The sequence below is a fragment of the Oncorhynchus mykiss genome, chromosome 25 (assembly GCF_057628025.1).
Source record: "Oncorhynchus mykiss isolate SJ-2025 chromosome 25, ASM5762802v1, whole genome shotgun sequence".
In the NCBI taxonomy this organism is placed as follows: Eukaryota; Metazoa; Chordata; class Actinopteri; order Salmoniformes; family Salmonidae; genus Oncorhynchus; species Oncorhynchus mykiss.
Genome location: NC_143046.1, coordinates 51,181,268 through 51,303,513, shown reverse-complemented (window position 1 = coordinate 51,303,513; position 122,246 = coordinate 51,181,268). Strand labels below are relative to the sequence as shown.

The window sequence follows — 122,246 nt, the reverse complement described above, 5'->3', positions numbered from 1 at the left end:
TCCAGAGACACATTGATATCTTTCCGACAGATAAGATCTAAACCAGGCCAGAACTTGTCGGTGTAGAACAATTTGGGTTTCCAATCTCTTCAAAAGAATGTGCTGATCGATGGTATCAAAAGCAGCACAAGGTCTAGGAGCACGAGGACAGATGCAGAGCCTCGGTCTGATGCCATTAAAAGGTAATTGCTATGATGGGGTCTAAAACCAGACTGAAGCGTTTCGTAAACATTGTTTGTCTTCAGGAAGGCAGTGAGTTGCACAGCAACAGCTTTTTTATTTTTTTGGAGAGGAATGGGAGATTCAATATAGGCCGATTAGTTTTTTATATTTTCTGGGTCAAGGTTTGGTTTTTTCAAGCAATGCTTTAATACTGCCACTTTTAGTGACTTTGGTACACATCTGGTGGATAGAGAGCCGTTTATTATGTTCAACATAGGAGGGCCAAGCACAGGAAGCAGCTCTTTCATTAGTTTAGTTGGAATGGTATCCAGTATGCAGCTTGAAGTTTTAGAGGCCATGATTATTTTCATCATTGTGTCAAGAGATATAGTAATAAAAAACTTGAGTATCTCCCTTGATCCTATGTCCTGGCAGAGTTGAGCAGACTCAGGACAACTGAGTTTAGGAGGAATACGCAGATTTAAAGAGGAGTCCGTAATTTGCTTTCTAATAATCATGATCTATTCCTCAAAGAAGTTCATGAATTTATCACTGCTGAAGTGAAAGCCATCCTCTCTTGGGGAATGCTGCTTTTTAGTTAGCTTTGCGACAGTATCAAAAATACATTTAAGTTAATACATCTCAATTAAGTTGGAAAAATAGGATGATCGAGCAGTAGTGAGGGCTCTTCGATATTGCACGGTACCATCTTAGTCTTAGTCGGAAGGCTTCCAGTTTGGTGTAGCGCCCCTTCCGTTCCAATTTTCTGGAAGCTTGCTTCAGAGCTCGGGTATTTTCTGTATACCAGGGAGCTAGTTTCTTATGACAAATGTTTTTTGTTTTTGGGGGTGCGACTGCATCTAGGGCATTCCGCAAGGTTAAATTGAGTTCCTCAGTTAGGTGGTTAACTGATTTTAGTACTCTGACGTCCTTGGGTAGGCGGAGTGAGTCTGGAAGGGCATCTAGGAATCTTTGGGTTGTCCGTGAATTTATAGCACGACCTTTGATGATCCTTGGTTGGGGTCTGAGCAGATTATTTTTTGCGATTGCAAACATAATAAAATGATGGTCCGATAGTCCAGGATTATGAGGAAAAACATTAAGATCCACAACATTTATTCCATGGGACAAAATTAGGTCCAGAGTATGACTGTGGCAGTGAGTAGGTCCGGAGACATGTTGGACAAAACCCACTGAGTCGATGATGGCTCCCAAAAGCCTTTTGGAGTGGGTCTGTGGACCTTTCCATGTGAATATTAAAGTCACCAAAAATTAGAATATTATCTGCCATAACTACAAGGTCCGATAGGAATTCAAGGAACTCAGTGAGGAACACTGTATATGGCCCAGGAGGTCTGTAAACAGTAGCTATAAAAAGTGATTGAGTAGGCTGCATAGATTTCATGACAATAACGTTTTTTTGTAAATTGAAATTTGCTATCATAAATGTTAGCACCACCTTCGCCTTTGCAGGATGTGCACTTGTGATATGGTCACTAGTGTAACCAGGAGGTGAGGCCTCATTTAACACAGTAAATTCACCAGGCCATGTTTCAGTCAGGCCAATCACATCAATATTATGATCAGTGATTAGTTCATTGACTATAACTGCCTTGGAAGTAAGGGATATAACATCAAGTAGGGATATAACATTAAGTAGCCCTATTTTGAGATGTGAGGTATCGCAATCTCTTTCAAAAATGGCAGGAATGGAGGAGGTATTTATTCCAGTGAGATTGCTAAGGCGAACACAGCCGTGTTTAGTTTTGCTCAACCTAGGTCGAGGCACAGACACGGTCTCAATGGGGGATAGCTGAGCTGACTACAGTGACTGCGCTAGTGGCAGACTCCACTGCTGCCTGGCCTGCACCCTCTCTCATTGTGGAGCTGTTCGATTCAAGCTAATACAACGTGGTAATTACGGGACCAAAACAGCAGAGAAGTTAAGCCTCAACAAAATAATTGTTGTTGCCTCTTCACTGTTGACATTGAGTGTCACGGCTGATTTCTTCCTCTTCCTCTGAAGAGGTGTAGCAAGGATCGGACCAAGATGCGGCGTGGTAAATGTCCATGTTTTAACAAGAAAACTCAACATGAACACAAATACAAAAATAATAAATGTGAACAAACCAAAACAGTCCCGTGTGGCAAAAACACTGACACAGGAAACAACCAGCCACAAAACCCAACACAAAACAGGCTACCTAAATATGGTTCCCAATCAGAGACAATGACTAACACCTGCCTCTGATTGAGAACCATATCAGGCCAAACATAGAAAAGGGAAAACTAGACACACAACATAGAATGACCACTCAGCTCACGTGTGTGAAAACTAGACACACCAGGTGTGCGGAAAACCAAGACACAACAAATGGAAAACGGAAAGTGGAGAGGCGATGGCTAGAAGACCGGTGACGTCGACCGCCGAACGCCGCCCGAACAAGGAGAGGGACAGATTTCGGCGGAAGTAGTGACAGGCGTCTGTTTCTCAAACTAGACACACTAATATACTTGTCTTCTTGCTCAGTTGTGCACCAGGGCCTCTCACTCCTCTTTCTATTCTGGTTAGAGCCAGTTGCGCTGTTCTGTGAAGGGAGTGGTACACAGCGTTGTACGAGATCTTCAGTTTCTTGGTAATTTCCCGCATGGAATAGCCATCATTTCACAAAACAAGAATAGACTGACGAGTTTCAGAAGAAAGGTCTTTGTTTCTGGCCATTTTCAGCCTGTAATTCAACCCACAAATGCTGATGCTCCAGATACTCAACTAGTCTAAAGAAGGCCAGTTTTATTGCCTCTTTAATCAGGACAACAGTTTCAGCTGTGCTAACATAATTGCAAAAGGGTTTTCTAATGATCAATTAGCCTTTTAAAATGATAAACATGGATTAGATAACACAACATGTCATTAGAACACAGGAGTGATGGTTGCTGGTAATGAGCCTCTGTACGCTTATGTAGATATTCCATAAAAAACATAATCTGTTTCCAGCTACAATAGTCATTTAAAATGTCTACACTGTATTTCTGATCAATTTGATGTTATTTTAATGGACAAAATGTTTTTATTTTCTTTCAAGAACAAGGACATTTCTAAGTGTCCCCAAACTTTTGAACAGTAGTATATATATGCCAATTATGTAATGGTCAGACCACATTCTTTCCCCTATCAACACTTTTTAAACTTTTGGTAATGGAGAGAATGACATAAGAAAGTAATCAAGATGACTAGCTTGATTAAGCCTCCAATATATATCTCACTAAGTCAGGGTATTTCAGCCTCCATGTATCCACTAATTCCAATATATCCATGATATTCCTGATTTCCTTAACCTCTCTGCGCACCGAACCCGTTAGCGGGATTAAATTCAACAACATATGGTGATCGCTACATAAATAGTTATCTTAAACATTCATGAAAATACAAGTGTATCACATGGTTCGAAAGCCTAGAATCTTGCTAATCCAACTGCGTTGTCAGATTTAAAAAAGGATTTATTGCGAAAGAATACGCTCCGATTATCTGAGCACAGACCCCCCATTTCAAACTACTTATTCAACCAGCACTTGCGTAACAAAATCACAGATTGCATTGAAATACATCGTTTACCTTTGAAGATCTTGCTCTGGTTGCAACCCCAAGGCTCATTGTTACACAATGAATGGTCTTTTGTTCGGTTAAATCCATCTTTTATAGCCTAACATGAAACATTTTGTGAACGCTTATCTCGTTGAATTTCGTCTCATTCAATTTTCGACGTAACATCCAATGTAAAATAGACAGACTTTCCCTGACTTTATCCAGTCATGTTTGGTTAGTTGTCGTTAGTTGTCTATGATTGAGAATCATACTTAGGTAGCCTGGGTTTCACTGTTTGTTTGTGGGTGATTGTTTCCGTGTCTGTGTTTGTTTCACCACACAGGACTGTTTCGGTTTTCACAGTTATTGTTTTGTATTTTTGTAGTGTTCTCGGTTATCGTCTATATTAAAGATGTTTAACACTAACCACGCTGCATTTTGGTCCCCGTCTCCTTCAACGGAAGAAAACCGTTACACAAATGGTACCAAGAATATGCAAATCCTTGGTTCTGTGCCTAAGCTACATGCTGTTAGATTTGGATATGTCTTCAGGTGGAAATTGCACAAAGTAGGGGGGGAGCTCTAAGAGTTAAGAGCCCGAGGGTGATAGTTTGTTGTGTGATTTCCTTTACGGTCCATAGAGGTATTTAAAACCGTATTATAATCTCCCACCATAATATAGAGTCTAGTGTTGCTTGTATAGTTGATCAATTCTTATATGTTTTCAAAGAAGCTTGGGTCATCATTTGGACCGTATAGATTAATAAGCCATTCTGTTTATGGTCCAATAACATTTTAAAATCATCCATCTACCTTGGTCTTTTTGGACAATTTGGATCAAAATTGCTGTTAATTCATATCACCCCTTTTGAATTTCTTTGCCCATAGGAGAAATATATTTCACCCCCCCAGTCCCTTTTCCACAAAACTTAATCTAAATCTGTTGAATAAGTTTCCTGTAAACAATATATATTATATTCCTTCTCTTTTAGCCAGGTAACTACCGATCGTCTTTTCTTATTATCTGCTAAGCCATTACAATAACTGGCTATACTTATTATTACTATAATGAGACAAGTTTAAATTATATTTATTTGAATATATGTTTGCAAACGTACCATTAAAAAGTAACATGATGATTGAGTGTCTATATAGCTGTACCGTGACATTTGCATTGCTACTAAGTAAACCTCCAATTGGTCCCCACTACGGCAGACCACCCCCGACCCCCCAGATCCCATGGCCCTGGAGAGACCTGGACCCATCCCTCGAAAAGAGCACACAGTGCCACCCACAGAACAGAAGCAGATCAACTGCCAAAAACATTTCCATCACCCTCACCTCGATTTGAATTGTAGGGGGGGCGGCAATGTGAATAGTCTGGGTAGCCATTTGATTAGATATTCAGGAGTCTTATGGCTTGGGGGTAGAAGCTGTTTAGAAGCCTCTTTGACCTAGACTTACCGCTTGCTGTGTGGTAGCAGTCTTTGACAATTTTCATTACTCTGCAGTTTACCTATAAAATGGGCTGCTTTTATGATTTTAGTTGTCCTTGATGTCTTTTTAATTTGTAATGATCGATTATTATTTTTTGCATTGTTCTTTGCTGTTTCCTTCTGTCTTTTTTTAAATCTTTAGTTCTTTCTCTTGGTTGTTGGTATGTCGGGGTGTTCTTGGGGGTGGGGATTGTAATTATTTGTATTTTTCTTCTTGGGGGGGGGGGGACTGTGGGAGGGGTCTCACATGGTTGAGGGACAACTATTGGGGAATTGTGGGAGGATCTTTTAGGTTTCGGGTTCACGTTTTTTGAACTGGTGGGAGATCTGTCAATGAGCCCTTGAGCAGGGCATTGACCCTGGATGCTTCTATGTGTTGGATGACTGGTGCGGTGTAGTTGTTGAGCGGCTTCGCTGCAAGTATAATGTTTTGGATATAATTATTATAATTTTAAGTTCCTTAACTATAGGGACAAATCATTTCTACGACTGGCCATCCAAGCCAAAGAGTCGGGAGTCTGACATTTTGATGTATGAGTACCATCGGATCTACGTCAACGCTGACTTGAGCAGGGACCTCTACATGAAACGCAGAGAATTCGACCCCATAAAGTTGGCGGAAAAACTTATCCCATTCTCTTAGGTGTACCCCGTACCACTACGGGTCAAATGGAAGGAGATATCACATTGAAATCAGCAATAGAAGCTACCCGATTCCTGGAGAACGTTGGAAATGGCAATGAACGAATAGACTACAGGACAGCCTCTCAACAGACAATGTCCAACAGAAGGGGCACTGGACTATTGAAATGTTTAGGCTACTGAAATTAATAAACTATGGACTATTACACCCCACCACATCAAAGACACAAAAGACAAAGGTAGGTGTTGTTAATATATTCTCTCACATGCCTATTCAAAAGATAATCACAGCACCACTCAGGCAATCTGTCTAAATGAATAACACTTGAATGACTATTGGCTATGTAGCCTAAATGACAACCACTTATTTGGAAGGTTATAGCCATGATCTATTTGTTTAAGTAACATTGACAAGTGAACAAAACAACATGATGATTGCTATGATCTGGACAATTATTTTTGAATGCTCCCCAGTTGATAGGCTATAAAGGTCTAAGTGGGCCGGAATAATTTAAATGGAACCATATGTGAAAAAAGACTGGGAGAGATCAGATGTCATACAGCCTAAGATGCTGAAATTGTAAGCACACAGTACTTTTATTTTTGTTGCTATCTCTACCTTCCTTTAAAAACATGTTTACAAAAGAGAGAGACAAACAAGCAGGCTATGTGCGCGAAGCCCACAATTATGCACCTTTAAATAATTATTTCCAGTTTTTCGTTGGGCAATTATATCAAAATAAATAAATCAATTGGATGTCAAGGTGGAATGTAAAATAAATGTAGCTGGGCCAACTGAACATGAAAAGTCAATTGAATAGATAGATGGATGCACTTGCTTTGGCTCCACCAGTGCCTAGAGCAGACGGATGTTGCATTGATGTTACAAGTCACTATACTACCCCTGCTCTTTATTTATTTAACCTTTATTTAACTAGGCAAGTCAGTTAAGAAAGATTATCATTTACATTGACGGTCTACCTCGGCAAAACTCAGACAACGCTGGGCCAATTGTGCGCCACCGTATGGTACTCACAGCCGGTTGTGATTCAGCCTGGATTTGAACCAGGGACTGTTGTGAAGCCTCTTAAACTGAGATGCAGTGCCTTCGACCGCTGCGCCACTCGGGAGCCCACTCAGGCTCTCTTCATGATCCAGCTGCTTTTTATTTAAAAAATAATTATGCCAACATCAGTTTTTTACAAGAAACTCACCTATCAGCAACAGAAAGTGAAAGGTTTTGGTAAGCCTACTCCTTAATTAAGATCCAGAGGAGTATCAATTCTCATTGATAAAGTCCCAATTTAAAGGGACATTCACCCTGGGAGAATCTGGGTTTGTTTTCATCATGTCCGAGCCATTTCTATGTCAGTCAGATATGTTTCACACATAATTTCCCAGGGGGAAGTCAGGTCTGGGCGATGCAGGCTGACAGCTTCCGGTGTATTGTGAGAACTGAACATACATTTTCTCCTATTTGTGGCATTTCGTGAAGGCTCTATGTGATATTGTTCGCATTATACATTTTTGTGCGTGAAGATATGGTAGTCCTTGTTCGATAGAGACATTGGACTTCTTTCAGCAATGCTCCTACCAGTGGATTCATTGCTAAATATATAAGCTGAAACATTTTTCCAGTCTCTGGAGGACTACAACTTGTGTGGGGCAGTGCTTCGTGCTCTGGCCCTGTCCCTCCCCCAAGGCAGGCTTTTCTGAAATGGAGGCAGACACTAATGTAAGAATATTTTGAAGATAACTACACAACGCAGAGTATGAGAGTTTGAGAGGACTAAACTAAAAGTGAGAGTACTAATGGTCAATATGGAATGGTAATAGGAGTTGGGTTTCAGTTCAACATCTGTTAGAATCTGTGGAATGTCACTCCTGATCTCAAAGCAACATGTTCTACATTTTCATTGGTCTGTACAAGGAGTGAGATACTTGTTATTTGGCGATGTGGCAAGGACTTCTGATTGGTCAACCCCTGGCTAGTGTGGAGGGGTTATAAATTGCATCCTGCTCCTTTATTCTGGGGGAAAAGCTTAGGACAGGGAGACTGAACATCTGACTCCCAACATAACATCTTGATTTGTCCTCTCTGAATAAACCTATTTTCTCCCCCGATTCTCTTTGGAGTTTGTGTTATTGAAGAATAACAATTTGCTAACGCTAACAACACAATCATTTGAGCAAAACTGAAAGAACTGACATGAACACGAATTTGACAATGGAGCATTTATTTTGCTACATGGTGACATTCAACCATATGCTGGGTTTCTTCCCTGGGATGCTCTGCCAGGCCTTTACTGCAGCTGTCTTCAGTTCCTGCTTGTTCTTGTGGTATTTTTCCTTCAGGTTCACCTTCAGCAAGTGAAATGCATTCTCAAGTGGATTCAGGTCAGGTGATTGACTTGGCCATTGCAGAACATTCCACTTCTTTGACTTAAAAAAGTATTGGGTTGCTTTTACAGTTTGCTCAGGTCATTGTCCATCTGCACTGTGAAGCACCATCCAATGATTTATGAAGCATTTGGCTGAATCTGAGCAGATAATATAGCCCTAAACACTTCTGAATTCATATCATCAATAAATACAAGGGAACCAGGTCCAATGGCAGTCATACATGCCCAAGCCATGCTTCACAGATGAGGTGGTATGCTTCGGATCACGATCAGTTCCTTCCCTTCTCCATACTCTTCTCTTCAATTCATTTTGGTACAAGTTGATCTTTTAGCGTATTACAGCTGTGAATGTGTTTTGAAGTATTTTGGAATGCCAATGTTGAGTATACCAACTGAGATTTAAACCATTTACACAAACAGATTCAAAAAAGATTCAAATAATCAAAGATGGCTGCCATAAAACAATACACTAACGCTGAAATATTAATATACACTGTTAGTCAAATGAACCCCAGAATTGGAAAATACACTCAATACATTGTAATGACTTGAAGAATTATTACCTGCTGTTTTACGTTCTGATCTTTATTTCTGTTGTTTTTGTCATTATTTAGTATGGTCAGGGCGTGAGTTGGGGTGGGCAGTCTGTCTGTTTTTCTATGATTTGGGGATTTCTATGTTTCCTGCCTAGTATGGTTCTCAATCAGAGGCAGGTGTCATTAGTTGTCTCTGATTGAGAATCATACCTAGGTAGCCTGGGTTTCACTGTTTGTTTGTGGGTGATTGTCTATGTTAGTTGCTTGTGTCAGCACAGTCCTTATGATAGCGTCACAGTCGTTATTTGTTTGTTTTTGTATTCAGTACTTTCTTTAATTAAATATTCATCATGAACACATACCACACCGCATTTAGGTCCTCCGATCCTTCTCGCCTCTCCTCTTCAGATGAAGAGGAGGAAGACCGTGACATGCTGAATTCCAAGATAACCAACCTACAGCACTAGACCAAACTTCACTTGCATCAATCATCCTAGTGGTATTGAGAGATAAACAGGGTAATGCATTAACTGATTGCACATAAAGGAAGACACTTACTACATGATAGAGTGCTTGCTTTGTTATCCAATTGACCTTTCTTTCATCCTGTGAAACAATGTCATCCTGGTCCCAGATTCTGTCTCGCAATGTTCCGTGTAAAGTCAGCACAATTCTGCCCTTGTCCCACATTAGTTCAGTCAGCACTAGATTTGAACAATAATGTATTATGCAGTACCGTACAAAAAAAGGTAAATAAAGCCGGTGACCATTTTACAAACATAACTTTATTTTTACACTTTGTGGTGGTTAAACTAGAACCATCTCTCCCTTGTACGGTTATAGAGCAGAAACATTAACTCATGATCTCTGGAATGATCTTTAGGTTTGATCACCCAAAGACATCGTAAATCGCCTCTGTCCGTGTTTTCTCAGAGGCCCATCCTCAGCAGAACACACACAGAATAATTAACAGAATACTCTATTCTGTCGAATAAATCAACCATTATAATGCAATACAAGGATTATAACATAATCTTGCAATTCCCCTGACAATTTACATAATTTGAAAACAGACACACTCCCTGGGAAATGACAAGATATACAGTACTAGATAAAAGTTTGGACACAACTACTTATTCAAGGGTTTTTCTTTATTTTTTACTATTTTCTACATTGTAGAATAATATTGAAGACATCATAACTATGAAATAACACATATGGAATCATGTAGTAACCCAAAAAGTTTTTATCATAGCAAAATATATTTTAATTTGAGATTCTTCAAAATAGCCACCCATTGCCTTCATGACAGCTTGGCACATTCTTGGCATTCTCTCAACCAGCTTCATGAGGTAGTCATCTGGAATTTATTTCAATTAACAGGCCTGCCTTGTTAAAGGTTAATTTGTGGTATTTCTTTCCTTCTAAATGCGTTTGAGCCAATCAGTTGTGTTGTGACAAGGTAGGGGTGGTATACAGAAGATACGTCTATTTGGTAAAAGACCAAGTCCATATTATGGCAAGAACAGCTCAAATAAGCAAAGAGAAAAGACAGTCCCTCATTACTTTAAGACATGAAGGTCATTCAATATGGAACATTTCTTCAAATGCAGTCGCAAAACCCATCAAGCGCTATGGCGAACCTGTCTCAGCCTCAGAAATTGCAGTCCAAATAAATGTTTCACAGAGTTCAAGTAACAGACACATCTCAACATCAATTGTTCAGAGGAGACTTTGTGAATCAGGCCTTCATAGTCTAATTTCGGTAAAGAAACCACTACTAAAGGACACCAATAACAAGAAGAGACTTGCTTGGGCCAAGTAACACAAGCAATGGACATTAGACCGGTGGAAATCTGTCGTTTGGTCTGATGAGTCCATATTAGAGATTTTTGGTTCCAACTGCAGTGTTTATGTGAGATGCAGAGAAGGTGATGGGTTGATGTCTGTATGTGTGGTTCCCACCCAAAAGCATGGAGGAGGTGTGATGGTGAGGGGGTGCTTTGCTGGTGACACCGTCTGTGATTTATTTAGAATTCAAGGCACACAACATGCAAGGCTACCACAGCATTCTGCAGCAATACGCCATCCCATATAGTTTGCACTTAGTCCCACTATCATTTGTTTTTCATCAGGACAAGGACCCAACACACCTCCAGGCTGTGTAAGGGCTATTTGACCAAGAAGGAGACTGCTGGAGTGCTGCATCAGATGACCTGGCCTCCACAATCACCCAACCTCAACCCAATTGAGATGGTTTGGGATGAGTTGGACTGCAGAGTGAAGGAAAAGCAGCCAACAAGTGCTCAGCATATGTGGGAACTCCTTCAAGACTGTTGGAAAAGCATTCCAGGTGAAGCTGGTTGAGAGAATGCTAAGAGTGTACAAAGCTGTCATCAAGGCAAAGGGTGGCTCATTTGAAGAATCTTCAATATATTAATACTTTTTTGGTTAATACATGACTCCATATGTGTTATGTTTTGGCGTGACAGGTAGCCTAGTGGTTAGAGCATTGGGCCAGTAACTGAAAGGTTGAATCGCTGAGCTGACAAGGTAAAAATATGTAGTTTTGCCCCTGAACAGGCCATCACTGTAAAAAAAGAATTTGTTCTTAACGGACTTGCCTTGTTAAATAAAGGTAAAATAAAAATGTCATAGTTGTGAAGTCTTCACTATTATTCTACAATGTAGAAAATAGTAAACATTAAGAAAAACCCTGGAATGAGTAGATGTGTCCAAACTTTTGACTGGTACTGTAAGTAAAGTATAAGTGAATAAAAAAAATACACTGAAAAAAATATGCATTGCAATTCTAATTCTTTATACTTTGATTAATCACAATCAAGACTCTCTATCACAAGAAAAAGATTCTGAGCAGTAATTACCTCTTACCGAACCTCATCCTCCTGATATATTTGTTTTCCTTTATTCAGAAAAGTGAGAATGTAGATTATGGGGTACAGTTGAAGAGGGTAGAAAGTTGAAAAGTGTTGCTCATGGAAATATGCGCATGTTCGACTCTAGCACTACCGCTACGCTGCGCTCCCGGCACTGATTTATTCTACTTCCTCGGGGTCATAGAGGAACGAAGGGGGATCTCACCCTCCACCCAAGCATCTGGACTTGATAGCATATTTTCCCAAAGTTGAATTTCCTCATTGACAGATTCCATCCAGTCCACGTTTTTGCCATAGCTTTGTCCTGGAATCAAACAGAAAAGTAAGGCATTTCAGAAAAGTAAGCCATTGCAAAAATATTGAGTGAACAACTTCTATTCCGAAATCAAAGACGAACTATGGTAGCATCTCATACTTTCTTTTTCAGTTAACTATGTTTTTAGTGCTTCAGCCATGGAAATTGATTACCTTTCGTAACAAATTTACAAACGTACTATCACAGACATTTGTCACAAGTAGCATCATGACAAAATGGTGCTTAATAATCACCTGTGCCCAGACTGAGGCGTACCCCTCCCAGGAACTGATTGGAGAGTTTGTTGTGGTCCCACACAGTCAGCTCGCAGCAAGCCTCTCTGACCTCTCCGGCACGGAAACCGTCGTACACCATGGCGTGGTTATACACAGGCTTTTGGCTCTTCTTCACCACCCGCGTCTTCTGACGACTCTTCTTGCTTGTGTCAGGCAACATGTAACTGACGTAGAAAATGCAATCATTTTGTTTTCTATCGCACATTAAAATTACGCTAATGACTTTAGCATATGGTGTCTGTGCTTGCAAATATCTGTGCATCTGGATAGATGATAAGCTATCATAAAAAAATAACACATGAGTTCATTAAGAAGCTGAGAAAAAAATGCCTCTCGCTTTCTAACTCTGTAGAGACCGAAGGACTTTCACCGAGTTAGCCATCCCTGAGACCGGGTATGGTAACTCATACGTCTAAAGGTTAACAATGATGTTGGGTACAGTGGTTGTTTTTGAAAAAGAGCTTTATATATAAAATGTTAGCAATGAATGGAGCTACGTGACAAAGGGGGTCAGCTCTTTTGGTAGAGAATGCAGTGATGTGTACTAAACCTGTCACCCGTAATAAAACGTAGTACACTATGGTAAACCGCATCTAATGGCTTTAGTGAAGTGGCAGCTGCATTCATATGGATGATATCTCCATAGTCTAGGACCGGTAGGAACGTCGATTGAATGATCTGCTTTCTACTATTAGGTAAATGAGCTTTGTTTTTTTACACCTTACACTTAGAATAATCTCAAACCTTTATTTAACTTCTCTAGGGTAGGAGGCAGCATTCGTAATTATGGATGAAAAGCGTGCCAAATTAAACTGCCTGCTACTCAGGCCCAGAAGATAGGATATGCATATGGTAGATTTGGATAGAAAACACTCTAAAGTTTCCAAAACTGTTAAAATAGTGTCTGTGAGTATAACAGAACTGATTTGGCAGCGAAAACCTGAGAAAAATCCACTCAGGATTTATTTTTGTTTTGTAGTTTTCTATTCAATGCCATTACAGTATCCATTGACTTAGGACTCAATTTGCAGTTCCTATGCCTTCCACTAGATGTCAACAGTCTTTAGAAATAGTTTCAGGCTTGTATTCTGAAAAATGAGGGAGTAAGAGCAGTCTGAATGAGTGGACCCTGCAGTGTCAGAGAGGTTTTTCATGCACGCAACCGAGAGAGTGCTTTTCTTGTTTACCTTTTAAATTGACGACATTATTGTCCGGTTGAAATATTATTGATTATTTAGGCTAAAAACAACCTGAGGCTTGAATATAAACATCGTTTGACATGTTTCTATGAACTTTACGGAAACAATTTGGATTTTTTGTCTGCCTGTTGTGACTGCGTTTGAGCCTGTGGATTACTGAAGAAAACGCACAAACAAAACTGAGGTTTTTGGATATAAAGAGAGACTATCGAACAAAACAAACATTTATTGAGTAAATTAATGTATTCTGAGTGCAACCATATAAAGATCATCAAAAGTAAGTGATTCATTTGCTCTCTATTTCTGACTTGTGTAACTCTTCTACTTGGCTGGTTACTGTTTGTAATGATTTGTCTGCTGGGTGATGTTCTCAAATAATCGTAAGGTATGCTTTCGCCGTAAAACATTTTTGAAATCTGACACCGTGGTTGGATTCACAAGAAGTTAATCTTAAACCTATGTCAAAATACTTGTATGTTTTCTGAATTTTTATATAGAGTACTTCTGTATTTGAATTTGGCGCTCTGCAATTTCACTGGATGTTGGCCACGTGGGACAAAAGCGTCCCACATACCCTAGTGAGGTTTTAACAAGGAAAAGCTCATTGAGACCCAGAGTGTCTTTTTCAAGGGAGATCTGGCCAAGAAGGCAGCAACAATCAATACATTACAGAATTAAAATACAACAATACAACATAAAAAAAAAATCATTTACTCTCCTCTGTAACCCCCATCAATATTTTACATTTATTTATTGGCACTAACATTCTAGATGAAGCATGGATTGTAGACTATTCCAATCCTGTGCATTTGTTTCTTAGGGTTTGCCAACTACTACCAGAGGTTTATCTGGGGATTTGGTCAGGTAGCGGCTTCCATTACCTCACTGCTGAAGGGGGGTACATTTGCAGTGGTCGGCTGAGGCGGACAGGGCTTTTGGTCACCTGAGGGCTCTGTTTACCTCGGCTCCCGTGCTGGCCCATCCGGATCTCTCTTTGACGTTCATAGTTGAGGTGAATGCGTCCGAGGCTGGGATAGGAGCTGCGCTCTCTCAGCGCTCAGGTACGCCACCGAAGCTCCGCCCCTGTGCCTTCTTCTCAAAGAAGGTCAGCCCGGCGGAGCGAAACTATGACGTGGGGGACTGGGAGCTGTTGGCTGTCGTCAAGGCCTTGAAGGCGTGGAGACATTGGCTTGAGGCGGCTAAACACCCTTTTCTCATCTGGACTGACCACCACAATCTGGAGTACAACCGGGCAGCGAGGAGACTGAACACTCGTCAGGCAAGGTGGGCCATGTTTTTCACCCGTTTTGTTATCACCCTGTCCTACAAACCAGGCTCCCAGAATGTGAAAGCAGATGCACTGTCCCGGCTGTATGACACAGAGGAGCAGCCCATGCATAATACTCCCATTCTTCCGGCTTCCTGCCTGGTAGCGCCGGTGGTGTGCGAGCTGGACGCGGACATTGAGCAGGCGGTGTAAGCACCGGGGGACCGGGTCTGGCTCTCGACCTGAAAACTGCCCCTACGCCCGCCCTGCCGGAAGCTTGGCCTGCAGTTTGTGGGGCCATTTAAAGTCCTGAGGAGAGTGAACGAGGTGTTACAGGTTACAGCTTCCCCACGATTACAGTATTAACCACTCGTTCAATGTGTCTCTCTTCAGGCCGGTGGTGGCTGGTCTCCTCTCCTGGAGTCTGAGGTGCGGGAGGTTCCTCTGCCCCCTCTGGACATCGAGGGGGCCCTGGCATACTCCGTTCAATCCATACTGGATTCGAGGCATCGGGCGAGGGGCCTTCAGTACCTCGTGGAGTGGGAGGGGTGTGGTCCGGACGAGAGGTTCTGGTTTCCAGTCGAGGACGTGTTGGACCCTTCAATGCTGCAGGACTTCCACCGTCTCCGTCCGGATCACCCTGCTCCTCGCCCCCAGGGTCGTCCCCGAGGCCGGTGCCGCACGTCAAGGGGGGGTACTGTCACAACTTCTGCCGAAGTCGGTTCCTCTCTTTGTTCGGACCGTGCTCGGCGTCGCCAGGTCTTTTAGCCATCATCGATCCACTTTTCATGTTCCATTTGTTTTGTCTTGTCACACACCTGGTCTCAATTTCCCTCGTGATATGTTGTGTATTTAACCCTCTTTTCCCCCCATGCCTTTGTGCGGAATTGTTTATTGTAAGTGCACGTTTTCTCTGGTGCGCAACGGGTTTTGTAACCATTTGTTTGTGGTTCTGGTTGCTGGTGGCTTTATGAATAACACTGCTCTGTTGATTACCCAGTTTTGCATTTGTCATATTGACCCATATTCTAATCATGTCTATTTTTGGAAATAGACTTCTGAGATTAACAGAGGCCAAAACCTGCTCTGTTTTCAAAAATCATAGGGAGTCGGTAAAGATTGCAGGGTATCTACAGGCCCAGGGTTTGGTCGCACATTACCAGAGACCAACAATAAAAGCATAACAATGTACCTGTTGCCCAATGTGTTGTACCTGTTGCCCATTGTCAATAAATGAGCGGAGTCATTCAAAAGTTTGATATTTTGGAAGCATGACATGAAGTGTAGGCCCACTTGCGTTTGTGAGTGGTACAAATGCAGTTGCAGAGAGAGACCAAGCTCCGGGTGGTATTGACATGATCTCATCAGAGTGTTTGCAAATTGTAGGGCATAAAGTGAAGATAATTCACTCACACATTGATAATTTAGCCTATTTAATCCAGGATGGCATTGAGTAAATTCAGATGGCTGATTGAGAATCTTTTTCCTGAATAATGTGTTTGTTTTCTATCTCTGGTTTACATTTCACATTGGTATTGACTCCCTGTCAAAATAAAGGTAAAATAAATACATTTAAAGTATTAATTGAAACAAAATATGGAGAGTCGTGAAAATGGCGTTGACATCCTGCCTCGCTTCTTGCTCTGAGGAAACTGCAGTCTTTAGTTTTTTATTAATGTATTATTTCAAAATTGTTAGCCCAGAATGTTTTTACATTATAAAATACAGTTAGGCCTCCCGGGCGGCGCAGTGGTCTAGGGCACTGCATCGCAGTGCTAGCTGTGACACCAGAGACTCTGGGTTAACGCCCAGGCTCTGTCGCAGCCGGCCACGACCGGGAGGTCGTCCGGGTTAGAGAGGGTTTGGCCGGTAGGGATATCCTTGTTTCATCGCGCACTAGCGACTCCTGTGGCGGGCCGGGCGCAGTGCACGCTAACCAGGTCGCAAGGTGCACGGTGTTTCTTCCAACACATTGGTGCGGCTGGCTTCCGGGTTGGATGTGCACTGTGTTAAGAAGCAGTGCAGCATGGTTGGGTTGTGTTTCGGGGGACGCATGGCTTTCGACCTTCGTCTCTCTTGAGCCCGTATGGGAGTTGTAGCGATGAGACAAGATAGTAACTACTAACAATTGGATACCACGAAAAATAGGGAGAAAAAAGGGTAAAATAAAAAATAAAAAATTCAAAAATACAGTTGAAGTAGGAAGTTTACATACACCTTATCCAAATACATTTCAACTCCGTTTCACAATTCCTGACATTTAATCCTAGTACAAATTCCCTGTCTTAGGTCAGTTAAGATCACCAATTTATTTTAAGAATGTGAAATGTCAGAATAATAGTAGAGAGAAGGATTTATTTCAGTTTTATTTCTTTCATCACATTCCCAGTGGGTCAGAAGTTTACATACACTCCTGTCCTGAAGCCATTTTGACACAACTTTGGAAGTATGCATGGGGTTATTGTCCACTTGGAAGACCCATTTGCGACCAAGCTTTAACTTTAACTGATGTCTTGAGATGTTGCTTCAATATATCCACGTATTTTTGCTTCTCATAATGTCATCTATTTTGTGAAGTGCACCAGTCCCTTCTTCAGCAAAGCACCCCCACAATATGATGCTGCCACCCCCGTGCTTCACGGATAGGATGGTGTTCTTCGGGTTGCAAGTCGCCCCCTTTTTCCTCCAAACATAACGATGGTCATTATGGCCAAACAGTTATATTTTTGTTTCAGCAGACCAGAGGACATTTCCCCAAAATGTATGATCTTTGTCGCCATGTGCAGTTGCAAACCGTAGTCTGGCTTTTTTTACGGCGTTTTTTGAGCAGTGGCTTCTTCCTTGCTGAGCGGCCTTTCAGGTTATGTCGATATAGGACTCGTTTTACTGTGGATATAGATACTTTAGTACCGTTTCCTCCAGCATCTTCACAAGGTCCTTTGCTGTTGTTCTGGGATTGATTTGCAGTTTTTGCACCAAAGTACATTCATCTCTAGGAGACAGACTGCATATCCTTCCTGAGCGGTATGACGGCTGCGTGGTCCCATGGTGTTTACACTTGTGTACTATTGTTCAGATGAGCATGGTACCTTCAGGAGTTTGGAAATTGCTCCCAAGGATGAACCAGCCTTGTGGAGAACTACAATTTTTTTCTGAGTTTTTGGCTGATTTCTTTTGATTTTCCCATGATGTTAACCAGAAGCACTGAGTTTGAAGGTAGGCCTTGAAATACATCCATAGGTACACTTCCAATTGACTCAAATGATGTCAATTAGCCTATCAGAAGCTTCTAAAGCCATGACATAATTTTCTGCAATTTTCCAAGCTGTTTAAAGGCACAGTCATCTCAGTGTATGTAAACTTCTGACCCACTGGAATTGTGATACAGTGAATTATAAGTGAAATAATCTGTCTGTAAACAATTGTTGGAAAAATGACTTGTGTCATGCACAAAGTAGATGTCCTAACCGACTTGCCAAAACTATAGTTTATTAACAAGAAATTTGCAGAGTGGTTGAAAAACGAGTTTTAATGACTCCAACCTAAGTGTATGTAAACTTCTGTTTTCAACTGTATATACATAGACTTTAAATCACTGGCCACTTTAATAAATGGAACACCAGTCACTTTAATAATGTCCACATATCTTTCATTACCCATCTCATTTGAAATTACGTTATCCTATACTATTCTACTGTATCTCATTCAAAGCCGCTCTGACATCGCTTGTCCGTGTATTTTTATGTTCTTAATTCTATTCCTTTACTAGATTTGTGTGTATTGGGTATATGTTGTGTTATTGTTAGATATTACTGCACTGTCAGAGCTAGAAACACAAGCATTTTGCTACACCCGCTAAACTCGTGTATGTTACCATACATGCCTCATACGCCATTCTATTAAACCTGTCTTCTACTCACCACTTCACAAAGGAGTCGACACCCTGAGGCTTTAGCTTACGCAGCTCTCTGGCCTCCTTCAGCCACACATGGACCTCCCCTGAGTTCATCTTGTCAACACCTGCAAGAAGAGGAGGCACAATGTCCAATATTGATGATCAGAGAGCTAAATTCAGTGTCCCACGTCTTTCAATATGTACTACATGACTATTGACTAATCTAGTCTTCTTCAGGGGTTGTAACCCCAAAAAAATTCAAATCGGTTTGGTTTCGTTCCACTGTTCCGACAGGGTTGAACCCCAAAAAAGTACCGGTTTATATTGTTCGTTTCTGTTCCTTTTTTAACCTGTGAAATCAACCTTTGATGATGTGTAGCCTATGGTGCAAGATGTAACTAAAATGTTGCGGGTGGGGAGACAGCAAGAGCGGGTTGAGAAGGAGGCTTGAAGTACTGGGCATCACATTATGCCATGTGAATTAGGTCCACATAATTATACCTAGGAGGAGCAGCTTCTATGAAGGAACTTTGAATGTCCTTTGCGCTAGCTAGCTAACAAGCTTGTGTGTGCAGAGTGGCACCATAATTGTAGATTGTGAGATATTGTATTTTTGTAGATTGTGAAATCGCTAGGGGAGGAAGAGTTTAATAAGAAAAATGTATAATTGTTTTATGACACTAATTGATTGAGGTCTGCAGAATGTGCACTACATGTGTTGTTGACGTGCCTAAAATAAAGGTTAAACATTCAGTCCCAGTCAAAAGTTTGGACACACCAACTCATTAAAGAGGTTTTTCTTTATTTGTACTATTTTCTATATTGTAGAATAATAATGAAGACATCAAAACTATGAAATGACACACATGGAATCATTGAAGTAAACAAAGTGTTAAACAAATCAAAATATATTTGAGATTCATCAAATAGCTACACTTTGCTTGATGACAGCTTTCCACACTCTTCACATTCTCTCAACCAGCTTCATGAGGAAGTCACCTGGAATGCATATCAATTAACAGGTCTGCCTAGTTAAAAGTTAATTTGGGGAATTTCTTTCCTTAATACGTTTGAGCCAATAATTTGTGTTGTGACAAGGTAGGGGTGGTATACAGAAGATAGCCCTATTTTGTAAAAGACCAAGTCCATATTATGGCAAGAACAGCTCAAATAAGCAAATAGAAACAACAGTCCATCATTACTTTTAGACATGCAGGTCATTCAATCCATAACATTTCCAGAACTTTTAAAGTTTCCTCAAGTGCAGTCGCAAAAACCATCAAGCGCTATGATGAAACAGGCTCTTACGAGGACCGCCACAGGAAGGAAGACCCAGAGTTACCTCTGTTGTTGAGGATAAGTTTGTTAGAGTTACCAGCCTCAGAAATTGCAGCCCAAATAAATGCTTCACAGAGTTTAAGTAACAGACACATCTCAACATCAACTGTCATCAACATCAGAGGAGACTGCGTGAATCAGGCCTTCATGGCCGAACTGCTGCAAAGAAACCACTACTAAAGGACACCAATAAGAAGAAGAGATTGCTTGGGCCAAGAAAGTGATGGACATTAGACCGGTTTGACCAAGAAGGCGATTGATGGAGTGCTGCATCAGATGACCTCACCTCCACAATCACCCGCCCTCAACCCAATTGAGATGGTTTGGGATGAGTTGGACCGCAAAGTGAAGGAAAAGTAGACAACAAATGCTCAGCATATGTGGGAACTCCTTCAAGACTGTTGGAAATGCATTCCAGATGAAGTCGGTTGAGAGAAGGCCAAGAGTGTGCAAAGCTGTCATCAAGGCAAAGGCTGGCTACTTTGAAGATTCTAAAATATCAAATATATTTTGATATGTTTAACATTTTCAGTTAATAATTTATCATATGTGTTATGTAATAGTTTGGATGTCTTCACTATTATTCTACAATGTAGAAAATACTAAAAAAATAAAGAAAAACCCTTGAATGAGTAGGTGTGTCCAAACTTTTGACTGGTACTGTATACATATCTTTTTTAAATGTTTTGGATCAGTAAAGAGATTTAAACATGAATTAGTTGTCACTTTTTCTATCATACCATAATTATATCCCATTCACGAAAGAGACAGGCATATCATATCAGTCAGTACCTGTTGAGCCAGGGGGAATATATTTCAGTGCTACTGTCAACAGTCCATGATATTCAGGAGAGTCCTGAACGCCAGGATTCTGCAAATAAAAACAAGTGTATGATAACTTAACACACAGGCATTTATAATTGAGTGTTGCTCTTACTGATTTTTGTTTCCAAAACATTTACAAACGTACGTTATATCCAATAGTTGTTCTTAATGTCTTGTGATATTTTTTTGTTCTTATTGTGGGTTTGTCAGGTCGACAAACTAATCTATCCTTGGGGATCAATAAAGTATGAACTCGTCTCTTACTGCACATAGCATTTAATCTCCATATCAGGGCCAATGTTGGTCAGGGAGGGAGAGGTGGTGTCCAGCTGGGTTTTATCACATGTTCTACAATAATACTTGTGTTGTGGTTTATTTCCAGGAAACTCTTCCTTACCAAAGATCTGCTCAGGTCAGTGGTGGGACAAATAAGCAGGCTTTTCAGGAAATTCAGAAAGTGAATTGAGATTTAACTGAAAATAATCCTCTTTGAAAGTAATGGTGCATTTTGTCATTAATTACATTTCAAATCCACCTGAAAAGACTACATTAAAATGGGATTGACCTGAATGCCTGGGAGGCAATGTACCAAGCTGCCTTGTGGTGTTTCTTTCTGCATAAATTGCACAACTTTTATACAGTATATGCTATTTACCTTGGGCTGTAGGTTGTACCAGGTAAGGGTCTCATGCCCCCAGTCCCAGGTCTTAAGGTCAATGGCTACCTGCCCCAGAAAGACATTTCTCCCTCTGGAGTCATTGTGCCACACAGAAAGGTTCAGTGTCCTGCCTTTTAGATCATCCATCGTCATCTTGTACTGTACAAAAAAAATAATGAAATAAAAGATTAAGTGTTAAGAGGATAAGCTGCGTTCATAACATCTTGTAAATTCGTAAATACGAGGATATAATCCACTTGAAAGCCCGTCCAACTCGTAATTACTAGTGGGAAACTCGTCATCCCTGAGATCTGACTTCTAGCACATGATGAACTCAACTACTAAGGAAATAACCTCGGTAACAGAATTTGACAGTTAAATAGCAACAACAAAACATTATTTATCAAAATAAATCTATTGCATGGTTTTTTAACACTGTAATAGTTTATGGTTGATGCAGCTTGTTTGCCATTAGCAGAGCATGTAAACGCACAAAACCTGTTGCTTCCAGGTTACACGTAGTATTTTCAAAGTGTCCCACTTGTTATGAATGCAGCATTAGAATAAAATACAAATGATCTGTTACTAGCTAGGTTTCCATGCAATTGGTTTCAGATTTTCATGCTAATATTCTAAAATCCGCATAAAATATGTATTTCCCCACCAGAGACGTTTCAATCAAAATGCGACGCGAGCGGTGCAGTCAGCCTGTAACAGCTTACAGACGGTAGGCAATTAAGGTCACAGTTATGAAAACTTAGGACACTAAAGAGGCCTTTCTACTGACTCTGAAAAACACCAAAAAGAAAGATGCCCAGGGTCCCTGCCCATCTGCGTGAAAGTGCCTTAGGCATGAGGACTGCAGATGGGGCCAGGGCAACAAATTGCAATGTCCGTACTGTGAGACACCTAAGACACCTAAGACAGCACTACAGGGAGACAGAACAGACAGCTGATCGTCCTCGCAGTGGCAGACCATGTGTAACACCTGCACAGGATTGGTACACCCGAACATCACACCTGCGGGACTGGTACAGGATGGTACAACTGCCCGCGAGTTACACCAGGAATGAACAATCCCTTCATCAGTGCTCAGACTGTCCGCAGTAGGCTGAGAGAGGCTGGAATGTCTGTTGTAAGGTCCTCACCAGACAGCACTGGCAACAACGTTGCCTATGGGCACAAACCCACCGTAGCAGGACCAGACAGGACTTGCAAAAAGTCGGGGTTTTGTCTCACCAGGGGTGATGGTCGGATTTGCATTTATCGTCGAAGGAATGAGCGTTACACCGAGGCCTGTACTCTGGAGCGGGATCGATTTGGAGGTGGAGGGTTCGTCATGGTCTGGGGCGGTGTGTCACAGCATCATCGGACTGAGCTTGATGTCATTGCAGGCAATCTCAACTCTGTGCGTTACAGGGAAGACATTCTCCTCCCTCATGTGGTACCCTTCCTGCAGGCTCGTCCTGACATGAGCCTCCAGCATGACAATGCCACCAGCCATACTTCTCGTTCTGTGCGTGATTTCCTGCAATACAGGAATGTCCGTGTTCTGCCATGGCCAGCGAAGAGCCCAGATCTCAATACCATTAAGCATGTCTGGGATCGGAGGGTGAGGGCTAGGGCCATTCCCCCCAGAAATGTCTGGGGACTTGCAGGTGCCTTGGTGGAAGAGTGGGTTAACATCTCACAGCAGGAACTGGCAAATTTGGTGCAGTCCATGAGGAGGAGATGCACTGCAGTACATAATGCAGCCACACCAGATACTGACTGATACTTTTGACCCCCCCTTTGTTCAAGGATACATTATTCCATTTATGTTAGTCACATGTCGGTGGAACTTGTTCATTTTATGTCTCAGTTGTTGAATCTTGTTATGGTCATACAAATATTTACACAAGTTAAGTTTGTTGAAAATAAATGCAGTTGAGAGTGAAAGGACATTTCTTTTTTTGCTGAGTTTGGATGGCAACAGCAATGATAGGAATATGCTGGTCACACTATATTAATCTACTGCTATCTAGTGGTTTTGATTAGCTAGTTACGTTCTGGTTATCTCACAGACCTGGCTGAATCATTTGATTATGGATAAGGACTTGCGGACAACAACATTTTCAGATGTGATAGACAAAAAAAGACGCAAAGGATTTACTGCTGATACCGGACCAGGCCCAAACCCCACGTCATTCACATGAAGAAGAGACCCGAAACAGGGGACACAGATCCAGGTGTCTTGTGAGAATCTGTCGGCGAGTGGATAACCCGCCTCTACCATCCGTCCTATTGGCCAGTATGCAATCATTTTAGAATAATCTGGATGTGCTCAATTTGAACCTCACCCAAATGATCGACCTGAAAAGGTATGTTCAGCAATTTAACATCCTTGAATGAGACAACATACATTTTCAGGTCATTTGGGTGAGGTTCAAATTGATGTGTTTCAACCAATGAGGCATTTTAAACTTTTCCACATTAACCTAGATACAGCAACGATTTATATATTGGTGATTATTTACCACCGGGGATCACTTACCCCTGAAAGCTGAACTCAGCAGAGGAGGGACTTCCGTCAATACTGGATTAGTACTGTCGGAGTTGGACTCAATGAGCTTGCAAAAGTAAATGTAATTGATGTTAATGATTAATCATCCCTTTATAGGCTATCTGGGAATTAAACTTGAATTAACCTGAAAGTGGATATCATAAGTGTAACCCGTTGTAACAGATGTGAGAATATGGTTGCTGTCACAATCATTTTTTGTCACAAAAATATACTGGTGATTCATCACCACCAGGGAGGCGGAACTTCCATTTCCCACGGCACAGGGTGTCGCCCTGTGAACAAAGGAAAAATGGCTGCTCTCCCTTTGTTAGCTTAGCATCTAGTGAAAAGTTAGCCTTACTTGTACAGGAATGTCAGTTCCAAGCACCACGGAGTCCTCTTTAAGGGAACGGGGGTTTAATAATGATGTCTCATGCTCACCCTTAATCAGTTAATTTCTGTGATGTTTACCGGAACACGCAGTAACAAAGAAATACACTGTTGGTCTCCATCTCTCAGAAAACGTGAGAGATGGAGAGAAGTCAGTTTCGCTCAAACAACAATATCTACAATTTTTTAAAATAATTGTCTGGCCCATATGTCCTCTCTCAAGAAAATAATAATGGCCGAGTCTACTCACTCCTGGAATGCGAGAGACATAAATAGTAATACGTTAGTCTATTTCTCAGAATACCTACATCGGCCCGGCCCATTGTAGGTGTTCAGTAAATCCCCCTACACACTGACTTTTCATCAGATATACAACACCGGAGTCAATCTCTCCCTACTAGTATATGGATGAAAACGAACCACACGTGCCACTCTCAAAAACAATACTTCCTACAGCGCTATTGGTGTATAATGTATTTGGCTACATAATTCCTATAGACTTAATTCAACAGTAAGGCTTAATTTTATCTTAGATTACTCACATGGGGCTCTAATATGTTGTGACGTGACTATCAATAATCTGATGACTGTTATTCATCGAATAATTACCTACTATATTTAATTGTTATTATCTTAAATTAATCATGTAACAATTAACTCATTAGGAATTTGGGGCACCAAGGGAAAAATTGTTTAATGAGTTAACGTCTCCCGAATTAACTCAAGAATATATAGATATCATAACAGTCACTAATTCATTGTTTCCTAATATCAGTTTCATTCTGAACGTCGCAGACACAAATTTAATTTGATTATTTATTAACTAACCAACTAAATGATAACATAGGACACACACACTGTATAGGTTATTGATTATAAACTTAATACGATGACAACAAGTCCATAGCAGACTAACACAATATGACACTTGTTACACAAGATGGAGAGTTAATGTGTGAAAGTTTCATATCTCAAAAAAATATTTTTGAATTTCGTGCGCTGCCTTTTCAGCAGAATGTTGTCGAGGGGTTTCTATCGCAGGGGCTAGCGGAACCCCAGCGCTAGAAAGGTTAAAAATAAAATTACTTCCGCTCTCGCTCAAGACCCTGTCCAGGGCCTGCTCGATCAAGGAACAAGCCCACAGGCTTTGTCTATAGACTCTGATACCAAGGTTGTGAAGAAAAAGGTCAAAAACTTCACGAGCCAATTCCACTCAAAACCTGATCAGGAAATCTGTTTTTTCACCTTGAACAGAAATGACATCACGTCGTTGCGAACGACCACTCCAGCTTGTGGGGAATATGACCACTAAACGCAACTCAAACAGGCCGTACCTGGAAACAGTCCTGGAGGACTGCTTAACCTCCTGCGCTAATTGATTCAGGCTCGACAGTGTCGCTCATCTCTCAAACATTGTTCAATGAAAAAGGTCTTTGAAGCCAACTAAACATTGGTTAAAAAGGGAACGATGCGAAACTACACTGAGGTTTCACTCAGACTACCTCACCTCTCACATTGAGACTCATGCTGAAACTACACTTCCAGGACGTATCGCTTGTTCAACCTGTGTATGTTACCAGCCTCGAATCTGAACCCCTGCTACTCGGAGCAGACTTGGATTGTTTACTCCCACTAATGGAAAGGAAACCAACCAAGTATGGTCACCGGCCACAGTGCCGTCTCCACTGACCACACTGTCTTCTCCTAATGCTAGGTGCATGAAGTCATCAACGACGGGTGTCTGTCGACAGCACCCCTTGGGAAAAAGACATTTCGAAACCTCTTGGTGCAGAATCTGACCTTAGGACATATTACAATATCTCGTCACATTTAATCAGCAAACCTGATTGACCATTCTTTTCATGATTTCGAGCCAGCAGTCTCTGTGAATGAGCAACTTCCCATCTCCTTGAAGTCGTCCGATACCGTAGCTGAGATTAACTTCTCTTGTACGTTGGAAACTTCCGCAAGACTTCGGCCGTCTCAGGAATAAAAGCATCGACGTGCAGAGTGTACTCTGCTTCCGATGATACATTTTTCTCTTTAAAGCAGACTGAAACCCTTCAAAATGAAACTAACAGCATCAGTCCCGCAACTGACCCAATGAACCTCACTGGTGAAACACTATATGATATTACAGACAGATATCCTAGTCTCAGTTCGCAGGTACTGGAACGGTTGGCACATGCGTACGCTGTGGTGACTGACAGGCCTCGACAACCACTGAGCATTTTAAAGCACAAACACCAGGAGATTTGGTTGAAAGGTTACAGCCAATCTACTACCAATGCGGCTGCTGACAACTCGTGCAAAGGGTTCGACATTGTCACGATCGCCATCAAAATCGTGGAAATGACCGGACCAAGGTGCAGCGTGGTAGGCGTACATTTCTCTTTATTATAAATGTCGACAACAAAACAAGAAACAACAAAAACGAACGTGAAGCTTACTAGGGCTATACAGGCCACTAACAAAGACAACTACCCACAAAATCCAAAAGGAAAAAAGGCTGCCTAAGTATGATTCCCAATCCGAGACAACGATAGACAGCTATCCCTGATTGAGAACCATACCAAGCCAAAACATAGAAACACAGAACACCCAAGTCTCCCACCCGAGTCACACCCTGACCAACCAAACACAGAGAATAAAAAGATCTATGGCCAGGGTGTGACAGACATTTTTGTTTGTGCCTCGGACACCAACACCAACCACTGATGGGGGGGTCCCAAGACACAAAGGGGGGGGGGTACTAGCCCATACCCATGATGAGAGTCAAAACTCTACAGCTACCGTACTCACCAGTTTCTCCCAAGAGGTCAATAAGCCATCCCTGTAGACTGTCCGAAGCTAGTGCCTTACAGCTTGTAGACTTATCATGTAGTTATCAACTTAGGATAGTGCCCTGAACAAAACACACTAAGTAGGAATGCTCTAGATATGAAATTAAACACAGATAATAATACACCTTATGGAACAGCGAGGACTGTTAAGAGAAACACACACACAGGTACAGACACATGCATACGCACACTAACACTGGGTCACACACTCTACACATATAGTACTAGTCAAAATTTTGAACACAAACTTTTGGACAATTCCTGAGCAGTATGACAGCTGCGTGGTCCCATGGTGTTTATACTTGCATACTATTGTTTGTACAGATGAACGTGGTACCTTCAGGCCTTTGGAAATTGCTCTCAAGGATGAACCAGACTTGTGGAGGTCTACAATAATTTTTCTGAGGTCTTGGCTGATTTCTTTTGATTTTCCCATTATGTCAAGCAAAGAGGCACTGAGTTTGAAGGTAGGCCTTGAAATACATCCACAGGTAAACCTCCAATTGACTCAAATCATGCCAATTAGCCTATCAGAAGCTTCTAAAGCCATTACATAATTTTCCAAGCTGTTTAAAGGCACAGTCAACTTAGTGTATGTAAACTTCTGACCCACTGGAATTGTGATACAGTGAGATACAAGTGAAATAATCTGTTTGTAAACAATTGTTGGAAAAATTACTTGTGTCATGCACAAAGTAGATGTCCTAACCGACTTGCCAAAACTGTAGTTTGTTAAACCTCTCTAGGGGACTTGGGACGGTAGCGTCCCACCTGGCCAACATCCAGAGAAATTGCAGAGCGCCAATTTCAAAACCTGAAAAACTCATTATAAAAATTCAAAAAACATACAACTGTTATACATCGGTTTAAAGATTCACTTCTTGTTAATCCAACCACGGTGTCAGATTTCAAAAAGGCTTGACGGTAAAAGCAAACCATGCGATTATCTGAGAACAGCGCCCAGCAGACAAATCATTACAAAACAGTAACCAGCCAAAGAGTTACACAATTCAGAAATAGTGATAAAATTAATCACTTACCTTCGATGATCTTCATATCGGTGCACTCACAAGACTCCCATTTACTTAATAAATGTTTGTTTTGTTCGATAAAGTCCCTGTTAATATCCAAATAGTATCCGTTTTGTTTAGTAACCCACAGGCTCAAACGCAGTCAGAACAGGCAGACGAAAAATCCAAACAGTATCCGTAAAGTTTGTAGAAAAATGTCAAACGATGTTTATAATCAATCCTCAGGTTGTTTTTAGCCTAAAAAAAATCTATAGTATTTCAACCGGACAATAACGTCGTCAATATAAAAGGTAAACAAGAAAGGCCTCGCGCATGAAAAATCTCTGGGCCACTGCGGTGTCCACTCATTCAGAGTGCTCTTACTTCCTCATTTTTCAGAATACAAGCCTGAAACGATTTCTAAAGGCTGTTGACATCTAGTGGAATCCCTAAGAAGTGCAATTTGAGTCCTAAGTCAATGGATACTGTAAAAGCATTCATCAGAAAAATCTCAGGTTTTCGAGTGCCAAATCAGTTCTGTTATACCAACAGACATTATTTTAACAGTTTGAAACTTTTAGTGTTTTCTATCCTAATCTACAAAATTATATGCATATCCCAGCTTCTGGGCCTGAGTAGCAGGCAGTTTTACTTTGGGCACGCTTTTCATTCGAAGGTAAAAAATAGTGCCCCCTACCCTAGAGATGTTTTACCAAGACATTTGTGGAGTGGTTGAACAGCCCACAGAGCACCATTAACTCCATTTACAAAAAATTTAAGAATATGGCAACACAACAAACCTGCTAAGAGAGGGCCACCCACCGAAACTCACGGACCAGGAGGGCATTAATCGGAGAGGCAACAAAGAGACCAAAGATAACCCTGAATGAGCTGCAAAGCTCCACAGCAAAGATTGGAGTATCTGTCCATAAGACCACTTTAAGCCGTACATTCCACAGAGCTGGACTTTATGGAAGAGTGGCCAGAAAAAAGCCATTGCTTAAAGAAAAAAACAAGCAAAGACATTTTGTGTTCGTCAAAAGGCATGTGGGGTGGGTGGGGGGGGGGCTCCCGGGTGGCGTAATGGTCTAGGGCACTGTATGGCAGCCCTAGCTGTGCCAACAGAGACTCTGGGTTCGCTCCCAAGCTCTGTCGCAGATATTGTCCATGAGGCAACGCACAATCAACATAGCGTCGTCCAGTTTAGGGAGGGCTTGGCCGGTAGAGATATCCTTGTCTCATCGCGCACTTGCGACTCCTGTGGCAGGCCGTGCGCAGTGCACACTAACCAGGTCGCCAAGTGCAAACCTCTCATCACCCCAAAACATAATCCCCACAGTGAAGCATGGTCAGAATTGAAGGAATAATGGATGGCACCAAATACAGGGAACTTCTTGAGGGAAACCTGTTTCAGTCTTCCAGAGATTTGAGACTGAGACAGAGGTTCACCTTCAAGCAGGACAACGACCCTAAGCATACACTTGAGTGGTTTAAGGGGAAACATTTAAATGTCTTGGAATTGCCTAGTCAATGCCCAGACCTCAATCCATCTGTGGTGTGACTTGAAGATTGCTGTACACCAGCGGAACCCATCCAACTTGAAGGAGCTGGAGCAGTTTTGCCTTGTAGAATGGGCAAAAATCCCAGTGGCTAGATGTACCAAGCTTATAGAGACTTGCAGCTGTAATTGCTGCCAAAGGCTCTACAAAGTATTGACTTTGGCAGGGTGATTAGTTATGCACGCTCAAGTTCAGTTTTTTTGTCTTATTTATTGTTTGTTTCACAAGAAAATATATTTTGCATCTTCAAAATGACAATGTATCTTTAATTATATGTAAAACATGTATCTTTCGTCAAAGTTTAGGATGAGTATTTCTGTAGCTGTTGTGTAAATCAAATGATACAAGCGCTCCAAAAAAATATATTTTAATTCCAGGTTGTAAGGCAACAAAATAGGAAAAATGCCAAGGCGGGTGAATACTTTTGCAAGCCACTGTACCTAGAGTTTTCATCTGTATTTTTCAGAGCTACCTACATACCACCACAGACAGATGCTGGCACTAAGACCGCACTCAATGAGCTGCATACCACCATAAGCAAACCAGAAAACGCTCATCCAGAGGTGGCGCTTCTAGTGGCCGGAGACATTAAAACATCTTTCACCTATTACTACCTGTCAGGGCAAGGAGATTGAGGTTGTAACCTCATAAATATCTTGGAATTTTAATTGATGATGGCCTCTCTCTTAAATTTGCATATTCAACAACTTACAGAAACAATTCAGCTGAAATTGGGATATTATTTTAGGAATAAGGCCTGTTTTTCTTTTGAAGCCAGAAGGAGGCTAGTATCAGCTACATTTATGCCTTTACTAGACTCTGGGGATATTTTATATATGAATGCTTCTGCTCAGTGTTTGAGATCAATTGACACCCTTTACCATGGCACTTGGAGATTTATTTTAAGCAAAACCATTACGCACCACTGCACTTTGTATACCAAGGTTGGCTGGCCTTCTCTAGTCACTTGGAGGCTCAGGCACTGGTATACTTTTATTTACAAAGCCAATTTGGGTTTACTACCTTTTTATTTGGGCGTTTTTATTGTTCAGAAATGTGGTGGGTACTCTTCATTCGCTGGACTTTATCCTGCCATGTTCCAAATGTCTGAACTGAATTTGGTAAAAGGGCTTTTATGTACTCTGCGCCATCGTCTTGGAACGCCTTACAAAATACTGGAAGAACTTGTCTAGATTGGTATTTTTAAGTCACTGATGAATGATCTTGAGACTGATTCCCTGACCGGTCAATGTTTTTAATTTGCTGTTTTTGATTTTGTTATACTCTTGTGAACTCTATGGTTTTTGCTAGATTAATTGTAATTTTTCATGTTGTTTGTCTGTAATTTTTGTAATGACTTGGTGCTGCCTATCTTGGCCAGGATGCTCTTGAAAAATATATTTTAAATCTCAATGAGCCCATCCTGGTTAAATAAAGGTTAAATAAAAAAAAATGTAATCAATGCAGGGAAACTTAATGTGCAACCAGAGGGAAAACATCTAAAGACCACCTTTACTCCACACACAGAGAAGCCTACAAAGCTCTTCCTCACCCTCCATTTGGCAAATCTGACCATAATTCTATCCTCCGGATGCCTGCTTACAAGCAAACATCAAAGCAGGAAGCACCAGTGACTCGGTCAATAAAAAAAGTGGCCAGATGAAGCAGATGCAACAGGACAGTTTTGCTAACAGGAATATGTTTCGATATTCTTCCAATGGCATTGAGGAGTACACCACATCAGTCACTGGCTTCATCAATAAGTGCATCGATGACGTCGTCCCCACAGTGACTGTATGTACATACCCCAACCAGAAGCCATGGATTACAGGCAACATCCGCACCAGCTAAAAGGTAGAGCTGCCGCTTTCAAGGAGCGGGACTCAAACCCGGAAGCTTATAAGAAATCCTGCTATAATGTTTTTATATATATTTTTATTTCACCTTTATTTAACCAGGTAGGCTAGTTGAGAACAAGTTCTCATTTGCAACTGCGACCTGGCCAAGATAAAGAATAGCAGTGTGAACAGACAACACAGAGTTACACATGGAGTAAACAATTAACAAGTCAATAACACAGTAGAAAAAAAAGAGAGTCTATATACATTGTGTGCAAAAGGCATGAGGAGGTAGGCGAATAATTACAATTTTGCAGATTAACACTGGAGTGATAAATGATCAGATGGTCATGTACAGGTAGACATATTGGTGTGCAAAAGAGCAGAAAAGTAAATAAATAAAAACAGTATGGGGATGAGGTAGGTAAAAATGGGTGGGCTATTTACCGATAGATTATGTACAGTTGCAGCGATCGGTTAGCTGCTCAGATAGCAGATGTTTGAAGTTGGTGAGGGAGATAAAAGTCTCCAACTTCAGCAATTTTTGCAATTCGTTCCAGTGACAGGCAGCAGAGAACTGGAACGAAAGGAGGCCAAATGAGGTGTTGGCTTTAGGGATGATCAGTGAGATACACCTGCTGGAGCGCGTGCTACGGGTGGGTGTTGCCATCGTGACCAGTGAACTGAGATAAGGCGGAGCTTTACCTAGCATGGACTTGTAGATGACCTGGAGCCAGTGGGTCTGGTGACGAATATGTAGCGAGGGCCAGCCGACTAGAGCATACAGGTCGCAGTGGTGGGTGGTATAAGGTGCTTTAGTGACAAAACGGATGGCACTGTGATAAACTGCATCCAGTTTGCTAAGTAGAGTGTTGGAAGCAATTTTGTAGATGACATCGCCAAAGTCGAGGATCGGTAGGATAGTCAGTTTTACTAGGGTAAGTTTGGCGGCGTGAGTGAAGGAGGCTTTGTTGCGGAATAGAAAGCCGACTCTAGATTTGATTTTCGATTGGAGATGTTTGATATGAGTCTGGAAGGAGAGTTTACAGTCTAGCCAGACACCTAGGTACTTATAGATGTCCACATATTCAAGGTCGGAACCATCCAGGGTGGTGATGCTAGTCAGGCGTGCGGGTGCAGGCAGCGAACGGTTGAAAAGCATGCATTTGGTTTTACTAGCGTTTAGGAGCAGTTGGAGACCACGGAAGGAGTGTTGTATGGCATTGAAGCTCGTTTGGAGGTTAGATAGAACAGTGTCCAAGGACGGGCCGGAAGTATATAGAATGGTGTCGTCTGCGTAGAGGTGGATCAGGGAATCGCCCGCAGCAAAAGCAACATCATTGATATATACAGAGAAAAGAGTCGGCCCGAGAATTGAACCCTGTGGCACCCCCATAGAGACTGCCAGAGGACCGGACAGCATGCCCTCCGATTTGACACACTGAACTCTGTCTGCAAAGTAGTTGGTGAACCAGGCAAGGCAGTCATCAGAAAAACCGACCTCCGACAATCATCAAACAGGCAAAGCGTCAATACAGGACTAAGATCGAATCATACTACACCGGCTCCGACGCTCATTGGATGTGGCAGGGTTTGCAAACTATTACAGACTTCAAAGGGAAGCACAACTGAGAGCTGCACAGTGATACGAGCCTACCAGATGAGCTAATTTACTTCTATGCTCGCTTCGAGGCAAGCAACACATGAGAGCACCAGCTGTTCCAGACAACTCTGTGATCACGCTCTCCACAGCCAATGTGAGTAAGACATTTAAACAGGTTAACATTCACAAGGCTGCAGGGCCAGACGGATTACCAGAATGTGCACTCCGAGCATGAACTGACCAACTGGCAAGTGTCTTCACTGACACTTTCAACCTCTCCCTATCCGAGTCTGTAATACCAACATGTTTCAAGCAGACCCCCATAGTCCCTGTGCCCAAGAACACTAAGGTAAACTGCCTAAATGACTTCCGACCTGTAGCACGCACAGCTGTCGCCATTAAGTACTTTGAAAGGCTGGTCATGGCTCACAACACCATTATCCCAGAAACCCACACCAATTTGCATATCACCCCAACAGATCCACAGATGATGCAATCTCTATTGCACTCCACACTGCCCCTTCCCACCTGGACAAAAGGAACATCTACAGTGGGGAGAACAAGTATTTGATAACCTGCAAAATCGGCAGTGTTTCCTACTTACAAAGCATGTAGAGGTCTGTAATTTTTATCATAGGTACACTTCAACTGTGAGAGATGGAATCTAAAACAAAAATCCAGAAAATCACATTGCATGATTTAAGTAATTCATTTGCATTTTATTGCATGAAATAAGTAGTTGGTCAGGATATGCATATAATTGGTAGCATTGGATAGAAAACACTTTGAAGTTTCTAAAACTGTTAAAATAATGTCTGAGACCATAACATAATTGATATGGCAGGCAAAACCTTTTTTGGAGCTCCCAACAGGAAACGTATAATGGGAACCTATTGTTTCTATGTAAATCTATCTTTCAGATTGAAATTCCTATGGCTTCCACTAGATGTCAAGTCTTTATTCAAGGTTACAGGCTTGTTTTTTGAAAAACGAACAAGTATTTGGAGTATTTGTGAGAAGAGCACCGAACAATATCAGCCATTCGGTGCACGAGGGAGAGGGCGCACGCTTACTAATTTTTCTTTCCTATTGAACATCCTACTTTCTATATGAAATATTATAGTTTATTTACATTTTAGAGTACCTGAGGATTAAATAGAAACGTTGTTTGACTTGTTTGGACGAAGTTTAGTGGTAGCTTTTTTGACTCCTTTGTCTGCATGTTAAACAAGTGGATTATTGAAATCGATGGCATCAACTAAATGGATTTTTGGGATGTAAAGAAGGATGTTATCTAACAAAACGACCATTCATGTTGTAGCTGGGACCCTTGGGATTGCAAACAGAGGAAGATCTTCAAAAGTAAGTGATTTATTTAATTGCTAATTGTGATTTTATGAAACCTGTGCTGGTTAAAAAATATATTGATGTGGGGCGCCATCCTCAGACAATCGCATGGTATGCTTTCGCCGTAAAGCCTTTTTGAAATCGGACAACGCATCCCGGATCCGGGATCGTGAATACAGACTCAAGCTCATTACCATAACGCAACGTTAACTATTCATGAAAATCGCAAATGAAATGAAATAAATATGCCATCTCTCAAGCTTAGCCTTTTGTAAACAACACTGTCATCTCAGATTTTCAAAATATGCTTCTCAACCATAGGAAAACAATCATTTGTGTAAAAGTAGCTAGCTAGCGTAGCATTTAGCGTTAGCATTAGCGTTAGCATCCAGCACGCAACATTTCAACAAAAAACATAAAAGCCTTCAAATAAAATAATTTACCTTTGAAGAACTTCTGATGTTTTCAATGAGGATACTCTCAGTTAGATAGCAGATGCTCAGTTTTTCCAAAAAGATTATTTGTGTATTAGAAATAGCTCCGTTTTATACATCACATTTGGCTACCAAAAAAACCCGAAAATTCAGTCCTCAAAACGCAAACTTTTTTCCAAATTAACTCCATAATATCGACTGAAAACATGGCAAACGTTGTTTAGAATCAATCCTCAAGGTGTTTTTCACATATCTCATCGTTCATGGAAGCATGGTTTCTCCCCTCAATCAAATGGAAAAGTACAAGCAGCTGGCAATTGCGCACCGAATTCCACGCAGGACACCAGGCGGACACTTGGAAAAAGTAGTCTCTTATGGTCAATCTTCCAATGATATGCCTACAAATACGTCACAATGCTGCTAACACCTTGGGGGAACGACAGAAAGTGTAGGCTCATTCCTTGCGCAATCACAGCCATATAAGGAGACAATGGAAAACAGAGCTTCAGAAATTCTGCTCATTTCCTGGTTAACGCATCATCTTGGTTTCGCCTGTAGAATGAGTTCTGGGGCACTTACAGACAATATCTTTGCAGATTCTGAAACTTCAGAGTGTTTTCTTTCAAAAACTGTCAAGAATATGCATAGTCGAGCATCTTTTCGTGACAAAATATCGCGCTTAAAACGGGAACGTTTTTTATCCAAAAATGAAATAGCGCCCCTAGAGATCAAAGAGGTTAACAAGAATGTAAGCTTTTAAATGAGATATGAATGTTTAATATTACGATTATTTATTTGAATTGCACGCTCTTCAATTGCTAGCGGGACACCTATACCTGTCCACCTTCACTCCATTCTAAAAAACATTGTAATAATAACAATATTGACAATATTGATTTAAATAATACATTGTTTATTTAGTGGTACCACAAATGTGAATTAATATTTACAAAACAATTTACCAAACAAAACACATTACATAATTGCAACATTCCTGCAGACATGCCAGACCATAGTAAATAATACATTTACTTTATATAGTGCTTTTCATTAATTTCCTGTGAGACTATTTAAGCCATTTACTCACTGATGGTTGAAGATAATGGGCGATCGGCAAATGCAATCTGGAATCTGCTGGCATCACAGCACAACATCAACATCGCTCTAATCAGTCAGAAGACAGTTAAAAACTTGAGTGGACTTATGGAAAGGCTCTGCAAGACATATTATGTATAAATATTTTTATTTTTTCATACCTTTTAGGGATAGGGGGCAGCATTTTCACTTTGGATGAATTGCGTGCCCATAGTGAACTGCCTCCTACTCTGTCCCAGATGCTAATATATGCATATTATTATTACTATTGGATAGAAAACACTGAAGTTTCTAAAACTGTTTGAATTATGTCTGTGAGTATATAACAGAACTCATAGGGCAGGCAAACTTCCAAACAGGAAGTGGAAATTCTGGGGCTGGTTGATTTTCAACTCATCGCCTATTCACATCCAAATAAGATATGGATCTGTTCGCACTTCCTATGCCTTCCACTAGATGTCAACAGTCAGTAGAACGTGGAATGAAGCCTCTAGTGTGATGTTTTCTTATTTACAATGACGGCCTACCCTGGCAAAACCCAGATGACGCTGGGCCAATTGTGCGCCGCCCTATGGAACTCCCAATCACAGCCGGATGTGCAGCGCAACTCAGGAGCCATGACCAATTTTATTCAGAACATTAACCATGTGTGTTCTCTTGTTATGTGCTGTTCTGAAGTTTCGACCCAAAGATTAGTCTGACAAACAAAGAACTTTGCATCCTGCAGACCCAGGTATGGATCAACACATTATTTTATTACCAAAAGCATACAGATGTCGATGAAGAAGCCACATTTGCCTCAGGATCCATCCCAGTTGGTATTCTGTGGAACCATGTGTTTTTTTCGGTGCGGCCCGTTGTCCAACCCTTTGTACACTGATCTCCACGGATGGTTGTCGGCATTGTTGTATGCTCTGCAAAAACACATTCACGTTTTTAGTGCACAATTATTTATTTTATTACACAGTATGCCTACACATTGATAGGCTATATAATTTTTTTTTAAAGAAAATGCACTGACACCAAAATACCTTTTAGTTTTGTTGATCCTCTCTGTTCCGGCTCATTTTCAAGTCTTCTGGTGGTTACAGTCCTAACACACTGTCGCCCAGGTTTACATTGCAAATGAGGGCATAAACTGGGTCAAGACGCCAACAGAGTAAGTAGACCTTTATGTAGTAAAATAAAATAAATTAAAGACCTACAACACCTACGGTAGGTCTACAGTATATCAAAAAATATTTTTTTCATCTCTATATGTAGGTTTCCTCATTTTAACCCGATGGAACTGGTTTGTGATCACCTGAAAACATTCATCCGTAACGATACAATTCTCCCCCCTTACTCTCTTGGCAAGAGTCTATTGTCCTGCTAATGGCCCATAATGGGTGGATGGATTAATTACAGTCATTTACCATTCTCATTCTCGGACTGGAAACGTTGTTTTCAGAGTTTACAATCTCATTTTCAAGTCCTTGTTTAAAAAATAACAATATTTTGGAGATTATTTTGTTTTCAAATTACCGAAAGTGAGCGGTTGTAATCTGAATAAAGGGAAATAGGCCATTCTTGAACATAGGGTGAGACAATAGGCCCTTTTAAATTTTGTCTGGCCTGCCATTCCAAATAAAATTGAATATTTTTTGCTCACATAATTTAAAACAGGTCGCTCTCTGCCTGACTCGCCGCCAATGTCGCCTGGCAATCAACCAAAAACACATCATCTACCGTGGTAATCCATTCCGAGCGAGACTACTCAAGCCATCGACTCACTGATGGATGAAGATGATGAGCGATCGGCAAAGGCAATCTGGAATCTGCGTGCTGCAAAACCAGTTTGGATTTTAGTATCTTTTGTATGACTGACGCCTTTAGTGAGAGGTCTAATGTTTTAATATTTTATCATTTCTGCCCTCTGAATTCATATTCATGATATAAATAGGCCTATGTGCGCCTTCATCAGATGACATGGGATCACTGGCCACTTTAATAATGGAGCACTAGTCACTTTAATAATGTTTACATATTGCTTGACTCAAGTCATATGTACAGTATATACTGTATTCTATTCTACTGTATTTAGTCAATGCCACTCCGACCATTGTTTGTCCTAATATGTATATATTTCTTAAATACATTCTTTTAATTTTAGATCTGTGTATTGTGGTGAATTGTTAGATACTACTGCACTGTTGGAGCAAAGAACACAAGCATTTCGCTACACCCGCAATAACATCTGCTAAATATGTGTATGTGACCAATAAAATGTGATTTGATTTGAGATGAAGGGTCATAGTGAAAAATGGCCATAGTAAAATAAACAGTATTTTAGTGATTAAAAACTCAGCTAGATGTGCCTCCCAACTCATTCAGAAAAAGTTGGACTTGAACAAGTAGGGTAAAATTTTAAAAAAAGTAATAATAATAAACCTAATCATGCCTAAAAATAGTTTTCTAAAACACGCAATCAATACGTAATTAAATATTTATGCTGATAATGTCCTGAGGCTTATATTTTGGTGCATTAAAGCGCAGGCTGCTGATGAAAACAGAGCTGTGAGTGTCAGCAAACATTTAATTTGAAGTCAGTTAACTTAATAATGGGATCTTACTTTGGACTAATTGGATAATGATTATGGTACGCACACGTGACAATTATTTCACACGTAATGTGAGAAGGTGCTATATTGGCCCCTTCAGGTGGGATGATGGAAATGTGGGGTAGAAAATAAGAAAATGCAGGACCCTAACATGTGCGTGAGCGTTGCAAAATAAATGTACACATACATGTTATTCAATCATTGCACCCACACCGCTCGCGTGCCTCAGTGAGCGTCTGCGTGGCCAGGCGCTAAAATAAAATTGGGTTCTATTTGTGACGCTCGACGCACTGCAAGTCCGACCTCTCCCATCTCCTCATTGGTTTTTAGGAGCATATATACCCACGTGGGTGATTGAAAGATGAGCCTGACATCCACACTCCGGAGGAAGGAGGAGAGGTGACAAGAAACAAATTTGCTTTACCGTTTTATCTGTGGATTACTTGTGGAGTAGAGGACCTTGTGCATTTCAGGTAAAATAACATACAATGTTTATATACCAGGACAAATTAACTAGCAACAGCAAGCTAGCTAGCTAAAGAACCATAAATGTTAAAAGCTTTTTGACCTGTCCCCAAATTAATAGAATCGGTTCAGAGTTTGCTTTGATATTTCAACCTGCGTGTCCTGATCACTTCTGGTGTGGGTGAACAAGAACAATGGGGAATATTCTCATGTCATTGTACACACGCATAACATATGGTTCTGCACCAAATGTGCATGCGTATTTCAGTTAGCCACATTGGGTGGGGAAACTCAGATTTGGTTGCAAATAAAGTAATTGTATTAGCGTGAAAAATAAACAAAGACTAGGCTAAGAGATGTGTACCTTTCCCAAGTACATTTTCATGCTAAATGAATTCATAAAATATACAGAAAGCACTCACAACATGGTAAAACCTACTTTCAGTGTCTCTCCACCAAACACGGGGTTAATTGTGCGTTTCTTGATGGAGGTCTTCTTCTTGCTATGGCGGGATTTGTCAGGGTGGAGGTAGGTCTTTACATATCTGCACAGGAAACAGGAGTTATGCTGTTAAAGGAGTACAATATGATGTAAGATAGACTACTTTCAGGGTGAGGAACTATGGACTAAAATAAACGTAAGTTTTCTTTAAAACAACCACTACAAATTTCAGCCACCACAAGCTAGCAATCAATGGATGTGATGGGGACATGTGAGCATGTAAAACAATGATAATGTCAAAATCACCTGAAATCAAATCAACTCCATATTTGGTTTGACGTTACTTAAAGGTGATTTGTCTCACATGCCCCCTTAACTTCCATTGATTGTTAGGTTGGGGTGGCTAAAGTTAGCTGAAGTTTGTAGGGTCTCACAGTTGGATTACAGTTTCTCCTGGCCCATAGACTACTTTCTAACATCAAGTTGTACAATAGTGAACTACTTATAGTATTGATGCCATAGGAGACGAGTTATCTTGTATTCTACACAGCAATGACCATAGTTTAAAGGTCCTTTCCCATTCTAACCCCTTAAAAATATTTAACATAAACTGATCTAATACTCTACTAAATACTTATTTTTTGGCTCATATTGGGTTATGAAAAATATATTTCACAGCAGATTAGATGGTACAATAATTCTCTGCACTATACTTGCTTGTTTGGTCACATAAATTGAAATTAGGCTAACTATTAGAATTTTAGCAACCAGGAAATGGCAGAACAATTTCTGCATAGTGTATCTTTAAAACACCTGTTTGAACTACTATAATATTGGTCTGAATTTGTGTCTATGTGCATGCATGCGTGGTGTGTTGAGATTACGGGTCAGTGCGCTGCTTGCGAGGGTTGGCGTAGGCAAGGTCCTGACACTGCTCCACTGTGACGATCAGCTCCTCTGCATTTCTGTACCTTAGCGAGAACTCCACTGCCCCCTGGACAGTCACACTCCCAAAGTCCCCCGCCTCACTGTACACACTCAGAAGACTGCCAGTGCGCTGACAAAAAGAGCACAGGAGAGGGACATTTCAAAGCTACTCATTTGGAGACAAAGCATGTTCTTCAGGCATCATTTTGGAAATGGAAGGATTACCAAACACAACTATATTAACCTCTACAGGATCGATGCCCCCCCGGTTGTAAGTAACAAGAACATTTCCCAGTACATAGACATATGTGATGTGGACAGAAAGCTTCAATTCTTGTTAATCTAACTGCACTGTCCAATTAACAGTAGCTATTACGGTGAACGAATGCCATGCTATTGTTTGAGGGGAGTGCTCAGTTATGAACTTGAAAATGTATTAATAAACCAATTAGGCGCATTTGGGCAGTCTTGATAGAACATTCTGAACAAAAATGCAATCAGTCCAAAACTTTGCAGGTGCACTGCCACGATCTAGTGGCCAAAATCGAGATTGCGCCTAACCTAGAACAGTACATTGTGACCGTTTCTCTTGCATTTCAAGGATGAAGGGGAAAAATGCATGTTTTTGTCTTTGTGTTATCTTTACCAGATCTAATGTGTTCTCCTACATTAATTTCACATTTCCGCAAACTTCAAACTGTTTCCTTTCAAATGGTATCAAGAGTGTGATTTTGAAAAAAAAGGGTTAAGCCTCTATCAGTATTTCACAACTTTTTTGGGAAAAGTATAAATAAAACAATCATTTTGGGGGGGGTTTAAGTAATCATTGCAATAGTTTAAAACATGATGCAATTATGAACTGCAAAATCAAGAGCTGTGTCAACTATTTTGAAAAGGCATACAGTGTGATTGTATTTTTGCACAATTATCACCTTTGATGTTCAGAGAAAGGAAAACGAAAGATTAATAAAATTGAAAAAAATGTCAAACAAATATTTCACGGGACAGCTAATATCTTGCTATTCAAGCCATATCTTCCAAAACGACTACAGTATGTTGTTGAAAATGGTAGGTTTATGGTAACTGTCCATAAAATGGTCCTACCCCAGTGAGGCCCAAAGCAATGGAGCCATAACCTCTTCTAGCAGAGAAGTCAGACCCATAGCTGGAGACAGAGCTGCAGTCATCATCTGAGTCCAGACCCTCATCCTGAAGAGGATGAGATTGTCAGAATATGTACATAAACAGTCTAAAAATGCATTTATTAATCTGTTTTGTTGAAAATGTATTTTAATGTCTAACCTCCCAGGTGTCCATAGGTGTAACAACCACTGAAGGGGATTCCTGAGACGTAGCTGGGTGCTCTAAGCCAGAAAAAAAACAGACAAAAATAACCATTTGTCATTTGGTTTCCTCAATTGGCATGTGAACTTCCTTGATTGAAAACATCTGCAGATGCGAAGTGTCAGATACAGTACATTCGGAAAGTATTCAGACCCCTTGACTTTTTCCATATTTTGTTATCTCATCAATCTACACACAATACCCCATAATGACAAAGCAAAAACAGTTTTAGAAATTATTGCAAATGTATAAATAATATAAAAAAACTTTAAAATCACATTTACATAACCATGCAGACCCTTTATTCAGTACTTTGTTGAAGAACCTTTGGCCTCGAGTCATCTTGGGTATGACGCTACAAGCTTGGCACACCTGTATTTGGGGAGTTTTTCCCATTCTTCTCTGCAGATCCTCTCAAGCTCTGTCAGGTTGGATGGGGAGCGTCGCTGCACAGCTATTTTCAGGTCTCTCCAGAGATGTTTGAACGTGTTCAAGTCCGGGCTCTGGCTGGGCCACTCAAGGACATTCAGAGACTTGTCCCAAGGCCCTCAACTTCCGGACTCGTCTCAGTGCTGTTGTTCTGTTTGTTGCTACTTGGCTATCAGCCAGACTTTTCAGTTTTTACTTTTAATACATTTACCAAAGTCTTAGTTTTTTCATTCAACATTTTCACCCCGGACGCTTTATCTGGACATGTTTCTACAGGACCTCCATCGGCAGAAGCTAAGTAGTAACATTAACACTATGCCATCTAATTGCAGTCACTGTACCCATACTATACAGGAGAACTATCGCCTTTTGGTGAGGATAGGTGTGTAGCAAGCACAGCTTCAGATGCAATCGTTAGGCAAGGACAATTTAAGTGTAGGAAAGGATGAAACAACATGTGTGCCACCAGTAAGTACAGATAGTAGTATAAATCCCCCCCCCCCTCACAGTCCTCGCAGCTGGACAATTTTCTCAAGGCTCCTGGAAATAAATGTTGTTGGCATACTCAACAGGTGTCGCTCATTTAGCCGACAGAAACTTTCAACTGGTTCTCCCCGTTAAGCAACGAGTATTAGACTTCAAAATAATTATCCAGCGATCATACACTGTCTACCAGGGGGGCAGAGCTATCAAACAAAAAACCTAATCTGAAGATGGTGCTGGCTAAGGCTAAAACTGGCGAATGTAGAGAGTATAGGGATATTGTTTTACCACGTCGGCACCAATGTTAGGATGAAACAGTTAGAGGTCACCAAGCTCAACATAGCTTCAGTGTGTAAATCAGCTACAAAGATGTGTCAGCATTGAATAATTGTCTCTTAGGGGAAGTGATGAGCTCTACAGCTGACACTCACAACTCAATCGCTGGTTGAATATTGTTTTCTGCCCCCTCCCTCTTTCTGGGACTCACCCATAAAAAGGACCAAGCCTGGCCTGCTGAGGAGTGACGGACTCCATCCTAGCTGGAGGGGTGCTCTCATCTTATCTATGAACATAGACAGGGCTCTAACTCCTCTAGCTTCACAATGAGATAGGAAGCAGGCCAGCCTGCACCTTTGTGGAGTCTGCCACTAGCACAGTCAGTGTAGTCAGCTCAGCTAACCCCATCGGGACCGTATCTGTGCCTCAATCTAGGTTGAGCAAAACATAACATGGCAGTGTTCGCCTTAGTAATCTCACTGGAATGAAGACCTCCATTCCTGTCATTATTGAAATAGATTGCGATATCTCACATCTCAAAATAGGGTTACTTAATCAATTCCAATGCAGTCAATGAACTAATCACTGACCATAATCTTGATGTGATTGGCCTAACTGAAACATGGCTCAAGCCAGATTAATTTACTGTGTTAAATGAGGCCTCTCCTCCTGGTTACACTAGTGACCATATCCCTGTGGATCCCGCAAAGGCGGAGGCAATACTGCATTTTCGTCTTTTGAGCTTCTAGTCGGCTAGAGTGTTGAACTAGCAACCGAAAGGTGGCAAGATTGAATCCCTGAGCTGACAAGGTAAAAGTCTGTTGTTCTGCCCCTGAGCAAGGAAGTTAACCCACTTAACTGACTTGCCTAGTTAAATAAAGGTTAAAAAAGAAACTCATGAAATCTATGCAGCCTATTCAATCACTTTCTATAGCTACTCTTTACAGGCCTCCTGTGCCGTATACAGCATTCCTCAGTGAGTTTCCTGAATACTATTGGACCTTGAAGTCATGGCAGATAATATTCACATTTTTGGTGACTAATATTTACATGAAAAAGTCCACAGACCCATTTCAAAAAGCTTTCGTGGCCAACATCAACTTAATGCGTTTTGTCCAACGTGTTTCCGGACCTACGCATTGCCACAGTCATACTCTGGACCTAGTTTTGTCCCATGGAATAAATGTTGTGGATCTTAATGTTTTTCCTCATAATCCTGGACTATCGGACCACCATTTTATTATGTTTGCAATCGCACCAAATAATCTGCTCAGACCCCAACCAAGGATAATCAAAAGTCGTGCTATAAATTATTGAACAACCCAAAGATTCCTAGATGTCCTTCCAGACTCCCTCCACCTACCCAAGGACATCTGAGTACAAAAGTCGGCTAACCTCCTAACTGAGGATCTTAATTTAACCTTGCGTAATACCCTAGATGCAGTCACACCCTTAAAAACAAAAAACATTTGTCACAAGAAATTTGCTCCCTGGTATACAGAAAATACCTGAGCCCTGAAGCAAGCTTCCCGAAAATTGGAACAGAAATGGTGCTCCACCAAACTAGAAGTTTTCCGACTGGCTTGGAAAGACTGTACCGTGCAATATCGAAGAGCCCTCAGTGCTGCTCGATCATCCTATTTTTCCAAACTAATTGAGGAGAATAAGAACTAAATGTAGCATAAGAACTAAAAAGCAGCATTCAACAAGAGAGGATAGCTTTCACTTCAGCAGTGATAAATTCATGAACTTCTTTGATGAAAAGATCATGATCATCAGAAAGCAAATTACAGACACCACTTTGAATCTGCGTATTTCTCCAAAGCTCAGATGTCATGAGTCTACACAGAACTGCCAGGACCTAGGATCAATAGAGGCACTCAACATTTTTGATCCTGTCTCTCTTGACACATTCATGAAAATAGTCATGGCCTCTAAACCTTCAAGCTGTATACTGGACCCTATTCTAACTAAACTACTGAAAGAGCTACTACCTGTGCTTGGCCCACCTATGTTGAACATAATAAATGGCTCCCTATCCTCTGGATGTGTACCAAACTCACTAAAAGTGGCAGTAATAAAGCCTCTCTTGAAAAAGCCCAACCTTGACCCGGATTATTTAAAAAAAAAAAATATTGGCCAATATTGAATCTCTCATACCTCTCAAAAACTGTTGAAAAAGCTGTTACGCGGGAACTCACTGCCTTCCTGAAGACAAATAATGCATCGAAATGCTTCAGTCTGGTTTTAGAGTCCATCATAGCACTCAGACAGCACTCTGACAAATGCATTTGTTAGTTTCGCCATCCCTCAAGGTTCCATTTTAGTACCACTATTGTTTTCACTATATATTCTACCTCTCGGTGATGTCATTCGGAAACACAATGTCAACTTTCACGGCTATGCGGATGACACACAGCTGTACGTTTCGATGAAACATGGTGAAGCCCCAAAATTGCCTACCCTGGAAGCCTGTGTTTCAAACATAAGGAAGTGGGCGGAGGCAAATGTTTTACTTTTAAACTCGGAATAAACAGAGATGCTAGTTCTAGGTTCCAATAAACAAAAGAGATCTGCTGTTGGAGCTGACAATCTTGATGGTTGTACAGTCATCTCAAATAAAACTGTGCACCCTGATCTCTCCTTTGATGAACAAATCAAGAATATTTCAAGGATTGCTTTTTTCCCATCTTTGTGACATTGCAAAAATCATTGACTTTTTGTCCAGAAATTATGCAGAAAAGCTAATCAATGTTTTTGTCACTTCTAGATTAGACGACTGCAATTCTCTACTCTCCGGCTACCGGATAAAGCACTAAATAAACTTCAGTTAGCGCTAAACACGGCTGATAGAATCCTGACTAGAGCTAAACACGGTTGCTAGAATCCTGACTAGAACCAAAACATTTGTCTACCAGGGGGCAGAGCTATGCTAGCCTCTCTTCATTGACTTCCAGTTAAGGCTAGGGCTGATTTCAAGATTTTACTGCTAACCTACAAAGCATTACATGGGTTTTCTCCTTCCTATCTCTCCGATTTGGTCCTGCCGTACATACCTACAGTACACAAATGCTACAGTCACAAGACGCAGGCCTCCTTTTTGTCCCTAGAATTTATACAGCTGGAGGCAGGGCTTTCTCCTATAGATCTCCATTTTCATGGAATGATCTGCCTATCCATGTGAGAGATGCAGACTCGGTCTGAAGTCTTTACTGAAGACTCAACTCTTCTGTAGGTCCTATGATTGAGTGTAGTCAGGCCCAGGGGTGCGAAGGTGAACAGCAAGGCACTGGAGCGACAAACTGCCCTTGCCGTCTCTGCCTGGCCGGCTCCCCTTTCTCCACTGGGATTCTTTGCCTCTGACCCTATTACGGGGGCTGAGTGACTGGCTTACTAGTGCTCTTCCATGCCGTCCCTAGGAGGGGTGAGTCACTTGAGTGGGTTGAGTCACAGACGTGATCATCCTGTCTGGGTTTGCGCCAGCCGGGCTCGTGCGGTGGAAGAGAACTTTGTGGGGTGTATTCAGCCTTGTCTCAGGGTAGTAAGTTGGTGGTCTGTTGATATCCCTCTAGTGGTATGGGGGCTGTGCTTTGGCAAAGTGGGTGGGGGTTATATCCTGCCTGTGAGGGTATCATCGGACTGGGCTCCAGTGTACCCTGACCCACCCGTCTCAGTCTCCAATATCTATGCTGCAATATTCTATGTGCCGGGGGGCTAGGGTCAGTTTGTTATATCTGGTGTATCTGATGTCCTGTATGAATTTAAGTTTGTTCCTTCTAATTCTCTCTCTCAAAGGACCAAAGCCCTATGATCATGCCTCAGGACTACCTGTCCTTATGACTTCTGGCTGTCCCCAGTCCACCTGGTGCTGCTGCTCCAGTTTCAACTGTTCTGCCTGCTTCTAGGGAACCCTGACCTGTTCACCGACGTGCTTCCTTGTCCCGGACTTGCTGTTTTCGACTCTCTCTCTCTACGGCACCTGCTTTCTCAACCTCTGAATGCTCAGATATGAAAAGCCAACTGACATTTACTCCTCAGGTTGCACCATCTACAACCACTGTGATTATTATTTGACCCTGCTGGTCATCTATGAATGTTTGAACATCTTGAAGAACAATCTGGCCTTAAATGGCCATGTACTATTATAATCTCTACCTGGCACAGAAAGAAGAGGACTGGCCAATGAGCCTCATTCCTCTCTAGGTTTCTTCCCAAGTTCCTGCCTTTCTAGGGACTTTTTCCTAGCCACCATGCTTCTACATCTGCAATGCTTACTGTTTGAGGTTTTAGGCTGGTTTTCGGTATTGCACTTTGTGACGTCTACTGATATAAAAAGGGATTTATAAATAAATGTGATTGATTGTACTTTGCTCAGTTCATCTTTCCCTCGATCCTGACTAGTCTCCCAGTCCCTGTCGCTGAAAAACATCCCCACAGCATTTGTTGGTACCCTTCCTCAGATCTGTGCCACGACACAATCCTGCCTCGGAGCCCTACGAACTATTCCTTCGACCTAATGGCTTGGTTTTTGATCTGTCATGCACTTTCAACTGTGGGAACTTATACAGAAATGTGTGTGCCTTTCCAAATCATGTCCAATTAATTGAATTTACCACAGGTGGACTCCAATCAAGTTGTAGAAACATCTCATGGATGATCAATGGAAACAGGATTCACCTCAGCTCAATTGAGTCTCATCGCAAATGGTCTGAATACTTATGTAAATAAGGTATTTCTGTTTTTAATTTTAATAGATTTGCAAACATTTCTAAAAACCTGTTTTTGCTTCGTCATTATGGGGTATTGTGTGTAGATTGATGAGGAAATTGTTTCATTTAATCAATTTTAGAATAAGGCTGTAATGTAACAAAATGTGGAAAAAAGGAAGGCGTCTGAACACATTCCGAATGTACTGTGTGTGTGTGTGTATATATATGTATATATACACATATACACATATACACATATATACATATACACATATATACATATATACATACATACATACATACATATATATATATACATACATACATACATATATATATATATACACACACACACACACACACACAGTACCAGTCAAAAGTTTGAACACACCAACTCATTCAAGGCATTTTCTTTATTTTTACTATTTACTATTTAGAATAGTGAAGACTAAAATAACACATGTAATCATGTAGTAACCAAAAAAAGTGTCAAAAAAAATCAAAATATATTTTATATTTGAGATTCTTCAAAGTACAGTGGTTCATCCTGTAAAAGTTGCATCACACTGCAGCACACCTTGTGGGCTGCCACAGAATTCTATGGTATGTTATCCAGCCTTTGTTGCCATTAATGCTAGTTAGTGCTAGTTCGACCTGCAGAGGGCATCTTTGGGAAGCATGTAACTTTGTGATATTGCCGGTACTAGAGAATTGTATTAATATGATTAATATTATGGGGTTTTTCTATTCCAAGAAGAAAAAAACAAAAACTCAGGGTTTCCTTTAGGAAAATATGGCGCTGTACAACATGACCGTTTCCACACTCTAATTGTAGGCTAACCAATACCCAAACAGAGATTCTGTGAAAATAAAAAAATCGAATTGATTTATCAAGACCAGTCCCCATGCTTGTCTCAGAGCATCATAAAACAGTGCTGAAATAGTTGACCACACGTTTGTAGGCTATTGTTTCAAATTCTATTATAACAATTGGATGACTTTGGGTGTTCCATTAAGAAATCTTAAAATAACTCCACCACAGAGAAAGGAGCCTTGAATAATTAAACATGTCGGTAAAATACTGTTAGACTTGGGGATTATGGTCACGGACAGTGCTATTTGCCTGTGTTACGCCAAACGTCAAAGTCCAGGAAAATTAACAGGTACAGTGATACTGTAAAGTAGGTCTAATAATGCTAAAAATAATGTTTAAATAAATAGACTGTTGGTCTTTACTGTATGCTGCACATTTTTACATTGTATTCCATTTCCAGCGAGACTATTAAAACCAACTCACTGACGGTTGAAGATGAGCGACTGGCAAATGCAGTCTGGAATCTGCTGGCATCACAGTACAACATCAACATCGCTCTAATCAATCAGAAGACAGTTGAAGAAACTTAAGTGGACTTATGGAAAGGCTCTGTAGCACATATTGTATATCAGGGTTCGTCAACTAGGTTTGGCCCCAGGATAATTTTTTTCTGAGACGATACTCAGCTGGCCAGAACATAATATGTATATAATATTAGCACAATTAATTGGCCTACACTACATATTTAACACATATGATTTGTACATAATAAATTCAGTGACAATAAGATAATAATGTTGATCTGATAACGCTCATAACATCACTATGTTTCTATTCAATTATTATTATTTTGTCTCTGTGCGTGATTGGTGGGGAAAAACACGTCTACAGTACGTAGCTTATTGTAGGCTACACTACAAAGTCAACATTTGTTCAGAACAATTTGCTTAATAGCAAGATAAAAGGTCGCTCTCAAAAAGTATCAAGAAGAAACGTAGATTATGAAAATCGAAATTTCAGTGAAGATTGTACAGAGAGATATGCGTTCATCGCTCCATCTTTTCCCAATGCCAAGCCAGTGTGTCTTATTTGCAATGAAAATATCGCTGTTTGAATTATTTGCAATCTCAGACGTAATTCTGAATCGAAGCATTGAACTTTCAGTGGCCTTCCCGCCCCATACAGAGACCCGACACAGAAACATTGAATCATTAACTGCAAGCTGCAACCACAGCTTTTTTTGCGGAATAAATCTGCTGTTACAAGGAAGGGGGAAACAGCTGTGGACATGGTGGAGAAATTTGAGGCCTTTACTAGGAAGCTTGAGTTGTTCGATTTGGACTTGTCATCTGGAAGGCTTCTGCACTTCAGCACACTGAAGAAACGACAGGCTGAGGGACCAGGCTGCAGCATTGTCACAGAGGTGATGGAAGATTCCATCAAGCAGGGACAACTTATCCACCAGATTTGAAGACTACAGCATGCCCAAGGATATCATTGCGTTTGTACGTTATCCTCTCACAGTCCGCCCAGGTGGAGAATTTTCCTCCCTTGCTAAGAAAACAATACCTTCGCTGGATGAGGCCACAATTCAAACTGAGCTGACTGAATTCCAGACATCGAGCCAAATCAGGGATGCGCTCAGGAGTGCCGAGTCCCTGTGTGCGTTGTGGGTGTCATGCTCAGAGGAATACAGCACAATAAAGAAACTTACATTTTATGTGCTAACAATGTTTGGATTGACTTACACCTGTGAGTCCTCATTTTCCTTTATGAGCGCAATATAGACTCATGACAGGAACCGGCTTTCACATAAGTCAATCAAGGACTGCCTGCACATCAAAATCACATCCATCCATCAAACCAAACATCCACAAGATCGTGTCCGAGGGGAAATGCAACTTTTATCATTGAATAAGTAACTTAGTGGCCTATATGACTGTATTTAGTAAATACTAATATTATTGTGAGAGCTTATCCAGGGATATTTACATTTCAAGCTGACAGTATGTTCTGTTTGTTCGGTCGTTACAGAGCTGGCTATCCCGACACAGACACTTTTTTTCGTTAAATTATTGTTTTATGTAGGATGCTATATTTTTGACGAGTTGCAATTCTAAGTAGGCCTAATAAAAAAAATCCTACTTCTATTAGGCTGTTAAGCCTCATAACTGGCTGAGGTAGGCTAAGTTATTTTATATAGGTCTAGGCTAAGGAAATAGACTCAAATTAAGCCCTCTTGTTCTTTGTGAAGTCAAATTAAAATGAAGATTATTGATTATTGAATTGCTTGACTGGTGTAGGTTTTCTCCATCTGTTGGTGTGCAACACTTGCATAACAAGTTAGCTAGATTTTCCGCACCAGGCACTGTTCATCTCCTATTGATTGCACTGCGGTTGCAGCTTTACGTTTCAGCAGCACAAAATGGTCCGCTGCCTGCTTTGTTAGTTGACTGTCTCCTGCATTCTCTCTTATCATGAATTAAGTTAAAGTGTAACTTTTTTATTGTTTAGGTACGGTGACTTCCTTCTTGGGACATTGCATTTAGGAGTGTTTTTTATGAAAACAATTTTCATAATTATTTTGGGGGGACAAATAATATTGCCGCCAGTTGTTTTCTACAATTTAAATTGAACCTTTATTTAACTATTATTAACTATTATTTTTCTGGTGGATTAAACAAAATTACAATATTTTGGAGATGATTTCGTTTCCAAATAACCGAAAGTGAGCGATTGTAATCGGAATACAGGGAAAAGGCCATTCTTGAACATGGGGTGAGACATTCTTACTAATTTGCAAATAAAGCTAGTTTGTTGTTTAGAAAAATGTATTTTGTTTTTAGAGGGAGAGAAACCAAATGAATTCAAATTCATTATTAGGAGATATGCTGGACCCTATGTCAGAGGTTTTTTTGGGACCACATCGTGTCTATTGTCCTGCTAATAGCCCTTGTGAAAAACAAGTGTTCGAAAACATTTCTCCCCCTTCCACTTGCCTTTTCCATTAATTTTGTATTTTTATCAAGGAATATCAAGAAATTCTACAGTATACAGTATATGCTTTATCTGCCATTTCGCAGGTGCATGAGTTTGAGTTAAAAATCTCTTCCCAACAATTTAGTTAAGTGATAAGTATCATTGCAATTCCAAATAAAATTTAATATTTTTTGCTCAAATAATTTAGCAGGTCATTCTCCGCCTGACTCTCCGCCAATGACATGACTCTCTGCCAATAATTACATTTGGAGTATTAGAGGATTCTAAATGTCAGCCTTTAAATGCTTTATTATCCAAATGTTTAAAGTGCGTGTGGGAGATGAAGATAATGCATTTGCCTGTTAGGGCTTTCAGGAGGAACAGAAAATTGTGTCAATTCCATGCCATGGAATCACTTCCCAACTATTTTGCAATCTGTCTCTCTGCCAATAATTAAATTTAGAGGATTGGAGGATTCTAAATTAATATCTAAGGGGCATTTTTTGTTAGGGCAAATCTGGTCTGTGAGTTTATCTAATAATAATAATAATAATAATAATCACTTTGTAAATAAGGATGCATTATGAAAGGATAATGACATGCGCAAGAGACAGTGGGAATATTGCTCATTTTAGAGACTATAATACTGTATCCATGGCATCCAGGTCAGGATAACCACAAAGAACTAACTGGAATATAATTACATAACATTTTTGTTTCTCTTAGAATAACCTTCTTCATCCTCATCATTCAGTTCATTGAAATTCAATTTTGAAGTTGTGCACAATTATCCGTTTTAATTTGGTTTATATTGCTCATTCATTGTCAGTTATAGACACATTAGTGCATTGGGAACCAAGAGCATAATCAGTGCTCTAACTCCCCCTTGTGGTTGTCTGGAGCAATGAAGTAGTCATGTAGGGTAACATTCTAAACCACAAATTCCCACGGCATAATCTCAAAACTTTTAATTGAGGAACCACTGAAGAAAATAAAGGAAAATCCTTGAATGAGTAGGTGTGTCCAAACTTTTGACCGGGACTGTATATATATATTTTTTTATAAGTCAAAGGTGTGTCATGACACTCCTCAAATGTCATGTATTGCAAACGAGGAAACACTGTAAAGTAATTTCATTCTGAGCCTCCTTTCTAACAATGTAGTCACTTAAGAGTTGACCTTCAATAGCAAGCACAAACACAGTTATGAAGGCAAAAGATTTGAAATCACGAGATCAGGATTTAATTTTATCATGTTAGTTCGGCTAACAAAAGCATCGTAACATGTTGTGGCATGTGAAACTGAAAAATTACAGAGAGCTCCATACCAATGTTTAAACTGCAAAACAGAGAGACCTCTTACCTTCAGTGTCATCTGTCACTCGGGATTCAGAGGAATTGACCACTATTGTGGGAATGAGACATTTTCCAGTCTTCTGATTCACTTTTTGAAAGTCTACATTTGAAGACAGCTTAGACTCCAAAGTATTCCTTTCCTTAAATATATCTACCTCCTCTCCATCTAAAGTAACAAATGTCTGCCCATCCACTGCTTTACTTAGAGATTCAGTAGACTTCTTTACATCCATCTGTTCTTGTTTATTTTCTTCATCAAAATCTCCTGGAGAAACCCTATGGTTCATCTTTGTTACATGTTTCATGCCACCAACAATTGCAGTCTGTGAGAGAGAATCATTTCTAAACTTTGACACTTCCTTCTCTTTGTCCTCACCAGTGTCCTCCTTTGATGTATGGAGATTGCTAGAAATGATGACTTCATCTTGAACATGAACAGCAAATGGTAGCGATTCCTCTGAACAAACTAGGTCCTTCTTGGGTCTGGCCTCTTTGAAGATAGATGATTCATCAACAGGAACATGTTTGTCTATGGTGAGTATGTCCTGTGGTCCCTCTTGGAGCAAGTACTGGGGTTTCTCTACACATTTGAATGACTCAATGGTAGGCAAAGGGTCATTTCTCTGGAGAGAGTATGTATCCTCAAATGATAGCATTTCACTGTGGTTTTGGTCTGTTTGAAGTTCTTGGCTCTCTGTTGAAACATCTTGGTTTAGCCTAACATATTCCAGCCCCAGCATATCTTCATATTCAAGCTGAAATTGCTCCTTCTCATACTTGACCTCTGAAGATTGCATGCTACGAGGCCCCTCACGTTCTGAAACTACATCATCAGGTCTCCTGTTGTTGAACTTATCTTCTGATTGGGTCAGAGTGCCACTAGGTGGAGTCCCTGCGGTATTTGTCTTTCCATGGGTAAAGTTGACCTCTTTTGGCTTTGGCTTTATGTGGCTGCTCTGTGTCGAGATCTCAAAAGACGGAGTAGTGAGAGACTCATGCCCTGAATGCTCAACATCAAAACCAATGGTGCTATCCTCTGACCTATTATGTGTGTCAACCCTAGGCAATATCACTATTGTTTTAGTTGTTCCTATGGCCATCTCTGTGTCTTTTGGCTCGGCCTCTATGACGCTACTTTTGAACTCTGGTTGTGTCCATACATAGGGGTCTACATACATTACAGAGCTGTTCTTCTCTGGATCATCCTTTATCTCAGGGGGAAACACCAGCTTACTGCTAGACTTCAGATTCACAATAGTGTCCAGGGATTTGGTTGTTGGTTTGGTTTGAGGGTCGGGACTAGATACGTTGATAGGACCGAGCTGCGACTCAAGAACGACATTGGCAATATAAGCAGATTCTGTCTTGTTTTCTTGTCCAGGTTTCCTGTCTGGTGATTGGTGGACAGTGTCAGTTGTGCTAGAGTATGGCATCTCTTGATTTTGAGATGTAAATGGGTTGGTACATTTTTCCTCACTAGCAGGCCCCTCATGAGACCTGTAGAGTGGATGTTTCCATTCAGGAACATCAACAGTGGTGTTGTCTGTAACAAATGAAAAGTTCAAGTTTAGTTTACGGTTGGCCTGTCGGGATAGGGTTCGGTGGATCCTTCCACAGCTGCTAAATATTTCATACTCACCAGTATCCACAGTGCTTTCCTCATTGCTAAGTTCCTGGTTAGCCTGAGGATCACAACTGTGTTATTATGTATCAACTCTTTGATTAAAGTGAAAGAAAGTTTTGTCTCAAATAATAATGCAATAAAAAAATACCTTTTCACGAAAAGATAGGCTGAGGAAACTTGTGTCTGGTGTCTGGCTATGTGTGGAAAAGAGAGATTGTAAGGAGTTGTACTCAAACATTAAGAATATAAGTACTTCATGTGCATATGCAGTACTTCAAATGAAAGTTGTAGAACTCTTTAAAAAAAAAGTGTATATTTGGCTAAATTAAAATGTTTGAATGACAAATAGGTATTTCTTCAATATCAGTTTTCAAAGCTTCATGCAATTGTTGAAAAGCCAAGTGATTTATTTAGTGAGTTGCATGCATAGATAGAGTAATAGAATTGCGTGCACCAATACAGTAATTCCTTGCTTTCTAAGCTAAAACAAATCATTGAGTAAAATAAATCTAATGGCCATCAGCTATTTGCGTTGACACACCCCCCCCCCCCCCTCTTGTTTTTACAATGCTGCTACTCGCTATTATCTATAACAGTCCCTTTACCCCTACCTACATGTACAAATTACCTCGACTAGCCTGCACATTTACTCGGTACCGGTACCCCCTGTATATAGCCTCTTTATTGTTATTATATTTTGTTACTTTTTACTTTAGTTTGTTTAATAAATATTTTCTTAACTCTATTTTCTTAAAACTGCTGTTGGTTAAGGGCATGTAAGTAAGGATTTCACCTGTTGTATTCGGCGCATGTGACAACTATAATTTGATTTGAAAACACCTTGCAGTAACAGTAAAAGTTATTCTCTGGCATAGCCATGAAGCATAATTATGTAATACCAGCACAGAAGTCTTCTGAAGCATTTATTGCCAGAAGTTTGCTCTTGTAACACATCTCTCTTCTATTAGGAGATAGCAATTCACTGTTCAATGCTTAAGCCTCTGCAATGTGTATGTTTGTATTCCCTGTGTGACCAGAAATCTAGATATTGTAGGCTACTCTTAGAATAAACTTACATCTCAGAAGCCTTGGTTTGAGGGTCCTTATTCTCCTTTTCTCCTTCTTTGTTTTCTGTTTGTCCGACATCGCTGAAAGTGCTAGTCCTAAAGGCTAAGAAGCAGACAATGATCACTCAGATTATTTATCTTCGGTCAGCCCATCCCTCTGTATGAATAATATAACTAGTCTTTATCCTTCTCTCTGAGGAGTGACAGAGGGAGATGACTGACAAAAGGAGTTAAAGTCAGAATATGGAAAATATGAATTATTCTTTCATTGATTGAGTGTAATTATTTAACTGATTAAAGGTAATCGGTACGAAATCTATACCTGTTGGCTTCTTTCTTCTCATTGAAGACCTGAGAACTTCTGTCACGTCTGACTGTCGTCCATAGCGACGAGTCCGGAGCTCTTCAAACCACTCCCCGGTCATAACTTTGAGCTTTTTAGGGTCAGGAATGGAGATTTGCAGACGACTGCCACCAATAGACAATAAAGCAGATGGAAAAGTAGTAAATGAAAAGCCTGATTATTTTAGTAAATATTTCAACAAAAATGTTGGTCTCTATTAACATGAATCTACTGCAATGTAAATCTTGTCAAATATGTAGATGTTTCATATGTTCAAATCAGCTCTTAAATTTGGGCTGAAGGGCTAAATATAACAGATGAACAGTACTAATTTCAAGTAATCTATACTGAACAAAAATATAAAACACAAGATCCAACAATTTGAACAATTTTACTAAGTTACAGTTCATATAAGGAAATCAGTCAATTGAAATAAATTCTTTAGGTCCTAATCTACGGTTTTCCCATGACTGGGCATGGGCACAGCAATGGGTGGGCCTGGGAGGGCATAGGCCCATCCACTGGGGAGCCAGGCTCAGCCAATCAGAATTTGTTTTTCCACCACAAAAGGGCTTTATTACAGACAGAAATACTCCTCAGTTTCATCAGCTGTCCGGGTGGCTGGTCTCAGATGATCCCGCAGGTGAAGAAACTGGATGTGGAAGTCCTGGGCTGGTGTGGTTACACTTGGTCTACGGTTGTGAGGCCTGTTAGACGTTCTGACAAATTATCTAAAACGACGTTGGAGGCTTACGGTAGAGAAAATAACTACATTATCTGGCATAAACTCTGGTTGACATTCCTTCAGTCAGCATTGCTATTTGCATGCTCACTCAAAACTTGAGACTTCTGTGGCATTGTGTTATGTGACAAAACTGGCCTCTTATTGTCCTCAGCACAAGGCGCACCTGTGTAATGATCGTGCTGTTTAATCAGCTTCTTGATATGCCTGTCAGGTGGATGATTATCTTGGCAAAGGATAAATGCTCAGTAAGAGGGAGGTAAACAAATGTGTGAGTATGGAACAGATCTGCACCTTATTTCAGCTGATGAAACATGGGACCAACACTACATCTTGCGTTTTTATTTTTGTTAAGTATAATTCCAAATATGTATATAACTGCATAGAGATACACTATACAGTGCATTCGGAAATTATTCAAACCCCTTGACTTTCTCCACATTTTGTTACGTTACAACTTTATTCTAAAATGGATTAAGAAACTATATAATTCTCATCAATCTACACACAATACTCCATAATGATGAAGCAAACACAGCTTTTTCATTTTTTTTTGCATATAAAAAAGCTTTATAAACAGAAACACATTATTTACATAAGCATTCAGACCCATTTGGTAGCATTGCCTTTAAATTGTTTAACTTGGGTCAAACTTTTCAGAAAGCCTTCCCACAATAAGATGGGTGAATTTTGGCTCATTCCTCCTGACAGAGCTGATGTAACCGAGTCAGGTTTGTAGGCCTCCTTGCTCAAACACACTTTTTCAGTTCTGCCCACAAATGTTCTATAGGATTGAGGTCAGGGCTTTGTGATGGCTACTCCAATACCTTGACTTTGTTGTCCTAAAGCCATCTTTCCACAACTTTGGAAGTATGCTTGGGGTCATTGTTCATTTGGAAGACCGATTTGCAACCAAGATTTAACTTCCTGACTGATGTCTTGAGATGTTGCTTCAATATATCCACATAAATTTCCTTTCCTCATGATGCTATGTATTTTGTGAAGTGCACCAGTCCCTCCTGCAGCAAAGCACCCCAACAACATGATGCTGTCAGCCCCGTGCTTCACGGTTTGGGTGTTGTTCTTCGGCTTGCAAGCATCCCCCCCTTTTCCTCCAAACATAAATGGTGGTCATTATGGCAAAACAGTTCTATTTTTGCTTCATCAGACCAGAGGACATTTTTCCAAAAAGTACGATCTTTGTCACCATGTGCAGTTGCAAACCGTAGTCTGGCTTTTTTTATGGCGGTTTTGGAGCAGTGGCTTCTTCCAGGCTGAGCAGACTCTCAGGGTATGTCGATATAGGACTCGTTTTACTGTGGATATAGATACTTTTGTTTCCTCCAGCATCTTCACAAGGTCGTTTGCTGTGGTTCTGAGATCGATTTGCACTTCTCGCACCAAAGTATGTTCATCTCTAGGAGACAGCACGCGTCTCCTTCCTGAGCGGTATGATTATACTTGCATACTATTGTTTGTACAGATGAAAGTGGTACCTTAAGGCGTTTGGAAATTGCTCCCAAGGATGAACCAGACTTGGAGGTCTACAATCTTTCATCTGAGGTCCTGGCTGATTTCTTTAGATTTTCCCATGATGTCAAGCAAAGAGGCACGGAGTTTGAAGGTAGGTCTTGAAATACATCCACAGGTAAACCTCCAATTAACTAAAATGATGTCAATTAGCCTATCAGAAGCTTCTAAAGCCATGACATCATTTTCTGGAATTGTCCAAGCTGTTTAAAGGCACAGTCAATTTAGTGTATGTAAACTTCTGACCCACTGGAATTGTGGTACAGTGAATTATAAATGAAATAATCTGTCTGTAAACAATTGTTGGAAAAATAAATTGTGTCATGCACAAAGTAGATGTCCTAACCGACTTGCCAAAACTATAGCTTGTTAACAAGAAATTTGTGGAGTAGTTGAAACGAGTTTTAATGACTCCTACATAAGTGTATGTAAACTTCCGACTTCAACTGTAAGGTCCCACAGTTGACAGTGCATGTTTGCACAAAAACCAAGCCATGAGGTCGAAGGAATTGTCCGTAGAGCTCCGAGTCAGGATTGTGCCGAGGCACAGATTTTGGGAAGGGTACCAAAACAATTATGCAGCATTGAAGGTCCACAAGCACACATTGGCCTCCATTATTCTTAAATGGAAGAAGATTGGAACCATCAAGACTCTTGCTAGAGCTGGCCGCCAGGCCAAACTGGGCAATCGGGGGAAAAAGGGCCTTGGTCAGGGACGTGAACAAGAACCCGATGGTCACTCTGACAGAGCTCCAAAGTTCCTCTGTGGAGATGAGAGAACCTTCCAGAAGGACAAACATCTCTGCAATACAGCACCAATCAGGCATGTATGGTAGAGAGGCAAGATGGAAAGCCACTCCACAGTAAAAGTCACAAGACAGCCTGCTTCTAGTTTGCCAAAATGCACCTAAAGAACTCTAAGACCATGAAAATCAAGATTGGACCCTTTGGTCTGAATGCCAAGCGTGACGTCTGGAGGACCTGGTACCATCCCTACAATGAAGCATGGTGGTGGCAGCATCATGCTGTGGGGATGTTTTTCCATCGACAGGGACTGGGAGACTAGTCAGGATTAAGGGAAAGATGAACGGAGCAAAGTTCAGAGAGATCCTTGATGAAAACCTGTTCCAGAGCACCCAGGACCCCCAGACTGGTGCGAAGGTTCACCTTCCAACTGGATAAACACCCTCAGCACACAGCCAAGACAACAGAGGAGTTTTGGGACAAGTCTCTGAATGTCCTTGAATAGCCCAGCCAGAGCCCAGACTTGAACCCTGGAGAGACCTGAAAGAGCTTGAGAGGATCTGCAGACAAAAATGGGAGAAACTCCCCAAATACAGGTGGGCCAAGCTTGTAGAGTCATACCCAATAATTCTCTAGGCTGTAATTTCTGCCAAATCTGCTTCAACAAGTACTGAGTAAAGGGTCTGAATACTTATGTAAATGTGATATCAGTTTTTATATTTTTAATACATTTGCAAAAAAAATTATATATATATTTTGCTTTGTCATGACGGGGTATTGTGTGTAGATTGAGATGGGGGAAAAACTGTTTAATACATTTTAGAATAAGGCTGTAAGGTAACAAAATGTGGAAAAAGTAAATGGGTCTGAATGCTTCCCGATTCGGCTATTTCAGCCACACCCGTAGCTGACAGGTGTATAAAATCGAACACACAGCCATGTAATTTCCATAGACAAACATTGGCAGTGGAATGTCTCATACTGAAGAGCTCAGTGACTTTCAGCGTGGCATCATAGGATGCCATCTTTCCAACAAGTCAGTACGTCAAATATCTGCCCTGCTAGAGCTGCCCTGGTCAACTGTAAATGCTGTTATTGTGAAGTGGAAACGTCTAAGAGCAACAACGGCTCAGCCACAAAGTGGTTGGACACACAAGCTCACAGAATAGAACGGTCAAGTGCTGAAGTGCATAACGCGTAAAAATTGTCTGTTCTCGGTTGCAACACTCACTGAAGAGAATTGGAATGGGAATTTCATTGTACTTCCTCAAATGACTGGAATTGAAAGGGAATTGACCCCAACTCTGCTATGTAGCCTAGGCCTATGCTGTATTTATATTTGAATGCATACTTCCTCAGGATGCAACATCATCACCAGAACTGTTCGTCGGGAGCTTCATGACATGGGTTTCCATGGCAGAGCAGCCTAAGATCCCCATGCGCAATGCCAAGAGTCAGCTGGAGTGATCTAAAGCTTACCGCCATTGGACTCTGGAGCACTGGAAACACGTTCTCTGGAGTGATGAATTGCGCTTAACCATCTGGAAGTCCGACCGACTAATCTGGGTTTGGAGGATGCCAGGAGAACACTACCTGGTCTGGGGCTGTTTTTCATAGTTCGGGCTAGGCCCCTTAGTTCCAGTGAAGGGAAATGTTATAGCTACAGCATACAATGACGATTCTGTGCTTCCAACTTTGTGGAAACAGTTTAGCGAAAGCCCTTTCCTGCTTCAGCATGACAATGCCCCCGTGGACAAAGCGAGGTCCATACAGAAATGGTTTGTCGAGATACAGTAGATGTGGAAGAACTTGACTGGCCTGCACAGAGCCCTGACTTCAACCCCATCAAACACCTTTGGAATGCCGACTGTGAGCCAGGCCTAATCACCGAACATCAGTGCCCGAGCACAACATTAACTATCATGAAATAGGGAATGTTCACTCTCAGCATGTATTCGAACCAACAATATCAAGACATTTATTGCTACCAAGGCCAAAAATGAATTACCGTATGCGTCCAGTCTCTCGCTTCCTGAGGTTGTCATCTCGCTGAAGCACCTGTCGGATTGCCAATTCCTCATCTGTGGACAGATGACTCAGGTCCAGAAACTCCAATAAATCCTTTGTGGACTTCATCATGACATGAAGTTTATGTCAGTTTAACACTTCCAAAAAAAGCTGTAATTCCAAAAGAGTCCCAAAGATACAAATGAGGAGAAAAATGAGTTTTGTTTTCAGTCTTCACACACCTGTGAATGTAAATAAAAAAGGGTGCCAAACCGGTTAATCTAGGTTGGGGTAAGAGGAAAAACACATTGACTGATGAAAGGTGAAAGTATGATATATATTCTTTACATGTCCCAAAAAATGCTCAATTTAAAACAGCTAATCTAATGAGGGGACATGCAGCCACTGAGTTCCAACACACATACCAAAGTGTTTGGCCGAACTGGCAAGGAATGATGTAATAATGTAAACAGTGAAAGGTCCTTTGTCAATAAGAGTTGTGTTAATGATTTACAGTGCAAAGCCATTGTCCAGGGAGAAATGCTGTGGGCACTAGGGGCACAGATGTTTTGTCAATAATATCAAGATTTTAGAATCTAAGGAGAAGTAAAAAATGAATTACTTATCCAGTCTGTTTCCCAGCGTAATGAAAGCTATGGGCAACTTTGTATCAAGGCTTCACTAATGAACAATTTCAGCAACCTTCTCCATTAACAATGAGAAGGGTTTAGCCTTGTTGCAGAGTGAACACCCTTAACTAATGCTTGGGTAAATCATTGTCATTGCTTTAGGAAAACCCAACCACAAGGCATAGTGGAATTGTTTACAGACAGACACACCTCATTCTTGTGGAAACATACAAGTCATGTGTTCTGACACACCCTATCAAACTGAAACCTGATATATTGACTTTTTTCTAAGGAGGGACAATTTATTTATTTATGATCATCCCATAGTGAGCTATACACTGAGTATACAAAACATTAGGAACACCTGCTCTTTCCATGCCATAAACTGACCAGGTGAATCTAGGTGAAAGCTATAATTCCTTATTGATGTCATCTGTTAAATCCATTTCAATCAGTGTAGATAGGGGAGGAGACAGGTCAAAAAATGATTTTTAAGCCTTGAGACAATTGAGACATGGATCGTGTAGGTGTGCCATTCAGAGGGTAAAATGGCAAGACAAAAGATTTCAGTGCCTTTCAAAAACTGCAAAGCTGCAGCTTTTTTTAATGCGCAACAGTTTTGTGTGTATCAAGAATGGTCCTTTCGACACCTTGTAGTCCATGGTCTGACGAATTGAGGCTGTTCTGAGGGCAAAACGGGGTGCAACTCAATATAAACGTGTTCCGAATGTTTTGTAAACTCAGTGTATTTATAGGCCTAGATAGTTTCAAGAAAATAAATTGTATTTTCTTTTCTTATTTCCTTGTCTATCAATTAGCTTTTGAAAATACAGTATCTGTGCAGGTATGACATTGAGAAGATATGATACCTGTATGTAAGTTGAAGTCAGAAGTTTACATACACCTTAGCCAACTACAATTAGATTCAGTTTTTCACAAATCCAACATTTAAATCATTGTAAAAGCTAGGATCACCAATTTATTTTAAGAATGTGAAATGTCAGAATAATAGTAGAGAGAATGATTTCTCAGCTTTTATTTCTTTCATCACATTCCCAGTGGGTCAGAAGTTTACGTACACTCAATTAGTATTTGGTAGCATTGCCTTTAAATTGTTTAACTTAAGTCAAGCGTTTCAGGTAGCCTTCCACAAGCTTCCCACAATAAGTTGGGTGAATTTTGGCCCATTCCTCCTGACAGAGCTGGTGTAACTGAGTCAGGTTTGTAGGCCTCCTTGCTCGCACACACTTAAGTTCTGCCCATACATTTTCTATAGGATTGAGGTCAGGGCTTTGTGATGGCCACTCCAATACCTTGACTTTGTTGTCCTTAAGCCATTTTGCTACAACTTTAGAAGTATGCTTGGGGTCATTGTCTATTTGGAAGACCCATTTGCAACCAAGCATTAACTTCCTGACTGATGTCTTGAGATGTTGCTTCAATATATCCACATAATTGCCCTTCCTCATGATGGTATATATTTTGTGAAATGCACCAGTCCCTCCTGCAGCAAAGCACCCCCACAGCATGTTGCTGCCACCCCGTGCTTCACAGGTTGGGATGGTGTTCTTCGGCTTGCAAGCATCCCGCTTTTTCCTCCAAACAAAATGGTCATTATGGCCAAACAGTTATATTTTTATTTCATCAGACCAGAGGACATTTCTCCATAAAGTACGATCTTTGTGCAGTTGCAAACCGTAGTCTTTTTTTCCCTTGCTGAGCGGCCTTACAGGTTATGTCGATATAGGACTCATTTTACTGTGGATATAGATACTTTTGTACCTGTTTCCTCCAGCATCTTCACAAGGTCCTTTGCTGTTTTTCTGGGATTGATTTGCACTTTTCCTACCAAAGTACATTCATCTCTAGGAGACAGAACGCATCTCCTTCCTGAGTGGTATGACGGCTGCATGGTCACATGGTGTTTATACTTGCGTACTATTGTTTGTACAGATGAATGTGGTACCTTCAGGCGTTTGGAAATTGTTCACAAGGATGAACCTGACGTGTGGAGGTCTACAATTTTTTTTCTGAGGTCTTGGCAGATTTCTTTTGATTTTCCCATGGATGTCCAGCAAAGAGGCAACGAGTTTGAAGGTAGGCCTTCAAATACGTCCACAGGTACCTTCAATTGACTCAAATGATGTCAATTAGCCTTAAACTTCTGACCCACTGGAATTGTGACACAGTGAATTATAAGTGAAATAATCTGTCTGCAAACAATTGTTGGAAAAATTACTTGTGTCATGCACAAAGTAGATGTCCTAAATAACTTTCCAAAACTATAGTTTGTTAACAAGAAATGTGTGGAGTGGTTGAAAAACAAGTTTTAATGACTCCAGCCTAAGTGTATGCAAACTTCCGACTTCAACTGTATTCTTTACATCAACATATGAATCACTTTAAAACGTATTGTATGATATTTTATACACTATATTAGACCCAGCCTTTGGAACTTTGGTTTTCCTAGATATGGCTCTTATAGTGTGATCACTACATACTTTGGATTTGGATACTGCTTGAAAGCAAATATGCAGCATTAGTAAAGATGTGATCAATACATGTTGATGATTTAATTATTGTGCTGTTTGTAACTACCCTGGTAGGTTGACTGACAACCTGATCCAGGTTGCAGGCACTGGTTACACGTTAAAGTTTTTTCCTGAATGGGCAGCTTGATGATAGTCAGTCAATATTTAAATGACCCAGAAAATATACTTCTCTGTTCATATCACATATTATCCAGATACGGACTGTTAGCACTTGGTGGTCTATAGCAGCTTCCCACAAGAATGGGCTTCAGGTGAGGCAGGTGAACCTGTAAGCCATATTACTTCAACATTAGATTGTCTCTAGCTTTTCAGGGAAGTGGTTCTGAATATAGACCGCAACACCTCCTCCGTTGGCATTTCTGTCTTTTTGGTATATGTTATAACCATGTATTGCTACCACTGTATCAAAAGTATTGTCTTAGTGAGTTTCAGAGATAGTCAAAATATGAATGTCATCTGTTACAAGCAAGTTATTGACTTCATGGACCTCGTTTTAGGCTACATATGTTAATATGGGCTATTTTTAGCACTTTTCTGGGTTGCTTAATTGTTTTTAATGCTTTACTGGGAAGCTTATCAGAGGTACACTTTATGCAGCTCACCCTGCACTAAGTGGTCTCCCTACTATTTCACACCGCCTCAGTGCAAACAGTGTAACTCTGGTTTATAGGCTCATGATTACTGCTTACAATAGCTGTAGGATAAACAGCTGTATTTGGTGCATTTAGGGGTACAAACATTAAATTACTTACATTGTGTTTGCCAATGCCCCTAAGATCATGTACATTTGATGCAGCATTATGACGACTCATTGTCACAGTGGTAGGGATTAACTGAGCTGGTCTCGGATCATTTACCAGTCATTGTTTTAACGCAGCCTTGAAATGTGTGGACAGAGTCCAGGAACCAAAATTATTTGGATGGACTCATTCCTCTAGAGTATCTTCTGTTTCCAGAAGGTGTTAAAGTTATCAATAAGTGACTCCAGCAGAGCTACAGTTGTCTTTTAGCCAGATGTGTAATGCCAGCCGTGGGGTATGCATGGGTGAGCTGTGTGCTAGTAGTTTAAAAACAGACACCTCAGTGCATTCAGCATGTCAACACTTCTTACAAAAACAAAGTGATGAAGTGAATCTCTCCTCCACTTTGAGCCAGGAGAGATTGACACGTATATTATTGTTAGCTCTCCGTGTACATTTAAGGGCTAGCCGTGCTGCCCTGTTCTGAGCCAATTGTAATTTTCCCAAGTCCCTCTTTGAGGCACCTGAGCACACGACTGAACAGTAGTCCAGGTGAGACAAAACTAGGGCCTGTAGGACCTGCCTTGTTGATACTTTTGTTAAGGCAGAGCAACACTTTATTATGGACAGAAAACTCCCTCTCTTAGCTACATTGTATCAATATGTTTTGACCATGACAGTTTACAATCCAGAGAGATGGGTTGTGTGCACGTGTGGTTTGCTTATCGGAGTATGTAGTACAGTAATATAATAGATTATGGCTGTTAAATGCAAGAGATCATGGGGCAGATGTGAATTATCCACATTTACACACCCTAATGATACAGCTAGTCACATAGTAGGACAATTTAAGATTAAAAGCTTTTAAGGGACACAACAACATTGTTTAGTTTGTAGATGGTAGTTTACCCTAACCACTGATTCAAGGTCAGTTTTCTTCTTTTAGAAGTGACATCACTTCTTGGATTGGGAGATCTGATTCTAGTGAAGTGCTTACAAGAAATACACACCTCTGATTATTACATCCAACCTGGGATTTGAATTTACAATGTTAGGGTCACCAGACCAAAGTCTTAACCACTATAACATACAACCACCTCTCGACATAACTTACGTTCCTTGCTAATATAAACTCACACTGAAGATTTGACAGGCTAGCTGGGCACAGGGCAGAGAGCAGGGGGGAAGGGGAGCAGAGCATCAGGGTTGAGCCTTGGGACAACTGTTTGACAAGCTGTCGGGAATGTTGGCTTAACGGGAGAAGGAATCAGTTACAGGGCAGCGGTCGCTAGCTAAGGTGCCATTGTGGGGCAGAATTAGTTTCAGTCATTCAGGAAGCCTATGGCTCCTCACTAAAGGTGCTGTTCCCGAGAGTTGAGGGAACATGGGATGTACCAAAAATGAAGAATTCAGGAGGGGTTTCTTTTGGGTTTCTATTATAATTAAGGTCCTTGAGTTTGGTTTCATTATTATTAGTGTCTTGCATCTTTATACGAGATTTCTAGACTAGTTGATCAATTGAGTAAAGCATTTTACTGCTGGGCTGGAACAAAAGCTTGCACACCAATGTTGCTCTCCAGGACAAGGACTGTACTAAAGGAGTCCAGTAGCACCCCATGTCTTAATATGTTCCCACAAGTGTCCAAATTATTTTAAAGTGATTCCTTCTTGTCTTGTTTCTTTGCTTCATGATGGCTAATCTGAAAACTCTTGAACGATGTGAAATAAATAAAGTTGCAGTGGTAATATTGATATGATAATGATACAGAATGTAATGACAATAATATGGTGGATGACTATGTAGCTTTTTCACCGATCCACAGTCATTAAGTAAAGGAGATGAGGAAAGGTGGATCCAGTCCACTCCACTCTATTTCTGCACTCCCTGCCCTTTCCTCCTCTCTCTCCCCATTCATAAAGTCTCCATGACTAATAGCTGGCGCTAATTACCTCAAAGAACTCAGCGGAGTGTGTAAGTGGTAGTGAAAATCTATGTTGGACAGGGAGTTGTGTGTGCATTGTTGTGCATGCGTGTGTGGCAATGTGTGTGTCAGAGTATTTATGTACACATTTTTCTGTGTGTCAAGTATTTAGTGTATTTGTGTGTCTGTGTGTGCTCGGTTATGTGGCACAGAGTTGGGAGGATGAAGGTACATTTTTGACCAAAGACATGATGGGTATGATACTGTTGGTTGCCATGGTGAAAAGATCACAATTACAGGACACATCTGCAACCTCAGACACGGAAAGCCAAGACTCTTCCTTCAAACCCAAGCTAAACCGGGACAAAAAAATAACCCGATTCTATATTTTTTTACATTAAGGTACACTGTATAAAAATGAAGGTAACAGTTTAGGTTATTAGCCCATAATAAACCACAGGCAGTGGCGACCCGTCATTCAGGGCAAGTGGAGCAGATCCCCACCTGTTGTGCGCCCCCCCCCCCCCCAAAAAAAACATGTTATTTTGGCATTCATAGGTGTCACATATCAGTTTGCAAACAATATCAAAATAAATCATTGTGTTAATAAAGCCACATACAAAACCATTTTTGCTTTCTTGAGTAAGGCAGCTCCAAAATGCAGGTGTTTCAGTCTAGCTCAGTGCTTTCTGTGGTGGTAGGGCAGCCAGCAGAAACCGCGTAGCGTATGGGTTGGTAATATTCTTTGCCGTGAATGGCTCAGTGTTCTGTCACTCATGGGGACACTACCTCATTTCAAAATCTAAGGGTAGAGCTGGAAAATTCAAGCCCCTTTAGGTGCTGCCATAGAGTTGCATTAGAAGTGCCCATCCAAGAAGGCTCAAGGTCATTGGCCACAGATAAAATGAAGTCACATCACATTATATCTACAGTAGCTTTGATTGGACTGATCAAGGACATCATACTTCAAAAAATCTTATCTAGCAGGCTAACAGTCATCATCATGAATCAAGTCGACAATCTACTGGCAAATCCTTTTCAAACCTTGTCATATGAAAATACATTGAGATACATATTTCTAATATTTCAGCAGTAGGCAAGTCAAAGGCTGCGTATGTGTGGATATCTGGAAGTTAGCCAATGTTTTGACGGTGTCAAATTCACATATGACTCCCGACATTATACCTAGAGCGGACATCACCATTGGCTGCATGGAGTCGCATTAAGATATATCCCACGCAGCATTGTTTACAAGTTCAAACACTGAGATGTAATCTACACCTCAATTAGGATGATAGAAATCCTCATTATTTTGTTGAATGATTTTAAAATTGAGCATTATTATTTTTAGATGACAACGATCACAAGAGCTGCTGCCCCCTCTGACACCACCAAAACATCAGTTATGTGAGTGTCGGCTATCGCCGGTTAATGCTTGATCTGATTGAATCTAGGCCTTCGACTTATAAAATAAACATATCAAAATGCACAAATGTTGTACATTCAAAATACACAAAAATGCACTCGCGTGAGAGCAGTCCCTCGCAGATATACTTAAACCCCTTAACATTTGAATTTCTGTTTTTTATTTTGGATAAAAGTAGAGACTCAGAGCTACAAAACGGTATGTAATACACTCTCTTTAAGGGTTGATCCAACTGTTCTGAACTAACTTGCCAGCTACTTCAAGACGAGCGAGAGAGTGAGAGAACAACTCACTGAACATTACTCGCAGTAGCAGAGCTGGTTAGGCTGTTACAGTATGTTATCCAGAGCTTTGGTGATTGCAACTGTGCTGTCAGATTGTCCGTTTGTAAATTCAGAGCGCACACTGGACGCACTGGCCAATAAGTAGGGCTGTTCCGAAAGCTGTGACTTCACACCGACGTCAAGCACCCAAACTAACTGGCTAACATTGGCTAGCTACTTCCAGACACATAATGAGAGAACACCCTGACCATTTTACTTGCCCTAGCAGAGCTGGTTAGGCTTTTTTCATGTTATCCATAGCGTTGGTGACTAACTGTGCTGATGGCAACAATGAATTACGCTTTGTTGCCAACGTTTACTCAACGGGCTTTGAGCGTTCAAAATTGAATCAGTTATTCTGCGCTCTGGCACACTAAGACGAGAGTCTTGTAAGAAATGTAGCTAGATAGGTAAACAATGAATCCCAACGCATAACATAGCGTCAGTAAGAGAGCCAGCCAGATAACGTTAGCTAGCTAACAGTACACTTGAAATGAAAAGTTAAGACATGCAGCTAGCTAGCTAAACAATGGACCATAATCCCAACTCATAACATTACTACCCTGCATGAATCTGCAGGTAGCTAACCAACCAGGTTCTATGGCTATAACTAGTCAAGCAAATATGTCTGAGATACGAAGAATAAGATCATGCACATAGCTAGCTAACATTACCAGTACACTTGAAATTAAACCACTGTCAAAATTAGAAATGTGTAATATCTGAAAATGTAGCTAGCTAGACTATCTTACCTGGATACATCATGGTTGGACGGTCTCCTGTCTGATGCCATGCACAACGTAATTAGACTGGTGTTTTCTCCATCTCCTTAGCTATCATACTCAAATTCCACTTTCAAAACTTGGTCCTGCAGAAAGTGGAGAACATACGCATATTAGCTAGCGAGCAAGTCAGCTAATGTTAACTAGCTAATAGTACACTTTAACTTGTCATTAGGCTTATGCACATTTACTACACGATACATAAAAAAAGCCACGTTTGACACGATTACCTAGAAATACTGACCAGCTCCAATAGACAGACGCATGCTATATGGCAGACCAATCCCAACTCATCTCTCGTCATGTCCAGCCCACTCATTATCTCAGCCAATCATGGCTAGCGGGAAGGTTGCTGACCTTCTGTGGTTAAACCAACTAGGCTCATAATTTAACAATTTTATTCATATTTACAGATGGCATAAAACTTTGATAAAAAAAGCACATGAAAGTTTACATGTTCGAGAAGGCATTCCTGACAAAAAACTGATTTTTATAAATGTTTAAACAGCTCTCCTGTGAAGTCGTGACTTGCAACATACGCCTAGTTTCCTGAATCGGGTCACATATCCTGAGGGAGACATGTGAGCAGATTCATGGAGGGCAAAAGCCTGGGATTCCCCCATGAAACCAGGCTACAGATCAGAGTGGAGCATGCCCATTCAAAAAAATGTAGAATTAAGAACAGCTATAGCCCTTGGTTCACTCCAGACTTGATTGCCCTTGACTAGCACAAAAACAACCTGTGGCGTAATGCATTAGCATCGAATGCCCCCGCGATATGCAACCTTTCAAGGAAGTTAGGAACCAATATACACAGGCAGTTAAGAAAGCAAAGGCTAGCTTTTTCAAACAAATTTGCATCCTGTAGCAAAAACTCCAAAAAGTTTTGTGACACTGTAAAGTCCATGGAGAATAAGAGCACCTCCTCCCAGCTGCCCACTGCACTGAGGCTAGGAAACACTGTCACCACCAATGAATCTACTATAATTAAGAATTTCAATAAACATTTTTCTACGGCTGGCCATGCTTTCCACCTGGCTACCCCCTACCCCGGCCAACAGCTCTGAACCCCTCGCAGCAACAGCAACTTGCCCCCCCCTCGCTTCTCCTTCACCCAACTCTAGATAGCTGATGTTCTGAAAGAGGTGCAAAATCTGGACCCCTACAAATCAGCTGGGCTAGACAATCTGGACCCTCTCTTTCTAAAAAGATCCTCTGCAATTGTTGCAACCCCTATTACTAGCCTGTTCAACCTCTTTCGTATCGTCTGAGATCCCTAAAATTTGGAAAGCTGCCACGGTCATCTCCCTTCTCAAAGGGGGAGACACTCTAGACCTACAGCAGGGCAAAAAAGTATTTAGTCAGCCACTAATTGTGCAAGTTCTCCCACTTAAAAAGATGAGAGAGGCCTGTAATTTTCATCATAGGTATATGACAGACAAAATGAGAAAAAAGAAAATCCAGAAAATCACATTGTAAATCAAATCAAATCAAATTGTATTTGTCACATACACATGGTTAGCAGATGTTAATGCGAGTGTAGCGAAATGCTTGTGCTTCTAGTTCCGACAATGCAGTAATAACCAACAAGTAATCTAGCTAACAATTCCAAAACTACTACCTTATAGACACAAGTGTAAGGGGATAAAGAATATGTACATAAAGATATATGAGTGAGTGATGGTACAGAGCGGCATAGGCAAGATACAGTAGATGGTATTGAGTGCAGTATATACATTTGAGATGATTATGTAAACGAAGTGGCATAGTTAAAGTGGTTAGTGATACATGTATTACATAAAGATGCAGTAGATGATATAGAGTACAGTATATACGTATACATATGACATGAATAATGTAGGGTATGTAAACATTATATTAGGTAGCATTGTTTAAAGTGGCTAGTGATATATTTTACATCATTTCGCATCAATTCCCATTATTAAAGTGGCTGGAGTTGAGTCAGTGTGTTGGCAGCAGCCACTCAATGTTAGTGGTGGCTGTTTAACAGTCGGATGGCCTTGAGATAGAAGCTGTTTTTCAGTCTCTCGGTCCCAGCTTTGATGCACCTGTACTGACCTCGCCTTCTGGATGATAGCGGGATGAACAGGCAGTGGCTCGGGTGGTTGTTGTCCTTGATGATCTTTATGGCCTTCCTGTGACATCGGGTGGTGTAGGTGTCCTGGAGGGCAGGTAGTTTGCCCCCGGTGATGCGTTGTGCAGACCTCACTACCCTCTGGAGAGCCTTACGGTTGTGGGCGGAGCAGTTGCCGTACCAGGCGGTGACTTTCAACTCCCTCCAAAGATTTTCTATGGGGTTGAGATCTGGAGACTGGCTAGGTCACTCCAGGACCTTGAAATGCTTCTTACGAAGCCACTTCTTCGTTGCCCGGGCGGTGTGTTTGGGATCATTGTCATGCTGAAAGACCCAGTCACGTTTCATCTTCAATGCCCTTGCTGATGGAAGGAGGTTTTCACTCAAAATCTCACGATACATGGTCCCATTCATTCTTTCCTTTACACGGATCAGTCGTCCTGGTCCCTTTGCAGAAAAACAGCCCCAAAGCATGATGTTTCCACCCCCATGTTTCACAGTAGGTATGTTGTTCTTTGGATGCAACTCAGCATTCTTTGTCCTCCAAACACAAGGAGTTGAGTTTTTACCAAAAAGTTCTATTTTGGTTTCATCTGTCCATATGACATTCTCCCAATCTTCTTCTGGATCATCCAAATGCTCTCTAGCAAACTTCAGACGGGCCTGGACATGTACTGGCACTGCAGGATTTGAGTCCCTGGCGGCGTAGTGTGTTACTGATGGTAGGCTTTGTTACTTTGGTCCCAGCTCTCTGCAGGTCATTCACTAGGTCCCCCCGTGTGGTTCTGGGATTTTTGCTCACCGTTCTTGTGATAATTTTGACCCCACGGGGTGAGATCTTGCGTGGAGCCCCAGATCGAGGGAGATTATCAGTGGTCTTGTATGTCTTCCATTTTCTAATAATTGCTCCCACAGTTGATTTCTTCAAACCAAGCTGCTTACCTATTGCAGATTCAGTCTTCCCAGCCTGGTGCAGGTCTACAATTTTGTTTCTGGTGTCTTTTGACAGCTCTTTGATCTTGGCCATAGTGGAGTTTGGAGTGTGACTGTGAGGTTGTGGACAGGTGTTTTTTATACTGATAACAAGTTCAAACAGGTGCCATTAATACAGGTAACGAGTGGAGGACAGAGGAGCCTCTTAAAAAAGAAGTTACAGGTCTGTGAGAGCCAGAAATCTTGCTTGTTTGTAGGTGACCAAATTCTTATTTTCCACCATAATTTGCAAATAAATTCATTAAAAATCCTACAATGTGATTTTCTGGATTTTTTTCTTCTCATTTTGTCTGTCATAGTTGAAGTTTACCTATGATGAAAATTACAGGCCTCATCTTTTTAAGTGGGAGAACTTGCACAATTGGTGGCTGACTAAATACTTTTTTTGCCCCACTGTATATCTATCCTTCCCTGCATTTCTAAAGTCTTCGAAAGCCAAGTTAACAAAACAGATAACCGACCATTTCGAATCCCACCATACCTTCTCCGCTATGCAATCTGGTTTCCGAGCTGGTCATGGGTGCACCTCAGCCACGCTCAAGGTCCTAAACGATATCATAACCACCATTGATAAAAGACAGTACTGTGCAGCAGTCTTCATCGACCTGGCCAAGGCTTTCGACTGTCAATCACAGCATTCTTATCGGCAGACTCAACAGCCTTGGGTTCTCTAATGACTGCCTCGCCTGGTTCACCAACTACTTCTCAGACAGAGTTCAGTGTGTCAAATCGGAGGGTCTGTTGTCCGGACCGCTGGCAGTCTCTATGGGGGTGCCACAGGGTTCAATTCTCGGGCCGACTCTCCTCTCTGTATACATCAATGATGTCGCTCTTGCTGCTGGTGATTCTCTGATCCACCTCTACGCATATGACACAATTCTGTATACTTCTGGCCCTTCGTTGGACACTGTGTTAACTAACCTCCAGACGAGCTTCAATGCCATACAACACTCCTTCCATGGCCTCCAACTGCTCTTCAACGCTAGTAAAACTTAACGCATGCTTTTCAACCGTTTGCTGCCCGCACCCGCCCGCCCGATTAGCATCACTACTCTGGACGGTTCTGAATATATGGACTACAAATACCTAGGTGTCTGGTTAGACTGTAAACTCTCCTTCCAGACGAACATTAAGCATCTCCAATCCAAAATTAAATCTAGAATCGGCTTCCTATTTTGCCACAAAGCCTCCTTCACTCATGCTGCTAAACATATCCTAGTAAAACTGACTATCCTACTGATCCTTGACTTTGGTGATGTCATTTACAAAATAGCCTCCAACACTCCAACATGTAGTCCATCACAGTGCCATCCGTTTTGTCACCAAAGCCCCATATACTACTCACCACTGCGATCTGTATGCTCTCGTTGGCTGGCCCTCGCTTCATATTCGTCGCCAAACCCACTGGCTCCAGGTCATCTATAAGTCTTTGATAGGTAAAGCCCCGCCTTATCTCAGCTCATTTGTCACCATAACAACACCCACCCGTAGCATGCACCTCAGCAGGTATATTTCACTGATCATCCCCAAAGCCAACTCCTACTTTGGCCACCTTTCCTTCCAGTTCTCTGTTGCTAATGACTGGAACGAATTGCAAAAATCACTTTAGCTGAGGACTCACAGTTGAAGTTGGAAGTTTACATACACTTAGGTTGCCGTCATTAAAACTTGTTTTTCAATCACTCCACAAACTTCTTGTTAACAAACTATAGTTTTGGCAAGTCGTTTAGGACATCTACTTTGTGCATGACACAAGTAATGTTTCAAACAATTGTTAGACAGATTATTTCACTTATATTTCACTGTATCACAATTTCAGTGGGTCAGTAGTTTAGATACACTAAGTTGACTGTGCCTTTAAACAGCTTGGAAAATTCCAGAAAATTACATCATGGCTTTAGAAGCTTCTGATAGGCTAATTGACATCATTTGAGTCAATTGGAGGTATACCTGTGGATGTGTTTCAAGGCCTACCTTCAAACTCAGTGGCTCTTTGCTTGACATCATGGGAAAAGCAAAAGAAATCAGCCAAGATGTGGAGATTGTGGAGATCTCCACAAGTCTGGTTCGTCCTTGGGAGCAATTTCCAAACGCCCAAACGTTCACCTGTACAAACAATAGTACGCAAGTATAAACACCATGGGACCACGCAGCCGTCATACCACTGCTGTGCTGTCTCCTAGAGATGAACGTACTTCGGTGCAAAAAGTGCTGGAGGAAACAGGTACAAAAGTATCTATAGCGACAGTAAAATAAGTCCTATATCGACACAAGGCCGCTCAGCATGAAAGAAGCCAAAACCGCCATTAAAAAAAGCCAGACTACGGTTTACAACTGCACATGGAAATGTCCTCTGGTCTGATGAAACAAAAATAGAACTGTTTGGCCATAATGACCATCATAATGATAGAGGATAAAGGGGGAGGGTTACAAGTCGAAGAACACCATCCCAACCATGATGCACGGGGGTGTCAGCATCATGTTGTGTGGGTGCTTTGCTGCAGGAGGGACTGGTGCACTTCTCAAAATAGATGGCTTCATGAGGAAGGGCAATTATGTGGATATATTGAAGCAACATCTCAAGACATCAGTCAAAGTTAAAGATGGGATGCTAATGTATCTTCCAAATGGACAATGACCCCAAGCATACTTCCAAAGTTGTGGCAAAATGGCTTAAGAACAACAAAGTCAAGGTATTGGAGTGACCATCACAAAGCCCTGACCTCAATCCCATAGAAAATTTGTGGGCAGAACTGAAAAAGTGTGTGCGAGCAAGGAGGCCTACAAACCTGACTCAGTTACACCAGCTCTGTCAGGGAGAATGGGCGAAAAATTCACCCAACTTATTGTGGTAAGCTTGTGGAAGGCTACCCGGAACGTTTGACCCAAATTAAACAATTTAAAAGGCAATTCTACCAAATACTAATTGAGTGCATGTAAACTTCTGACACACTGGGAATGTGATGAAATAAATAAAAATCACTCTACTATTATTCTGCCATTTCATATTCTTAAAATAAAGTGGGGATCCTAACTGACCTAAAACAGGGATTTTTTTACTAGGATTAAATGTCAGGAATTGTGAAAAACTGAGTTTAAATGTATTTGGCTAAGGTGTATGTAAACATCCGACATCAACTGTATATCTCCCTCACTGACTTTAAGAATCAGCTGTCAGAGCAGCTTACCGATCACTGCACCTGTACATCTGTAAGTAACCCACCCAACTACCCCATCCCCATATTGTTATTTATTTTTGCCCTTTTTCACCCCAGTATCTCTACTTGCACATCATCATCTGCACATCTATCACTCCAGGGGTTAATGCTAAATTGTAATTATTTCACCACTATGGACTATTTATTGCCTTACCTCCCTAATCTTACTACATTTGCACAGACTGTATATAGATTTTTCTATAGTGTTATTGACTGTACGTTTGTTAATCCATGTGTAAATCTGTGTTGTTTTTGTCACACTGCTTTGCTTCATCTTGGCCAGGTTTCAGCTGTAAATGAGAACTTGTTCTCAACTGGCCTACCTGGTTAAATAAAGGTGAAATAAAAATAAATCAGTACGGATATGGATCCCCAAGGAAACGATCAAAGCCCACCTGCCACCTGAGTTCAAGGACTATCCAGACACCCAGGTAGTGATCAACTGCACTGAACTCCGCAGCCAGACACCATCTTCACTACTACTGCAGTGTGATGTGTATTATTCCTACAAGTCACACTTTACCTTTAAGAGCATGTTGGGAATGTTACCACATGGAGCAGTCACTCGTGTCGTCGTTGTATTCTGGATCTGTGAGTGACAAGGTGATCTTCAAGCAGTCTTGAATTATTTCCTTACTCATCCCTGACATGGCCATTATGGTGGATAAGGGCTTTCTCGTAGATGACATTGTTCCAAGCAAGGTCCACCGGCCAGCCTTTCTGTCAAGACGCACACAGATACCAGCGCATGAGGTTAGGGAGACCCAATCCATTGCCAGGCTGAGTGTGCCACTCTGTCACTCTGGATGTGTCACTCTGGATGAACTGCAGAGATCTACAGCTGAGGTGGGCGACTCTGTCCATAGGACAACAATCAGTCGTATATTGCACAAATCTGGCCTTTATGGAAGAGTGGCAAGAAGAAAGCCATTTCTTAAAGATATCCATAAAAAGTGTTGTTTAAAGTTTGCCACAAGCTACCAGGGAGACACACCAAACATGTGGAAGAAGGTGCTCTGGTCAGATGAAACCAAAATTGAACTTTTTGGCAACAATGCAAAACATGTTTGGCGTAAAAGCAACACAGCTGAACACACCATCCCCACTGTCAAACATGGTGGTGGCAGCATCATGGTTTGGGCCTGCTTTTCTTCAGCAGGGACAGGGAAGATGGTTAAAATTGATGGGAAGATGGATGGAGCCAAATACAGGACCATTCTGGAAGAAAACCTGATGGAGTCTGCAAAAGACCTGAGACTGGGAAGGAGATTTGTCTTCCCAACAAGACAATGATCCAAAACATAAAGCAAAATCTACAATGGAATGGTTCAAAAATAAACATTTCCAGGTGTTAGAATGGCCAAGTCAAAGTCCAGACCTGAATCCAATCGAGAATCTGTGGAAAGAACTGAAAACTGCTGTTCACAAATGCTCTCCATCCAACCTCACTGAGCTCGAGCTGTTTTGCATCTCTCGATGTGCAAAACTGATAGAGACATACCCCAAGCGACTTACAGCTGTAATCGCAGCAAAAGGTGGCGCTACAAAGTATTAACTTAAGGGGGCTGAATAATTTTGCACGCCCAATTTTTCAGTTTTTGATTTGTTAAAAAAGTTTGAAATATCCAATAAATGTCGTTCCACTTCGTGATTGTGTCCCACTTGTTGTTGATTCTTCACAAAAAAAATACAGTTTTATATCTTTATGTTTGAAGCCTGAAATGTGGCAAAAGGTCGCAAAGTTCAAGGGGGCCGAATACTTTCGCAAGGCACTGTATATCCTTTCAACTAGGATGTCCTCCTGTGCACAGATGACAGTCACACCAGCTACAACCTGTGAGAAAGATTTGACCTTGCACCTGCCAATAGTAAGCATGAGATCTCTTCAACTTCAGCTCTCCAATTATGTATCTTCAGGTAAGGGCAGTCAACATAACTTGGTAAATTTGGGGACTTGACCTCTAAGATTCCAAAGAGTGGTCTCACACTGGGATCAAATATGATGCCATCTGGAGAGGATCCTAACCACGGGGCATCTGAGTGCACTACGAAGCCTCACAGAAAGAAGTTAACATTATTCAGTGTGCAGTACTCCTATACAGCCAGTGGCTCCATGGGTAGCTCCCTCTTCATCTCCGTGGTCTGAATACCAGATCCCTTTAACATCCGCTAAGATAGGCAGTCAGCTGAGGTCTCTCCCCGGACATGGAAAACCTCAGAAACGACAGGATGTTATTCTCATTTTCCTGAGCTGATGCAATTCTGGGCTGCTGCTCTGCTCCGTTGTAGCAACCTCGACTTTGTGTGACATATCATAAGTTATCTCTAATGCCTTGACGTGGAACTGCTCCTGATGGCTAAGGACATGAGCACACTGAGAAGCCTGTAGCATGTAGCCATCTAATGGAAGTATTGGTGGAGAAGGGGCTATCTTCACAATTTCACAGGTATTTGGCTGTGGAAGTTTATAGGACATCACACTGCCAGTGCAAGCTGAACCTCCAACTCACCTCATTCCATCAGCACACGAGTTAGTAGGTTTACATAACTCTATCCCATACACCAGACCTGGCTTCACACCCTAATTAACAAGGATTTACTGTTACATAGGCTGAATACTTTTCAGGTGCATTTTTTATGGATATTGATAGACTCACAAGTATTATTGGCTTGTGCCAACGCTGTTCTGTGTCTGTGCAGCAGGAATGTTTAGTTGAGAGTAGTGCGCTGTCTGGTAAAGAAGGGCCACCGGATGAATGCACAGAGCACTTCCTGCAGCACAGGAGCAGTGGCTCTGGACCACTATCACTGGTACGGAGTGCTTTAACACCATCTTTGAAGATACGTGTGATGAAAGACTGAAGTGAGAAACAAGAATGATGCGGCCCATAAATAACAAACATAGTAGTCTTCTTAACTAGGGGCTCATTTAACTATACAGGAATGCGTCAACATATCTTTACTAAATAACCTGTTAAATGGGCAATTCTAAATTGGGATTGGGACCCATCATTAATATCTAATGATAAGATTAAAAGTTGACACTGTCTCCAACACATTTTGACCATGATGACAGTGTCCCACAGGATATATTAAACAAGGTCCCTAGTAGCTATCTATAACCTTAGCTTACTCTCATGCTGTGTGGTTTTTCACTCTTCCTCAAGGACCTGTGACAGGCAGACCTCACGGTGATCTCCCGTCAAAGTATTCTTGTTAGATACTGTGTAGAAGACATGAATAACCATTATTTTTAGCTAGCAAATATATCTAGCAGGCATAATTTTTAAGCAAGCTAACGAAAATACACACATTCCGGTAGATTCTGCCAACTTTACATCATTTTATAAAGTAACTAGCTAGCTACAGTTACTAGTTAAATTAGCTATCTAGCTAATATGATTGTAGCTAGCTATATCGGTCACTGACTTGGTACAGACCTTCATAGTTGTCTATATAGCTTCATATATACACATCTTGAACCTGAGGCTGATTTACCAATTCGATGTACATCATTAATATTGAGGCAATTCCTGACGACACCTAGTAATAAAATGTGACAGTGGTAGTAATGCTATATTGTCGATAACAACTAGACTGACTTCAGTTCTATAGTATGCGCCACTGGAAATTGCCTCACCGGTAGGAAGTGTGCTTATAACGTTCAGTCATGGAATAAGGGCTATTGCAGTAGAGAAATCATTTTTCAACTAATGCATTTACAGTGCCTTCGGAAAGTATTCAGACCCCTTGACTTTTCCCACATTGTTACGTCACAGCCTTATTCTGAAATAGATTAAATAAAATCTACACACTATACCCTATAATGACAAAACGAAAACAGTTTTTTAGAAAAACCTTATTTACATAAGTATTCAGACCCTTTGCTTATGAGACTCGATATTGAGCTCAGATGCATCCTGTTTCCATTGATCATCCTTGAGATGTTTCTACAACTTGATTGGCAGTAACCTGTGGTAAATACAATTGATTGGACATGTTTTGGAAAAGCACACACCTGTCTATATAAGATCCCACAGTTGACAGTGCATGTCAGAGCAAAAACCAAGCAATGAGGTCAGAGGAATTGTGTATGCAGCATTGAAGGTCTCCAAGAACATGGCCTCCATCATTCTTAAATGGAAGTTTGGAACCACCAAGACTCTTCCTAGAGGTGACCGCCTGGACAAACTTAGCAATCAGAGGAGAAGGGCCTTGGTCAGGAAGGTGACCAAGAACCCGATGGTCACTCTGACAGAGCTCCTCTGTGAAGATGGGAGAACCTTCCAGAAGGGCAACCATCTCTGTAGCACTCCACCAATCAGGCCTTTATGGTAAAGTGGTCAGATGGAAGCCACTCCTCTGTAAAAGGCACATAATAGCCCGCTTTTACCTAAAGTCTCTCAAACCATGGGAAACAAGATTGAACTCTTTGGCCTGAATGCCAAGCGTCACGTCTGGAGGAAACCTGGCACCATCCCTACAGGGAAGTATGGTGGTGGCAGCATCATGCTGTGGGGATGTTTTTCAGCGGCAGGGACTGGGAGACTAGTCAGGACCGAGGCAAAGACGAACGGAGCAAAGTACAGAGAGAGATACTTGATGAAATCCTGCTCCAGAGCACTCAGGGCCCCAGACAGGGGAAAAGGTTCAAACTTCCAACAGGACAACGACCCTCAGCACACAGACAAGACAACGCAGGTGTGGCTTCGGGACAAGTCTCAATGTCCTTGAGTGGCCCAGCCAAAGCCCGGACTTGAGCCCAACCTAACATCTCTGAAGAGACCTGAAAATAGCTTTGCAGAAATACTCCCCATCCAACCTGACAAGGCTTGAGAGGATCTGCAAAGAATGGGAGAAACACCCCAAATACAGGTGTGCCAAGCTTGTAGCATCATACCCAAGAAGACTCGAGGCTATAATCACTGCTGAAGTTGCTTCAACAAAGTACCTAGTAAAGAGTCTGAATACTTATGTAAATGTATATTTCCGTGTTTTATTTTTAATAAATTTGCCCCAAAATTCAAAAAACCTGTTTCTGCTTTGTCATTCTTTGTGTCGATCAATGAGGGGAAAAAAACACATTTATAGATTTTACAAGGCTGTAACCTAACAATATGTGGAAAAAGTCAAGGGGTCAATACTTTCCGAAGGCACTGTACTTACCATGTTGTTGATATTGTTGCCATTTCCACCTGGTATTCACTAACAAACTAGTTATTTCTGGTATACAGAAATAACTGATCCAATATGAATTGTGCAGTGTTACTAGGCCATTATTATGCAATTACCATTTTAACACTTTCTTAGTACATACAAGGGGTCTCAAAGTTAGCTAAGTTTTATACTAAATTTCAGCACACAATCATAAAAAAAATGTATGGAGTGACAATTTATAAAATGTATAAGCATTGTTAAAGGTGTAGGAATCACACAAGCATGTTTCATTAATAAATCACCCTTTAATAAAAAAATCTAATTAATCATTTTTTCACATCAAGTTTACGGTTTATGAAGCAATGTTGTCATGGATTTAAACGTACAAACAATTCACAATCTAAATCTGTGTGTAAGAACATTTCATAAATGATGCCCCAGATTTAAAAAAAACAGACTATAAAATAAAGCAAAAGCAAAACTGCAATTTTACATTTCCTACATTTAATATGTTAAGGGAGAGTGTGCGACTGATATTTAACAAAATGTACAGTACAGATAGCCAGAGTAAGCATTTCTGATCGTACCCATGCCCTGTTATCTGGTACAATGGAAGGACCAATACTATCAGCAAGTCGTGGCACGGCCTACCAGGCAAACAGTGCCATCGGCACGCTGATTTGATTCACATAGGTTATGGAAACTTAAATCAGTCGAGGACTTACAGTGAGGCATTTCTTGATCCTCTGTGATCAGAGATTAGGGGGTCGGAAAGGAGATTCCAATTTCAATTCAGGAAGTCTCCCGAGTTAAACTTATCTGAATAAAGTATTGACACCCAAACCTGGTGCTGTGTGGAAATCAGGTTTTGGGCAGGGGTTAGAAGTCAGGGTTCACGGTGGAAGTCCTTCTTCCCGCCTGTCTTACTGACCAGCTTGACGTCCGTAAAGGTGATGTCATGACTCACCGCCTTGCACATGTCGTAAAGCGTCAACGCTGCCACCGTGACTGCCGTCAAGGCCTCCATCTCCACACCGGTGCGGCCTGTGGTGTGGGCAGTCGCCGTGACAACGGCTGCGAGTCGGCTGGCGTCGAGGTTGAAGGTGACGGAGATATGGTCTAAGGGCAGCGGGTGGCAGAGCGGGATGAGGGCGCTAGTCTGCTTGGCGGCCATGATTCCCGCTAGTTGCGCTACGGCTAGTGCGTCGCCCTTAGCTAACTGGTTGTCACGGAGCAGGCCGAAAGTGGTGGGGCCCAGATGAACGGTAGCTGTGGCTGTGGCGCTTCGCCGTGTGGGAGACTTGCTGCCCACATCCACCATGGAGGCCCGGCCTTGGGCGTCAGTGTGTGTCAGTTGGGCGGTAGTGGGGTTGTCTGGCTTAAGGTAGTGAGAGGAATTTGCATCCGCCACCAAGTGCTCCTGTGTGGGTTTTTTGAGTGTGGCTTGGGGGACATCTCTGGAGGTTTGTCTGTGGCACAGCCTTATGCTATGCTGGCCTAGGAGGGGCCCTGTTTTGGCATTTCTCAGTAGTGTGCAAAGGGAAGGAATCCCGGAGGTCCTTGTAGAGGAATTCTTTATTAAGTTTGGACCCCTGGTAACGGTGTACCTGAGGCAGTCTGTGTCATTGTGACTCAATTCATTTGTGTGTGTGTCAGAACCAGAAGCTTTGGTTTGATAACTGGGGGTTGCCAGTAAGTCACCGTTCCCATATTTTCTGCGGGGGGCTACACTAGAGGCACTGTCACCCCCGTAACGGCTTCTTTTGACAAAATGGGACCACTGAGGGATTCTTCCACACTGGTGGGTTCCCGAGCAGCTGATACCAGGCTGCACTGTTGAAACAGTGTAGCCTGAAAGGCACGATACATCCTTACTGGGTTGGCCACCCCCGCTTCTGGAGTGGTACTGTTGGAGGGTCATAGCTGAGGTGAGGACTCTAGGAGGGGGGACATAGGAGAGGGGGGGAAAGGACCCCTGGAAGATTCTGGTCATGGGCAGGGACAGAGGCCTTTTGGCTGTGGTGCCTGAGAGACAGGGAAGAAATGAAGATGAAGGTTTAGGAAGGCAACTCTAACATATAGTCAAACAGCATTGTAATATGGTAATGCATTGTCATTATTGTAATTCAAACAGTGTTAGTGATTTTATTTTAAAAGTTACCACATGACTTCGAGGTCAAAAAGGCCTCTATCCAAGCAGAAGATCAATGTTTCCCATTTTGCATGCCAGAAGAATACAATGTAGCTGAAAACACAACTCATAGAGATGCACATCTCCACTTCTTTGACAACATAGGCAGCGCCATTGAGGGCTTTCACCATTTTGAAGTAGTCAATTGGGTGGAACATGCTAATGAGTTAAGTAAGGATAACAGAATTCTATCCAGGTCACCAGGATGGTTTAGCCAATTAACTATACTCCTGGACATTCCATAAACTGCAGGTGGCAGTAAATCACCTACCTTGGCTTCATACCTGTTCAGACTTTACACACTCCAGCACAATAGGTGGTGGTATGCACCTTTTCAGTTAATTTACAAACTTCAAATTTACTCATAGGAGTAAAAATAAATTATATGAGCTCTCTGGTACATTTCTATGGGTTCACTTTATCAAATTCAAATCAAAATGGACTGAGGGGACAAGATTAGGAGAGAGGTGGAAAGCGAGTGCGTGAGTGTTATGTAGGCCAGATGAGTCAGGAGAGAGAGAAACGAAAGAGATAACAATTTCACCTGGTTTGAAATCTGAATCAGTGTGCGATAAAAACGTAACGTTATGACTAACTACTGTTCCCTGAAGGAGGGAAAAGAGGTACAACATACTATGGGGAGTCGCACACTTGGTTGAAGGAGCTAAAACCACAGCTGACAAGACCAATGAAATCTGAGCCTCCCTGGAAGCCCCGCCTTCCACAGGTGATAAGCGAGAGGCTTGGATTAATTCCCTCAATTTAATTCCACTCTTCACCGAGCCCAGGAATGGGCGGTGCGGGGCCAAATAGGTGTTGTACCTCGTTTCCCTCCTTCAGGGAACAGTAGTTAGTCAAAACATTACGTTCCCTTTCAGTCAGTCAACTTCAGTACAATAAACTATGGGGAATAAAATCACGCCCCATGTCGATCCCAACGAATATTAAATAAAACCATGGCAGACTACCCAGACTTGACCCCGCCAGATGCAGCAGTCCGGGTATTGCGCACACGGCATGCTGCCTAGTGAACTTCCATTGAGAGCATCTCGAACTGGCTGCATCACCACTTGGTATGGCAACTGCTTGGCAAAGTGCTACAGAGGGTGGTGCGGATGGCCCACTATATTAACTGGGGCTGAGCTCCCTGCCATCCAGGACCTCTAACAGGCGGTGTCAGAGGAAGGCCAGGAAAATTGTCAAAGACCCCAGCCACCCAAGCCATAGACTATTCAGTCTGCTACAGCATGACAAGCAGTACCGGAGCGCCAAGTCTGGGATAAAGTTTCCGGAGCAGTTTCTACCCCCAAGCCATAAGACTGCTAAACAGTTAATCAAAAGGCTACCTGGACTATTAGCATTTACCCCGTTTTGCACCGACTCCCTCCTACTGGACTCTTCTCACGCACAGTGAATTTGGGAAACTATTCAGACCCCTTGACATTTTCCACATTTTGTTACGTTACAGCCTTATTCTAAAATCGCTTATACTTTCCCCCCCTCAATCTACACACAGTACGAATTAAATGAATAAATACCTTATTTACATACATCACCGTACAAACGTTTGGGGTCACTTAGAAATGTCCTTGTTTTTGAAAGAAAGGCACACTTTTTGTCCATTAAAATTACATACAATTGATCAGAAATGCAGTGTAGACAATGTTGTAAATGACTATTGTAGCTGGAAACTGGCTGATTTTTATGGAATATCTACAGTCGTACAGAGGCCCATTATCAGCAACCATCACTCCTGTGTTCCAATGGCAAGTTGTGTTAGCTAATCCAAGTTTATCATTTACAAAATCTAATTGATCATTAGAAAACCCTTATGCAATTGTGTTAGCACAGCTGAAAACTGTTGTCCTGATTTAAAGAAGCAATAAAATTGGCTAGTTGAGTATCTGGAGCATCAGCATTTGTGGGTTTGATTACAGGCTCAAAATGGCCAGAAACAAAGTACTTTCTTCTGAAACTCAGTCTATTCTTGTTCTGAGAAATGAAGGCTACTCCATGTGAGAAATTGCCAAGAAATCTTGTACAACGCTGTGTACCACTCCCTTCACAGAACAGCGTAAATTGTGTCTAACCAGAATTGAAAGAGGAGTGGGAGGCCCCGGTGCACAACTGAGCAAGAGGACAAGTACATTAGAGTGTCTAGTTTGAGAAACAGATGCTTCACAAGTCCTCAACTGGCAGCTTCATTAAATAGTACCTGCAAAACACCAGTCTCAACCTCTACAGTGAAGAGGCGACTCCGGGACGCTGGCCTTCTAGGCAGAGTTCCTCTGTCCAGTGTCTGTTACTTGAACTCTGTGAAGCATTCATTTGGGCTGCAATTTCTGAGGCTGGTAACTCAAATTAACTTATCCTCTTCAGCAGAGATAACTCTGGGCCTTCCATTCCTGTGGCAGTCCTCATGAGAGCCAGTTTCATCATAGCACCTGATCGGTTTTGCTAACGATCTTGAAGAAAGGTTCTTGAAATGTTCCGTATTGACTGACCTTCATGTCTTAAAGTAATGACGGACTGTCATTTCTCTTTGCTTATTTGAGCTGTTCTTACCATAATATGGACTTGGTCTTTTACCAAATAGGGCTATCTTCAGTACACCCCCCCCCCCCCCTCCCTGTCACAACACAATGGCTCAAACGCATTAAGGAAATCCATTCCACAAATTAACAAGCCACACCTGTTAATTGAAATGCATTCCAGGTGACTACCTCATGAAGCTGGTTGAGAAAATGCCAAATGTGTGAAAAGCTGTCATCCAGGCAAATGGTGGCTATTTGAAGAATCTCAAATATATTTTGATTTGTTTAACACTTTTTTGGTTACTACATGATTCCAAGTGTTATTTCATAGTTTTGATGTCTTCACTATTATTCTACAATGTAGAAAATAGTACAAATGAAGAAAAACCCTTGAATGAGTAGGTGTTCTAAAACTTTTGACCGGTAGTGTATATCAAATCAAATCTTATTTGTCACATACACATGGTTAGCAGATGTTAATGCGAGTGTAGCGAAATGCTTGTGCTTCTAGTTCCGACCATGCAGTAATATCTAACAAGTAATCTTAGCTAAATCTGACTCGTTTCAGGAAACTAGGCGTACGTCACTACTTCACAGGAGAGCCATTTGAACATATTTTTGCCTGGTACGGCAACTGCTCCGCCCACAACCTTAAGGCTCTCCAGAGGGTAGTGACGTCTGCACAACACATCACCGGGGGCAAACTACCTGCCCTCCAGGACACCTACACCACCCGATGTCACAGGAAGGCCAAAAAGATCATCAAGGACAATAACCACCTGAGCCACTGCCTGTTCACCCCGCTATCATCCAAAAGGCGAGGTTAGTACAGGTGCATCAAAGCGTGGACCGAGAGACTGAAAAACAGCTTCTATCTCAAGGCCATCAGACTGTTAAACAGCCATCACTAACATTGAGTGGCTGCTGACAACATATTGACTCATCTCTAGCCACTTTTAATATTGAAAAGTTTATGAAAAAATTTATCACTAGCAACTTTAAACAATGCCACTTCATACAATGTTTACATACCATACATTACTCATCTCATATGTATATACTGTACCATCTACTGCCGTTCGGCCATCGCTCATTCATATATTTTTATGTACATTTTCTTATGAATTCCTTTACACTTGTGTGTGTATAAGGTAGTTGTGAAATTGTTAGGTTATTTGTTAGATATTACTGCATGGTTGGAACTAGAAGCACAAGCATTTCGCTACACTCGCATTAACATCTGCTAACCATGTGTATGTGACAAATAAGATTTGATTTGTGACTCGTTTCAGGAAGCTAGGCGTACTACTTCACAGTAGTACGTACTACTTCACAGTAGTACGTACTACTTCACAGGAGAGCCATTTGAACGCAAAACCTTTAAAAAAAAAATTCATCAAAATGCATTTTGCTGCAGAAATACCTTTTGGAACATGTGAACTTTCATGTGCCTTAATAATACACTTCTATGCCATCTGTAAATATGAATAAAATAGTTAAAATTACAAGCCTCGTTGGTTTAGCCACATGTTACATTTTAACAGAATCCAAGTTAAACTGTAGTTTGTTTGTATCCTGTTTAGTGAATGATTACTGTGAGTATTAATAGAGTTTAGGCCATTAAACTGTGTGCAAGCTAATTTGGAAAGGTTGACCTAATCAAATGAGGAAATAGCCTACGATCAGACAGCAGGGTCAGGCCCAGGACAAGAGAGGACCATGGACATTCCACGGGGGAGATATGGCAAACTCATTGGGGTCATAAATGTATAGCTGTGGAGGTGACACCTACAGGAGGGAAGAGTATAAGATGTGTTGTGAACTTTCTAAATGGATGCACTCAGCTGGCGACATCCTCGGTATTAAACACTTGGAACTTCTCTTAAGCTTTTGGTCTCAATTCCTTATTGCAAAGAGGTTGCAATAGCATTTTTCTTTTTAACACCATGGAAAACATCAGGAACCGTCCCGCTGGCCATAATTGGCTGAGATAATGGATGGGCTAAACATGCTGAGATATGAGTTTGGATTGGTCTGCCATGTAGCACACTTCCACCTATAACATGAGCTGCTCAGTATGTGTAGGTAATCCTAACGTGGCTGTTTTTTAAAGATATCATGAAGAACTGCAAAAGTGTTGCTCTCCACTTTCTGGAGGACCAAGTTTTGAAATCAGTGGGAGTATGATAGCTAAGTAGATGGAGAAAATTATGCCGTTTGATTGCAAATATGCGGAGGGAGTCGAAAAGAGAACACAGAAGGCTGTTGTATAAAACACTGGATTACATCTTTAAAAAAGAAATAAGGGCAACCATGGCATCCGTGACAGAGGGAGAAGCGTTCGATCATCCATGTATATGGGTAAGAGAGACAAGCTACATTTTCAGATATTAAAAGTTTTTAAATTTTTGTTTTCGTTAAAGTGTACTGTTAGCTAGATACCTTCTGTATCCTGTGCATGTGACAAATACACTTTGATTTGATATTGGGAGTGTTTACCAGAGATGGTAATGTGAAGAACATGACCTGCACCAAAGTCGAATTAGGATATAAACAGTAGGCCAACTGGTATCCAAGTTCTAAAAGAAGAAGAAAGCCTTGCTTTTATTTCGTCTCACTCACAACCGTAAATCATTTTTGTAATTATCTCGCAATTAACTTGTAAATAATGATATTGTTGTGAGTTTATTTTCCTGTAAAGACGTTGTCAGCTATATGATATGGTCATTATTTGAACTGGCTAGCAAGCTAGAAACGAACCAAAACATTGTTTAGAAGTTGCTTTTAGTCACCTGGTTTGCTAGATTGACATACTGTAGACTAAATTCATTATTGGTGTTAAAATACACAAGTTATGCTATTCTGGACCACCAGGCTGCTGATGTTACGCAGCCTGTCGTTTTTGTGTTTACTTTTTCATAACGACAAGTTTGATGTCGGATTACGAATGGTCATAATGTCACTGCGACAACTGTAGACAGACAGGTTGATAGACGTAGTATAATAAACCAGCCTCGAGTCTTAAAATCTTTGGTGTTTAGTACTCTACTGTACTCAATCTGTTCAACCTCGCATGTGAATGCTTAAAGAGATGGGTGAGCCTAAGGCTTAAGAGAGTGTGAACAATGCTGACTGGGTGTAGACAAAGAAGAGTTCTCCATTACGTGTACCAAAAGATTCAAGGGTCATTTTCTGGAGTTTATCAACTTTCAAAGCAGAATTACTTTCCCAACTGTAGCGTATGATATAGTACCATTTTCTAGCTCGGAGTCTCTACTTCTTTCCAATGCAAAAAACACAATTTCTAATTTGCTACTTAAGACTGACTTGAGCCAGTCAATCACATATTATGCAAAGGAAAACGTAAACTGCCACTACCTCACAATGCAACCAATTTCAAACATGTCCCTACACCTTAGCCTAGGCGCTTGCATAGATCTGAAAGGATATAGTGGACAGGTCACCCTAGGCCAGGGATGAGCAACTGGCGGCCTGGCCCCTTTAAGGCCCTCGAATGAATTTCCACCAAAATAATAAAAACAATTTGGAACTCAATCGGGGTCTCAACTTACTGTTGCGAGTTAGAATATACAAGGTGCAATTTAAACATTTGGTTGTGCGTAGGGCTGTTGCGGTGACCGTACTACCACCACTAGTCATGAAGGCAGTCAAATTCCATGTGATCGTTTAGTCAAATAATTAGGCTTCTCCAAGCTCTGATGCTGCCGATGGTCATTAGTCTACCAAACTTGCTAACTGCCTGGTACTCAGCACTTTATTGTCCCTCTAATCACACTGATGTTGATGCAAATGTGTGACAAAAATGTAATCAATCACTTGTGCAAGAAAACAGTGATGTGCCTCTACTGAAAAGAGGAGGATCAGCTTTTTAAAGGCCTACTATATTTATTTCTAAACTTTCCTAATATTAAGCACGTTGCTTATATTTAAAACAGAAGTATAGACTACCTGACTGGCATGAAAATAAACCACCGGGAAAAGCGTCCTCCATTCGCATAGATGAAATGTATTTTTTCCCACCCGTTTCGATACAGGTGCATGATAATGGTCCATTCTAAATCAAAACAAATTTCACACATTATTTAGTATACGTAAAGACAAGATTAAATCAAGAATAGTCTGATGGTTGATAATAGCCTATCACAATGATATATTATCACTTGTGAATGATGCCTAGCATAAGAAACAATGCCTTTAAAAAAAAATCATGGTCACACACACACCTCACGTAGCCTAGCCCATAGACACTAAAGTGGCCAAATAACTTCTTAAAATTAAGCACATTAATCCCCTTTACAAGGGGTGTAGAGCCTAACTGGCATATATAAGCAGCACGAGTCAAGTTTGGGGAAGACAATTTTCACCATAAAAATGCACCTTTATAATAAAAGTATTACATGCATAATTGCATTTCCGGTCACTTTTGATAGTGTTTTCCGCTAATAGAACATTTGCGCCTATCGCCTACTACCATGTGCGCATTGCTACACTTATAATGTGAAGAAATAGCCGTCAGCCACATTGCATACAATTACTTTTTTTTGGTGCTAGTGGTTGTATTAATTTGGGATCTATCGCATCTCACAACTGTTCCAGACTGTTTGGAATATTTATTTATCACACAGAATAGGTCGACCTTTGTACTACTATAGTAGATTGACATAGGCTAGTGCTTTTGCTATTCGTTAGGCCTGCTCATCTTGTTGGCTGACAAAAATGTGGACAGTTCTTCCAATATCTACCTCAGAATTGGATAAGGACAAGCATAGTTGCGTCCCCGATGGGTCCGTCTTCACTTGTAGCCTGTGAGAAATGCCTGATCACGTGATGGAGCGCAGCACTCAGGGAGAAGTGCACAACATCCACTGGCCACAAAAGGAGGTGCATTATGGCACACAAAGGGGATGCCGCCGTGAAAATCTTGTCATTATCAAGTGCTTGTCAAATTGTGAATGAGTGACTGATGGTGTGTGTACAGCCTGCGCACAAAAACAAAGCAGGGCACATGCCTTTCAAGACAGTGACTTTTTCAAATCATCATTTAAGTCGCAACCTTCATGCAGCCTTACAATGTATTAAAAATCAAAACATATAGCCCAACGTTTGTAGAACTAAAGTTACATTAACTCCAAATTAAGCATATAGGAATATACATTTCTTTGTTAACCACTCAAGAATAGCAGCATGTGCCCACTCTCTCAGATCGATTGGAGAAAATATCCTTTGTATTTTGTTCAGCTTTGATCAACTGCATTTTTCATAATATAAAATACTGCCACGGAATTATAAGCAAATCTTGTCTAATGTTAGGGAAGATTCAGAATTTGTTGGTAACATATGTAAGATGTTTTTATATTCATCAAATGGGTGTAAGTTACTTCTCATCAGAATGGTATTTTTGTATAATGCTGTGGCGAGGTTGCAGTTATCTGTTCTATGTCAAAACTAAGTTGCATGGGCCACAGAGAGGGGAGAGGTCAAAGTGTCATCATGTGTAAACATATATTTTACTCCCTACCTTTTTCTAGTGGGGAAAGGAGGGTGGCAGTGTCTGGAATCATTCTCATGCTCCCTTTTATCTTAACCTATAGCCTCACTCTCCTCTCTGTGAGTTTGTATTTAGAGTGGGTTGTATCTAAATGACAATTTGATATATGCCTGTTGATATGGAGGATTGGTTTATGGTTCTGGGGTTTGGGAAAGGAGACAAAGCTGAACGATGAATTATGTCTATGCTGTCTGACTATGTGTGATCTTTGCTATAAAGGATCCCATTTTGCCATTGTGTGGGGACTCTCAACTTTTCATTAGAGATACTGAACTGTTGAAAGTCAAAATGCTATAGAGCTTATATAATTAAAGATGGACTTTTATAACTAACTGACTTGTGTGTGTGTGGTTTGCTCCCATGATTTGGTAAATAGAGGAAATTTCCACGACACTACTAAATGAACTAGTGTAGCCCACAGCTATATGGCATAGAGCCAGTTAAGGACAACTCAGAGTATGCTTTTCTGTTCTTCTGAAATAAGACATTTTCTTCATATCATGCTTCTTTAGACCTGTCCAAAATAAATAATGGATTTATTGTGTAGTCTATATTACATTGATTTATTTTAAAATGTAGATGTTCCAAAGGTCAGCATCAGTGGCTTGTAGGGCTGTGTGTGAAAGTGCTAAATGAGTTTGTTAATTAACAGTCAATTACCACGAAGAGAACAGTTATTTGCTTGACAATCACTGGTTGACGAAATATCGTGACTGCCACAGCCCTACTTGTGCATCAGCAGAGCAACTGCGCCCCTCATGATGAGATCAAATTTTGTGTCCCCTACCCCTATCAAAGTTGCCTATCCCTGACCTAGGCTATCGGAAGGCAAGACGGAGCTATTAGGCTAGCATTTTGTTTATCTGATTCTTTCAGGGGGTAAGGGGTGAATTACAAGTGCAGGACAGTTCTCATGAATGAAAGACCAAAGTTAATGTGACAGAGATGAATCACCACTATTGGCGAGAAATTGAATAATATTGTTCAAAATGCTTACAGCGAAGGTTGCATTCCTCCATCATGGAGACGCGCAGGTAGCTGTGCCTTCGACAAAAGTCGCCTGTCAGGAAGGCAGAGAAGGGTAGAACGTCCTGGTTTAACCTTCGCCTCCGGCCCCCTGGGACAGCCACCCCCTGGACAATAACAATAAAATACAAAAGAAACCGTGAGCAAACATCCTTAAGGAGGCTTACTTAGCCAGCATTTACTGTGCTTCATGTCCAAATCATCTTAAAGTAGGCTCACTTCATTGAATAAGACAATATATTTTCGGACATGATACGGAAAAAATGCAAATATTGAATTTTTGGGCCACAAATGCTAAAAAGACAGCATTTGGAGATGCAGGTAAACAAAAACAAAACATGGTTGCCTAGTGACTGCGTACAGGAGAATGAAATCAACATGCAACATTGTCCCTTTACTCAGTTTAGTTTCTTTTACCTTTAGTAAACCTGGCAGGTCAATTAAGAGCAACATCTTATTTACAATGACAACCTGGCAAGTTGATGATAGTATATTTTTCATAGGGGAGAAAAGTGAAAATGCAGAGGTGTGTATGGAACAACATGGTCGAGGCACTATGTTCTTCATGTGGGAGCAAAGCAGCAATAATAGAAAAATCAGGGATTCAGCTAGTCTCTCTGGCTGAATATCTATGTTCTCCAGATACAGTGGGGCAAAAAAGCAAGCTCCCACTTAAAAAGATGAGAGGCCTGTAATTTTCATCATAGGTACACTTCAACTATGACAGACAAAATGAGAAAAAAAATCCAGAAAATCACACTAGGATTTTTAATGAATTTATTTGCAAATTATGGTGGAAAATACGTATTTGGTCACCTACAAACAAGCAATATTTCTGGCTCTCACAGACCTGTAACTTCTTCTTTAAGAGGCTCCTCTGTCCTCCACTCGTTACCTGTATTAATGGCACCTGATTGAACTTGTTATCAGTATAAAAGACACCTGTCCACAACCTCAAACAGTCACACTCCATACTCCACTATGGCCAAGACCAAAGAGCTGTCAAAGGACACCAGAAACAAAATTGTAGACTTGCACCAGGCTGGGAAGACTGAATCTGCAATAGGTAAGCAGCTTGGTTTGAAGAAATCAACTGTGGGAGCAATTATTAGGAAATGGAAGACATACAAGACCACTGATAATCTCCCTCGATCTGGGGCTCCACGCAAGATCTCACCCCGTGGGGTCAAAATGATCACAAGAACGGTGAGCAAAAATCCCAGAACCACACAGGGGGACCTAGTGAATGACCTGCAGAGAGCTGGGACCAAAGTAACAAAGCCTACCATCAGTAACACACTACGCCTCCAGGGACTCAAATCCTGCAGTGCCAGACGTGTCCCCCTGCTTAAGCCAGTACATGTCCAGGCCCGTCTGAAGTTTGCTAAAGAACATTTGGATGATCCAGAAGAAGATTGGGAGAATGTCATATGGTCAGATGAAACCAAAATATAACTTTTTGGTAAAAACTCAACTCGTCGTGTTTGGAGGACAAAGAATGCTGAGTTGCATCCAAAGAACACCATACCTACTGTGAAGCATGGGGGTGGAAACATCATGCTTTGGAGCTGTTTTTCTGCAAAGTGACCAGGACGACTGATCCGTGTAAAGGAAACAATGAATGGGGCCATGCATCGTGAGATTTTGAGTGAAAACCTCCTTCCATCAGCAAGGGCATTGAAGATGAAACGTAGCTGGGTCTTTCAGCATGACAATGATCCCAAACACACCGCCCGGGCAACGAAGGAGTGGCTTCGTAAGAAGCATTTCAAGGTCCTGGAGTGGCCTAGCCAGTCTCCAGATCTCAACCCCATAGAAAATCTTTGGAGGGAGTTGAAAGTCCGTGTTGCCCAGCAACAGCCCCAAAACATCACTGCTCTAGAGGAGATCTGCATGGAGGAATGGGCCAAAATACCAGCAACAGTGTGTGAAAACCTTGTTTAGACTTACAGAAAACGTTTGACCTCTGTCATTGCCAACAAAGGGTATATAACAAAGTATTGAGATTAACTTTTGTTATTGACCAAATACTTATTTTCCACCATAATTTTCAAATAAATTAATTTAAAATCCTACAACGTGATTTTCTGGAATTTTTTTTCTCATTTTGTCTGTCATAGTTGAAGTGTACCTATGATGAAAATTAGAACTTGCACGATTGGTGGCTGACTAAAACCTTGTTTTGCCCCACTGTAAGTCTGTCAATGAAAACCTTGATTGCATAATTGTAAAGGAAACTAATGCAACTCATACTGAATACCAGTCTAAACATATTTTTCAAAAATGTGAAGTGTCATCAAATTTGTGATTCATTACAATATCTACATGGACAAATACATCTGGAATGGTTTTGCATCAAGTGTTCTTTCACTGACAAGACAATTGTATAGGGTACAATTGTAAAGCACTATGCATTATTATTATTGTTAAACAATAAGGCCCGAGGGGGTGAGGTATATTGGCTTTATACCACAAACCCCCAAGGTGCCTTATTGCTATTATGAACTGGTTACCATCAACATAATGTTTTATTGTCCAGCAGCCAAAGGCATAATCCTAGTCATGGCAGTCATATTAGTAACCCATGCTAGTTAACTTCTTAGGGTAAGGGGGCGGTATTTTGACTTCCAGATGAAAAGCGTGCCCAAAGTTAACTGTTAACTCAGGCCCAGAAGCTAGCATATGCATATAATTATTGGTAGATTTGGATGGAAAACTCTAAAATTTCAAAAACTGTTAAAATAAAGCCTGTGAGTTTAACAGAACTGAAATGGCAGGCAAAACCCCGAGGACAACAGCCCCCCCCCCAGAAAAATGTATCCTACCACTGATTTCAATGGCTGGCACTTTTATAATAGGGTGGGAATCGTGCCCGATTGCAGTTCCTAGGGCTGGATTGCGTTGGATTGTTCACCCACTAATAGGAAACATGAGCTGGGTTTAGACCGTCTTGATACAGGGTAGTTTTACCCTACTGATGACGTGTTGTTGCAATATTCTTTAGAAAGAGTTTCAGGCTGCTTTTGGGAAAAATGAGCCAGACATTTTAGTTTTTCTAGGTGGCTCCCATTTTGTCTGTAGTGTTTCCTAGTGCGTTCTTTGATATTTTTCTCCGGTAAAGACAATAATGAATCTCCGTCTTAAATGTTATCGTTTATTTGCGTATTAGGGTACCTATTGTTTGATTATAAACGTTGATTGACTTGTTTGGATAAGTTTATTGGTAACGTTTGGGATTCATTTTGTATACATTTTGAAGGAGAGAAACCAAGTTGATTATTAAATCCACAGGGGCCGAACAATTGGATCCTGGTCTGCTTTTTTATCTAACATTATTATCAGGAAATATTACAAAATTATGGAAATTCGCTTGTGCTGCCACATTGGAAGCGGGGACTGTAGTGATTGTAATCCTTATCACCCCATTTAAGGTCTTCCGTCTCAAGCGAAGATTCTCTATCTGAGAAATGCATTTTGAATGTAAACCAAAATCAGGGTTTAGGCCTTTGCATAGCACTATTACAGAACCCGCATTAGTAGTTAATGCTCTTAATGCTTTAAACACTCAAATGAAATGTGCTGCTTTGTTTGAGGACATGTCAAAAGCTTTTGATCATGCTAGTTGATTGAATGAATTATCTTGAAGTGCACCACAGAGGTGCATTTTTGGACCTGTTCTCTTCACTATTTGTGACCGACTGCCACAGTAGCAACATTTGAAAGTGTTTTTTACATTGGATAAAATTAGAGAAGTAAGTAAGTATGGGTATATAATTCTGCTTGAAAGTTGATCAACCCCACTTTTGACAAAAATGGCCCTTGAATATTTTGGTACATCTACTGGAGAGCTCTTCTTTGTCTACACCCATTCAGCATTAACCTTAGCCCCAACCATCTTTTTAAGGATTCACGTGAGGCTGAGTAGTTTCATAAACAACCAAAGATTAAGACTAAAAGTGGTAACACTCCAGGTAAAAATACACTTTATCTAGTCCTTGGCATATATCCTAATCTGACTTTGGAACAGGTCATGTTGTTTTTCCACATTACCATCTCTGGTAAACACGCATATCAAATAAAAGCTAAGTTTTACACATTCTGTATTGTGTGCATGTGACAACGGTACAGTGAAATGGTTACTTGCATAGTAGCAATATGAAAAACAAAACAAAGTGTCCAGATAAAAACATTTTAGATGACACTTACCCGACACACTTGTTTACATTGATGGGTCATGTGAAGGAAATGCTATAACCAACCCTCAGCCACATCTAGCTAAGTGGATGGGTCACTATTGTTTAGACATGTACACATGTCATAAAATACAATAGATGGCCGTAATCACCCCCAGACACACATCGAGCAACTTGATGGGTCATGTAGTCATCTGGCGAAGTGGAGTCTTTTGTTTAGACATCTAGCTAGCTAAACAAAGAAGCAACATAATCCCAAATCATACTACTGTCAAAACAAACACTGCCATAACTGTAGTATGAATATGCAGGTAGCTAAGTTACCCAAAAAGGTTAAATGTTAGCAAACTATAACTAGCAATGCAAATGGCTTTCTGATTCAAACAATATTACTACACAGATCATACACAACTTTAGCTGGAGAGTCAGCAAGCTAATGGTTGCTAGTTAGCTAAGAGTACACTTTAACTTGCAATGAAAACTAACTGACAAAATTAGAAAATGTAGCTAGACTATTACCCGTACACAGTGCATTGGAGAAAGTATTCAGACCCCTTGACTTTTTCCACATGGGCCCCCCCCCTCAATCTCCACACAATACCCGATAATTACAAAGCAAAAACAGGTCTAGAAATGTTTGCAATTGTATATATAAAAAAAAGAAATACCACATTTACAACTGAAGTCGGAAGTTTACATTAACTAGTTTTAATGACTCCAAGTGTTTCAACCACTCCATAAATTTCTTGTTAACAAACTGTAGTTTTGGCAAGTCGGTTAGGACATCTACTTTGTACATGAAAAGTAATTTTTCCAACAATTGTTTACAGACAGATTGTTTCACTTATAATTCACTGTATCACAATTCCAGTGGGTCAGAAGTTAACATACACCAAGTTGACTGTGCCTTTAAACAGCTTGGAACATTTGAGAAAATGATGTCATGGCGTTAGAAGCTTCTGATAGGCTAATTGACATCATTTGAGTCCTTGGGAGCAATTTACAAAACGCCCGAGGGTACCACGTTCATCTGTACAAACAATAGTGCGCAAGTATAAACACCATGGGACCACACAGCCGTCATACCGCTCAGGAAGGAAACGTGTTCTGTCTCCTAGAGACGGACGTACTTTGGTGTGAAAAGTGAAAATCAATCCCAGAACAGCAGCAAAGGACCTTGTGAAGATGCTGGAGGAAACCGGTACAAAAGTATCTATATCTACAGTAAACATTAGTCCTATATCGACATAACCTGAAAGGCCGCTCAGCAAGGAAGAAGCCAATGCTCCAAAACCGCCAGAAAAAAGCCAGATTGCAACTGCACATGGGGACAAAGATCATACTTTTTGGAGAAATGTCCTCTGGTCTGATAAAACAAACATTTTACTGTTTGGCCATAATGACCATTGTTATGTGAAGCACGGGGGTGGCAGAATCATGTTGTGGGGGTGCTTTGCTGCAAGAGGGACTGGTGCACTTCTCAAAATAGATGGCATCATGAGGCAAGAAAGTTACGTGGATATATTGAAGCAACATCTCAAGACATCAGTCATGAAGTTAAAGCCAAGATTAATATGTAAAAACAAATGAGACATTATTTTGTAACAACACAATATGTTGTGTTGTAAGCAATATGTTGGTGAAGAACCATTTAAGAGTCCAGAGGAGGGCGCACCGGGCTACGCAATTAATTAAAAGTTGACAATGCAAGCCGGAAAGCTAGCCAACTATCTAATAAACACTTCGGATACGAGGTTGGTTTATCATTTTTTAACAAAATTAAACAGATATCTTGTAATTGAGCAAAATAGTAAAGGTGGCCGATAACTGGGGACCGTATGCCGATAATACGGGACGTATTTTTTATTTTTTTGCTAAGGCGTTTATCAAAAAGCTGTTATGAGTATTTCCACTGAAATGTCAAACATGCTCATTTCTGAACCGTTAGCTAATATTTTTACGATACCAATAATCACAAAACATTGATGGCTTGATCACAAGATGGTAATAATTCTTAAACGCTGTTGAATGTGACGATGTTCGCGTGGAACCCCGTATTTATGTAGAGTTTACAAATAACATCTTATTGCTGGACTTTGACTGTTGGAAATCACCTTCCAAGTCAGTCTATTGTGCGTAATCAAAGTTATATTGACTACGTCCGTTCTAAACTCGCTAATTAATGTCTTAATCGAAATTACGGATTGCCTCATCAGCTTGTCGTCCCCTAATGCCATAGTTTGTACATCTTAAATGTCATTAGAAACCACATGCTTAATAAGCAAGTCAGCCATGTTTTTTAAGTCAGTAAATGTGGCTGAATGAACTGTTTTGATGCCAGACAAGGCTGATAGCCAGATGTAGCAGTGCTAAGATTTTGGGACAGCTTTATGTAGGCACCGTTTGCACTATAATGGTGACAATTCATGTATGGTTTAGTGTAGTGGCATTGCTGGCATGCATCCCACTTTGTTGTTGTTGCCCCACCAATATTTATTTACATGCTGAAATCGCCACTGGTAAGTTTGACAGCTAGCAAGAACGTGCGTTATAACTTAAATAGTTTGAAATGTTGGTAAAGCCTTTCTTACTAGCCTGGGCAGCCGTTATAGGTGTACTTTCTTACCTGTGTCGTTACAGTGACAGCTGCAATTGACTGTGCAGGAGTTACGAGTTGAAGTTCATTTTCCTCTTGCGTATCACTGGAATAGAACCGCAGCATTTTGGCTGTTGAGCTTGGCGCAAATAGTTTCATGTGCTGCGTTGACAGGGCCTTGACAACGTAATGGTTGCACAGTACAATGCGGCAGCACTTGCTGGCATGAAAAGCCATCGCATAAATTAAATGTAGCTGTGGAAATCGATGTTTATCGTTTTAAAAGTATCAAAGATGTCAGAGGATCGCATAACGTCTTCAGAGTCACTGCAGCCATATCCGAGGGGGAGTGGGCAGCTTCAGCCAATCATCTGAAACCTCGATTTTGTTGCCGTCTGGTAAGTGTAGTTTTACCATAGACAGGTTTCCTTTATTGACATTGTTTATTCCACAAAAGCAACGTCGCCAAAAACAGCAACATTGCGACATGTGAACAGTAGGTAATGGCAACTATAGGAGAACTGTTCTAAAGATCAACAAAATCGTTATCCGTTCAACAGAGGTGGATTTTTCTTTTGTCTAACTTTCTTTCCTGCTACAAATGATGATGGAAAGTGTTTTTGTTTTTTTAAATAAATTATATTTGCCGAAAAATGTTGAAGGTATGCAGGGCATGTTCGGTCATTACATAGCTTAACTATAATGCTACGTTCGTAACCAAGTGGGTGGTGGGAATTTACCAGTTGTGAAGTCCTAAAAACCAGATGGATGCATTCAGATGCTTTGAACTCGTTGAGAAACGCTGATTGGCTAATGACCAACAAGCTATGGAAACCATAAACTAAAGTACAGCTATCATGCCTTTAGACTAATTATAGTGATTAATTAATTATAGACTAATTATTGTTGCATTAACCGCCGAAAATGATGTTACTGAGGTAATTTCCTTAGTAGGTGGTGTCAGAGGTCAGCATGTGGGAGCTCATGCTGTGTTCACATGCTATCGGAGTTATTGGAAGTTCCTAGTTCCGACTGGGAAGTTTGACTTGGAACGACCCTCCAAATCAGAATTACAAGTGGGAAACTCTGAGGAAATGTTGTTGCCCACCAAGGCACCTGCAAGTCACCAGACATTTCTGGGGGGAAGGGCCCTAGCCCTCACCCTCCGATCCAAAAGGTCCCAGACGTGCTCAATGGGATTGAGATCCGGTGCTCTTTGCTATCCATGGCAGAACACTAACACTCCTGTCTTGCAGGAAATCACGCACAGAACGAGCAGTATGGCCGGTGGCATTGTCATGCTGGAGGGTCATGTCAGGATGAGCCTGCAGGAAGGGAGGAGGATGTCTTCCCTGTAACGCACAGCGTTGAGATTGCCTGCAACGACAACAAGCTCAGTCCAATGATGCTGTGACACACCGCCCCAGACCATGATGGAGCCATTACCATGTCGATCAACGCTTGAATAGAAACCTAGTTCACACCCCCGATTTTGAAGTCAACACAGTCGCTACAGTCCCATTCGTTTTCTTTGTAGCCTCTTTTGAATGTTGCGGTTGCGCACATTTGTACGGAATGGGGTGAGTTTACGTTAACGTTAGTTAGCGAGACAGCCAGCTAACGTTAGCTAGCTAACAGTACACTTAAAATTTAATATAAATTAGAGTGGAGTCTTTTGTTAAGACATGTAGCTAGTTAGCTAGCTAAACAATGGACCATAATCATAATAATATCTCATGACGTTACTACCCTGCGTGAATCTGCAGGCAGCAAACCAACCAGGTTCTATTGCTATAACTAGTCAAACAAATGTGTCTGAGATACGAAGAATAAGCTCATACACATAACGGTAGCTCGCGACCCAGCCAGCTAACGTTAGCGAGCTAACAGTACACTTGTAATGAAACCACTTCCTGTCAAAATTAGAAACGTGTAACATCTGAATCTTACCAGTAGTATACATCATAGTTGGACGTGTCTCCTGTCTGATGCCATGCATGGTTGCCTTAGTTTGACGATGTAATCCAGATGTAATCTGGTGTTTTCTCCATCTCCTTAGCTATAATACTCGAATTCCACTGATTTCAAAACTCGGTCCTCCAGAAAGTGGAGAGCATTCACATAACGTTAGCTAGCGAGTCAGCCAGCCAACTGTACACTTTAACTCAACATTGTTTATGCAGTTTTACTACGCAATAAAAAAAAAGTTAAAGCCGCGTTCGACACGATTACCTAAACATAATGACCAGCTCCAATAGACAGACACGTGCTTTGTGGTAGACCAATCCAAACTCATCTCTCGGCATGTCCAGCCCACTCATTATCTCAGCCAATCATGGCTAGCTGGAAGGTTGCTCACTTTTTCTGTGGTTTAACCAATTAGGCTTGTAATTTAACAATTGTATTTACGGATGGCATACAAGTTTGATATTAAGGCACACGAAAGGTCACATGTTCGAGAAGGCATTTCTGCCCCCCAAAAAACGCATATTGATTAAAAAATATATTTTTTACATTCAAACGGCGCTCCTGTGAAGTCCTGACTTGTGACATATGCCTAGTTTCCTGAATCGGGTCACAAATAATGTTTCATTGCTGGAGAAGGATTGTCCTGTCTTTCAAGAATGCCTGAATTGCTTCGCCTTGCTTTCTGGTTGTTTCCCCATCCAATTATTTCAGATTTGCTATGGATAATGTAAACACTTCAACCACTTAATTTTTATTCAACACTAGGTTTTTGCAAAAAAGTGTTTTTTTCTATAGGTGTGACGTCATTACGTCCAGCTGTTTTTTATCGACACAAGACAGTTCAATGGAAACACACCGTAGCAGGCAATTGTCACATCTTTTTTCTAAACAAACTTGTTAAATGTCCACAAGAAATCACTGGACAAGTTATTTTATTTTTATTTAACTAGGCAAGTCAGTTAAGACACATTCTTATTTACAATGACGGGCTACCGGGGAACAATGGGTTAACTGCCTTGTTCAGGGGCAGAACAACAGATATTTACATTGTCAGCTTGCAGATTTGTTCCAGCAACCTTTCGGTTACTGGCCCAACGCTCTAACCACTAGGCTACCTAAGTTATTGGAAACATAGCTAGTGACATTGGCATTAATGGGCGGCTATAGAATAACATACAAGTCATTACAAACAGCATGAAGTCTGATTTAAGAGCATTTGTATAATTCATTGATAGCCTACATGGAAATGACAAGAGGAGCCTTCAAAAACGATTTGAGACAATAATTTACTCTGAATTGAAAGCATTTGGGATGGGCAGTCTGCAAGTCAAGATAATCTAACAATGGTGCTGGAAAAATGTAACTGAGGTACTTACTTTTTATGAACTATGTGACAACAAGCCCTAACAAACAAGGGAAGGCAATAACACTTGTTCTATCACACTGCTACTGTTCAGGGCTACATGTTTTTGCTGAGTCTTTCTGTAGATTCAGTGATGTAAAATAAATATACAAGGGGTAAGCATAGGGCAGGGAAATCACCCTTTGGTGACATACTGTTTTGTGTTTGAACCTCCATGGGTCTTTTTAAAGAAGTTGTAAAAAAATAAAACTATCACCACCACCTACTATATCTCAGTGAGTACCTTTAGCCACCCCTCTCCATATCAACTGTAGTCAGCTGACTAATCAGGGTTTTGTATTTGATTTGACAATTTAAAATACATAAAAATGTTACACCAGGCAACATATACAAATATTACTGTCCACAAAAATGTCAGAAGACTTGTTTCCTCTTGACTTATTATGGTCAAGAAGTCATTGTGGTCCTCTTGTAGCCTATTATGTAAACAATAATTCAGTTTAACGATGACCCGTGCTGACGTTTGTGTCACTTAAATCTCCATTAAACAACTAGAGAAATACTATACAAAGAGACACTCCTAGTGGGTGAAGCAGGAACACTAATGCATTAATTACTCACATTCCTCCAAATCCTAACCTCACTGTGGTTACAAATGCTAAATAATATATTGTGTTTCAAATGCTGTAAACTTAGTCTACTTCTTTCATGTTATAATGTAAATGTGTCCTCAGTTCATCCAATAATGCTCTACCTACAGATGTATATTTTCACTTATTGGCCTAATTTATCAGTGGCAAAGACCCAACAGGTCGTAAAGAATACACAGCTATAGAATCTGCTACAACTAGCCTCAGGAGGTTGTCAACGATTCATGAATGCAGACCGATGACGCTGCTAAAGGAATTATACTGTGATTTTGGAGTTTGACTGTATTTGGTGAAATTCTTCTCACCAATGCACTACCACTCACTTGCTACAGCTAATGGCAAATTTCCACCTGAGACTTATCCCGTTGTTTTACCAAAAAGGCTTAGACTTTGTTTTCACCTCCACTGCACGGCACCTGTGTCTCACAGTGGAACTGCTCTGACTTGAGACCAAGGCCAGGCCACTGGTAATTTACATAGCAAGGTTGCTAGGGTTTGGGTTAATAGGTAACACAACCAAATATGTATTCCTCTCACGCCTCAATTTCAATACTTTCTATTCATATAAACAATTAAAATATGTAAATATGTATGTAAATATGTAAATTATATTCTCGAAAAAGAACGAGATTAAAATGTAGGGTACGTGCTCAAATGCACATAGAGGAGCAGCCCACACAAAGTATACATCCCATGTATATAGCACAAAACAATGTCTACCGCCCTTTATTGTCTAGGACACATCTTCAGTGGAGATTCACAATTAAATAGAAACTGTTATTATTTGATTCGTACACATGATCTATTGTTGAAGCATTGACACTAGGTGTGTCAGTAACACTGCACCTCTATCTTTTGTGAGAATGGTGTCATCTAGTTGAAACTTCTGGTATTGCATACAACATGGTCAGGTTTTCAGTGTAGTAGATGGCAATTAGTCTGGCTGACATAACTCCTAGTCTTCCTGAATTCATAGTCTGGAAAGCCTCTTTGATATTGTCGGCATGATGTCTCGTTAGTGAAGGGGGCTCCGCTTTTAATGGTTGATTAGCCTCTGTGTCTTTCTCACTCAAACACCCACACACAGGATCTGAGTGCTGCCCCCCTTCCATTACAACTGTTGGATTTTCAAATTGAAAGAAAAAGAGGTTGCAACCGCTAGAAAAAAAACAACATTTGACAGAACCAATCAAAGCTCGATCAATTTCTGGGCGAATATTGCATTAACAAACTGAGTCTTGTCCAGACTGTACACACATTGTAATGCCAAAGGCACACCAGAATGGCGATGAGTGTTCCTAAGGGGTCTTTCTCAGTCCTGTCTTAAATCTGCTTGAAAATCAAGGTTTGAATCCGTTTAGTTCTTAAATGGAAGTTGTAGTTCCATAAAATAATACGTGGCTGGAAGAAGGAACCCCATGGACTTCACTCCACATGGAAGAACAGACAATTTATAGATGTCCATGTTGTGCCCAAGCACATATTTGCTCTAAGTAGGCCTCAACTAGACTCTTTTTAATCTAGAAATGTAGTGTTTCTTGGAATAAAATATTACAACTACGCTACTTACAGTGACTTGCAAAAGCATTCACCCCCTTGGCATTTTTCCTATTTTGTTGCCTTACAACCAGGAATTAAAATTGATTTTTTTGGGGGGTTTGTATCATTTGAGTTACACAACATACACTTTGAAGATGCAAAATATGTTATATTGTGAAAAACAAGAAATAAGACAAAAAACAGAACTTGAGCGTGTATAACTATTCACCCCCCCAAAGTCAATACTTTGTAGAGCCACCTTTTGCAGCAATTACAGCTGCATGTCTCTTGGGGTATGTCTCTATAAGCTTGGCACATCTAGCCACTGGCATGTTTGCCCATTCTTCAAGGCAAAACTGCTCCAGCTCCTTCAAGTTGGATGGGTTCCACTGGTGTACAGCAATCTTTAAGTCATACCACAGATTCTCAATTGGATTGAGATCTGGGCTTTGACTAGGCCATTCCAATACATTTAAATGTTTCCCCTTACCACTCGAGTGTTGCTTTAGAAGTATGCTTCGGGTAATTGTTCTGCTGGAAGGTGAACCTCCGTCCCAGTCTCAAATCTCTGGAAGACAAACAGGCTTCCCTCAAGATGTTCCCTGTATTTAGTGGCATCCTTCAATTCTGATCAGTTTCCCAGTTCCTGCCAATTAAAAAAAAAACATCCCCACAGCATGATGCTGCCACCACAATGCTTCACTGAGTAGGGTTCTCGGGGTGATGTGTTGGGTTTGCGCCATACATAGCGTTTTCCTTGATGGCCAAAAAGCTCAATTTTAGTCTCATCTGACCAGAGTACCTTCTTCAATATGTTTGGGGAGTCTCCCACATGCCTTTTGGCGAACACCAAATGTGTTTGCTTATTTTCTTCTTTAAGCAATGGCTTTTTTTCTGTCCACTCTTCCGTAAAGCCCAGCTCTGTGGAGTGTACGGCTTAAAGTGGTCCTATGGACAGATACTGCAATCTCCGCTCTGGAGCTTTGCTGCTCCTTCAGGCTTATCTTTGGTCTCTTTGTTGCCTCTCTGATTAATGCCCTCCTTCTATGGTCTGTGAGTTTTGGTGGGCAGCTCTCTCTTGGCAGGTTTGTTGTGGTGCTATATTCTTTCCATTATTTAATAATGGATTTAATGGTGCGCCGTGGGGTGTTCAAAGTAAAAAAAATTATAACACAACCCTGATCTGTACTTCTCCACAACTTTGTCCCTGACCTGTTTGGAGAGCTCCTTGGTCTTCATAGTGGTGGTTCCCCTTGCTTAGTTGTGTTGCAGACTCTGGGGCCTTTCAGAATAAGTGTACATATAGTGAGATCATGTGACACTTAGACTGCACACAGGTGGACTTTATTTAACTAATTATGTGACTGCTGAAAGTAATTGGTTGCACCAGATCTTATTTAGGGGCTTCAAAGCAAAGGGGTGAATACATATGCAGGCACCACTTTTCTGTTTATTAAAAAAAAAATATATATTTTTTTTTTCATTTTACTTCACCAATTTGGGCTATTTTGTGAGAGAGAATAAAGTAGACGTGCCGTCAAAATGTTGATTTATGACCCTGTGTCCAGATGACGTGTACATGTCCAAATATGGGCCTCCGGCCAGGACATCCTGTTTCTGTGGTCACGTGTTAGAGGGTGTGTTATTTTATATCTATTTTGCATCCTTTGAAGTTGTCAGGCTGATTGAAGTCTAGGGTCCTGGTTGAACTGGGGGGTTCTGTGTTTGAACTTTTGAAAGAGTATGGCCCCACAACCACAGTTTTATTGTCCTTATGGTTGCTATCTATGAAGTGTGTGTGTGTGTGTGTGTGTGTGTGTGTGTGTTAGAAACAAGGTCCCTTGGCATTGAGAGCTTCCAGATGGCTCCAGCCTATGGATGTTCGGTGCATGTACACCGGGGAGATTAGAACCCCCAAAGAAAAGATCCTAAAGGTAATTTCAGATTCAGGTTTAGGGTGTAATAACTTTAGGGAAACCACATTTCACAATATGTACAGACATAGAGAGCCTTAGGTAACAAGCAATACGTGTTAAATATGTGTCACAGTCAATCAAGACAGCCTCTTTATGAAAGGCCTTTACTCATGGCTAAAACAGTTTCTACACATCTTATTAATTAATGCTGTGGGATAAATGTCAGCATGTCAGCATGACAACTTCAAAGGATGCAATATAGATATAAAATAACACACCCTCTAACACATGACCACAGGAACAGGATCATCTGGACACAGGGTCATAAATCAAAATTTTGACCCGTGCCGTCTACTTTATTCTCTATTTTGTGTATGTCCATTTCATGAAATCCAAATAAAAATCTATTTAAATTACAGGTTGTAATGAAATAAAATAGGAAAAACGCCAAGGGGTGAATACCTTTGCAAGGTACTGTATGTTAAGTGATTTATGTTGAGAAATACATTGCCTAGTGAAAGTCTGTGCACCCCTTGCTTCCCTAAAATTAAATCTAAAAAGGGATTCAATTAGGTTTGTTTCCTCCTGATCTACACAACCTGCCTCACATTTTCAAAGTGAAAGAAAAAGTATATAACATTTTCTAAATTAATGTTTTTTTTTTTTTTACAATGAAGATGTCTTGATTGCGTATGTCTTCACACCCCAACGTTAATAGTTGGTGAAAACACCTTTGGCAACAATTACAGCTGTAAATACTTTTGAATAAGACTACCAACTCTGCACAACTCTAAAGACAACCGAGTCTACAAAACATTAGGAACACCTTCCTAATGTTGAGTTGTAATGCCCTTTGCCCTCAGAACAGCCTCAATTCGTCAGGGCATGGACTCTAGAAGGTGTCGATAGCGTTCCACAGGGATGCTGGCCCATGTTGACTCCAATGCTTCCCACAGTTGTCAAGTTGGCTGGATCTCCTTTGGGTGGTGGAACATTCTTGATACACACTGGAAACTGTTGCGCATGAAAAACCCAGCTGCGTTACAGATCTTGACACACTCAAGCCAGCGTCTTGCCCATTCATCCTCTGAATGATACACAATCCCTGTCTCAATTTTCTCAAAGGTTAAATAAGGATTTTTAAGCCATCTCCTCTCCTTCAGCTACACTGGTTGTTGTGGATTTAACAGGTGGCATCAATAAGGGATCATAGCTTTCACTTGGATTCACCTGGTCAGGCTATGTCATGGAAAGAGCAGGTGTTCCTAATGTTTTGTACACTCAGTGTATATGCCCAAATAATAGAGGATCCATCTTTTTAGGGGACCTAGAACGCAGACTGGCTGGGATGGGTTATTATCCAATTCTAATGGGAGGAGACGTTAATCAGGTTTTTGATCCCATTTTTTGATCCCATTCTAGCTCATGTTCCTCCCGCCAACGTAGGTCAGTTGGGGTATTAGCCTCTGTAAGGCCCTAGGTTTGGTTGATCTGTGGAGAATGTTCAGTCCTACAACAAGAGACTATACATTTTTCTCCTCCCCAACATCATGTTTATTCTAGGATTGACTATTTCTTCATTTCTGGCCGTCTCCTCTCCTCCAGCCTCTCATGCACAATTGGGAATATTCTGGTATCTGATCATGCTGATATGAATCTCTGCTTAGTACCCTTAAGTAAATCAAGTAAATCTCATGGGTGGAGGCTTAATGCTTAGTTCTAGTATCTTTTGGATGTTGACTGCAGGTTTTTTTAAAGCTCAAATTGACTTGAAAAATACATTAATCTGCCCTCCGCCCATCACCTGGGGGGATGTGGGAGGTTCTAAAGGCTTTCCTTAGGGGCCACATAATCCAGCATGCCTCACACAAAAAGGAGAGTGCTGCCAAAGAACTGGAATTTGAGAAACAGATACATGTGGCATAAACAGGTTTCAGACAGAATATGTCTAGCATTAATCTTAGGCATCTGACACAGTTGAAATACGAATTTAATACCCTCCTCACTCAAAGTGGAATTCTTTCTATTCAGGGCTAGGCAGAAATATTTTGAAGAGGGTATAAAGCAGGGAAATTACTATTGAATTACATCTAACAAAAGTAATTGCTTAACCCTATACAGTTGAAGTCGGAAGTTTACATAAACCTTAGCCAAATACATTGAAACTCTTGACATTTAATCCTAGTAAAAATGCCATGTCTTAGGTCAGTTAGGATCACCAATTTATTTTAAGAATGTGAAATGTCAGAATAATAGTAGAGAGAATTATTTATTTCAGCTTTTATTTCTTTCATCACATTCCCAGTGGGTCAGAAGTGTACATACACTCAATTAGTAATTGGTACCATTGCCTTTAAATTGTTTAACTTGTGTCAAACGTTTCGTGTAGCCTTCCACAAGATTCCCACAATAAGTTGGGTGAATTTTGGCCCATTCCTCCTGACAGAGCTGGTGTAACTGAGTCAGGTTTGTCGGCCTACTTGCTCACGCACGCTTTTTCTGTTGTGCCCAAAAACATTCTATAGGATTGAGGTCAGGGCTTTGTGATGGCCACTCCAATACCTTGACTTTGATGTCCTGAAGCCATTTTGCCACAAATTTGGAAGTATGCTTGGGGTCATTGTCCATTTGGAAGACCCATTTGCGACCAAGCTTTACCTTCGTGACTGATGTCTTGAGATGTTGCTTCAATTAATCCACATAATTGTCCCGCCTCATGATGCCATCTATTTTGTGAAGTGTACCAAACAGTTCTATTTTTGTTTCATCAGATCAAAGGACATTTCTCCAAAAAGTATGATCTTTGTCCCCATGTGCAGTTGCAATCTGTAGTCTGGCTTTTTTTATGGCGGTTTTGGAGCAGTGGCTTCTTCCATGCTGAGCGGCCTTTCAGGTTATGTCGATATATAGGACTCGTTTTACTGTGGATATACAGTGGGGCAAAAAAGTATTTAGTCAGCCACCAATTGTGCATGTTCTCCCACTTAAAAAGATGAGAGAGGCCTGTAATTTGCATCATAGGTACACTTCAACCATGAGAGTCAAAATGAGAAGGAAAAAATCCAGAAAATCACATTGTAGGATTTTTAATTAATTTATTTGTGGAGGTCTTTTTTCTTTTGATTTCTTTAGATTTTCCCATAATGTCAAGCAAAGAGGCACTGAGTTTGAAGGTAGGCCTTGAAATACATCCACAGGTACACCTCCAATTGACTCAAATGACGTCAATTAGCCTAACAGAAGCTTCTAAAGCCATGACATAATTTTCTGGAATTTTCCAAGCTGTTTAAAGGCACAGTCAACTTAGTGTATGTAAACATTGACCCACTGGAATTGTGATACAGTGAAATGATCTGTCTGTAAAAAGTTGTTGGAAAAGTTACTTGTGTCATGCACAAAGTAGATGTCCTAACCGACTTGCCAAAACTATAGTTTGTTAACAAGGAATTTGTGGAGTGGTTGAAAAACGAGTTTTAATGACTCCAACCTAAGTGTATTGTAAACATCCGACTTCATCTGTACCTGCAGCTAGGGATCAGGCTGTTCACTGCTGAGCAGAACAACAGATATCAATAAAACATAGGACTTTCATGTTGGTCTGTATAGCTCCGGGTTTAATGCAGAGCCCAAGTAAAATCTCCCTACTCTGTCCAGTGAGTGTCTCAGCTGGCTTGTCGGGCTTTCATGCCTTAGCTGGCTCGAGAGGTTTGCTTGCCCCTGTTGGGTCGGCAGACTCCCATCCCACGTAATGCCTCAGCCGGCTCGTGGGGCTCCTATGCCTCAGCCGGCTCAATGGGCTCCCATCCCACGTTATACCTCAGCTGGCCTATCACGCTCCCACGCCTCTGCCGGCTCATCTGGCTTCTACGCCTCCAGCCGGCTTGTCCAGCGCCCATGCCTCGGCCGGCCCATCAGGCTCACCCAGGTGGGACGCCAGGTGGCGCCTCTAGGGGAGATACTGTTACGCCTGCTCCTGCTCTCCCTCTCTGGCACTCGAGGGTGCCAGGCTTCCTTTCATTACGCACACCTGACACCATCATTACACGCATCAGCGCTCATTGGACTCACCTGGATTCCTTCACGTTTTGATTGCCTTCCCTATATCTGTCTGTTTCCTCTGTTTCCTCTCTGTGTCAGCACTATTGTAGTTTCCGTTTCCCCTGTCCAGACGCTGTCCGTATTCTGTTCATGTCCATGGTTATAAAATGTTCACTCCCGGTACCGTCTTCTCGTCTCCAGCATCGATACTTACAGAAACAAGTCTCACATATGCTGCATTTTTATCCTTTTTTAATATAAGCTCCAGTTTGTGGTGGAAACATACGTCGTGTATTTTTTAAATATTTTTTTTATTCCACCTTTATTTAACCAGGTAGGCCAGTTGAGAACAAGTTCTCATTTACAACTGCGACCTGGCCAAGATAAAGCAAAGCAGTGCGACAAAAAACAACAACACAGAGTTACACATGGGATAAACAAAAGTGCAGTTAATAACACAATAGAAAAATCTGTATACAGTGAATACAAATTAAAAAGGCTTTACATCGAAAGCATACCATGTGGTTAGTGGAGGACAGCGCCCCGCTTACAAAAGCATACAAACATTTTCCAGCCAAGTAGATTAGTCACGAAAGTCAGAAATAGCAATAAAATTCATCACTTACCTTTGATGATCTTCATATGGTTGCACTCCGAAGACTCCATCTTACACAATAAATGTTTGTTTTGTTTGATAAAGTCCCTCTTTATATAAAAAAACCTCAGTTTTGTTCAGTAATGGCGGTCATAACAGGCAGACATATAGATCCAAATAGTACCGGTAAAGTTCGTCAACATGTCAAACAATTGTTTTTATTAATCCTCAGGGTGTCTATTGTCTTTTCTAATCAATAATATTTAAACTGGACAATATTCAATACATAGGAAAAAGAACGGTGGTCACGCTCCCTGTCGTGCGCGCAAAAAGCTCTTGTTCATTTGAGCGACCAATCAGAAAATGTTGTCATTCTTACAAATTTCTAAGAATAAAAGCCTGAAACAATGTCTAAAGACTGTTGACATCTAGTGGAAGCCATAGGAACTGCAATCTAGGTCCCATTCATTTATATGGTGGATAGGCTTTCAATGGAAAAACACTAAATTCAAAAGAATGCCACATCCCGGATGGATTTTCCTCAGGTTTTCACCTGCCATATCAGTTCTGTTATACTCACAGACATTATTTTAACAGTTTTGGAAACGTTAGAGTGTTTTCTATCCAATACTACCATGCATATGCATATCCTAGCTTTTGAAGACTTTGGAAAGACAGGGCAGGATGGATATAGGTCTGTAACAGTTTGGGTCTAGAAGAGGGGGATGACCGTGGCAGCTTTCCAATATAGGAATCTCGGACGATACGAAAGAGAGGTTGAACAGACGAGTAATAGGGGTTGCAACAATGGTGGTGGATAATTTTAGAAAGAGAGGGTCGAGATTGTCTAGCCCAGCTGATTTGTACGGGTCCAGGTTTTGCAGGTCTGGATTTGAGTGAAGGAGAAGCTGGGGAGGCTTGGGCAAGTAGCTGCAGGGGGTGCGGAGCTGTTTGCCGGGGTTGGGGTAGCCAGGAGTATTGCCAAATCTCCCTTTTTTTAGAACGGTTGGCTGCAGAAAGGTATTATGGTCTTAGATGACCTCTACCTGGAAGGTAACATTAAATAATTTCAGGACCTGCAGGAGAAATTTGGATTACCGAGGCAACAACTTTGGAGACATTTACAAATTCTGAGTTTATTATGGCCTGCTAATAAAGGAGTGCATTGAGACCTCTGCTTAATTATGGAGGACCACAATGGAAATGGTGGTGAGGAGGGCCTGAGCCTGCTCTGCACTGAGGGGGTCACTGACTGACTAAAGTTTCCTCTTAAGTCCACAATGAGAGAGGGAGAGAGATTTTTTTTTAATGAGATAAACACTAATCGAAAAGAAAATTCCAGACAAGAAGTGATGAACAACAACTCTATTAATTCAAAATAGAAAAAAAAGTAACTTTGCTCCTCAAATTAAGAAGTTTTGACTCTAGCTAGCTACACAACAAAGACCTAGCCTGCAGACTAACAAGCTAGCCAGAAGAAACGAGCTAGAACAAACCTAGCAAGGGGAGTTAATTCAACTACTTCAAATGACCAAACTGAGTGAGTAAACCAAAAAGGAGAACGAACTAACTTTCAACATAACTTCTGTTTTTTTGTGTGAAGATTTGTCCCTCTTTTTGCTGGTTTTTGAACTAAATCAGTGATAGCTAGCAACAGCAGCAGACAAACAAATTGGTTGCTATGGCAATGGGGCAGCAGAACAGAGCAGCAGCAGTAGCAGAGCTACTCCCCCTCGGCACTGAATCCCTTCTCTACCCTCCAGAAGTGAAAAATGGCGCTCAGCAGTCTGCTCTCACTACCCATCCATAAAGAAAGAGGGAATCTGTAATGGGTGGAAGCTGAAAATCAAAGAGACAGATGACCCTGACAGCACCATGATGACAATCAACCTCTACAAGACTGGGACTGTCATGGTGCAAGGTAACATTAGGCTGTTTGAAACAGACTTTCAGACCATTAAGGAGAGAGCGGAGAGAGAGAAGGACACCACCAGTGACATGCCCTCCCACAAGACAAACTCCACCAGCACCACCCTCACCCCTACTATCCCCTCCCAAAAAGGCACATCCAGCACCTCTTCTCACCATAGTGGAGGACACACCCCAGGAGGAGAGCGACCCCCTCAGTGCAGAGCAGGCTCAGGCCCTCCTCACCACCATGGCTGCCATGAGGGATGAGTTCACCAAACTGGAGAGGGAGGTTGTCCTGCTCAGGGAGAGCGTGAGCAAACAGCAACCAGACAACCACACCTTAGAGGAGCTCCTAACCAAGGTGCGGACAGAGCAGGACAGCAGACTTGCAACACAGCTGAAAGAGGTTCAGCAAGAGAGAGACGGACTCAAGAGAGCGCTGGCTGATCTAACAAAGGTGAGAGAGCTCCAAAAAGACAGGCAGAACAGTAATAACGATCTGACCACACTAAGAGAGGAGCTGCAGGAGAGAAAGAGAACAGAGGATAGGCTGCAGGAACAGCTAGAACACCACTCTATAACCTGCCTTCACCCAGCAGAGGAGCCCAGCTCAACCAGCCAGGCTTCCCCAGCCCTGCCTGCTGCACCCCTCCTCCCCAACCCACAGAACAGCCTCCCTCTGACAGCAGCACCGGCACAGACCAGCCACACCCCTGCTCCAACACCCACCAGCCTCCCATGGAGGGGGCCCTCCAGTCCAGACGAAACACTGGCTGACATCGTCCTGTTGATGGACTCAAATGGGATGTTTTTTCAGGAGAAGAAACTTTTCCCTAGACACAAAACGAGAAAGGTGTGGTGCCCAACAACGCAGAGTGACATGGAGCTGCTTGATAAGGCCCATCTTGGGTCGCCAAGCCACATAATCATACACACCGGAAGCAACGACCTGCGTGCTCAGCAGGAGAGGGTGGCGACTTCACTACGGGGTGTGATTGAGAAGGCCTCCGCAATCTTCCACAACTCAAGGATCATGGTGTCAACCCTTCTACAGAGGAAGGACTTCCACCCTGCCACAATCCAAAGAATAAATGCCAGCCTCTCCCTGGACTGTGCCCTGCGACCCAATGTACACCTGGCCCGCCATCCCACTCTCGATCTGGACTGTCTCTATGACCATGTTCACCTGTACAGGGAGACAGTCCCCATCCTTGCCAAGACTCCCAAGGACGTCGCTTTAAACCGCAGGCCGACCTCTCCACCCAGGAACATCGGACAATCTCCACCCCGCCGAGATCACCGAGACAACATCCCGGACCAGCACCATGGACCCCCCCAGCCACGACCACAGCACCACCAACCTCAATGCCCACCACAGCCAGCACAGCACAGACCACCCCTGCCCAGCTTCAGAGCCACCCAGACGAGGCCTCCCACCCCCCTGCCCCACACCGCTGACCCAGCCACAGCCCAGCAGGCAGAGCTACGCACAGGCTGTGAGAGGAGCAACTGGCCAAGCCCCTACCAACAAAATTAGTGACAAATGCTGAGTCTACTATGCTCACATGTGATAGGCCGAGTGTCATGGTAAGATGAGCACAATAACTCCACCATCTTCACACTACATCCACCCAAGTGGCATGACACAAATGCTATCTTAAATGATAAACAAATCACATTTGCATAATAAGAGTTTACTTTAATTGAAAACATCTATTTTAATAGTTCTTGTTGGATTGTGAGTGTTTGTCTCATTTTGAAGTTATGAAATCTTTTTACGTTGGAATTTACAAGGATTGAAGTCCTCTGCTTTTGGGCTAAAGACCAGAAACCCAGACTTCCTGAAAGAAATTGATGATGTTGATAAGGTAGTACTACAGGAAACATGGTGCAGAGGTGATGTTTCCACTGGCTGTCCACTAGGTTATAGGGAGATAATCCTACCATCCACTAAATTAAAAGGAATCAGACAGTGCAGAGACTCAGGGGGAATGCTTAAATGGTTTAAATCTGAACTAATTAATTCAATTGAATTGATCAAAACAGGAGAATTCTTTATCTGGTTAAAAATCAACAAGGAGCCTATCTTGACAGATAAAAACGTCTTCCTCTGTGCCACATACATTCCCCCCCAGAGTCACCCTACTTCAATGAAGAGAGTTCCTCCATTCTAGAGGGGGTTTCAGGCTCAAGGCAATGGACTGGTCTGTGGAGACCTGAATGCTAGAACAGCAGAAGAACTAAACACTATTAACAGTCATGGAGATAAACAACTACCAGGAAGCAACAACCTTTCCCTCCCCACATACCCCCACAGAAACAACTATGACAAAGTGAAAAACAAAAATGGAGTACAGCTCATGAAGCTCTGTCGAACACTGGGTTTGTACATAGTCAATGGTAGGCTGAGAGGGGACAATTTTGGTAGGTACACCTACAGCTCATCCCTCGGCAGCAGCACTGTAGACTACTTCCTCACCAACGTAAACCCAGAGTCTCTCAGAGCTTTCACAGTCAGCCCACTAACAACTCTCTCAGACCACAGTAAAATCACAGTGTATCTGAGAAGAGCGGAACCCAACCATGAAGCATCACAGCCAAAGAAATTACATGGTACTAAACAGGCCTATAGATGGAGTGCAAACAGTACAGACATCTACCAAAAAACAATTAGTAGTCAAAAAATACAATCTCTACTGGACAACTTTTTAGCCTTCACATTCTCCTACAGCAACGAAGGTGTAAATTTGGCCGCTTGGAACATAAACCTTATATTTGACAAATTAGTCTCCTTGGCTAATCTAAAGAAATATAAGAGCAAACCAGAAATGACAGAAAATGAAAAATGGTTTGATAATGATTGCAAAAATCTATGAAAGTCATTGAGAAATATATCTAATCAAAAACACAGAGAACCAGACAACAAAAATATACTCCTTCAATATGGGGAAACACTGAAGCAATACAAACACACCCTAAGAACAAAAAAGGAACAGCACATTAGAAAACAGCTGGATGGAAATGAGGAATCCATAGGATCAAACCACTTTTGGGAGAATTGGAATAAATTAAACAAACCTCATCAGGAGGAATTGGCTATCCAAAATGGGGATATGTGGATAAATCAAGTTGCAAACTTCTACAGCAATATAACAAAGAGCCCAGAACAAAAATATATACAAGAAAAATTACAAATCCTTGAATCAGTAGTCAAAGACTATCAGAATCCTATGGATACCCGAATTACAGAAGAAGAATTATTGGAAAACTACGCACTCTCCAACCCAAAAAGGCCTGTGGTGCTGATGGTATTTTAAATGAAATTATCAAATATACAGACCAGAAATTCAAATTGGCTTTACTCAAACTCTTCAACATTATCCCTACTGCAGGTATTTTCCCTGATATTTGGAACCAGGGATTGATCACACCAATCTATAAAAATGGAGACAAATTTGACCCAAATAATTACAGAGGAATTTGCGTTAACAGCAACTTGGAGAACATTCTCTGTACTATTATAAATAGCAGACTACACCATTTCCTTGACGAACACAACGTCCTGAGCAGAAGCCAGATTGGATTTCTAAATAATTATCGTACAACAGACCACATTTACACCCTTTAATTGACAAACAAATAAACCGAAACAAAGGCAAAATCTACTCTTGTTTTGTTGATTTCAAGAAAGCATTTGAATCAATTTGGCACAAAGGTCTTTTTTTCAAACTAATAGAAAGTGGTATTGGAGGGAAAACATATTATGTTATTAAATCAATGTACACTAAAAACAAATGTGTGGTTAAAATTGGCAACAAGCAAACAGACTTCTTCTCTCAGGGACGGGGAGTGAAACAGGGCTGCCCAATAAATCCAACACTGTTTAACATCTACATTAATGAATTGGCAAAAACATTAGAAGAATCGGAAGCACCTGGTATCACCCTACACAACACTGAAATCAAGTGTCAGCTGTACGCAGATGACCTGGTGCTGCTGTCTCCCACTAAAGAGGGGTTACAGCAGCACCTAGATAGTCTTCACGGGTTCTGTCAGATCTGGGCTCTGACCGTTAACCAAAAAAAATATATATATAATGATATTCCAAAAAAGGTCTGGATATCAGGATGACAAATATAAATTCTATTTGGACACAGTTCTATTAGAACACACCAAAAACTACACATATCTAGGACTAAATATCAGCAACACAGGTAGCTTTCACATGGCTGTGAATGAGCTGAGAGACGAAGCAAGAAGAGCATTCTATGCCATTAAAAAGAACATTAAAATCAAAATTCCAATTAGAATCTGGCTCAAAATGTTCCAATCGGTTATAGAACCAATTGCTCTATGTGGCAGTGAAGTATGGGGTCCACTCTCTAATAATGAATTCACCAAATGGGACAAACATCCAATTGAAATACTGCATGCAGAGTTTTGCAAGACTGTATTGCAAGTGCAAAGAAAAATGCCAAATAACGCATGTAGATCAGAATTGGGCCCAAAAAAAACGTATTCGAATAGAAAAAAAGAGTCATCAAATTTTACAACCATCTAAAAACAAGTGACCCCAAAACATTCCATCACACAGCGCTACAATGTCAAGAGATGAAACCAGAGAAGAGTCCCCTCAGCCAGCTGGTTCTGAGGCTCAGTTCACCAACCCAAACCAACCCCATAGAGCCTCAGAACAGCACTCAGAAAACCTGCCCAACCAAATCATCACAAAACAACAACAAAAAAATATATCACCAATTGGAAAGACACCACAGAAAATCAAAGTAAACTTCAATGCTATTTGGCTCTAAACAGACAGTACATGGTGGCTGACTATCTGACCACTGTGACTGATAGAAAACTGAGGAAAACACTGACTATGTACAGACTCAGTGAGCACAGTCTGGCTATAGAGACCGGTCGTCACAGACAAACCTGGCTGCCCAGAGAGGACAGGCTCTGCTCACTCTGCTCCAGGGGAGAGGTAGAGACAGAGGTGCATTTCTCAGACCTAAGAGAATATTTCTTTCCCAAAATTATAATTCCATACAAAAAATTTGAAACTATTAAAGATGAAGAAAAAATCAAATATTTATTGGGTGAAAAGCCCCCCCCAAAAAAGTGTCCTCCTGCCACAACCTGAGGCACTGCCAGTGAATAGTGAAATGTAATGTTGATAATATTTCCCATCTTGTTTTGTCTTTCATACCATGTCATGTGTCTTCTCAGTCATGTTGACACTGGTCTACTACCGTTGCTTTAATGTATTGTTGTTCTGATTATTATTGTTGTTGTTGTTAATGGTATTTTTAAAATTTTCTATATGTATACTTTGAGAGAGAGAGCAGAGAACACAGACAAGACAAGACACAGGATCCCTGTCTCAATGACGATCACTTGGACTAATACCCAATTAGGAAAAGTGTACCATATTATGTATTGAATATGGGTTTGTGGGGCTGAAAAATGCTTAAGTTATACTTAAACCCGAACTGGTTCTACAGTAGATGACTTAGAAAGGCTCACCCTTTGTTAAAAAATGGCCTTCTAATTTTCGGTTAATTGAAAATGAAACTTTGTTCAAAGTATTGCCCTTTTTTAAACAAGCCTTACGAAGCTGGTTACAATTTCAATTTATGGAATAATAAAACGTATTATATTTATGAATGATATTATGAATGGGAATGGTGGAGTTATGTCACACATGCAGCTATCAAACATATATGAGATTGTTTTCACAATCCAAAGTTACAGAGCATTTGGAAAGTATTCAGAGCCCTTGACTTTTTTCCACATTTTGTTACATTACAGCCTTATTCTAAAATGGATTAAATCATTTTTCCCTCCTCATCAATCTCCGAGACAGGATTGTGTCGAGGCACAGATCTGGGGATGCGTAACAAAAAATGTGTGCATCATTGAAGGTTCCTGAGAACATAGTGGCCTCCAACATTTAAATCACATACACATGGTTAGCAGATGTTATTGAGAGTGCAGCAACATCTAACAACTAATCTAACAATTCCACAACAACTACCTAATACTCACAAATCCGAGTAAAGAGATGGAATAAGAATATATACATATAAATATATGGATGACCAATGGCATAGGCAAGATGCAATATATGGTATAAAATACAGTATATTCATATGGTATGAATAATGCAAGATATGTAAACCATATTTATTAAAGTGGCATTAATAAAGTGACTAGTGATCCATTTCTTAGAGTGGCCAATGATTTCAAGTCTGTATGTAGGCAGCATACTCTTTGTGTTAGTGATGGATGTTTAACAGTCTGATGGCCTTGATAGAAGCAATTTTTCCGTCTCTCGGTCCCAGCTTTGATGCACCTGTACTGACCTCGCCTTTAGGATGGTAGTGGGGTGAACAGGCAGTGGCTCGGATGATCTTTTTGGCCTTTCTGTGACATCGGGTGCTCTAGGTGTCCTGAAGGGCAGGTAGGTTGCCCCTGGTGATGCGTTGTGCAGACCACACCAACCTTTGGAAAGCCCTGTGGTTATGGGCAGTGCAGTTCCCGTACCAGGTGGTGATACAGCCCAACATGATACTCTCAATTGTGCATCTGTAAAAGTTTGAGGGTTTTAGGCAACAAGCCAAATTTCTTGAGCCTCTTGAGGTTGAAGAGGCGCTGTTTCGCCTTCTTCACCACACTGTCTGTGTGGGTGGACCATTTCAGTTTGTCCGTGATGTGTACGCAGAGGAAGTTAAAACTTTCCACCTTCTCCACTGCTGTCCCGTCAATGTGGATAAGGGGCTGCTCCCTCTGCTGTTTCCTGAAGTTCACAATCATCTGGGGACAGCAGACTGGGATAGGGAGAGATTGAATATGTCCGTAAACACACCAACCAGCTGGTCTGCCATGCTCTGAGGTTGCGGCTAGGGATGTTGTCTGTGCTGGCAGCCTTGCGAGAGTTAACACGTCTTACTCCGGTTTGGCTGGTGTACAACATCTCCTATGCACTTCCTTATAAACTCACTCACCGAATCAGTGTATAAATCAATATTATTCTTTGAGGCTACCTGGAACATGTCCCAGTCGCGTGATCAAAACGATCTTGAAGCGTGGATTCCGATTGGTCAGACCAGCATTGAATAGTCTTTGTCATTGGTACATCCTGTTTGAGTTTCTACCTATAGGAGGGGAGAAGCAAAATGGAGTCGTGGTCAGATTTGCTGACAGGAGGGCGGGGGGGGCCCTCGCCTTGTGGAAGTTAGAGTAGCAGTGATCCAGTGTTTTGCCAGCCCGGGTACTACAATCAATATGCTGATAGAATTTAGGTAGCCTTGTTCTCAAATTTGCATTGTTAAAATCCCCAGCTACAATAAATGCAGTCTCAGGATATATGGTTTCCAGTTTGCATAGAGTCCAGTGAAGTTCCTTAAGGGCCGTCGTGGTATCAGCTTGAGCGGGGATATACACGGCTGTGACAATAACCAACAAGAATTATCTTGGGAGATTGGCATTTGATTGTGAGGAATTCTAGGTCAGGTGAACAAAAGGACTTGAGTTCCTGTATATTGTTACAATTACACCACAAGTTGTTAATCATGAAACATGCACCCCCGCCCTCCTTCTTCCCGGAGAGATATTTATTTCTGTCAGCTTGACGCACAAAGAATTCCGGTGGCTGTACCAACTCCAACACTGTATCCCCAGAGAGCCATGTTTCTGTGAAAAAAAGTATGTTACAATACCTGATGTCTCTCTGCAAAGCAACCCTTGCCCTAATTTCATCTACCTTGTTATCTAGAGACTGGACATTAGAGAGTAATATACTCGGAAGCAGTGGGTGGTGTGCGCGCATCCGAAGTCTGACCAGAAGGTCGCTCCGTCTACCTGGAAGAAGTTTGGAACCACCAAGACTCTTCCTAGAGCTGGCCTCCCAGCCAATCTGAGCAATTGGGGTAGAAGGGCCTTGGTGAGGGAGGGGACCAAGAACCCGATGGTAAGTGTGACAGAGCTCTAGAGTTCCTCTGTGGAGATTGGACAATCTTCCAGAAGGACAACCATCTCTGCAGCACTCCACCAATCAGGCCTTGATGGTGGAGTGGCCAGACGGAAGCCACTCCTAGGTAAAAGGCATATGACAGCCCATTTAGAGTTTGCCAATAGGCACCTAAATGACTCAGACCATGAGAAACAAGATTCTCTGGTCTGATGAAACCAAGATTGAACTCTTTTGCCTCTTGCCAAGCGTCAAGCCTAGACAAAACCTGGCACCATCCCTACGGTGAAGCATGGGGGTGGCAGTGTCATGCTGTGTGGATGTTTTTCAGCGGCAGGGACTGGGACACCAGTCAGGATCGAGGGAAAGATGATCGGAGCAAAGTACAGAGAGATCCTTCATGAAAACCTGCTCCAGAGTGCTCAGGATCTCAGACAGGGGCGAAAGTTCACCTTCCAAGAGGACAACAACCCTAAGCACACAGCCAAGACAAACACAGGAGTGGATTCGGGACAAGTCTCCAAATGTCCTTGAGTGGCCCAACCAGATCCCGGACTTGAACCTTTTTTTTTTTTTTTTTTTTTTTTTTTTTTTTTAACCTTTATTTAACCAGGCAAGTCAGTTAAGAACAAATTCTTATTTTCAATGATGGCCTGGGAACAGTGGGTTAACTGCCTGTTCAGGGGCAGAACGACAGATTTGTACCTTGTCAGCTCGGGGGTTTGAACTCGCAACCTTCCGGTTACTAGTCCAACACTCTAACCACTAGGCTACCCTGCCGCCCCGGTTGATTGAACATCTCTGGAGAGACCTGACAATATCTGTGCATCAACACTCCCCATCTAACCTAACAGAGCTTAAGAGGATCTGCAGAGAAGAATGGGAGAAACTGCCAAAATACAGGTGAGCTGAGCTTGTAGGGTCATACCCAAAAGACTCAATGCTGTAATCGCTGCCAAAGATACTTCAACAAAGTATTGAGTAAAGAGTCTGAATACTTATGTAAATGTTTTTGTTTTTCTTATCAATTAGAGAAACTTTCTAAAAACATGTTTTTGCTTTGTCACTATGGGGTATTGTGTGTAGATTGATGAGGAAAAAACCTTTTTAATACATTTTAGAATAAGGCTGTAACGTAACAAAATGTGGAAAAAGTCAAGGGGTCTGAATACTTTCCGAAGGCACTGTATGTAATATGTGCAGTATGTGTAACAAAAAAGCTGTAAAAACAATCATGTAAAACAAAGTTACTTTTGTCCCCCGAAGAGGATGTTTTTATTGGATCAGCCAGTGCATAAAAAAAATAAAAACCCTTT

General features: G+C 41.2%; 2 protein-coding genes and 2 pseudogenes across 5 annotated transcripts; 2 read left to right on the top strand and 2 right to left on the bottom strand.

Moving 5' to 3' along the window:
* Positions 1-9,586: 9,586 nt before the first annotated feature.
* Positions 9,587-69,647, bottom strand: si:ch211-266g18.6 (synaptotagmin-like protein 2). Of its 3 annotated transcripts, none has more exons than XM_021584357.3 (16): positions 69,377-69,647; positions 61,034-61,274; positions 55,989-56,134; positions 55,676-55,769; positions 54,748-54,793; positions 54,615-54,657; positions 52,983-54,518; positions 41,889-41,950; positions 41,691-41,795; positions 40,544-40,716; positions 39,657-39,762; positions 21,489-21,650; positions 20,801-20,879; positions 18,696-18,795; positions 12,268-12,473; positions 9,587-12,022 (listed from the first exon to the last, which is right to left on the bottom strand). In XM_021584357.3, exons 2-16 carry the CDS (start codon positions 61,162-61,164, stop codon positions 11,883-11,885), a joined length of 3,129 nt encoding a protein of 1,042 aa, XP_021440032.3. In that variant the 5' UTR covers positions 61,165-61,274; positions 69,377-69,647; the 3' UTR covers positions 9,587-11,882. The 3 variants fall into 3 exon arrangements, 2 of the variants coding, with proteins under 2 accessions (XP_021440032.3, XP_036818676.2); XM_036962781.2 differs by having other exon boundaries at positions 61,034-61,203; positions 69,377-69,492; XR_016491869.1 differs by lacking the exons at positions 9,587-12,022; positions 12,268-12,473; positions 18,696-18,795; ... (1 more) ...; positions 21,489-21,650; positions 69,377-69,647 and adding an exon at positions 35,954-37,066 and having other exon boundaries at positions 37,184-39,762; positions 61,034-61,484.
* LOC149972033 (general transcription factor II-I repeat domain-containing protein 2-like) lies at positions 48,895-50,555 on the top strand (annotated as a pseudogene).
* An 11,507-nt stretch (positions 69,648-81,154) lies between the features above and the next one.
* Positions 81,155-99,691, bottom strand: LOC110505250 (molybdenum cofactor biosynthesis protein 1). 2 transcript variants are annotated; one of them, XM_021584356.3, is made up of 3 exons: positions 99,009-99,691; positions 92,161-92,296; positions 81,155-82,894 (listed from the first exon to the last, which is right to left on the bottom strand). In XM_021584356.3, exons 1-3 carry the CDS (start codon positions 99,213-99,215, stop codon positions 81,756-81,758), a joined length of 1,482 nt encoding a protein of 493 aa, XP_021440031.3. In that variant the 5' UTR covers positions 99,216-99,691; the 3' UTR covers positions 81,155-81,755. The 2 variants fall into 2 exon arrangements, with proteins under 2 accessions (XP_021440031.3, XP_090076575.1); XM_090220449.1 differs by lacking the exon at positions 92,161-92,296 and having other exon boundaries at positions 99,009-99,339.
* A 13,176-nt stretch (positions 99,692-112,867) lies between these two features.
* LOC149972032 (uncharacterized) lies at positions 112,868-114,549 on the top strand (annotated as a pseudogene).
* The last annotated feature ends 7,697 nt before the right edge of the window (positions 114,550-122,246 follow it).

What these genes read in the sequence shown, in the direction of transcription:
- si:ch211-266g18.6 (XM_021584357.3), bottom strand. Translation starts at nt 61,164, where the DNA reads ATGATGAAGTCCACAAAGGATTTATTGGAGTTTCTGGACCTGAGTCAT. An exon ending in GCCTATCTTTTCGTGAAAAG is followed by an intron (nt 54,658 to 54,747) that starts GTATTTTTTTAT and finishes TGTGATCCTCAG; the next exon opens with GCTAACCAGGAACTTAGCAA. An exon ending in GTCGACTCCTTTGTGAAGTG is followed by an intron (nt 12,474 to 18,695) that starts GTGAGTAGAAGA and finishes TTTCTACGTCAG; the next exon opens with TTACATGTTGCCTGACACAA.
- LOC110505250 (XM_021584356.3), bottom strand. Translation starts at nt 99,215, where the DNA reads ATGGCTTTTCATGCCAGCAAGTGCTGCCGCATTGTACTGTGCAACCAT. An exon ending in CTGTCACTGTAACGACACAG is followed by an intron (nt 92,297 to 99,008) that starts GTAAGAAAGTAC and finishes GTTATTGTCCAG; the next exon opens with GGGGTGGCTGTCCCAGGGGG. An exon ending in GGAGGAATGCAACCTTCGCT is followed by an intron (nt 82,895 to 92,160) that starts GTAAGCATTTTG and finishes CCTGTCTCTCAG; the next exon opens with GCACCACAGCCAAAAGGCCT.